The sequence below is a fragment of the Pleurodeles waltl genome, chromosome 12 (assembly GCF_031143425.1).
Source record: "Pleurodeles waltl isolate 20211129_DDA chromosome 12, aPleWal1.hap1.20221129, whole genome shotgun sequence".
In the NCBI taxonomy this organism is placed as follows: Eukaryota; Metazoa; Chordata; class Amphibia; order Caudata; family Salamandridae; genus Pleurodeles; species Pleurodeles waltl.
In genome coordinates this window covers 597,424,745-597,568,923 of record NC_090451.1, presented here as the reverse complement: position 1 = coordinate 597,568,923, position 144,179 = coordinate 597,424,745, and the positions used below count along the sequence as shown (strand labels likewise).

General features: G+C 44.3%; 1 protein-coding gene across 1 annotated transcript; it reads right to left on the bottom strand.

Annotated features, from left to right (window-relative positions):
- Positions 1-81,565: 81,565 nt before the first annotated feature.
- On the bottom strand, positions 81,566-115,964 carry MPZ (myelin protein zero). Its single transcript, XM_069217803.1, has 6 exons — positions 115,628-115,964; positions 103,593-103,759; positions 99,389-99,602; positions 97,867-98,002; positions 90,797-90,854; positions 81,566-88,134 (listed from the first exon to the last, which is right to left on the bottom strand). Exons 1-6 carry the CDS (start codon positions 115,692-115,694, stop codon positions 88,030-88,032), a joined length of 747 nt encoding a protein of 248 aa, XP_069073904.1. The 5' UTR covers positions 115,695-115,964; the 3' UTR covers positions 81,566-88,029.
- Between the last annotated feature and the right edge of the window lie 28,215 nt (positions 115,965-144,179).

Here is a 144,179-nt window from a genome sequence, read left to right as displayed (position 1 = left end):
CCCATTGCCGACATCATTGGCAATGAGCTCCCATCTGCAAGAAAAGAGCCAGGTAGGTTGGCCACCCAGGGTGCACTGAAAGCACAGGTTTCTAAGCATACTGTACTATAATGGGGAGTATTAAGGCCCAGGTGAAAAATAAGGGGGTAGGAGGTTTAGGTCATCCACTGTGGGAGGATTAGAGGGTCAGGAGGCACCCACTCTAAGTAGTAAGTACCCCAACACTGACTCTGGTGAGGCCATTTCTGACCAGTAGGTGCTGCCTGTAGTGTCTCAGAGACAGGGGACAGACCTGTGCCAGGCAGAACCCTACATGACACACGAAACTGTGTCACCCTTGAGACCTGGGTGGGTATGCCCAGGAAGTCCTAGACTGCTGGGCTCATGATCAGTGTCAGGGTACAGAACTTGAACTGTCACCCCTGAGATGGTGGAAGTAAGTATAGAAGAAAAGTGTCTGCACCCGAAGTTATAGCCACCCACCATGAGAAACCTAAGAGGCCAAAGGGACCTTAGGAGCAAGTGTTTTTATTTTGCCAGCCGTACGGCTGGAAGTAATGCCTACGCAAGCACCAGATGTGAGACTTCACCAGGCACTGGATGGCTGAGGCCTAGTACCAGTCACTGAGAGCAGTAAGTAGCCTTTATTGGTCGTTAGCCTTTTGGCCAGAGCTTGCCTTGAATTGGGGACAAAAGTCTGACCTGGGGCAAGATGAGTCGTATCACCTTATTGGTTATGGTGGTATTGTCCACCTATTGGGATGCATCTGTGAGAAAGCTAGGGTTAATAGCCTCGTAGGTGGTGTCTGCAGGGGAGGCGAAAGGTTTCCCTCAGACAATGTTAATGACGAGGACAGATGTTGACATAGGGGAACAGGTATGTTCAGAGGGGCTTAGAACAAACAAATGCCACTGCTGAAGCAGCAGACTGTCCACTTTCTTTCTCCTGAGCTGGAAAACTTACGAAGGGATTGATTAGTCTATCCTAGCCCTTGGCTGATGTTGGCCTGTGTAGCAACTATGCCTTTTCTACATATTCACGGCTGATTTTTCACATTTAGCTTGGCCCCATACTTTTGCTGGCTTTATAACTGGTTGCACTTTACCCCTGGTAACCAGTAGTGAAGTGCCTATGCTCCTACGTTTAACATTTCAAATGTGCTGGCTGTATCATATTGCTTTTTTTCTTTACTTTCAGCCTTGTTGCACAGCAGCTGCCTATCTGTGCAAAATGGCTGAAAGTAAAGAAAACAAAAGTGCTGTGAGGTGCTCAATGCTGGCCGAGTCATATTGTTTTTTTCCCTTTATTTCAGTCATGTTGCACTGCACTGCACTGCACTGCTATGCAACATGGCTGAAAGTAAAGAAAATGAAAGTGCTATAATGTGACCATTGCACCTTTTTTTCTGGCAGGAGGGGGCAGCTGCAAGCAATTACAAGAGTTGGGTGATGGGCAGGTAAGGAGGTGTCTGGGCTGCAGGTTACAGTTCAAGGTACAATGTGGCCTTTGGTGTCAGTGGAAGATAGCAAATCAAAAGCACAGAAAGCCAGCTATATATGCCAATGTATCCCTTCCCCAAGCTCACCAGTGCCAGCTTTCCTACATTCGTCAGAGTCCCACAAAGTTGCTCCTGAGAGTATGAGAAAAGTTCAGACCGCATGCACTTAACATGGCAGGGCAGGGACTGCATGATAAGTAGGTCAGATTTCCTAGTTATGGGTATCATCGACTGACATAGCACAGATGAGCCCCACATAAAGCTACAGGCTTGGATACTAGATATAGCCTGTGGCTCGAGTTCAAGGAGGGGCAGAGCCAAACAATGATGGGACACACAGTTACAGGGATTGAGGGAGAGGTATGAGAACAGGGAAATCAGCAGGGCGAGGGGGCATGCAGCGGCACTATGGAAGTTATGGGAGGGACAGCAGCAAGGAAAACAGAATGTGGGTTGGGTGCGAGAGGTAGAGACTGCCTGCAAAACGATGTACTCTTATGGAGTGCTACTAAAACAAGTAACTACAAGCATGCGGTCAACCACTGAATGTAATGGTAAGTAATTGGTGGCCCTAAGCCTTTTTAATTTTTTTTTATTTACAAGAGACGCACAAGTGCATGCGCTGTCTCAGGCAAGACATACAAATCTCCAACTAAGCCTCTAATCTAAGAGAGGGATAACGCCACACTATGAAAAAATAAAAATTCAAAACCTGTCTTCTTAAAAACTCAAAAGTTCATTTCTATTACTCCAGCAGGAAATTATTCAGTGCTGATCACCTTTATTTTCAGTTGATATCCATTCATAGCAGAAGTTTATAATCTCCCAGATCAGTGTCTTTTTCTTCTAGTTTAAGCTTTGCTAAATATGCTCATTCAGGAGCTGAATATTTCTTGTTTGGCACTCTTTCTCTTTTTTCTATAAGATGCTATTGTTTTAAACATGCAAACCAAGAGACATTGGACTCATAATTAGGAACTACTGTGAGCTATTCGTCATGTGCTGCAAGAGCACGATGCAGCTGGAGGTACTTAATGGCACTCTTACTCTTGTTGATTTTCTGACTTCAGTTTTTCCAGAATCTCTGCCATTCAGATCTGTCATGGATTCAGCTGAGTTTTTCCCCATTTGTTTTCTGACTGTCAACTCATTGAAACACTATGGAGGAATACAATGACCTTTCATAGCTCTCCCCATCAAGCCTTCGTGAGGAGCCAGCCTGTTGTCTTGTGGAGTATGCTTAGTATACTCAGCAGAACTAAGGGAAGGGCATTTGGCCATTTCAATGCTTTTGACGCACATACCGTACCCAACTTTGCTTTCAAGGTACTAGTGGCCCTCTCTACAATTCCTGATACTTTCAGATGAAATCCATAATGGAATTTCTGCTTCACATCCACTGCCATACATAAGACTGTCATGACCTGATTTTTTAAAATTAGCTCCTCTACCTTTCTCTAAAGAAGTTGACAAACCACATCTAGCCATCAACTCTGTTAATCAGAGCCTGGCTACAGTGTGTACAACACATCTTCTGATTGGATATGGTTCCATGTATCAACTAAACAAGCATACTAGTATGTACCATAGACCCTGGCACTGGGACATTTCAACACATTCTATTTATAATCTTATAAAAGGGCCTTCTAATTTGTGGCTTGTGGTCACGTTAGCTCCCCTGGTAACAGTTAGCTGCTGGCGTGTAACACTTCTTTGAAACAAATTATCTGCAATATTTCTGAAATGGAGATTGAACCAATACTTCTTAATTGACATTAACACCACATCCAACATGTGTAGGTCCATGTAAGTATCTTGCCATTGGCAACAACATCAGATGTGGCACAAATCTTTCACCGTCTCCCTTACATACAACTTCCTTAAATTTTGCCCATCCTGTTTTCTTCAATCTTTTCTTTTGATCCTTTGGCACTTCATTTTGTAGTCCCATAAGCTCATCAAGACTGAACTAACATTGATAAAAAAAACTACTTATGTTCTCCATTTCACATTCTGATTCTTTGTTTGCTTCTAAAGTACCAGACACAAGACATCAATATTTTGCAACTTCATCCACAAAATTATTACCCACTTAAACTATGTTGTCTCTATTCTTGTGTGAGGCATATTTAACAATAACAACCTTCTTTTGAATTGTAAGGCCTGCATTGAATCTAAAATTGTTGGTCCATTTGTAGTAGGGGTGCCAGCAGATTTTAGGAAATCTATTTGTAACATAAATTGGCCAAAATCATAGACCACTTCAAAACCGTTTTGGCTAACTGTATAGATTGTAACACTCAATCCACTGGCCATGGAGCATACTCGTGTAATTGTGTTCAATTCTGCAACGTCTGCTGAAGTTATATTACACATATATGATGCTTCCACAATATATACTAATGTGCAAACTGCATGTTACATGAAGGGCTGCATCCAGGTCTCTCAGACAGGAACCATCCTCAAATAAATTCCAATTAGCCAATTTGAATGGTACCTCTTACATATTTAGTCTTGGTTTGCTTCACAACTGTGTGACATCAATGTAATCATGGTCACTTTCATTAGTTTCATCACTAAGCTCCTTCTTTGGCAGAGGAAGAAATGTTGCAGAATCCAAGGTAATGCATTGTTTAATTGAAACGTTCTCTATTGCCAAAATGATTTGCCCATTCTTTCAATCAGTGGCTAGTTGCAAGATGCTGACTGTATGTACGAGTTAGCAATGTCTCAACTGAATGTTGAACCAACACAGTAAAGGGCTCATTTACAAGCCCCTTGTACCATCGTAGCATCATTTTTTTATGCTATGGTTGTGCATAACAGCCCCCCACCACACGCCATATTTACAAACTGGAGCAATAGTACCATTGCACCAATTTGTAAAGCTTTGCGCCATATTATACCTGCCACAGGTATAATGTATGCAAGAGAGGTGTTCCCCTGCTAGGAGGCACGCAGGAATGGCGCAGTGAAATCTACTAGATTTCACTGTATCATTCTAGCATTATTTTTTTAATGCCTACTCATGGGCAGGTGTTAAAGTGATGCTAGGCTGTTTTAAATTGGCCTCCCCGAGTTTTGATGCTAGTCCAGCAAGGCGCTACAACTGCATCAGAAATTCTGAAGCAGCTGTGCTAACGAGTGCCATTATTGTAAATACAGCACTACCATGGTGTTGTTAGGGGGGTGCAAGGCGACGCAAGCAAACTGGTGCATCATGATCGTGCACCAGTTTGTAGTAAATGAGGCCGTAAGTGTGTGACCTACACAATCTTCTCACTTTGAACAGTTGCCAAAGAAGTCTCAGTGATACTCTTCATGCATCCCAGGAGGGCAGCTTCCACTGAATCTAATGTAGCAGAAATAAGCAATGGGCCATTTCCTTCTTCCATGTTGCTGAATCAGAGTTGAAAATGTGCACCCTTTCTTTCATGACTACATAAATCACATTTTATTTGTAATTTGACATTCCTACATCAGGCGGGCAACCCAAACTGTGTTTGAGCTCCAGGAAAGTTTGCATGCATTCTTGTCGTAAGGCACTGGGTCCCCCACAGCACTGTGGGTCAGCCTCTGTAAAGGCTTTGCAATCAGGGAAAAGTTTGGAATCCACTGATGATACTAGCCAACCATCCATGAAAATATCCTCACTTCTCGCCATGTTGCTGGTGGGTTCATATTCCGGCTCCAGATAATTTATGACAATTTTCATCCAAATAGTTTGACAAAGCATTCTATAAACCCTTGTCAGATTCTATAACAAAAAAGAATTCTATTTTGGAATCTGAATGCAAAAGGTTACTGGCTATCCTCATGAAGAGGACTTGAGAAATATGCTTGACACAAGCCAATTATTGTTAAACAAAGAGCTTCTGCTTGAATCTGAAACAATGTTACTGTAGGATTTGGGACAACGTGATCACTACATAACTAATTTTTCAAAGGTCCTGCACTATCCTTGATATTCCACTGGGCCTCTTTATTCCCATAATGGGAGAGTTACTTGGGCTCCTTTGCACTTTTTGTAGAATATCCTACTCAATCATTTTATAAAAAACAGGTGAAATCCCCTCCGCTACTCCATGCATAAGCTTGTTTTTAGGACTACAGAAATACACTGCATTAAGTGATTGTTTCTGGATCTTTAATCAACCCAATTTCTTTTCCTGAAAAATCCCAAACTTCCTTATTAACAGTATATGTTAAATCTGGAGCTCCGTCTTCTACTGTGAGAACTGGAAACATTTTAATTCTGGCTTTTTGTGATTTTATTTTAAACTCAGAATCCTTATCTTTTATCTGAATACCAACACTATAACGTGCCCAGTAAATTGTGCAGCTGAGGCTACATAAGAGATCACGTCCCAATAAGTTAACTGGACCCGTCTCAATGATTATGAATTCATGATTATTTGTAATTGAACCAATTTTTAATGGAATGGAACAATTAATGAAAATGGCCCTCATTACGACCCTGGCGGTGAGTGATAAAGTGGAGGTAATACCGCCAACAGGCTGGCTGTAAGTACTGCCAAATTTTGACCATGGCGGTGAGAACTCCCATATACTAGTGGTAGTGGCCTGCTGGTGTGCTGTTGCCTCCCTCATGATGTTGGCCATGTCTGCCAGCACCCCTGCTATGGAGATCAGGGTGGTGTTAATGGCCTGCAAATCCTCCCTGATCCCCTGATACTGTCTCTCCTGCAGCCGCCTGTCCTCCTGCACATTGTCAAGGATCTGGCCCATCGTGTCCTGGGAATGTTGGTAGGCTCCCAGGATCTCAGAGAGTGCGTCCTGGAGAGTCGGTTCCCTAGTCCTGTCCTCCCCCTGGCGCACAGCAGGCCTCCCAGTGTCCCTGTTGGCCTGTGCCTCTGTCCCCTGAATGGTGTGCCCACTGCCACTGACCCCAGGTCCCTGATTGTCTTGGGGGCGAGGTGTGGCCTGGGGTCCCTGTACTGGGGACAGAGGTGTGGGTATGCTGGGTGGGTGCTGTGGTGTTGAATCCTGATGGGGGAGGCTCTGTGGTGGACTGTGAGTGGGCTTGGGTGACCGGCTGTCCAGTGGTCCCTGATGGGCCAGGTAGGTAATCCAGATCCACAAGCCCAGAGTTACTGTCATCACTGGGGGCTTCTTCTGTTGGGGGACTGGATAGTCGCGGCACCTCCTCTCCACTGACATTGGCTGGGGTACCTGTGGGAATGTAAGTGATGTATTATGCTTCATGTGTATGACAACTGTACATCTCTGTCTTCCCCTCTATCGTTGGTGTTGCCCTGCCACCTTTTGCTTGTGTATGGTGATTTATTGTGGGAATGTTAGTTTCCCTAGGCTGTGCATGCTTTAGTGATGGATGTCCATGCAGGGCTGGGAGGGGTGTCCATGCATTGGTATAGCATGCAGGGATTGGCATTGTGGTTAGTCATATGTGTAGATGCAGTGTGTGGGATGAAGTGGAGTGATGGGAGTGAGGATGAGGGTGTGAGATGGCATGCAGGTATGGGGGTGATAAGTAGTAACTATTGACTTACCAGTGTCCAGTCCTCCGGCTACTCCAGCGAGTCCCTCAGGATGCAGTATTGCCAGTACTTGCTCCTCCCATGCTGTGACCTGTGGGGAATGGGGTCCACCACCAGTCCTCTGTATGACGAGCTGGTGCCTTGCTGCAATGGAACGTACCTTCCCCGGTGGGTCGTACCAAATCTTCCTGATGTTGTCCCTTGTTCTTGGGTGCTGTCCCGCGACGTTGACCCTGTCAACGATTCTCTGCCATCTTCCTTGCAATGGATATCTGTTGTACCTGTGCTCCAAACAGCTGTGGCTATACCCTGACACTTTTCTCCACCATGACTCTTAACTCCTCAGTGAAAGAGGGGTGCCTTTGTGGTGTCATGGATGTTGTTTGGTGTGTGTTGGTGAGTGTGTGTTAAGTAATGTGGTGGGGTGTGTAATGTGGGGTGCGAGAAGGATGTATGGGTGTAAGTGGTGTGTGTCTAGTTGTCTAAGTGGTCTTGGTGTCAGTCTGGTGGCAATAATTTGTATTCATAAAGGGTTGTGGGTAATGTGGGTGTGTGTTTTATAGTGCTTTGGGTGTGTGGGTGTGGTGTGTGTATGGGTGTCAGGTGTGTGTTTTTAGTATTGGCCAATGTGGTGTTGTTTTGTATGTGGGTATCCATTCTGAGGGCGGCGGTATGTACCACCAATGGTTTACCGCCGTTGAATGTCTACTGTGGTGATTCGTGGGTTATAATGTGGTGGGCATTGTTTTGTTGGCGTAACGGTATGGGTTTTGGGACTGCCACTTTATCACTGACCTTTGGTTTGGCGGATTTGTGAACGCGGCTGTATTCTGTCGGATTGGTGTGTGTGTGTCATAATATGGTGAACGGATATTTGCCACCGCGGCGGTATGTTGGTGGCTGTCAGCGTGGGGGTAGGCGGCATTTACCGCCAGTGTCATAATGATGGCCAATGTATTAGTCTTCTGCAATGACTCTAACTTGGACTTTTTCCAGAGTAGGGTATTTTAGGGCCCCCACAGTTCTAACTGTGTAGTGTGCAACACTTGAGTTGATCAAAAATCATACTGAATGGCCATTCACTTCTCCCTCCACAAATGCACTCTTCAGGGCTACCTCTAGGACTGCACCAAGCATGCAGTCTTCTTTCCCTCTTAGACACCCTCACTGCGACTGTCTCTGTAGGGACTCCAAGTGCAATTACAAATTGTGGAAAACTGTCATTAATCACTGAGGGTTTTGCTGAAATCTTAAATGCAGTTGAAACCCAAGCATGATATTTGGCATAAAGTGCCCTGGATACTGCCTGTTCAGAACAGAGGCCAGTAAGGGGCATCTGGAATCAGACGTTGGTCTTCATTTGATGCATCTTTCAGTGTACTGGAAGGCAAAGGAGTTAGCAACAAATTCACTATTTTAGTTTGTGAAGCCAATTTGGCCACACAAAGAGGACCAGGAATCAATATTGAAGTTTAGTAGATTTATTACAAATTAGTAATCACTCCAGTATATGCGTATATCAAATCAAATTATAAAGGTACAGAATCAGATTCTGCAAACTGAAACGCCGAAATAGGTTCAATCTCAACAGCATAAGGCATACAGAAATTACAGTCACTGCAATACAGATACTAAAAGACAAGAATTAGCCTTCCATTAAAGGAATTTGGATTGCTCCAGCTCAGCATAAACAGAATTAAATACATATAGTTAGGTTCTAGGCTGGTAAGATAACATCTCAAGGGTTTCAGAGATAAAGCCAAGTAGGTATCAGCAGCGTAAAGATTCCAGTAGTAGTCTTCAGAAATACAGAAACCAGTGTTAGCATGAAACTATGCACTTCTCACTGCTAAGAGGTTTGTACCTCTCCAAGTCTAAAGGTATCTGCCGTAACTCCACCAAAATGAACACTAACTTAAGGTGGAATGTTCCAGGAGCATCGATATCTTCCAACAAGTCATCAGAAACCCAATTATTTATTTTTCTTACAGAGCGCTCTTGCAACATAGGACAAATCTCCCATCCCACGGGGTCCAACTATCAGGTTAACGTTGAGTCTCTTCACTTCTGATATGCAATGACTAGGAGGCTTCTTCTGCTCATTAAAACGTCCAGTCCATGCCAAAATTTCTCTTCTCATTCCGTTTTATCTTTAATATACAATACTCCTTCTTTAGCTAAGTAATAATAATGCACACCTGCAAATGGAAAAACATGCAGAGCACGGAAAAATACATTTCCTGTTAAAAAAAAAATGCCTACTCATGCTAACTTAGTAAATAATTGTCAATGTGCACTTTTAATACACAATCATATCTGCAAATATAATGTCAGAATAAAGTAAAAATGTGAATAAATGAATTCCTGATTTCCGATGCAATATGTAAATGTGAATGAGAACTACAATTTTCATGTTAATGCTAAATATTAGAGCTCTCACATAAGTATGTAAGCTCTATTTCCTGCAGTAAATGTACCTCTAATTGTACCTTGTAATGCTTAACTTTACATTGATAGTTTTAAGGCACACAGAATGTAAAATGTTGATTATATTTTTCATGTTACTTCTGCAATGTGTAGGGGTGCAGCCACAATTATGCTGCTCCACTGCATCATTCCATTTTTTGCTGTCTGATTCATATTTTGTTGTATTTGGAGAACGATTTGTGACACATTTTGAAATCTATTTGGGTTAAGGGCATGATTTAGAGTTTGGCAGATGGGTTTACTTGGTCACAAACATGACAGATATCCCGTCCACCGTATTACGATCCCATTATATCCTATGGAAATCGTAAAACCGGAGACGGCATATCCGTCATGTTTGTGACAGATTAACCCCTCCGCCAAATTCTAAATCAGGCCCCAAATCTAAAATCATGTTTCCAGTGGCAATTCTTTCCACAGATAAGGCAAGGGCCATTTCTCATCTGTGCATTAGTATTCACATTATTCATGTTAGTACTGCTATACTGCTAATAAATCATCTACCACCTTGCAAGAATTCCACACCATTGCCTTGTACATCAACATCTTAAGCACCAACATCAGCACCAAAGACGTGTCGGAAAATCACCTTGACCGCCTTTCTGAAAGAACATAATTTGAACCACCATCAATTTCTCCAATGTTGTGTTCTTTTTAGCATTGCGACAGTCACTAAAATACTTTGCATAGGCAAGGATTTTGTCTAACGATTTTGCTTGCCATCACAACACACTTTGCTAATCACACTAATCTCTAGATGCAATCCCAACGCAAATACAGAGACAAATACCAAAATAACCTCTCATGTGGGGTCTTCAACTCTACTATATTGACTGTAAATATGCATACATTTCTCATAATATGTATGTACTGACTCAGCTGGGTTTGTGTCACTGATGTTTTTTACCACTTAACTTTGTTTTCAAATCCTCAATAACAATTGGAGCAAGACGTTGTGGAGTGGCTTCCCTGTTTGGTGTGTCTTCTGGCCACTGTAAAGTGGTTTTACACCAATTTCGAGACACACAATTGAAATTAAGGCATTCAAATGAATCCAACTTTTCTTTCACAGTCACATTCCTTCCTAACTCTGTATACCATCTCTCAGGCACCTCTCTGAGCTTTGGAATATTCTTTGTAAATGTGTAACAAGGTACATGCACATATGCTGTTCTTAACACTTTTCACAATTGAAACTCTTCACATTCAGAATCACTCACAGTTACATATTTCTTTGTTCACAATTTTATGAATCTGATTCATTATTTCATTTTCAGTCAACGTGTCTTATATGACTCAAACATTCTCTTGTTTTAAATCCACTTTAAATTATTTAGCCAATTCCTAATCATGCACAATGAGCACGTCGTCCTACTTCTGCATCCAAAAATGGCACCTTGTTTTTATTATTGAAATTTTGTCATCTTAAGTTCACATTTCTGTCATTGCTTCCAAATCATGAAGCTGAACTAGATTATGTCCCGTGTCTCCTCTTGTTTGGGTGTCTTGCTCCTATCACTTTCAATTGCACCTGCACATGAGCCGCGCCACACAGACGTGGTCTCACTTCAGTCAACAATCTGTCCATAAGCTCATCCTCTCCTTCAGAATCACTTTAATTCTTTTCTGTCTCATTTTTGTCATATTTTGTTTTGAATTTGTTTGAATTGTAAGCACTATATTTCTAGCACTCCATGTCTACTTGCCTTCTTTTGTAAATGCAATCTCACATCCATCCAGCTTTATCAATTTTTCTTTTTAACATTTTCATAAGGCTTCCTCATTTGACATGTAGTGCCACTCATTCAAGGCTCTGAAATGCACAGTTCTTGGCTTCAGCTTCATCTCAGACTGACACACCTCAAATCCTCCATCTTTTTCACTTCAAATGTGCCATTCACAGAAAATTGCAACGTTTTATTTTCAGCAGTAGAAAGCCACAAGCACCTATGTAAACCATGGTCCAAAAGCATTTTGTGGGCAAGTGTACCAACTGGGCGCGGAGTCTCTCCTCCTCAGGTACGAATCACAGACTTATGTAAAAGTGCATCCAATTTAATCTCAACCTAGCTCACAATACGCATTATATTAACACAACCAGTCAAAATATGATTTCACAACAAGATCTTATATGCAATAAGTGATGTTAATAACTGCACCTGTGGGTTATCTTATTGCCCTCAGTCCTCAAGTAAAGGTAAATGATTTACTCAGGCTGTCTTTCTGTTGTTTGTATTTATTTAGTATCTTTTTGTCTCTCTATCGTCTCTTATCTCTTCTTCGGTCTTCCTGTCTTATGTTCTTTGTCTTCTTCTCATTTACAGGGACTTACGGTTTCTTGAGTCCCCCAGGTACTGGAGAGGTTGTTCCCTTGTTAGACAGTGGACAGCGGAGGAATTACAAAAGGCACGTGGTCAGGTAAGTGCTTAACTTATCGCGGAACATGCAGGAAATTGTGCTTGTGAGGGGGGGTGCCCCAGTAAAAGTCTATGCTCTTGTGGGGTGGCCAAACGGGTGGGGTGCCTCGGGTAGGGATCACCAATTCCCTTCTCACTAACACTCCATGCTCACCAGTTTTCTCAACCCTTTGACTGTTACTAAGTCCTTTCACCCCCACCCAGACCTCATGTTTCCATCGCCTCTAGTGGGGGGCCGGTTGTAGAAAAGACCATACCTTGTGAAGCCACGCCCATCCAGGGACGTGGCGTGCTCGGGTGGCCTTCTATTGCTGTCTGCCTTCTTCCTGGTATCTCTCCTCCTGATGTCTTGACGGCAAGTCGCCTTCAGTCTTCCAATTCTCCCTTCCTCAGACCTCGGTTCCTGCGTCTTGAGTCCTGGTGGCTGTCATCGCTGCACTCATCTCCGGCATTCTCCAGTCGACCTCCTCTGATCCCAAAATGCCGATTTCGACCTGTCGTGGGCCACCTATCAGGCCGTACTTGACAAGGAAGTCCTTCTGGCTCCGGGTGGTTGGGATTTCTGATGTTCCCCAGGGACACAGGACTTGGTCTTCAGGGGTAATGATAGCAGGGACCAGGACCCTGTAACAATAAAAAAAAAAAAAAAAAACTTTGTCTGCCTACCAGGATTCAAGGATCAAACTCACCACTAAAAGCGACTAGCACCAAAGTATTTACAATCACACCAAGATAGGTTCTTGACTAATAGTAACCTACCCCTAGTGTCACCATGTCTAACATTATGCACACAGTAATACACACCACTACCTGGATTAATTATCATACACAGCCAGAATTGTAACAATTTCATAGGACTTTAACCTATTAGGACTTTAACCTATAATCTGAAGTGACACCACATGCCTTTATTCAGTAGAGCACCTTATTATATTATCTCAAGATCCTAGATTTCTATAAATCTGTACCCTTATAAATAAATACAGATACCTTTGCACATAATAGAAATAGAAATCACAATATCATCTTCCTCAAAAACACAATTTAAACAGCATTAGAATTTGCGCAATACATTAAGCTGCGATGCAATTTTCGATAAATGTGCAAAATGAAACACAAAACACCATTGAGATAAAATGCTGAGCGGTGCGTGCAAAACATAGATTTCCCTCTAAATCACATGTCACAAATCATCACTGAAGGCCCTATTAATACTCACATAGTGCAACTCCCAACACTATCTAATTCACATTCCAACACCCTATTGGTGTTGTCAGCAGAATTCAAAATTATTTCAGGATTCCCTAAATTTTGACAGTTTTTGGGTCAAATCTTTCACTAATTATGTAAGGTTATTAATTATGCAAATGTATGCAAATATGCAAACGCATTCTTCAGCAAAATTCATGTATACTAGTGCCCAAACTTCTTCCCCAAAATGATGTCAAAGCATTAACAAAAAAAGTTAAAAGGGTTGATGCTCAGGATTACGGCCATGTGAGTCCCATAGGAAGGTGGACCTTGGACGTTAAAGAAAAATTTCACAGGACAAAATTCAAAGTCAAAAACATAAAGGTTTATTCAAATTTAAGAATCATTACAAAAAGCAAAAACAATTAGTCAAAATCAAGCCAGCATCAATAATCCACGTAACAATTGAGAGCGGTGATGACATAAAGTAAAAAAAAAATAGCAAGAGCCAAAATATAGTTCAGTAAAGGACTAGCATAAATCACCTCAGTTCAAGAGCTAAGAAAAGTCTAAGTGTAAATCTGCAAGAGGACTGACAAGAAGTCTGCCTCAGAGGAAACAGTCAAAAAGTCTAAGTATAAATCAAATAGACAGACTAGCATAGAGTCTGCACAGTTTGAAAAAAAAAAGAAAAGTCTTTAAGTATAACTCAAATAGGCAGACTAGTGTGGAGTCTACCTTTGAGAAAAAGGTCTGATACAGATCCCTAAAAGGGTATATTTTGTAGGTTTCAGACAGTGGAAAAACACTCACTTGATAAGGTGAGATTGAGCATCATAGTGCTATACTAACAAGGATACATGTCATAAATCAATCAACAGTTGGGAAATAGTTTTACATGATATAAGAAACTTTTAGAAAATACCTACATAATGAATAATAATTGAGCATTCTTTACACTACAAACAAGAGAAATTATATTGCACTATTGAATACTCTAAATAAAATAGCCTATTTATGCACTGAAAGAAGTGCAGTTGTGGCTTGGGCAGCAGGCCTTGAAATGTACTTGTGCAGCATATATCCTGTTCACAGCTTCCTTCTCAAGGAACACCATAATACATTTTATTTGCAACCTCAACACCACTATGAAAATGAACTCTGTTTTAGTTATTTTCTAAAATGGCAAAGAACACCAGCTGCAGTTGTGAATAATAAAGCTTATATGTAGAAAATAAAAGCAACATCTTGTCTTCAGCAGCTTTACCATCGATGACGGTCAAGCAAGCAGAGGCCCAATAATGTCAACTTAGGCATGTTATGCTAACGTTCATATACCTAAATAACCATTCTTTTCTCATTATTAAAAATGCTTCTACAGTAACAAAGATTCGCCAATAAAAATTTGGATATTATGCCAAAACTAGAAATCGTGTGGTCCAAATATTATGTCTCCTTCACTGCAAAGTTTGTTTCTTTTAAGCTTGTTTTTATTTGCATTTTCATATTGCTGGTAACTTTACTGCAAAGTTACGTTTTTCTGAAGCTTTCTGCCAGATCGATTTTACTCAAAATGCTTAATACATCCCTTAAAACCATACAATATTCCATCGGGCTTTTTCCATAACCAATATGTCATCTTAGAAATACTTACGCTGTGTAACCCCATTAAGGAGACTTAGGCGTAATACTTTACCCTGTAATCCTAGTGGGGCATCACAGTTTCACCCAGCTTATGAATCTGTAGTAATGGAAAAAAAAACAGCTAAATCAATAACATGAAACTGGCCAATTACATGGATTGGGGCTAAAATCGAGTCTTGTTTTTGGGAGGGTACCTTTGAATACTCTGTTAGGGTACGGAATAAGGATGAAGGGGTCTATAAGGGAATTTTTATTGATAAGGCTTTTATTGTCCCTTTCTGTTACTGTCTTTTCCACACAACACAAAAAAATAACTTGAAAGGAACAGTATAGTATTGTAATGCTTCCATGGCCCACTTAATACACAAACATTCCTTTTCAATTGTAGCATATCTTTGTTCCCTAGGTGAAAGCTTTCGGCTGATATGGGCTATCGGATGTAACGCCCCAAGACAATCAGGTTGCAGTAAAACAGCTCCCAATCCTATGTTAGAGGCATCCGTTTAAAGAAAAAAAGGTTTGAAAAAATCTGGACACCATAGGGTTACAAAGGATGTTTTTCAGTGTCTCAAAGTTTTCCTTTTGTAGGGGAGTTAATTATACGTTTTGAGTCGGACGTTTAGCCTGGAGGAGGTCCGTCAAAACGTCTGCTTTATCTGAAAAATGAGGAATTAACCTGCGGCAGTATCCCACCATACCTAAAAAGGAACATATTTGTTTCCTAGTTGTGGGATGTGGAATGTCATGAATCGCCTGAATTTTATTGATCTGAGGTTTGATGGTATTGTGTTCTATGCAATATCTTAAATACTGAATGGATACTCTGGCCAGGCGACATTTTTTTGGGATTGGCTGTTAAGTTGGCTTCTTTAAGTCTTAGGATAACTGATTCCAAATGGTCTAGATGACTCTCCCAAGCTGGCCTGAAAACCACAATGCTGCGTACCTGTTATGTTTACAGAGAATCTGGTCCATAAGTCTCTGAAAAGTGGCAGGTGCTCCGTGCAGGCCAAAAGGCATTACTTTAAACTGATAAAGTCCTGAATGAGTGGAAAAAGCGGTCTTACATCTGTCTGTAGGTGCTAATGGGATCTCTTTTGTTAAGTCTAGTGTGGTCAGATATCGAGCTGTCCCCAACTATTCTATCATTTCATCAACTCAGGGGATGGGGTAGGTATCAAAAGTCGATATTGAATTTAATTGGCGGAAGTCGATACAGAATCGAATAGAGTTATCTGGTTTCGGCACTAGTACAATCGGGGAACACCATGGACTGGAGGAGAGTTCTATTATATCACTCTCTAACATGGCTTTAATCTCGTCCTCTACCGCTTTTCTTCTAGTATCGGGAATTCGGTAGAGCCTGAGGCGTATGTTTTTACCCTTTTCCTATATATGTGGGGTTGAACCATGGAGGTTCGGCCCGGTTTTATTGAAAATACTTCTTGATACTTCTTTATTAGAGTGAGGGCTTGTTCTTTTTGTTTAGGGTTTAACCGTTCACTTATAGTTGGGAGGGCACTATCCCCCTCTGCCTCTGAGGGTGGAAATTGAATACTTAACCCTTGTGTAGGTGTGATCAACGCCACTTGTTCTGAAGGAGGGCCTACGGGTTCCTTCTTGATCCATTTCTTCAGTAAGTTAATATGATATATCTGTTCGCTTTTGTTGGTATGAGGTACTGCGACTTTATAAGTGACAGGAGAGATTTTTCCTATTACTTGATGGGCCCCTGCAATTTAGCTAACATCTTGTTTTTGGAGGAAGGTAGCAATATGAGGACCTACTTTCAATTCTCCGAGCTTACTCCCTCGATCATAATACTCTTTCTGTTTTTTTGGAGTATCTTCCATTCTCTTATGGACATCTATCCATAACAAATGTAATTTGTACTTTAGTTCCTTAGTGTATTCAAGCAACTCCCGGCCCTCATCCTCTTCCTCTTCCCATCTTTCTGCGGCCATGTCTAGCAACCTTCTGGGGTTTCTTCCAAATACCAGTTCAAAAGGGCTATGTCCAGTGGAAGATTGTACATGTGTTCCGATAGCGTGGAGTACAAGGGGTAATTTTCTAACCCAATCTCTACCATTATCAGAGATGGTTTTCCTCAGTAGGGATTTTATAGTACGGTTATATCTCTCTACGAGGCCGTCTGTTTGTGGATGATACACTGACGTTTTTATATGGGTAATACCTAACAAAGTACAGATTTGTTTCATCAACCGAGATACAAACGGGGTACCCAGATCAGTTAGTAATTCATTAGGGAACCCTCCCCAAGTAAAGAACTTGATCATAGCCTGAGCTACAGTTTCGGTGTTCATGTTTCTCAAGGGGATAGCTTTAGGGTAGCATGTAGCATAATCAATGAGAACTAAGGTATACTTGTAGCCTCGGCTTGAGGTAACAATTGGTCCTACTAGATCCATTCCTACTCGGGAAAAGGGGATATCAATAATGGGTAAGGGAATTAGATGAGCTTTGGTTGTTGAGAGGGGTTGAATAGCTGACGTATTTGACATGATGCATAAAACTTCCTGACATCAGAAAATATTCCTGGCCAATAGAATCTTTGGAGTAGGTATAACTCTGTCTTGCGGCCGTAATTTCGTCTTCCCACCTTATTATGAGGCAAGTGTAATACCTGGAGCTGGAATGCCTGGGGTACTAGTAACTGAGTCATTACTTTATCTGTGGTTTTTACGCTTCTATACAAAGACCCCTTTTTAGAATGAAGGTGATTCCTACCTTCTCTTGGGTCTCTTGAACCACCTGCTCCCACACGTTCTTAAGGGTGGGTCTTCCTTCTGATTCACTCGGAAACTCCCCATCGGAGAATCATCTGGGGATTCTGTGAAAGAGAAGGAACACATGTGAGATGGGTCTGTTTGGGTTTAGGACTTTTTGTTCTCTCTCCTCTCTCCCCCGCTCATTTTATTCCTTTCCTTGCCTCCCTGTATTGTTTCGTCATGAAAAGGAGCTTTTAAAACCCACTCCTGAGCCTTGTCTTCATAGATAGCTTTTTCCATTAAGGATTCAAATTCCGAATAGTCGGTACCCACAATAAGGTCTTCAATCAAACCGGGTATAGCCCCCATCAGCTGTTCACACTTATTCCTCCAGGAAAAATCTATGTGGGCCAGGGATAGACCTTAGTTTCCCCATGCACACAGGTTATGGCTGTCTTGTTTTCTTCATTCCACTGACATGGTTGTACTAGTTCTGCTCGAATTACTGATTGACGACACCCAGAGTCAATTAATACAGGGGTGGTGATACCATTTACTACCATTTCTATCACGTATCGGGTGTTCCCTTTTCCTGTACACAGGACTCTCCCTTTAGATATTCCTATCTCCATAGGTTCAGGATTGGGGACCCGCCGAGGACAATTTCTAGCTATGCTACTCCACTCAGCGCAGTGATAACATTGTAGTTATGACATCCCTTCCCTGCCTAATGGACGGGATGATTTGCGAGTATCTGGGCTGGCTCTTGGGATAGGTCTCTCATGATATCTATCTGGAGGGGTTATGGCCCGGTAACTTTTGGATGGGATGCTTTTGAAATCAATAGTACGGTGATAGGCGCTAGCGAGCTCAATAGCCTCCAGCACTTATACCTTCCTTCAATAAAGGGGCAATATACTGGCCCCGCCTTTCTTTGGGCCAGAAGGCAGACAGGGCCACTCTCTCATAATTAGTGAAAAAGGATTCCGGGTCCAGCCATATACGTTTGCAGCACTGAACTGGGCACATTAGGGTGTACCTTGGTTTCAGCATCGGTTTCTGTTAATTTCTGAATGGCTGTTTCGTGAATTGTGAGATTATGTGTGCTCAGTGAGGCTTGGGTTTTCAGGACTTCTTGTAACTGTTCTCTGTCTCTTTGAGCATTCCTGGTTTGCTCCTCAAAGATTAATTGTAAATGCCTTTGCCCTCTGCTAGCTGTCTAATCATCTCCTCCATTGCTATTTCTATCAGGTGATGTAGTGAAGACAAAAGGATGGGAGGTATTAGTATCCCACTTCTGACACCACAGTAAGGGTACGGAATAAGGATGAAGTGGTCTATATGGGAATTTCGAATGATATGGCCTTTATTATCCCTTTCTGTTACTGTCTTTTCCGAACAACACAAAAAAAATAACTTGAACATAAGAATTTGGCTTAGGAGCGTCTCTCTTAACACATCTTTTCTTTTCTATTTTCTAGCTGTGAAGACGGAGACCCTTTGAAACTGTTCTGGCTTGGTCCTGTCATCAGCCTTTCTCAGGATGTCCCTCAAACATAATAACACAAAAGGACAGTGTCAGGTTAATGATTCCTTTGGGGTATTATCGGGGTATTAGTCCAGGGTACCAGGGAAGTGTGGGAGATAAGTGAGGGTGGAACAATATTCTCTCAAGTGTACAAACTGTGCTTTTACACCCATACACTAGTGATAACTTGTTTTAGTTGCATGCAAGGGAGGTAAAGTCTCCCGTTCGTTACTGGGGTTTACTTACTGTCTCCCTCCCCGGTTCTGTTATATGCCTTTTTACTGTTGCCAGAACCTCCTTCCAAAAGGCCCGTACCTTGTGGCACCACGCTCCTCCTGGAGCGTGGCTGGGCTGCTTCGCAAAGGTCTTTTCCCTGGAGAGAAGCCAGGTTGCTCGTCTGCTCCTCCGGTAACTCCTCCCCATTCTCTTTGTGTCTCTGTGGGTCCTTGAGGGGCTTGTCGGGTCCCGCGTTGTCCTTCCCTCCAGGATATGCCTGTTTTCTTCCCGCGGTGGTTGGGCCCGTGCCGCGTCTCTCCTGATTCTCCTCTCTTCCGGTGAAGTCCGCGCTATAAGGTCGCGATCCTGGAAGTGCTTTGCATCCTGTGAGGTGATGTTTTCCTCTAAAGTGCCCCCAGGGCACTTTACGGGATTCTTTCGTTGGTGTCACGTCCGACGTGGGTGTCGGCCCGTGACATACTCCTGGGTAATTTTGTTGGTGGTTGTAAAAAGTAAAGTGTGCTTGTAAAATGTAAAGGACTGTTGAGCTCCCATTATTTTTAAAGATATGTAAAGAATGCTCAATGATTACATGAGAGTCAGTGGCCCCTGTTTCAAAAATTGTGCTCTATTGACAAAAACGGCTGGAATGGGTGAGACAGTTGAGAAGGGTATGAGAGTTATATCCATGGAAGAGGCTGGTGTCCACATGCTGGTGGAAAATATCCAGGATGCGCAGTTCCAAAATGTAAGATCCTGCTGATCCAATTTAAAAAATGAACTCCTGAGCATAAACAACCCAAGCAGTTCCCCATTTAAACACTATGCTCAATACTAATAGGAAACAAAAGCAAAAAGAACAAATGATGGACGGAATGCTGAACAAATCAAACATTTACCCTCATTCACAGATCTGGGTTTAATCCATTGTTTTTTTGCTTACCACACCACCGCAGTTTGGATCCAGCCACATGTAAATCAGTCTTGACCCTGCTCCCCATAGGAACAGTCCAGCCTGAACTTCCAGGCCAGGTCCTCCTTGGACCAGAAACAAGCATCTTGGGACCGGTTTCAGGGTATCCCCTCTCATCAGGCAGGCTAGCTTGAATCCAGTGGCACAGTGAACACGGAACCCGCTTCTGGGCATAGCCCTTCCTTTTAGGGAGACAAAAGCAAAGAGAACATATAATGAACTCTATAAGTGTATAAGCATGGTCAGTTAGGCTGTAGTTTTCTTACACTGAATGTTAGACATATCAGCCTTTCGGTGGTCTTCTTCCTCCAACGTTTCGCCTTCTCCACTTTTTCTGACTTTGCATTTGCTGGTATTAGGACATTTCATCAAAGCTAACCAGTGCTAAAGTGCTTGTGCTCTCTCTAATCATGGTAATATTGGCTTATCCCCAATTGGCATATGTAATTTACTTATAAGTCATTAGTACAGTGGCAATACCTGTGCATGGGGCCTGTAATATAAATGCTACTAGTGAGTCTGCAGCACCGATTGTGCCTCCCACTTAAGTAGCCCTTTTAAACATGGATCAGGTCTGCCATTGCAGCCTGTGTGTGCTGTGCAGTTTTAAACTGCCATTTTAACCTGGCAAAACAAAGCTTTTGCCAGGCCCAAAGCTTTCTTTTGTAATACATATAGGTAACCCCTAGGGAAGACCCTGGAGAGCAGGGTGCAATCCATTTAAAACGTAGGACATATACTTATAGGTTTTACATGTCCTGGTATTGAAAAACTCTTACTTTTTTTCACTACAGCCTAACTCTCCCAAAGGATAACATTGGAGTTTCCTTATTACATTTTATAATTGTAATTTCCAAATGGGAAGAGATAACCTGTTCATGTTTGCGGTCCCTGGAATCCTAATTTAAAATCCTAACTTATAGTTAAGTCGAATTTTAAATGACAGTTCTGAAAATGCCTCTTTTAGAAAGCCATTTGGTGCCTGCCTCTGGTTTCATGAATTGGTGTAGTTGGCAGCTGAGCTTTGTGTGTACCTACTAGACAGCCACACATAAAGGAGCGTAGGTGTGACTAGAAGGGCCAGCTCCAGGATGGGAGGGAAGAGCCGGGCCCAACCTCACTTACACCTAAGTAGCCTGTGTCCTGACACCACACAAAGGGCTGCATATTCCCTGCAGTTGGTCTGGAGCCAGGGCACGGCATCTAAGCACTTAAAAGGCATGCTTCTGGAAGTTTCTACTCACTTCAAAGGCACAACTGGGTATAAATACTGGACCTCAGACACAAACTCTTCACTACACTTCTGGATCTGTGGATACTCTGCCAGAAAGAAGGACTACCACTTTGAAGGATAGTACTCTGCTGGACTCCTGCTTTGCTGACCTGCTGCCTTCTTGCCTGGGTGAGAAGGACTGGACCTGCATTTCTTGAACCCAGAACCCATAATGACTTCAAGGGCTAGTTGGTTGGCCTCCTGATCTGAAGCTTCAGGGACATAACAGGTTTCCAACAACCATGCATCTGCACCTGGACTCTGCCACCTGTGAGTCTACTCTGCCAAGTGATGCCACTCTAGCCTTGGACCTTTGGAAGTGGGCTTAAGGTGCTTTACCAGCCTCTGTGGATCCAGTGGAACAGACACATCACCTCTGCTGTGCGGCGCAATCCTGAGCAGAATTTATGCATTTCCACTGCCATGTACATTGGACCCATCACATCGCGGCTGCCGCCCACACCGCTTTCAGAACTGCACCACTGCGATGCATGCTTGTCAGAGGCCCTTGCATCTCTCATCGACGGCAGCCTCAATTCCAGAGTCCAGGTTGCAGCCATGCAGCACTTTAGAACACATGCATCACCCCAACTTTGCACTGCATCCCCGATGCCGGACTTCACATTGTGAGCCTTGTCGATGGGATCCTTGAGGTTAATGTAACAGGATCTTGCACTGCAGCCTTGCTGCATTGTGGAACCGAAGCAACATTTTCAACACAGATCCATGCAACGTTACGCAAACCAGGATTTAAGATACTGTGTTTAGCAGGCCCCACTGGATTCTTGTAGCTGGACCGTGCTCTGTCACAGTCAGCCTGACTGTCCGGGTCCGGCACAGCGGGATATCCACAGTTCCTACATTAAGCCTTTGGAGCTATTTTCGCTACAAAACTTAAAAATTTATTATCTCCAGTTCTACTATTTTTGTCATTGTGTTCTTGTTTTATTTATCAAAAACAACTCTATTTTTCTAAATCTGTGTGGGCTCCTTTTATAGTGTGTTTCCACTGTGTTATTATTTTAAGTGTTGCACAACAACTTCAAACATTGCTTCTGAGTTAAGCCTGACTGCTTTGTGCCAAGCTACCAGGAGGTTGAGCACAGGTTAATTAGGGAATTGCTTGTGCCTTACCCTAACAAGTATTGTGGTTGCTGCTTGACATGGGCTCACATCCGAGTCAACTAATAACAGAATTTCTTACACTGCAGTGCTCTTGGATGCTCACCTGTATTTTACATGTGGTCATTCCAATGTATTGCAATTCATAAAGGCATTTGATCAGATAGATTAATCCTGTGAAGTCTCGTAAATGTTGAGGTGTCTGTAAACCCATAATCCCAAATCCCAAATTTGTGCTTACTTAGATAATCCGCAGGTGTTGCAATTCCCATATGGGTAGTCCCCTCTTAGCCGTTGTGTGGTGGTAACTATTTCTGGTGGTAGAATGACTGGGTGAGTATTAATTAGTCACAAAGGCTCTTGTTGCTCTTGAAGGTAAACTGTTTTTCTAAACAAATATCTGCAGAGAATGTGCCATTTTCTGTTGATAATATGTTTTGTTTTAGTCAACATATCATTATAGGTGGTCACACACCCCAGGCGCTCCATAGACTTGGGGTTCCGGTAACCCAGTAATGACTCTAGATCATGATTCTTTGCCCTGTTACGGTGCCAGATAGATGAACCTCTCAGGATAACCTCTTGATTATAGTTGTTCAGTCAGAATGTCTGCATGTTTAAAAAATGTGATCAGCTCTGTCTGCTTGGTAGGAATTGTCCTGTTGGAAGATTTTCTTTTAACACTCAAGGATGAAAGTTGTTGAAGTGTAAGAGGACATTCTTGTCTGTGAGTTTCTGCAATACTTCAGTCTTGAGAGTTCTGTTTTCTTCTGTATCCATAGGTCTAGCAATGCTAGATTGATCCTGTCAATTATGTGGGTGAATCTCAGGTGAGGATTACATGTATTAATCCATTCCGCAAAGTTCAAGGCCCTAAGCTTGATCCCTTCCCAAATGATGAGAATAGATGTACCGTTTCCATATAATGATGGAGAACTGGTTGGGGTTCGATTGTGGATCTATGTGTGCTCCTTTGAAATGGTGCATGTGTAGATCTGCCTTTGGACCAAAAGTACTTCCCTATCAAGTTCCCGTTGTTTGTAAACACAGTTGATATTTATATTGGAAAAAGGTCTCTGTTATTGCGAGTGTTGTGCATTCCATAATGGACTCAATCGGAGTGACGATGAAGGAGGAGATTCGCCCAACAGTAGGTGAACCAAACTAAGAGTTTCTCTCTGTGGTATACTTGTATAAAGCACCTGTACATCTAGTCCAATTAGAAGGTTCTTGGCTGGATCAAAAGTAAGATTTTTCAGAAGGTTCAGAACCACTTTGGTGTCTTGGAGATACAATTGGCATCCATTGTATGAATGGTCATAAGAAGCAGTCTACAAATTGGGTGAGTAACTTCAAGATGGATCCAATTCCCAAAACAATTGGTCTACCCAGTGATGGAATTCTCTGCTTGTGAATCTTAGGTAGTATATAAAAATAAGGGGTAGCAAGCTTCGAGTGGTTATAACATCTGATTCTATTTTGGAAATCCTCTTGGTTGCTAGTCCTTTGTCATTTATCTGCTTTAATTGACTGTTAAAATAGAGAGTGTGGTTCCAATGACTAGGTCGGTAATACTTTTGTCACAGTCTTTTTTTCATGATGAGAGTGGCTCCACCATTGTCGGCTGGCTTGATAATTGTTCCAGGGTCATTCTCCATGTCCTTCAAAATTTGCCAAACTTTATTAAGTGCTCCAAATTGCTCTGGTCTAAAGATCTTTGCTAGGTTTGAGCTGGCCTGGTCCCTTCAGTTCTGTGTCAGGACAATGAGGGATCCCTGTAGGCCTGTTGTTGACCTGAATGAAAGAGAGAGGACATTGCTATTGCATTTGGGGCCACGTTGGTACTGGTACGCAAACCTTGATGGGTACTAGTAAGGTGGATTACTCCACATCATGCATCTTGTTTGGTTGTCATTTTCTTTTTTTAATATACATTTATTTTGTTTTGGCAGCATAAATACAATTAATAAAGACATGAAAAATAACACACGGTTGTACATTGACACATTCAAGCAAAACAATTTTCCCTCAGCCAATGACAGCCTATTTGTTACCGCCCCCACCCCTCCCCACATCTCCAAAAATAGTATTTAATTCAGAGTGGGTAGCAGGCAATACATCGGAATCAGCATTAATAGGGGAAGCACAGGGATTTCCTCTATAGTCATTCTACTTTCTCCATAGTTTTGCAAATCTTTGGGGCTAGCCCTGCCTTCATACACCACCTTCTCAGTCAGCATGCACCAAACCATGTCCCATTTCCAGTCTCTCAATTGTGGTGCCAGTTTCCTCCTCCATAAACGCACAATATTTTGCTTGACTTTCATTAGTCCCAACGTCATAGTAGTCTGTTCCATTGGATTTAGATCTGTTCCATCCCAGACACTCAAGAGGCACCACTTTGCAGAGCCACCCATATTGCTCCCACAGATATTATTCATACAAGTAACCACTGACTCCCAATATTGCTGGAATCACAGGGAAGCTCCATGTGGTGTGAAAGAATGTACCTACTTGGCCGCACTATCATCAACACTGTGCCTTTGTCGCCCTGCCCGTTTTTGCCATGATAGTGCATGCATAATAGGATTTATGTAATATTTTTAGCTGCACTAGGCGGAACCTTGACCTTATGTTTGGTTGTCATTTTCGTTCCCACTACTCATGTCTGAGCTAGAATTTCATTCATATTGGCCATAGGGATGCGGGTTTCACCCCTTCTGTCCGATTGATCATGGTTCCACATGTTAGTGTTCATCTCTAATATAAAGATAGATATTTTCAGGAGCAAATCTACTCACATCCTTTTCAGTTTATTAATATTTCACCAGGTTATATGATAACAACCTTGACAGTATTTTCAGTAGTTCGTATTTTTAACAATAATATATCTGAGACACGAGTTGCAGTGTTAATTATGTGGACTAACACGTCTCTTGTGTAGCGCCAACAAATTAATGACCAGTCTTTTATGAATGTCTTATCTTCATTGAAAATCTGTGGTTCATTCGTAATTGTAAATCATTCGGGTGCCGCAGTGTTGTGTAGATACTGTGTCATAATCGTCCGTGTGGTCGATTCAGACTTGGCATCGTTATAAGTTGCTTAATTTTCCCAAATCATCAGGGGACTGAGTGGTCTGAGATATTTGTGTCTCTAGTGCGTTAAGGGTTGTAAAAATGTTTTGGATAGTAACATCACCGTAGGCTAATCCTGTAATCTCTGCCATTGTTGTTCGTGTAAAAGTACTAGTGTGAGTACAAGAGAACCCGTAAAATCAAAACAAAAAGGTAATTATGGGATGCTAGGATAGAGGCGATCTTGATGCATTGTTTCAAGGTGGTGGACACTAAGGGGCCTATTTACAAGCCCCTAGTGCCACCCTTGCAACATTTTTTCTTGATGCAGCGGTGGTGCTAAGTAGTCCCCTACAGTGTGCCACATTTACAAACTAGCGCCGTGGGACCATTGCGCAAGTTTGTAAAGCCTTGCGCCACATTATACCTGCACCAGGTATAATGTATGCAAGGTAGGCATTCCCCCTTTAAAAGCTACACAGAACTGGCGCAGTGAAATCTACAAGATTTCACTGTGCCGTTCTGCCTATTCACAGTGTCAATGTTTTAACACCTGTTTGGGCTTTTTAACATTGGACCCCCGCATTGCTGGAGTAGCAGCATTTTTTTGACCCTAGTCCAGCAATGCGTCCCTTTAGTGCCACAGATGTGCCAGAATTTCTGACGCACCTGTGAAAACATGCGCCATTGAGCTCTGTATTGTAAATACAGTGCATCCACGGCGACGTTTGGGGAGCGGAGGTCAGCACAAGAAATCTGACGCATCTGAGCCGATACCTCAGATTCTTGTAAATGAGGCCAAAAAAGTTTCTTTGCTGCCACTAAAATCTATAGAACCTTCCACTCTGTATACACTTTAGGTGATATAGGGGACACAGTAAACCAAAAGGGTACATCCATGGTTGGATTGGGACCAAATATAGGCCTGGGCAGCTCGAAAAGAGTGGCCCACATTTGAGGAGTGCAACCTTTTACAAAACTTTGCTTGGTTAGTATAAGGAGGCTAATTTTGGGGAAAATGTGTGGTACATTAAGCATTTTAAAGCTTGTAGGGGCTGTAGCGTGGTGAAGACTAGAAACACTGTAGCTGTGAAAGCTGCAAACGTAGCCCAGTCTCAAAGGTTGCAAGAATCCCGCTCCCAATCAACTAGGTTCCCAACCATGATTATAACATCAATCAGAAATCTAGTAAAAAGCCAGGGGGCAACAGGGATTAGGCCAGGATCCCTGTGAGAAGAACCTAGAATGCCGAAAGTGGAAAAAGCGGCTCTGAAATTCCTTCTCTTGATGATTCACTACAGAGGGATTTCATAGAACAAAAAACCTGTAATTTTCAGTGGCGCTCACCCTTGTTTCTGGCCCCTTTTTTATAATACCAGTAATTATTAAGGCCCTTCTCAAATGTTGACTGGTAATCATCCTGTTGTTAATAGCTGCCCAGACTGGGTTACAGTATTTTAAAGTACCAAATTGTAAAGCAATACCATGACAAAAGTTGAATAATTTGTATTTTCTTGCACCAAAATGTATTCAATCCCGTCGCATTATGTGGTCCTCCCATGCTGCTTAATTCCAGTGGCCCTGATTATATCTAATGAGCTGCAAGTAACAAAAGGACCTTGAATGAGTAACCCACTAACCTTTCTACATAAAATGCAAATCTGTAATCTGCAAGTCACGCGTGGTTTGCAGCAGGTACATAGACCCTCTCTGCTAACTTATGGGGAGTTAAAACTGACTAGACAAAACAGGGCTCTCTCCAGCATGTATATAAAAAAGTGGGCATGTGCTAGATAAATGACTTAATAAAATTTGGACCGGCCAGGTCCAGGTGAAAATGGCCACAATACCAGCGAAGACTTTCAGCCTTTGTGAACTCCCACACCCCTTTCCAATGTGACCTAACTGTGACGTCCTGCTTAGGAGGGGCCATGTGAAAAGTGAAGGACATTGCCTCACTTCTGGGCTGGGATGGCCCTGTGGGGGCTGAGGTGAGAACTGACAACTAGGTGAGAGTGGTCCAGCGGCCACAGTAGTAACACCCAGCCTCTTCACACTTCTCCCTCCCCCACTAACCATGGCCTCAGTGTGGCAGATGTGGGGTGAGAGTTGGGGAAGAACACAGTTTCTGGAGCCAGGTCCAGCCCCACAGGAGCCAAGGGAGCTTCCCAATGATGATGCAGCAAGCCCCCACATTGTTGCCCCCACCTCAAAACATAGCGCTATGTTTGTCTAGCATGTGTACTGGATCCAAAAGGCTCTGACCTGGGCACGAGAGAATGACCGGGACAGGGGAGTACTATGGGCGGGTAACAGAGGCCCAAAAAAAAGCAGCCCCCTGCTGGTACTTAGGCACAAGCCCATCGCCCTATGGCTGATTGCCCGCTTTACCAATCTGACCCTTTGCACACCACACAAAATATATACACATATAGCAAAGGTACTGCTGCCTTGCCTGACTGTAAATAGAAGTTGACTCTCCAGAAGGTTTGTACAAGCTGATTTTTATTTTCAATAGCTTACACAGTTACATTCATAATATAGGTCCTCATTATGACTTTGGCAGTCGTTTTACAAGACTGCCAAAGCTGCGGGTGCTGAAAGACTGCTGCACTATGACTGCCGTCAGATTTCCTCCCGCAATTGGGCAGAAATCCGACAGCAGTCGTACTGGCGGTCTGCGGGGAAGAGGTGGTTCCAATGCCGGCACCGCTACGCCAAAAGTACGATGCACACTGTATTACGACCTGTAATACAGCGTGGTGGTGTCCTGATGGTGGGGCAATGTCGGCAGTGGAAGTGCCCAGACCTGTCCCCTGCCAGACGACCTCCTCGACAGACAAGGTGAGTGATCGTCTGAGAGGGGAGGGAGTTGTGGGCGTGTGTGAGTGCGTCTGTGAGTGTTGTGATGCGGGGGAGGTGGGTGTGTGTATGTTGGTTTATGCGGATGGATGAGGTGGGTGCGTGTGTGTGGTGCGGAAGGGGGGAGTGAATGGGTCTATGCTGTGCGGAGGGGGACGTGGATGGATGCATGCGGGTGAGGGGGAGGAGGTGGGCATGAATGTGGATATGTGGTGGGAGGGAGGAGTGAATATGTCTATGCGGTAAGAAGGGGGAGGGGACATGAATGGATGCATGCGGGCAAGGGAGGAGGGGGACGTGAATGTGGGTATACGCTGGAGAGGGAGTGAATGCGTGTGTGTCAGCGGTGTTTGTGTATGCATGTCAGTGTCGCATTTGCGCGGGTGAGTGTGGGTGTGTTTGTTTCTATGTAGAAGTGTGTGAGTGCATGCGTGCAGGTATGTGGAAGTGTGTGCGAGTGTATTCTGGCAACAGGAATGCTTATTCCTGTCGCCAGGATGCAAGACCGCCAGCTTTTTCTGGCGGTGCGACCTCCAGGAAAATGCTGGGGATCTCCCGCATTGTAATACTGCTAGCGGTATTATGGTATCTGCCGTGCTGGAGGTGCTCACCTCCAGCCTGGTGGAGCACGGAAAATCGGTGGGGCGGGCGGAGTATTGGGAGTTTGGCTGAAGCCAAACTGCCGAACTCCTAATTTGGTGGTCTTCACCTACTCTTTTCAGACCGCCAGGGTCGTAATGAGGGCCATACCGACTTGGAGGTATTTAGGGTCTGATTTAGAGTGTTGTTTCTCACCAAAGGGGGATTTCCCGTTCAGAGCCCTTCTTTCCCTTTCACTGTGCTACATTTATGTGTTCTAACTCTGTCTTCCCTTTATGGTTTTCAATCTTGCTTCTATCTTGGAAAATGTTCTCTCCCTCTTTCGCTCTCTCTGGTTGATTTTTCCTTTACTTGTCAGGTGCCTTTTAGATCTTTCCTCTACTCAGGTGTAAGCCAATTGACTTAGGATGGGCTTATAGTCAGGACCTTATTGCTGGCATCGTTTTACTCAGAAGGAACTGATTTTCCTTCCAACAAAACAACCAAAATAATTTATGGCTAAGAAAGAATTCAATAACTAAAAAAATGTATTTCCAAGATAATTTTCTTCTTTAGTCAATTCATTCACAAGGGCTCTCCTTAACCTCAGATGTGACCCCTTCTTTAGTAGGAAAATCCTGTTTAGAAAATCCTCCCTAGTAAGTGTCCTTTACCTACTAGCAGCTGGCTTACCAGTAACCACCTTCTACCCTAGTGTAACAAACTGTGCGATGCTGGTCTAGTTACCGGGCATTTACTATGACACTGGAAGGGGTCTGCACCACACTCTGGCCAGGCATGGCCAGAGGCTATAAAATAAACAGGGCAAGACCCAATGTAGTCTTTGATCCCAACTATGGGCCAGATGTAGGAAATGATTTGCGAGTCGCAAACGGCAAAAAATGCCGTTTCCGAGTCGCAAATCTCGGTTTCCTATGCAGAAATGCATTTTGCGAGTCGGGACCGACTCGCAAAATGCATTTCCGAATCGCAAATAGGAAGGGGTGTTCCCTTCCTATTTGCGATTCGCAGTGGTATGCAATACCATTTGCGACCCTTTAAGGAAAACGTGCTACACTTAAAAAAAAAAACTGCTTTATTTATAAGCAGTCACGAACATGGAGGTCTGCTGACTACAGCAGGCCTCCATGTTTGCGAGTGCCCATAGTCGCTATGGAGCCGCAATTTGCGACCCACCTCATTAATATTAATGAGGTGGGTCTTTGCGACCCCATACCGACTCGCAGACGGTGTCTGAGACACCGTTCTGCATACCAATTTGCGAGTTGCAAATTGCGAGTCGGAAGGACTCGCAATTTGCAACTCACAAATTGGATTTTTGCTACATCTGGCCCTATATGAGCACGTGTGATCTCTGTCTCTGCAAGCGCGAGCGAGGCGCGCATTACAGGCACAGCACAAGTCATTACACCTTGTACCTTCGTAGGCACCTGGACAAGCCATGTTCCTCATGGAGCTTGGCCAGACCGAGAGCTGCTTCATTATGTTTTTCCACAGACAGTGCCTTCTTCTGTTTCTGTGCTGGTTCTGGTTTTCTCCCTGGGACTCTCTGAGGTGGCCTACGTTTCTTCTTGCAGCGACCCTTTCTGAGTCCTCCTTGTGCCTTCTCCTCTCTGCGTCAATTTCACTTCCTCCTCGTGACCAACTCTGCCCTTCTCCGTGGCTCTTCTGTTCTTTCCTCTCATCCTTCCTCTTTGTCCTCTCTCTCAGTTTCTCCCAGTAAAACTATTTGTCCCCTCTCTCTGTTTCCTTTCTACTTTCTGGTTCTTGTCCTTCTTCATTTCTGATGATCCTTTCTTTGTTTTCTTTTGATGGATCCACAGATGAAGTGGACCAGCAGGGGATTCCAGGTAAGTCTTCTGTGTCCTTCCCGGGGTCCCCATCGTGACAGGTACCCAATGGATAGACTTTAAAAAAAAAAAAATTCTTTATTGGAAGTTTTAAAACATAGTACGTTAACGTAGAATATATTACTTTAAGGTATAGAGTAAGGTATTTATATGGCCCACCATGTTTCATCAGAAACAGTACCCTGCGATGGGTAACCAACACATCTGTATTGTCGTGAGTTATGTCAATGTATATCCAGGAATTTGTTTTTCTTTTTTGCTGTCCCTCTACCAGTCATCAACCAGACAATTTAGAAGTTCCCCTGATTTTCTCATCCTGTTCCTGTTCTGCATTAATCTTCCTTTAAAGCATATTATGTTCCACCTGACTTTTTCCCCACAGCAATATGCCCCCCTGGAAATACATTTTCACACACTGAAATACTGCAGATACAGAGGTCAAACAGAAAGGCATCTTTCTGAGATTTCTCTATCTGGCAGCATAGTATAATCCTTGACAAATCCATAAATTTGATAATCCATTCTTGCTCACCTTCTGGCATAATAAAAGATGAAATCCTACCTGATGATATTCATTGGATAAATCTGAGGTGGTCATTATTCTGGCCTCCTCTATTGTGGCAAGCATCTCATTGATATTTGGCAATGGATGTCTATCAAAACTATAGCATTTATTTAAGACACTCAGATCTATACCTATTTTAACCTTGCCCTTAGATTTTCTCACAAAAACTACTGGGTTAAACCATTCTAATGACCGAATTGGTTAAATGATTACATTTCACAGAATTGGCTCAACTCTTGTTGGAAACCATCCCTCAAGGCCAATGGTAATTTTGTCACTTGGTGGACACATGGGGGCTCATTTACAAGCCCCTAGCGCCACCAGAGGGTCACTTTCAGTGATGCTCCGGTGGCACTGTGCCCTTTTCCACATTTACACTTTGCATGGCATAACACGCCTTGTAAATAGGGGCCCCGGCACAGTTTTCTGTGGCAGAGGGGCATGCAATGGGTGTTGCTGTGGGCGTTTCCACACAACACCCATTACTTTTGACACTGCCCCAGACTGAAGAGAAATTGTGAACCAGAGGCAGTGCCAAACAGGGGTGGCGTTAGAGTAGCACAACAAGGAGAAATACTTTTATTTTTCTCGTTTTTGCTTTTAATATTTGTGCTCCATTCTGCGGCACACATAGAAAGAGCAAAACGCCATTAATGATTGTTTATGTGCAGAAAGGGACACCTTCCTGCACATAAACAGTAATTCCCTGCAATGCAGGCACCCTTGAACTGTGTTGGTGCTAGGCAGCTAATTTTAGTGCCAGCGCTACTGAAAACACAGGGATGTGTGTACAGTTGTAAATACGGTGCATCACTGCTTTTTTTTAAATGTTGGAGCGCAGCACTGCCAAATTTAGCGCAGCTCCACGCTCCCACATTTCCTAGTAAATGAGGCGACCTGTGTAACAGCATCTCACCAAACAATTTGACGTGAAAAACTTTTTTAACATTTAAGTTCTTACTAACAGATAAAGAAATTCATTTTTCTACCATTCCAACTTCCCCCGATCTCTCTACCCTAATATGATCTGAGCCTAACATACACTTTACCATCAGCCTGAGGCTCTTTGAATGTTAAAAATGTTCAAAAGAACCTGTATTTTTGACTCCACATTAATCTTCAAAGCACGTATCAGCATCACACAATGTCACTTCACAAAACATCCTGAAGGTTTCTGGATTAGTTAACGTGTAAGGTGAGCATAATTTGGCCCAACTTCAACTTGAAATTCATAAATAAAATTTTTGAAACATGGAGTATGGCATGGCTCCAACACATTGTTTACCCAGTAACTATTAGCTTTAACTCAAACAAACCTGGGCTTCCCCATCGATAATATCACCAGCTTTAACCTTAAATACACTTTTCTCACTACCCAATTACCTTTATGTGCTCAAGAGAAAGGCCCTATTTTTTGTTATTCAAACATCTGACTATCAAAAATGGACACATACTATAAGTAGAGGTTTCAAACTGCCCCATTGATAATATGTCAATTTCTCTTTTATATGTAAAGCAGCTTACTTAATCTTGTGCTCATTCTGCATCCTTCAAAATTCAATTTATAAATGAAAAAACAACTGCAACGCCTATGCAGATATCTAATTACCCAGACAGCATTATCCTAGCATGGATTAGGAGATGCTCAAAGGGCACTCAAATGTGCCCCTATCGTCTGAAGAAATCAAAGTAAAATTCCCAATCTGTGGTAGAGCACCCGGCCTAGATGGGCTTGCTATTGAATTATATGAACATATTGATCTGCTAGATCCACACCGCGTCAGGGTGTATGACATATCAACCTACTCCCGACAGTGAGGGAAGCTGTGATCATTACATTACCAGAATAAGCACACCAGCAGAACACATTTTACCATACTGACCCTGTCTCCTTATTTAACAAAAATGCATTAGTCAAGAGTAGCTAATAGGTTGCTGCACCTTGTGCAATATATGGGCATGCCAGACCAGTTGGTCTTCTTCCCTGGCCAGTCGACTTTGTTCACAACCATTTTACACCAGATCGACACAATTTTACCAGTGGCCTCAATGCTAAAAAAACATTTTGTTCCCTGGAATTGCCTTTCATTCTAAAAGGACTGTGAAGGGGAGGGGTGGGCAATTTTTTCTTATACCTCATCAGCCCGCTATACTTTTCACCCACTGTCTGAGTGTCGTTTATTGGCCGTCTATCTGATGGCACCAAGAAAGGGTGCCCATTGCCCTACCTCCTAATCGATTTGGCAATGGAACCGTTGACCTGCATGGCACAAGAGCAGCTACCCCTGTAGGGATCTATACATTGGAAGCCAATCATTTAGCAGTTTACAGATGATATGTGCTGTGTATGCAAAATCCTGAAGGAAATGTTGACCCGTTCACCCGAAAAGTAATATGATTTGGAGGTTCCTTAGGGTTACAGTTAAACTGTGAAAGATCTGCTTCACATTAGTAGCTAAACAAATTGATTTTGTTCACCTGATAGTGGCTAATAGACTCGGTTAAATTATACATACTGTATGATTTTTAGCGTAATGATCCACGCGAATCATGGTATGCAATGGATAACTTGGTGCACAAGGACATATATAGCTCAATGCCTATCTTGATGATGGGGTGAAAAAAATGATGATATCACCTATGTTCCTTTACCTGTTTCTGAATATACCCATGAAACTGAATTTTTTTATGTCAAAACTAATATGGGATGAGCATCTGAAAGGGGTACACATTGGGGAACATGGCGGGCGGCAGGATCGCTGCACGCTGAACGTCCTACCTGAGCTCCCCGGTGGACATCTCCTTAAGCGGCGGCTAATTCTTTTTGTGTACCTTGTAGTAGGTACATGTGCTCTGGCGATTATTCTACGACGACGGACGGCCAGGGTGGGGCCACAGGCTAGGCGCACCCTGGAGCTCCGTAGGAGCCGTCGAGTAGTATCACGTGTTCCCCTCTGGGTGAACGCAGGTAGAGTCAGCACTAGTCAGGTTGCTGGACAGTTGTCGGTGTGGAACACCCCCTCCACCCCCCAGCTCCTTGAGACCCTTCTGGGTGAGTAGCGCGCTCAACAAATTTACTGATTGATGGATTGATTGACTGAACCCTGGACCCTGTGGAATCCGTGAAGACGACTGGAGGGAGAGGAAGGCTTTTCTCGAACACAAAGGTGGGGGGCAACTGCCGGATGGTAAGAGGTTCCATTCTGGTAAAAGGCAAGCAAGGGGGGCGTAAGAAGGAAGGTAAAACGACCAGCACAACAAAGTTAAGTTTATCTTTAGGCGGGGGAGGTGGTGAAGAGGAAGAGAAACTTAACGGTGGAAGTTTCTTTAGGGAGGAGGTCAGGAATAACTCTAAAAAAGTTAAAATAAAGCAGAAAATAAGCATTGGCAAAGCCAAAATTACTCCATCCATACAGGCTTATTTTAAGGCTCTACCACTAGTAGCCCCTACTCCCAGTACCAAGATGGAGGAGGAGCAAAGACAGGATCTTTCACCTTCGCAAGATGGGGAATTGGAGAGGGGGGGATTGCACCCCCATACTGGTGGAATCACTTCGGGATGGAGACCATTGCGATAGTCAGGGTAAGGTCAGGAAGAGTGTGTACGCTTTGGAGATGCTTAACTCCCCCGACCCTGTGGGACCCTCAGGGATTATGGAACCTTCCCCTCCTTTAGATAATCAAGAGCAGGTTATGTTACCAGAGTCTAGTAAATTGGAAAACATATTTTTGTCACTCACAGATAATATAAACAAGGGGTTTGCGGTCACAGAGGCGGTCAGAGAGGCAAATCAAGGTTGGCTTGTGAATCATTGGAAAAAAAATGATCTCCTGGCACTTAGGACTCAAGCCCTTGAGGGATCGGTTGAAGCCAATAAGGAGGAGTTGAGTAGGATCAAAGAGGAACATAAGTTACTAAAGGAAAGTGAGCGTAATTTACAAGAGAAATTAGAACATCTGGAAAATTCCTCAAGAAGGAATAATTTAAGACTCTTAAATGTGCCAGAAGGAGTGGAGGGAGACGATTTAAAAAAATATGTAGTCTCCCTTATCAAAAAGACAATGGTCTTGGAGGAAAGCGACACAGAGATTATGAAGAACATTCAGAGGATTCATAGAGATCCGTTCAGGAGAAATCCTAATAAGAAGAAGCCACTGAAGATCTTGGTTGATTTTCAAATGTATTCGTTGAAAGAGAAAATATTGGTGAAGGCGTTGGGTTTGGGATCCCTAAGACTTGAGGAGTTCTCATTTGAGATCAGGTCTGATCTTTCCAGTGTAACTTTAAATAGACAGTAGGATTTGGGAAAACGATTGGAAGAGTTTTTAAAGTGTAGGTGTGGTAGCCCAACTTACATTTCCAGCAACTCTTTGTGTGATGCACAATAATAGAATGCATAATATTAGAGATCCAGCCATAGCAAACGAAGTATTAGGAAGCATAAGAAAGGGAGACAGCGTAGAAAGGAATGCCAGGGATCTGTAGGGTGCTCTAAATGGGACCTATGGGTCTGTCAACAGGAGGGCGGTTCCCCTGGGGTGGGAGGGTAGGGTGTGAGGCACAGTGGGGATCAGTAAGGGAGATTAGGGGTGCACTGAGTGAGAAGTGGTTGGGCGGAAGGAAGAAAACATCCTCATACACCTCAGGCTACTCAGGCGTAACTGTATAGGACTATAGGGTGCCAGAGAGATGGGGAAAGATTAATTCAATTAATGTCTTGGAATGTCAATGGTTTAAGGGTTAAAGTCAGGGCTAGAAAATGTTTTCAGTTCCTTAGGGATTGTCCAGCGCATATAATAAATTTGCAAGAGACGCATTTAACTAAAGAGGAAACTCTAACTCTGTTTAAAGCTCAGAAATGGGTACGATGTTATATTTGTAAAGATCTTAATGTTAATACTGGGGGGGGTAACGATTCTAGTTAAGCAGCAGGTAAATGCTACACTGTTAGGGGTAACAGGGATAAACTAGGTAGATGGATTATAGTTGCTCTGCAGTTGGAAGGTAGCAAATTCACATTGGTAGGTTTTTATGGGCCGAACTGTGATGACATAGAACCTCTGCAAAGGTTTTTCTTTCCATCTCCTGGAATTTTCAGATCCTGTTATCATGGCTGGGGACTTCAGTGTGGTTCTAGTCAATAAATTAGAAAGGTCAGCAAAATGCAGGTTGGTGGGTATGCCAAAATCCCAACAATATCTTAAGTTAATGATAAAAGATTTTCCATTATGTGATATGTGGAGACAAAGAGTTGGTGAAGAGCAGGGATTTTCTTTTCATAATAGAAAGTATGGTCATGCGTCACAAATTGATTATTTTTTAGTAGATAAGTCAGTGTGCGGCTTGGTAAAATATATTACTTATTCACCTGCACATTTGTCTGATCATGCTGCAGTAATTTTAAGGATGAGTTGTCCCCAGGAGGTGGGTGAGAGAAGATGGACTTTAGAAAGGACTTTGTTACTGGAGGAGGAGTTTATAGGTTATTTTCGTAGGGATGCCGAGGAATTCTTTAGGATTGATCAGGGATCAGCTTCCAGAAGTGTAGTTTGGGGCACTTTTAAGGCAGTAACGAGGTTGAAGATTATATGCCTTGCTAGCTATAGAAGAAAGCAGTATAGGTAGGAATTGGAGGGTATAGAGAAGGAAATTGGTTATGTAACACTACAGTAAATTTGAGGAGGGAGGTGCGAGGAGCAGTTGAATAATAAGATAAGACAGTTGCGGTTTTACAAGTGAGGGTTCCAAAAAGATGGGAGGCAAATAAGCAGGCTCAATTTGAGTACGAAGAAAGTATGGAGAAATTACTAACTTGGAAAATTAAGAAAGATCAGTCACAGGGTAGTATATAGGAGCTAGTGGACAATTACTCAGGGGTTAATTTGACATCCCCCATGACATAAAAGAGGCCTTTCCAAAGTTTTTTGCATCGCTTTATATGGAGGAGGGGGGAGTGGAGGCTGAGGTAATTGGCGACTGGTTAGATATAGATACGCTGCCTCACCTTACACAGGATAAGCAGTCTTGATTGATTAGATCGATCACGGAGGAGGAAATAAGAGTAGTCCTTAAAAAGAGTAAGAGGGGGAAGGCGGCGGGACCTTATGGTATACCTGTTGAATTTTATAAGGTTTTGGATGGGTCTATAGTTCCTCCAATGCTCAATTGTTTTCAGAGATTTTTGAGGAAGGTTCTTTACCGCCCGTCTCTTGGCATGACGCATCTATCTCTCTCATTTTAAAACCAGGGAAATCCCCAGTAAGATGTGAATCCTATAGACCAATATCTTTCCTGAACAGTGATCATAAGCTCTATGCTAAGGTACTGGCAAATAGGTTGAGTTGGGTGATAAGTGAGTTGATTCATCCAGACCCGAAAGGTTTTATACAAAACTGGTACATGTATGAACAAACGTTTAATCCAATTGGTGCCATGGACTTAGCTACCACGTATCAAGAACCTTTAGCAGTTATAGCCCTCGATGCAATGAAAGCGTCTGATAGAGTCAATTGGAATTACCTAAATTTAGTTCTTGAACTGAATAATTTGTGTAGTAAGTTTTGTCGGGCAATTCAGGGTCCAGAGGCTAGGGTTCTGGTGAATGGAGGGCTTACTGACCCCTTTAAGATTACTAGGGGGACCAGACAGGGCTGTCCCCTGTCTCCTCTGTTATTCGATTTGTATATAGAGCCTTTTGCTAGAAGGATCAAGTAGGACCCTAGAATTTCTCCCTTTAGTAGTAAGGGGGGGTGAAGAAAGTGGCTTTATTTGCTGATGATCTTTTAGTTTACACCTCAAACTTAGCGGCTGTCTTACCTGGGTTACTGAACGTAGTAGAGGAATTTGGGAAGATCTCGGGTTATCATATCAATCCTGAAAAAAATGAGATAATGTTATGGAATCTGGAGGCTGATAATTGCCATACTACGAAATCTATGAGGTACATAGGGCTATTAATTGACCAGGAGCTGGAACGAATATCAGGTTAATATCAAGGCTGTGGCAACAGAGTGTAGTAAGTTAATGCTAGCATGGTTACACCTTACAATTATTGGAAGAGTAAATTTGGTTAAAATGATAATCTTACCTAAGTTGAATTTTCTTTATAACTCTATAACCCTACTAATGGATAAAAGACTTTTGATTATGCTTCAACAGAAGATAAATTATTTTTTTGGGATGCAAAAAGGCCACAGAATTGCATGGAAGAAATTGCGTAGAAGAAAAGAGAAAGGGGGCCTTACTCTTCCTGATATACAGTATTATGCGTGGGCATTTCTTAAGAACGTTAGAATGTTATTTTCTTCCCCTGATCGCTCGGCGGTGGAGGTATGCTTAATTGTATGGTAGCAACTGAAAAAGGTGCAGCAATATATTTTTTACATAAATTCGGAGATCCCAAATTTTTTAAGAAAGTGAGGTTGAAAATATTACAGGATGCAGACAAAGTTTGGTACAGGGTACGGCAAGTGGTAAAAATAGAGTATTACAGTTATTGTGCTCCGGTTTGGGATTCCACAGGAACCCCCGAGCTCTGCCTCTTAAGAGAGTGGGTATCAAATTCTTGGGGGATCTAGTTAGGGATGATTCTTTGTTATCCTGGGAAGAGCTAATGGAGAAGACAGGATGAAATCTCTCTAGGTTAAAGTACATTCAACTAAGAAATTGGACTCAGAAGGTTATAGTTAGGTTGGGGGATGCAAATCAGTTTGAAGACAATATAATTAAAAATCATGGGAGACTCATGAAGGTATTGAGTTGGTATTGGGGCTTGGTGGATGCGCTGGATGGTGATTTTAACTTGCCTGATTCCCTTTCGCAGGAAGTGATGCCCTTAGGTCAAGTACAAGTGTGGTGGAAAATATCAATGCGCACAGCTCACAAGGATGTCAAACCAGCATCATTAATGAGGAATCATCTTTTTACTTTGCATAGGGTTTTCTTAACCCCCTGTAAGCTTTCTAAGATGAGAGGGGGAGAACCAATTAATTGTGCAAAATGTGGTTTACCGAGAGCATCTGACATTCATATGTTTTTGGAATGTCCATTGGCATATAGTTTTTGGGTAAAAGTATGTAAAGTACTGTGAAGCAACATATCTCACCAAGTCTCCCCTTAGTAATCTTCAGTATACCGGAAGAAGGGGAAGTAAACAATAGAGTGAGGAAGATAGTATTATTTTACGCGATACTTCTGGCTAGGAGGGAAATCTGTCGGAAGTGGACATCTGTTTCTCCTCCTTCATACTTGGACTGGTTTGATGCACTTATTGGGATATCAAAGTTAGATGTTGCGGGGAGTAATCTAAATAAGGAAAAGAAGGTAGAAATATGGCCACGGTTATGGAACGGAGGGGCATAGGAGTGTAATACTTGATGGGGTTATATTATCCAGTCTTGTCCTATCATTAGAGGCCAGATCAATCTTTATCCTTGAATGAAACTCTTGCGTTGAGGTTAAGTGAGAGAGATCTGGGCTCTCTGGTGTCACCTATCTCCATATATGAGTGAGGTTTCTTTCCTCTTGGGTGATATGGAGTTGATTTAAGCCAGAGTGTATGAGGACAAAACAGAAAAAAAAAATGTGGGATGGAAAACAAAGAAGTATGTTGGAACATCTATGAAAGGCGGATGAAAGGGGAGTTCTGGCCATCCTGGGCCTGCATTCATATTAACTGTCTCAAGCAGTCAAGCAGCGTACACACAGCTGCCAGTCCGCGAAGACTTGTGGAACTGATTGAGAACCTATCTACTTAGCAGGGTCACATGAATTGCGTTGTTGACCTGGTGACATCAGCTAATTGAGGGAGGGGAGGGGTAAAGATGAAAGGGAGCAGAAATACATGTGATTTATGCATCTAGATAAGCTAAGTAAAGGTTGCTGTCTCTAAATATTGTGTAGACATCACCATGCTTCACTGTACTGTCAAACTAGGTGAGCCTAATTAAGATGTGGGCAAAAGGGACCTCTAATATGTAGAATGTTAAAATAGTAGTTGGAACGCCTTTGTATTAGATCATTGGTATGCCTATGAATCACTACATACTTTCTGACTTATTTGTTATTGAAGCAAGCTTTAAATAAAGAAAAACTACAGTTATAACTTATTTGCCTAGTGAAGCATCAATTACAATTTGTCGGGTCCAGCCTTCCTTTGCTAGTATTCTTTCATAGGAATCTGTTAGCTGAACCCAAAGAATCATTAAGATAGTTTGCTCATTATTAACTTCTCTCTAGGTTTGAATTATATACATCAATTGGTTTGCGTATGTATGTATGTACATTTGTTTTCGTATTGGTAAAGCGTGAACCTAGCTGGCTAGCAACAGAGCACTGTACACACGGAAGTCACTGAGGGATTACCTAGGGATGGTGGGGATAGAGGGAGGGGGAGAGCTAGTATAAATGATGAAAAGTCATCCTATCTGAGGTAGAATTCCTTGAAAAGATGAGTTTTCAGTTGCTTCCTGAACTGTAGGTGGGCTGATCCAGTTCTGATTTTAAAGCACTTGAGTCCCAGATGCTGGGGACCTAATTTGAGAAGGTTTGTTTTCTTTTTTTTTCTTCCTGCAATGTTTAGGGTCTGATTTAGAACTCGGCGGATGGGTTATTTCGTCACATCTATGACTGATATCCCGTCCGCCAAAATCTAAATCCCATTATGTCCTATGGAATTTAGATTTCGGCGGACAGGATATCCATCACCGTTGTGACGGAGTAATCTGTCCAGCAATATCTATATAAGGCCCTTAGTCTCTGATCTGGTGATGTTGGAGCTCCTCATGTGGTATTGACCTCTAGATATTGGTAGACTCTTAGCTAGATAAACAGGGGTTTTGGTATAGAGGGCCGTGTAAGTGATGCAGTTGATCTTGAAGATTATCCGACTTGCAGGGAAATCCAGTTTTGATCGTTAACCACAAGGGTCATGTGGTTGGATTTCATCAACCCCTTGATAAGCCATGCTGCTATGAGAAGGAGGCATGTCAGGTAAGCAAGGCTGGTCTCAGGGATATGGATGAGCAGGTTATTGTCTTTGTCCAAGTAGAAGAGGACTGGTGCTTGAACTAGTTTTCTGGAGACTTTCAGCAGGTAAGGTTTCACTCTTTTTAGGAGAGAGTTAACCAGGCTGTTGTTGTCCTGTCTTTTGAGTGAGAGTTTAAATCAAGGGTGAATTTGTGGAATTTGGATTATTATCAGTTGTGGGTTAAAACCCCTCACATTTAAGTTGGAGAGCAACAAATGAATCAGAGAATGTTTCGCATTGTTGTTGAACTGCAGGAATGTGATCTTCATGGGATTAAAATTAGGTATTTTGTTGACATCCACGTTTGGGTGCATTTGAGGTGGGCTTTGATTCTCTGTTTGTCACTGGATGAGAAGATTTAGAGACAAAGATGGGTGTTGTAAGCATACTGATGGATATTGATGTAGATGCCTGCAAGGTTGACTCTTAAGGTAAAAAGGCTGAAAATGATGGGTGACAGGATGGTGCCCTGGGAACTGCATAGGTAACCTGGATTTGGTAATTCCTATCTGAATTAGTTGCTGTGGGTTGGTGAGGTAGGGTATAAATCATTGTTGTAATGTGCAACTGAAACCCATGTGAGTATTCAGGGTGTGGATCAATGCTGGATGGTCTTTGATGTCAAATAATTGTGAGATGTTGAGCAGGACCAGGAGACAAGGGACTTTTTGTCATAGAGGATGTGGGTGTCATTGACTACATGGGGCATAGCTTTTTAATACTACAGTGTGGTCTGAACCCTGACTGATAGTCCTGAAGTAGTTTATTCTTGCTGATGTGTTCCTCAAGCTGCGTGGTGACTGCCTTCTCAATCTGTTTTCCAACAAATGTGAGGTGAGTTTTGGGATGCAGATTGCCCATGTTGGTTTGATGAAATGTAGGCTTTTTCAGCAGGTGGAGGATTTGTCCAGTCTTGAGGCTGTCCTGGAATGTGGGTTGCAAGGCACTGACAATGTGGAGAAAGGGCTTTCCCTTGAAGAGACATGATGAAGGATATGAAAACACATCATCTTTGTAGGAGGTGCCTTTCAAATATTTCAGTATAATGGAGTGGATAGTGAGGGAGATAGTGATGAAGAATGATCTGTTCGTAGTGAGATGACTGGGTATAGATGGTAGCATTGATGGCAGTGATGATTTGGTGATGTTAAATCTGATTGTGTTGCGTTTCTCTATGAAGAAGTAGTTGATAGCATTGCATCTATTGGCTGATGGTAGTATGACGGGTTCTGAGATGGGATTAGCACACTGATGGCTTCAAGGAGGGTTTTGCTTTTGTTTTTAGTAATTGGTTTATTTAGATGTGTGATAATTGAATGATGTTTGGTACAGAGTGCTTTCAGAAGGGAAAGGCCTTCTCGGCAATTTAATCTTCTCCATTTTTTTCTATATGATTAGTATTTCCTGGAGTTGTTCTAAATCGATGTCCTTGAAAGAGTGGAAGGTAATTTCTACTTTTTCTGCTGCTCTTCATGTGGGTGATTGGCATGTAGATGGGGTAGTGGATAGGTGGGAAAGATGATCAGTCCAGTCAAGGATTACTGTGGGCTGGCAGAGGATGTTGGATAATGCATCAAGAATGAGTAGAGTGTGTTACTTTTGAAGTGAATTGTGTTGGTTATGTGGTGTTCTATTGCTAGGGTGTTGAATAGAGAGTTGAGGACTTCCTTCATGGTTCTAGTGCTGAAGTCACTAGGCAGATTGAAGTCTCTAAGAAAGGTCAGCTGGGAGTGTTGGATAGAGGCAGTGATGATGAGGTCTGCCGTTTCTTCAATGAAGTCTTTCTAGGGTTCTGGGTGGTCTGTAGATTAGATGAAAGGACACTGGTTTGCAGGCTGAGAGGCGAAAGCAGTAGGAAAGGAACTCAAAAGACTCAGGTTTGACCATGTAGAGGATGGTCTTAACACATCAGACAAGGGGAAGGTATAGTTCACTCACAATTCGTACTCCCGCACTGTACTGCATTCACAAATGAATGCCCCTCTATATCAAATATTTAGATTACTACGCGTATTAAGAAAAAGCTTAAAATACTAATTTTCTCTTTTCTAGCACCCCTTTAGGTTGTGGTCAGGATGCTCTTCTTTCTTTCTGACTTTATGGCTGATAGCGCACAGACACCATAGGTATATGTGCACTATGTAAGTACATTTTCATTTAATTCATGTCACATCTCAGTGAAGAACATTTTCTGAGTGATCTGCTTCTAATATTGGGTTGTTCGTCTGGTGGTGGAGGGACGGACCTTTTACATTGTATGTTACTTATGAGCATATCTGAAGCCGCATGGGCAGGTGATTAAATAGATAAAATCTTCTAAATTACAATTGGTGTGGTGATTAATGAATGGCCTGAGCGGATTTAAGGCCTAGATCACTACAAGTGCCAAAAGAATAGTGACCTTTAATAGGTGGGAGGTTCCACAAAGTGAGATTATCAACATGCTTTGTGAGTCTTGTTCTAGTGTAAACCAGAAAATTGCGCCAACTGACACTCTTTATAAAAGAGAAGATGAGATGGGCTTTTGTAAATTCAAGGTACTGCAGCATAATATCCTGCAATGTTTAAATGGTCTTCTTGACTGTGTTCGAAATCACGCTGCTTGTTGTCACAGGTACACTTGTCTTCCTGAGTTTTCTAATGTGTTTCCAAAATTGATTCTCGATGATTGTTTCCAGCTCTCTTGGCTGCCCTGGTTTTTAATTTGTCTGACAATATATTGTCTTCATTGTCATAGCCAGTAATGGATGTATAGTTTCGGCGGAGACACAGGAACTAGTTGACAGGAAGTGAGCATGGATCGAAGCTATTGTTGTCTGGGAGATCAAAGCTGTTGAAATGCGGCAGACTATTGTCCGTTGGGGGTATATGATAAATTCTATCTTGTGGATGAATAACCAGGTTAAGAAAAGGTGGAGATTTGTCAAACATTGTGTGAGTAAATCTAAAAAAAACAGTTTTGAGTGTTAAGCCACTTTATAAAGTCCTCTGCTACAGCTGATTTCCCATGCTAATTTGATAAAACATCATCTTTATATCGACACCACAATCTGATGAGGTTGCTGTATGGGTTGTGATCTGAATGAATTCTGATTCCAACTTGTGAACCTACAGGCATACCAAGATCGGCACAAACGTGCTATGCATCAAAGTTCTAAAGCAAAGCATGCCTTGCTACCTACGGGACACCAAGCATTTGCTTAATTTTACGCCGAGCTTGACATTCTTGTATGAGTATGTAAGTATATTATTATAGATCAAAGTTGAAATGCAAAGTTCATTGTAAGGAAATTAAAACCCACTATAGAATAGAGAGTAGGTTTAACAAAACATATATGAAGAAAGAGAATAAAGTGGATGTGGGACAGTACAACCTTTTGCTGACATGGTTCTGTGTTTATAGTGTATGCTTTCACACAGTTGGGTGCATTGATTCGTAGATACTTTAATTAAAGATGGGTTTACAAGCGTGAGCTTATCAGGTGTGTTGGTTAATAACCTAAGAGCAGAACTGTCATTGTGAAAGCACTTGTAGCCCTGAAAGAAAAGGAAATGCTGTGTTTAACCTATTTCTTTGTTAAGAGGAATTTAATATCCTACAAATTAATGCAGCGCTAAGAGTTACCAGAAACATTTCACAGTTAGTCCTAAAATATGTGCTTTTTAAACCACTGGAGCCCATGGTTAGATCGCTGGAGCCCATGGTTAGTCAGCCTTCCTTTTCTATTTAGCTAGTTTTGGTTAGTCGACCTTCTTTACTTTTTAGTTAGTTTTGATTAGGCAGCCTTCTTATCTGTTTAGTCAGCTTAAGACAGGTAGCCTTCTTCCCTGCCCAGTTAGTTTTGGTTGTATTTTGTGCCCATTAAGTATTGTGCAGTATTTTGTGCCCTATCATTGTGGTCACCTCTGCTGTGCCGGTTTGCCTTTCCCGCCATTTCCTTGCCTCCTCCCGCCTTCCGCTTCCCACCACCTAGTGCCCTGCCCCCCCTCCCAGGACCTACTTAATGGAGGTTGCAGTGTGACCCCATTGAGGAGGTCTTGTGCCGGCTCCCCTGAACAGTCCAGCAGTTCTCTGCCTATGTGCCGCTGGGATCACTTGCTCTCATCCCCCCTGCATGCAGTGATCCTGTACTGTGTAGTTGTGCTTTGCTCAGCCTCTGCTCGTGTCAGAGCCCGTGGTTATTCAGCCCGCTCCTGCTTCCTGCTTCCCACCACCCAGCGCTCTGATTCCTTCCAAGACCTACTTAACGGAGGACACAGCACGGGCACACTGCCAGCACACCAAAGGTGCACCACAGGCAAACTCGTCTGTGCCTGTCCATGCCTGGACCGTGCCCAGGGCCAGGAACCATGGCCCTCCGACCACCCACCGATACTCCACCGCCCATCTCTGAGCCCTCAACCCCAGACGCCACTACAACAGTTGCTGCATCACTTCTCCCCGATCTAGGGAAGGACCCTATACCTGCCACTGCTGTCACTTCACATGCAATGCAGGACCCCCTTGTCCACATAGGAACCTTCGCCACACCCAGCCAGAAGACCATGAACACCCCAGAACTGCTCCAGTGCATTTTGCTCAACACCAGCTCCCTCTGCAAACATGCCACAGAAATCTGGGACACCATCGTCACGCTCACCCTGACATGATCTTCATCACCGAGACCTGGTTCAACTCCTCATCCACCACAATGCCTGACGGCTACAAGACGATACATCATGACCACAACAACAATAAACACGGATGGTGGGATCACCATTATCCACAAGGAAACTATTTGGTGCACAGCCACCGAAGACAACACCACACCAATCATGGAACACCTGAACTTCCTAACCTCCTAACCGATGCCTGGGTGACCATCAGAGGCCCAAGACAGCAACCTGCATTCTGAGATGCCATCTCTGAATTTATCACCCCACTAGTCATCGTCTCCAAGCATTACATCCTACTCGGCGACCTCAACTTCCCCCTCAATTATCTGAGTGACGTCAACTCAACCAATCTCCTGAAAAACATGAGCAACATCGCCCTCACCCAACTGGTCACAGACCAGACACACACAAAAAAGGATACACGCTTGACCCGATCTTCACATCCAGTGACAGAATCAAGTATAGCCATGTGTACAAACTCACCTGGATCGAACATGCCATCATCCATTTCACCATCATAGGTTCCCAGGGCACCACCACCAAGTCACCTTGCTCTTCTCACTGCAGCTGGAACAAAGTAATTGAGACCCAGTGAATGCAGGCCCTCAACACCATCCAGACCATCAACACATCAGACCTGGAGCAAGCCGTCCAGAACTTCTCTGACTGGATCACCAAATGCGCTGACTGAGCCCCCCCATGAAACCAGCCAAAACCTGCAGAGCCTCAAGACAAGCCAGCTGCTATGCACCAGAACTCAGAACCATCAAACACAACTGCAAACGGCTAGAGAAACAATGGTGCACCACTAAAGACCCCACCGACCAATCAGCCTTCAAGTCAGCCCTCAACAAATACAACCAACGCATCAAGGACACTAAAAGAGATGTCCTCACAGACTGCATCAAAACAAGTGCCAACCGCATGAAGGAACTCTCCAACTTAGGGAGTTTTCCTACCAATTAGCCACTGAGAACATAGTTTGCCCTTCCCAACAACTCTACAACACCCTGTCGGACTACTTCCACAGAAAGATAACCACCATCTACAACAACTTGACCCCCAACTCACTGACTTTGACATCAACAACCTCCTCCCAGCCATGTACACCACCCACACGATCACTACATGGAATCTGATCACCATGCAGACTTCTGCATTCCTCATCTACTCCAGAGCACCCACGAACCCCTACTGACAATATTTCTTCAAACTCAATAGCCAAGAAATCAGGGTGCAACTCACCAACACACTCAATGCCTCCATCACCACTGCTGCCTTCCCTGACAGATGGAAACATGCTGAGGTCAGACCTCTCCTGAAGAAACTCTCATCCGACCCCAGCGAACTCAAAAATTACCACCCATTCTTGCTGCTTCCGTACCTCACCAAAGTCTTTGAGAAGGTCATCAACCACCAGCTCACTAAACACCTAGAAAAACATTCCTGTTCCATGCCTCCCAAACTGGCTTCTGGGCCAACCACAGCACCAAGACCGCCTTGATCACCCCCAACCGATGACATCCGATTCCTCCTTGACCACAGTGAAAAGCAACCCTGAACCTTATCGACTTCTCAGCAGCATTCAACACCATATATCATCACACCCTTATCAACAGACTCAACCACATTGGCATCAAGGGGATTGACCTCAAATATATTGCAATCTTCTTCACAGAATGAACTCAGAGAATCCACCAGCCTCCTTTCAACTCAGATCCCAAGAGCATCACAAATTCAACATCATATCCTACTCAGATGGCACACAACTCATCTTCTCACTCACCGAAGACCCCTCCACCACCAGCGCAAACATCCGCAATGCCATGACCAGTGTCGCCGACTGCATGAGGACCAACTGCCTTAAGCTCAACACAGAGAAGAGGGAAGTTCTGATCTTCGGGAAGAACACCTCCCTGTGGGACAACAGCTGGTGGCCCTCTGAGCTTTGACCTACCTCTACACCAACAGACCACGCCCAAAACCTCAGCATCATCCTTGACAGTAAACTCACCATTAAGCACCAAATCAATGCAGTTGCCTCCTCCTACTTCCACACCTTCCGCCTGTATCAAAAAATCTTCAGATGGATCCCCATCAATACCAGAAAAGCTATCACCCAGGCATTCGTCATTACCGGGTTCGACTACGGAAACGCGCTCTACTCAGGTAACACTGCTCAGACTCCAGCACATACAGAACGAAGGAGCCAGATTCATTCTCAACCTGCCCAGATTTACCCAAATCTCCTCCCGCCTCAGGAATTTCCACTGGTTCCCCGTCCATAAGGGATACCATTTCAAGCTGCTGATACATGCCTACAGAGCTCTGCATGACCGGGGACCAGCATACATCACCCACCATGTGAACTTCCACCAACATGCCAGACACATGCGCTCCACCTATCTGGACCTCGCACACTCACCCCGCATTCTCCGCAGCTGCAGTGGAGGTCGCACCTTCTCTTACCTTACTGCCAAGGCCTGGAATAGCCGCCTCTCCACCTACAAACAACACCCTCCCTGGTGGATTTCAGAAGACGACTCAAAACCTGGCTATTTGACTGAGACCACCCAAACCTCAGCACCCAGATACCCTCAAGGGTGGGGTGCAGCATTTTATAAAAACTTGATTGATTGTTAGACCTGGCATCCTTGGTTTGGTCTCCCCTAACGTTTTGCCTCTGCTTCCCAGGTTGTTGACTGTGTGCTGGACTCTGTTTTTGCTGTTTTTGTTACTCTGGGCACTTTACCACTACTGACCAGTGCTAAAGTGCAAGTGCCCCCTCTGTGCAATTGTATGTGTAATTGGCTTTTCCATAATTGGCACATTTGATTTACTAGTAAGTCCTAGTATATTGCACTAGATGTGCATAGGGCCTGTAAACCGAATGCTACCAGTGGGCCTGCAGCACTGACTGTGCCACCCACATGAGTAGCCCTGTAAACATGGATAAGACCTGCCACTGCAGTGTCTGTGTGTGCAATTTTAAAAAGCTAATTCGACCTGGCAAGTGGACCCACTTGCCAGGCCCAAACTGTCCCTTTTTATACCTGTAAGGCACCCCTAAGTTAGGCCCTAGGTAGCTCCATGGGTAGGGTGCAGTGTATGGTAATGGTGGGACATGTACGGATATGTATTTTACATGTCTCAACAGTGAAATGCTGCCAAAATCGTTTTTCACTGTTGCAAGGCTTATCTCTCTCACAAGGGGGCTGCCTTTAAATATCTTTAAAGTGAAGTTTCCCTTTGAGAGCAGATTGAAATATGGATTTTGGGGTCTCTGAATTCACAATTTAAAAAAACATCTGTTAGTGTTGGTTGGTTTTTAGATTGTTAGTTTTAAAATGCCACTTTTCAGAAAGTAGGCATTTTCTTGCTTAAACCATTCTGTGACTCTGCCTTTTTGAGGATTCCCTGTCTGGGTCAGACTGACAGTTGGGCTGTTTGTGAATCTCCTGTAGACAGTGACACAAAGGGAGCTGGGGTGCAGCCTGCATATCCTGATGAGCCAAGTGGGCTGGAGTGGAGGGAGGAGTGGCCACTTACACCTGAATGGGCTGTGCCTGACCTTACACAATGCAGTCTCCAACACCCTGGTGTGTGTCTGGGGCCTGGCCTGGGCAAAGCAGGATCCTGTAAACAACAGAGGCTTTCTTTTGAAGTTTGCCTACTTCAAAGTAGTGGACCCAAAACCCCAGACTTTAGATTTCTTCAAGATCACTTCTGGATTCAAGAGGAACCTCTGCCAAGGAGAAGTGCTGAAGAGCTGAGGAGAAGTGCTGCCCCTGCCTGTCACTGTGCTTTGTGAGGCTATACTGCAGTTGCTGCTTCTGCCTGTGAAAGGTGACAAAGACTGGACTTTGTTGTACATTCCAAGGGCTTGGTTTGAGCTTGCCTCCTGTTTTGAAGTCTCAGGGCCACCAAAGACTTTGTCTGCCAGCACCTGGACTCTCTATTGGGACTCCTGCCCTGCCAAATGGTGCCCCATCCAAGCCCTGGGCCCTTGAATGGTGAAGTTGGCAGAACAAGGACGGAAATCTATGCACAGAACACCATGTAAGGAAATTTTCGATGCACCACCTGCAACGCGGCTGAAAAACGAGGTGCCATACCTGCATCGCGGTTGGGAAATCGACGCATTGCGGATGGAGAAACGACGCAACACCCAGTTGCGGCTGCTGATAACAACGCAAACCCCACGCAGCGCGGTTTTCTAACAACATGCGACCAGATTTCTCACGCATCGTTGCTGGGCGTCAAAGTCATCGTGAACATGCGCAGATCGGAGGTGCCCTGTCTGGCAATCGACGCATCGCTCTCTTGCGATGGAGAAACACAACCGGACTGGAGGAGAAAAAATGTATGGCCTCACTTGTGAGTAAGGAATCAACGCATCGCTGACTTTTCCAATGCACACTCACCCATGCAGCTTTATTTTTGACCCAAACCAGGTACTTTGGGTAAAATCATTGTTTCCATTGTTTTCTATAGAGTTAGACTCTTATTATTTAGAAAATTCATATCTTGACTTGTGTATATTGGATTTCTGTCGCTTTGGTCTTATTTGTTTTAGATAAATATTGTCTATTTTTCTAAACTAATGTGGTGTCCAGATTGTAGTGTTTTCACTGTATTACTGTGTGTGTTGGTACAAATACTTTACACATTGCTTCTGAGTTAAGCCTTTCTGCTTGTACCAAGGGGTTGAGTGGAGTTTCACAAGGGGTGTTTCTCCTTTGCCCTACCTAGAGTGTGGGTCCTTGCTTGGACAGGGGGTAACGTGACTGCCAACCAAAGACCCCATTTCTAACATTGATTGATTGGATTGATTGATTGATTGATTGATTGACTGGAAAGCATTCAATAAGAAGAGTAATCCAAAATAGTAAAGCCATGCCTAATTGGGGAAGCAAGATAGTAGCTGCTTGATTGACCAATGGGCTGCTCCCTCTTACCTCAGTGGGCTGACATAAACTGCTGGGTGCCTATGCTTGGTGTCTTTGTATAAGTGATGATTTTGTGGAATGACGTTGAGGAAGCCTGCAAAATCAACAGTCAAAGAACTGTGCGCCTTTGGCAGCTTCTCCTTTAAAGACTGCACTACATTGGGCTCTTCTTTGCAGTCCTTGGATGGCACTTAAAACACTCAAAGTTCCAAATAGCATTGAGGGGCAGGTAATCTGGTGTCTACAAGAGAGGGGTTCAGTGCTGGACCCTGTCATTGATAACAAATGCCGCAGGACACTGGCAGTGCTTCAGGCTTAATAATAGCTCATGCTCTGACAAGCACAAAGGTGTCAATTCTAGAGCACTTTGTGGGGCCCCAAGGGTTGAGCAAGGTAAGTATATCCAACAGACTAAATATCAGCAATGCAAGGGTTGAGAAGCGTGCTACAATAAGATTTTATGCTACTGTCTTAGATATTGTTACTCCAGCTCCCCTGTTGTCCACTCTAAAGGAAGGCTCCAAGCTTAGCAGTGATCCTGCATGGCCATGAGGCAAAAATCACAATATCCTTTTGATTAAACAGGAGTGGCAGGGGAATATTCTGGTCTGCACTACTGAAGGACAGGTAGGTGACACAGGTGAGGGCATTATGGTCCTTCCATCCACTGTGAAAGACATGGATAAGCCAAGACATACTATTACGTTTCCTGTCTTACCTCTAAATAATAAGGGGAAAGTCACTGTGCATGGTGGTCTCTGTGCTACAGGTAAAACTGGGGACCTGGTTCAGCTTGGGCAGATTGCAGTGCTCGAAGGATAATACAACTTACCCATGTGATTAGATTCTAGGCTGGCTTTAGTACAGAGATTTATGGAAGGGGCAAACATAAATACAAATACTGTCACTGTGAAGAAAGTCATTGAATCTACTGGAGTACGATATAAAAAGGGCCAGAAAAGGGGTCACGGACAAATAAAACCCTTTCTAAATATTTGTTCACTTTCTGATGTTTTATTAGTTATATGTGATGGTAATGAGGACTCTGACAAGAGGAATACAATGAAACCCAAGAATTACTATCATTTAGGATAATGGTAAGAAAGGGCAACAGACAGTACTAAAACAGTATTCAAGCATGGCTAGTATTCATGCGCTGGCCAAGGGTCTGAAATGGGGCTGCTCTATGACACAAGCCTCGATCAATGAAACCCCCTTGAATGTCTCTTCTTTTCCACAACGTACTGTTGAGAAGGGTGATGTGCCAACTTTGAAGCCAATTTATAAGGAGATCACTGCCCACCGAGAAGAGATAAGAAGAGACAAGAAGAGAAAATAGAGATGCTTGGGCTGTGACAAGGAAATTATCAAGAAAAATATCAAAAGTATGTTCAGATATTGCAGACAGAAATTCACAAGTAGAGGAGAAATCCACATCTCTTGAATCTGACTTTGTTGCTGTAAAGGAGCAAGCCATCAGCCATGATTCTCTACTCACAGATATCTAGTGGAAGCTGAAAGATTCTGGAGATCACCAACAGCATGACAATCTGGGAATGTTGGGCATTAAGGAAGTTACTGAAGGGAGTAATGCCAGGGGTTTCATTATGCAGCTAATTTCCAGAACTTGCACAGTGGAACTGGGAATGTGAGCTACAGATAGCTCACAGATTTCTGCTGATGCTGAGACAGACAGCCAAGGAACAACAGACTCTAGCCGAAGATTTATAGGAACCTGTGTGATCTAAGGAAATTACATGGTTTTGTATAGGAACAGCTGAACAGTCCAGATCCCAGCTTTCTAATTTACCTGTATCCTCACAAGAAGTTTCCCAGATTTATCCCCTGGCTTGCTATGTGGCATCAGATGTTAATACTTTAGTATTTGAATTCAATATTCAGCAATCATATGGGTCTAGACCTAAATTGACACTCAAGAGAGCCCTATTGTTGGATTTCAAATATATGAAACATATAAAAAACTAAATAATATAGAGAGAACATGCCGTGGACAGATGCTACTTGATCATGCTGAAAATGTATTTTATTTTGTAACACTGGGGTGAGCATCCTTTCATTACTTCCTTCATTTATTCCTCCTTAGGCGTGCACTTTGGTGTCTTTTCAGATAGCTTACTTTAAAGGTTGTTTTTCTTGTGCAGACTCAGTACGGTCCTGGTTGTTCTCAATTTATAAAATAGCTCTTAGTGATGGTCTTGCTTAAGGGGTATTTCACCCACCATCACATTGAACGATGAGGCTTCAAAACTGTGTTAACATTTCAGTGCCCTCCTCGATCCATAAAGCAGTTTAACTGTGAAAGATATGTGTAGATGATGACACTGTCTTCCAAGTTAGCACTTAAACTGAGCCTACCCAGCCTGTGGCTAGTAGCCTTGGCCCTTGATTTCGATGACCATGCTACAAGGCGTAATTCTTCTAGGCGTTCGTCATGTTTGATCACAGTGACTTGATTCACACCCTTCAAGCATTGTGTCATGCTAAGAGTTGATCCGGTAGTAGGGAAACAAGCTGCATCACACTTGGCCAAAGTTGATCTGGCTGCCAAAAAGAAAGACTGGATTTAAATGCAGAATGTAAAAACAAATAAGGATACATGCAACATAATATTGTAAACTGATGATGTTGTTGTTTAAACTTGAAGTTTAACTAGACTAGATGATGTCTTGCTGTCCATGTACCACAAACAGCATATTTGTACAACGCCTCAAGCCACTCTCTTTGGCAGTGGTGTTGCAAGAATGCAGGGGGGCCTAATGCAAGGAAGTAAAATGGGCTCACATATAACTGTGCTGGACAGTTTCAATAGCCATGTTTGTAGTCCAGAGGGCCCCTCAGAGGCCTGGCCACTGTGCCACTGCACCACTACACCAATTAAAGCTACACTCTGCCTTCTAGTGTATGTTATAAATATGTTATGTTAACTAATCCATGTCCTCTTGTTTGTCCTCATGTACGACATTTATGGTATAAATGCCTGTCTACACATGTACATAATTAAATAACCATGACAAATTAAAAAATACAAAGTGAGTGTAATCATAATTCAGAGTGAGTGGAAAACATGATGAGGGCTGGAACATTCACTTCTCTGGAAAGCAGATGGGTTTGAAGAGGGAGAACCTATGGTACTTTCTGGAAGATCAGGTGACCCAGATGTTTCAAAATCTTGTGTTTTTTAGTTATCTAAAAATATTGTTTTGTGAAATTATTTTCAATAATGATCACCATCTATGCAAAGTAGATGGTTTGTGTCAAGCCAGTCACCACAAGAGCAGATGTTTGTTCACTTTAAAGAACAGTTGCAGCGTCCGGAAAATGATGAGACATGATCTAATTTAAGTTGAAGGAGGCTTGTAGCCCTCACCAGCCCATATCTGCTGAAGGTGAAGAGACATCATCACTGTAGCATCAGTCCCTTTGGCTTGTCCAGCCCACCCTGCACTGATATACATGGGTGTTACCCTAGGATACCCTTCATCTGTGGGCTGAAATGTGATGGCCCGGCATGGCGTATCCTAGGAGTTAAATGTTGTGCGCGAAGTTGCGACAAGGGGTTCTTCCTGCACGTACAGAGTAAAGGGATAAACGGTGCTTCAAGCCAGCCCGAGGCTCTGTGGTTTTTTTTTGGGCTCCGTTCAGCAAACGCTGACAATTGGCAACGAAGGGAGTACCATAGCCCCGCTGCCTCACTTGCTCCTGGTCACCGCTCCCTCGCTCTCCGATGCCCCTCGTCGAGCGGCCGCTGCAGCGCTGTCTGGACTGTCGGCACTCACCTGTGCCTCGCACCTGGCCCCGCAGCTGCTCTCTCTCCTGCCTGCTTTCGGCAGACCGGCGCCCGTGGCCCCGCCCCTCTCTGCACCTGACCAGAAGCCTCGGAGCAGGCCGCATGCTTTAGTGGCTACTACAGGCCTGAAGCCCCACCTAGGATTTTCCAACAAGGTATTTTCCCCCGGCCTCTTCCACACCGGCTGCAGGCCATCAACAGACTCTACTCCACACGCTGCCCAGCCTGTAGACGTTGTCTGCCCCTATCCATTGTGTCTGCCAGCTGCCTGTGCCAGCCCCCCAGTATTACTCAAAGGGCCACAGAGGAGACTATTCTACAGGTACCTGCCCAGTTGGTCACAAGTGGCGAGGCATTTTCCTGCGTGCACTGGAACCACTCTCTCTCTGCCTTTTCCAAACTGTGGTGTCCTGCGCTGCTCCTCCCACGTCTGGGTGGCACACTCGGCACTGATACCATGGCAGGCATACCGGCCCTGGAACTATTCACTGTCACTGGCGCCCCTCCCACCCAAGCTGCAAGATGGAAGGCGTGGTTGAATCGCCTCGAAACCTACTTCAAGGCCCTTGAGGTAAGAGAAGAACGAAAGAGACCCCTCCTTCTTCATCTGGGCCGGCGGACATCCACAAGATTTCCAAGTCTGCACACGAGGCATAACCACACTCGTACACCACGCTCAAGTAGGCAATCATGGTGCACTTCAAGCCATACACCAACCTGGACTATGAATGTTCTTTGCTCCGGCAGGCGCGCCAAACTGCAGACGAATCGGTGGATGTGTTCTACGCGCACCTAAGAGAGTTGGCCAGCATGTGCACACTACCGGATGAGGAGGACGAGATAATAGCCCAATTTATCCAGGGTTGTTCATCGTCAAAACTGTGGGAGTGCATCCTACAAGAACCGAACATGCAGACGAGAGACATCCTCACCCTAGGCCGCTTGCAATAGTTATCCAAAACAAAGGCAGCACACATGCAACAGACGCCAGGCATCCAAGTGAAGACCGAACTTGTCAATGCAGTCACGGCAGACACTCCGAAAAGCAGGACAGACACTTCGAGAGGAAAACCCAGAGACAAGGTCTATAGATGGTGCGGAAACCCCCTGTCACATCCAGCAAGCTGCCCAGCCCGAGGTAAAACTTGCAGCGTGTGTTGCAAGCTCAACCACTTCGTGAAAGTCTGCCGCTCCACACCAAAGACACCCACTGCCAAAAAGACCGTCCGAGCGGTAACTGCCTCTCCCACCGCTGCATCCAACAGCGACATGGATGACGACCAACAGTTGGTCCATGTCATACACACTGTCGGCAACCAACGCTTACCCACATGCAAGTGGTGCTGCGCCACCAGTGCGTCTCGGCTCTAATTGACACCGGCTCGTCGATCAACCTCATGGCCGAAGATATATACCAAACACTCACAGACCCACCACCGCTAAGACCCACTTCGGCACAAGTTCATGCTTTTGGGAGCCAACGCCCGCTAGATATCAATGGTATGTTCACAACTGACGTTGCCCATGAAGACTCGGAGATCACCACCAAAATCTACATATCACGGGAAGGAACAGGGTTCCTGCTTGGATGCTGTGCCGCTCAAAGCCTCAACCTTGTACACTTTGCCTTCAGCATTCACACTAATGGTCTCTATAGCCTACTAAAAGACTTTAACCCCCCTATACAAGGGCATAGGATGCCTAAAGGGCCCACCTCTTAAACTCAACATAGATGAGTCGGTAGCCCCAGTTGCCCTTAGGCACAGGCGGGTAGCGTTCCATCTACGGCTCAAAGGTGAAAACAAATTCCTCGCACTGGAACAAGCCGGCATAATTGAAAAAGTGTCCGGGCCCACCCCGTGGTTGTCTTCCGTTGTTGTTGCGAAGAAACCCAAGCAACCAAACACAGTCAGGATCTTTGTGGACAAGCGCCTCCCCAATCAAGCCATCAGAAGAGAAAGGCATCTGACACTGACCATCGATTACATCATGGGGGAGCTTTCAGGGTCCAAGTGGTTGTCCAAAATGGACCTTCGGTCAGGATACCACCAGATTGCTCTGCATCCCACCTCATGACCGACTACCACCTTCTCTGCCCATACCGGCCTCTGGAGGTACACCCACCTCAATTTTGGCATCTCCAGCGCTGCCGCAGTGTTCCAGCACACGATCAAGGAGGTCCTAAGAGGACCCGCCGGAGTCCTCAACGTAAGCGATGACATCCTGGTCCATGCCCCCACTCTGGAGGACCACCTGGCGAGAGTCCGGGCAGTGTTTGTCAGACTGCAAGAGAGAGGCCTAACGCTCCACAAGGAAAAGTGTGAGTTTCTCACAAAAGACATACGTTTTTTTGGCTACCACTTCTCCGAACATGGCATCTGTCCGGACCCCTTTAAGGTCAAAGACATCCAGGAAGCACCAGCACCCACATCTGTCTCCAGAGTTCGAAGCTTTCTTGGGATGGTCACGTACTGTGGCCGGTTCATAAAGAATCTGTCAGACTTAACCGGTCCTCTGTGAGTGTTAACCCGAGCTGACCACCCATGGTTCTGGGGTGCCGAACAAGAGAAGGCTTTCGAGGACACGAAGAAAGCCTTATCTGCAGAAACCACCGTCGCCTTTTTTGACCCCAGGCGAGAATCACACCTGGTGGTAGATGCCAGCCCCACCAGACTAGGTGCTATCCTGGTGCAGAAATAGGACAGCGGGGACTGTGCACCCATTGCGTTCGCCAGTCCGACCCTCACCCCAACAGAGCAACCATACTCTCAGATAGAGCGGGAGGCCATCGCTATCCACTGGGGGTGTCGCCACTTCCACATCTCTCTCTAAGGCAAAGCCTTCACCGTAGTCACAGACCACAAGCCGCTACTACCACTTTTCAAAGGGTGCTCCTCGAAGCCTCCGCCACGAATTTGAAAAGTGGATAATTCAGCTGCAGGAATATGACTTCAGTATAGAGTATTGCCCAGGCACCCGTAACCCAGCTGACTTCCTGTCAACACCAGGACAGTGCGTGCTCTACGGGCATCTAGAATGCAAAAACCCAACATTCGCAAGATAAAGTAATTTATGCATTGTGATGATATGTTATTGTTTAAACTTTTGCATTGCAGAATTCCATCCAAAAGATTCATTTGTAAGGTGCTTATAAATACGGAACATTTACAATGTATTGCTGCAGACATTCAGAGTGTGTTAGGGTGTGGTCCCTTTCCAGGGCCTTCTGGAGACTTTCCCTGCAACATGCCTGGGCGTGGTTCTAGGCTGGGCCAAGACTCTATAAAAGAGAGTCAGCCCAACTTCCAGTGCTCACTATTCAGAGGTCCTGGTGCAGAGCAGCAGCTTCTTCCTGAGCTCCTGTCCCGGTGGCCTATTTGGATTTTCCAGTCTTCTGCACTCATCTCTCATTGGTGATCACTGTTTCCAGGCAGTAAGACGGTGTTTGGACATTTCCCAACACCGTAATTGAGAATCTTCATATTTTTTATTTTAATTCTTAAATGAATAACAGATTACTTGTGTGCTGCCATTTTTTGACATTTGTATGGTGGTTTGCAAATAGGGAGGACGCGCAATTTATTCCACAAAGATTTGACTTCGTTATTACATTATTGTTCATTGCGCGCTGATATTTCTTGACATTTACATGATGGTTTACGAGTTGGCAAGACGTGCAACTCGTTTCATGAACATTTAACTTTGTTGTTCATTGCGCGCTACCTTTTCTTGACATTTACATGGTGGCATTCGAATCGGCGAAATGCACGATTCACTTCTCGTGTGTAATTCATGCTGTTCATTGTGCGCTACCATTTTCTGGCATTTACATGGTGGCATTCGAATCGGCAATACCCGCGATTCTTTCCTTGAGTGTTTTTTCATGTTATTCATTGTGTGCTACCATTTCTTGGCTTTTGTATGGTGGCATTTGAATCGGCAAGACGCTCAATTCTTTCCTCGTGTATAAATAATGTAAGTTACTGTGCGCTACCATTCTAAGACATTTTCTTGGTAGCATTTCAAGTTGACACGTCGCGTGATTTATTCCATGAATCTGCATTGTGTGATTTCATGGTGCACAAACCTTTATGGTGTTTAATACTCATATAAAAATCTGCAATGTGCGCAATTTACTTCCCAATGTTTTTTTCTGAGATGAACACAACAATACCAGAGTTCTAGATGTAATGCTGTGTGTTCCTGATATGTATTCCTAAAAGGAGATTCATATGGTTGTTTAGAAATTGCTCAGAGTGTTTCCTGATTCTCATGCTAAAGAAAGTACTCGAATCTGAAAGTCCTATTTAACTTTTCCTGTTTCCTCGTCAGGTATTCGGTCATCTAAAGCCTAGTCAGTTTTAGGATTATTCTAAGGTTGTTCATGTTTTTTCGGAAAAGACGAAGCTTAGAGTTGTAGCATGGTACTGATTTCATGAGATGTAATTTTGATGTTGTGTTTTAACCTTTTGCTTCCTACAGGTCTCCTTCCCAGCTGTTCCCGTCCTAATCCCCTTTTCCCCACTTGGACTCTCTTAGACTCTGTGATAAATCTAATCAGAGTATTTGAGCTGTCTTGTGGTGGAAGTGTTGGGAACGTGCACGGACCCCGAGGATCTGGTGACTATGACAGAATAGTGAGCCCACAAATTATTATCCTCCTGGTTTGTGTATGTTCTCAGCATGGCCACATTGGACGAGCTAGTCAAGGCTATCACCCAGCTCCAGTCAGAAGTGGTATCATCAAAGGATTTGACAAATAGTCTAGCTGAGAGGGTGAGTCCGTTACAGAATAAGGTTGAGAAGAAAGAACAAAGTCCCACAGGTGTGTCTTGGCAAGGTACTTCTTCTCAGACTTCTGGAGGTAGTCCGACTAACATTTCCCTCAATATTCCTTCAGCCATTCCTTTAGCTCCCCCAGAACGCTTCTCAGGTGATCCCTTGAAAGCGCAATCTTTTCTGGTTCAAGTGGAACTTCACTTCACCTGCAGACCACATACTTTCCCCGATGCCCAGTCTAAAGTAGCTTTCTTGTTGTCATATCTGTCTGGAGATGCAGCTACCTGGGCTATTCCTCTTGTGCGTAAAAATAGTCCCCTGTTGTACAGCTGGAAAAATTTTGTTCGTGAATTTGAGAGAGTTTTCGATCGTAGAACTGTAACACAGTCAGCAGATCGTGAATTATTAGACTTACGCCAAGGGAATCAGGACTTAGTGTCATATTTAGCCAACTTTAATCGGCTGGTCGCTGAGACATCCTGGCCTGAAGAAAAACAAGCGGCCTTGTTTTACAGGGGACTCAAAGAGGAGCTAAAAGACATCTTAGCGCAAATCGACCCACAACCTGCAAACTGTCAAGATTTAATAAACCTTGTCTTGAGGCTTGATCATCGTTTAAATGAACGAAAAGGAACGCGTAAAAAGACTGAAAAACATTCTTGGCATGCTCATGATAACAAAGACTCAAGAACTCCGAGAGAAAGAACGCCGGAACCGATGGAAATTGAAACCATCAGGAGACCTTTGACCAAAGACGAAAAGGACCTACGCAGAAAAAATGGGCTATGTCTCTATTGTGGGCAGAAAGGTCATTTCGCCAAAGATTGTCCAATCAAAACAAAGAGCAAGCGAGGCCCAGTTCAGAAAGTTGCAACCAATGCATCAGTTGAGTTGGAAAATCTAAAGCACCCAAGTTGCAGAGAAGGGTTGCTCTTGGGTGTCACCGTGGATCCTTCACAATCCAAACATCTAAAATTGGGAATAAGAGTTCAGGTCAAGAAAAAGACCTATTTCAAGAAGGCTCTAGTCAACTCTAGGGCTACCGGAAACTTTGTTGACGCCCATTTGGTTCGTGCATGGGGGATCTCATGTATTGAAAAGAAGACTCCAGAAACCATCCAGGCAGTTGATGGAAAACTCTTGACTGGAGGTCCGATAACTCTTCAGACTGTCCCCTTGACAATAATTTGTGAAGGTAAAAATCAAAGAAAGAAACATAAAGAGGAACTCATCCTTGACGTGATCCATGCTCCCCAGTATGGGATCATCCTTGGCTTGCCATGGTTAACTCATCACAATCCAGAGATTAATTGGGCTGAACGAAAGATCATGTTCTCATCAGTGCTATGTAAAGAACATTGTCTCCAAAGGACTCAAAAATCGGAAGTTCGCCATTCTTACATAGCTACCACCGCAGAGAAAGAAGTTCAGTTGCCCAAACAGTATTTGTATTATGAAGATGTATTTGATGAGAAGGAAGCATAGAACTTACCTCCTCATAGATCTTATGACTGTCAAATTGATCTAGTCCCAGGGGAATACTTCCCAACTGTCGTGTGTATGCCCTTTCAGAACATGAAAATCAACATTTACGAAAATAACTGGATAAATTCTTAGAGAATGGTTTCATCCCCCCCTCTAAGTCTCCCACAGCTTCTCCTTTGTTTTTTGTTCCAAAAGCAAACGGAGAGCTTCGAACTTGTATCGACTATAGGGGCTTGAATAAAATCACCATCAAGAACAAATATCCTTTGCCTCTAATTCCGGTCTTACTGGAACAAGTAAAGAAAGCAAAAATCTACACGAAGCTTGATCTTCGAGGTGCTTACCATTTGGTCAGAATGAGAGAGGGTGACAAATGGAAAACGGCATTCAAAACAAGATATGGCCTTTTTGAATACACTGTCATGCCTTTTGGTCTGTGCAATGCTCCAGCAGCATTTCAATTTTTCTTAAATGACATTCTTAGAGAGTGCCTCGATATCTTTGCCATAGTTTACATTGATGACATTTTGATCTACTCAGACAATGAGAATGAACATGTTCAACATGTCAAGAAAATTTTGGCAGCCCTTCGTAAACACCATTTATATTGCAAGCTAACCAAGTGTGAGTTTCATGTTACCACAGTTGAGTTTTTAGGGGTTATCCTTACCCCTCAAGGTATGGTGATGGCAGAAAGGAAAGTAAAAGCCGTATCTGAATGGCCCATCCCAAAGACTGTTCGTGATGTACAATGTTTCCTGGGCTTTGCAAATTTTTACCGGAGGTTCATCAATCATTTCTCCCAGACAGTGGCTCCAATTACTAAGTTATTAAGAAAGAAAGAAAAATTTGTATGGTCCCCAGAAGCAGACCAAGCCTTTTCAACTTTGAAAGAAGCTTTCTCCACTGCCCCAGTCTTGACTCATCCAGATGCGGATCGACCTTTCATAGTGGAAGCTGATGCTTCAGATGTGGTGATAGGAGCAGTCTTGTCACAACGAAACAAAGACACTGGTCAGCTTCATCCTGTAGCTTACATGTCTCGGATGTTGAACGAAGCCGAACAGAACTATGTCATTGCTGAAAAAGAGCTTCTGGCGATTTGTGACGCCTTTGAAAGAATGGAGACATCATTTGTCGGGAGCTAAATATACTGTCACAGTATATACTGATCATCGCAATCTTCAATTCATGAGTTCTGCCAGACTTTTGACTCCTCAGCAATTACGCTGGATGCTGTTTTTTGCCGAGTTTGATTTTGTGGTAACCTTCCGGCCTTGTAAAGATAATCGCAAAGCTGATGCCTTGTCCCGCCAAGAGTCTACCACATTGCCTGCAGTTCAAACCTCCAGAGCTATCATTGCTCCTGACAAGGTCCTATGTATCATAAAAACAGAAGATTTCTTTGAAGGCATCCGCAATTCATTCACTGTTGAAAAATGGCAGGCGTGGGCCCAAGCAGATCAGAAAAGATCAATCAAGCAAGGATTACCCTTTTACGATGCTCGTTTGTTTGTGCCCTCTACTAAACTTCGCAAGATAGTGTTTCATTGGTTGCATGTTATACCTACAGCAGGTCACCCTAGTACTCCTAAAACTCTTGAATTAATCCAACGCTATTTTTGGTGGCCTACCTTAACAAAGGATGTTAATACAATGGTAAACAACTGCGAAGTCTGTGCTCGCACTAAAACAAGTCATTCAAAACCGAAAGGGTTGTTACACCCACTCCCAACCCCAAGTCGTCCGTGGGAACACATCTCTTTAGACTTTATTACAGGTCTGCCAGGGGTTCAACAGCATTCAGTAATTCTGGTGGTAGTAGATAGTCTCACGAAATATGGACATTTCATTGCCTGTAAGAAATTACCCACCTCTAGTGAACTGGCAACTATCTTACTGAATAGAGTGGTTCGTTATCATGGCCTGCCAAAAGTGATCCTCTCCGATCGGGGATCGCAATTTGCCTCCAACTTCTGGAAGACATGGTGTAAAACACTCCAAGTGACATCTACCCTATCTACTAGCCACCATCCTCAAACAGATGGTCAAACGGAGAGACTAAATCAGACTTTGAAGCAATACCTACGTGCTTACGCTGAAAAAGCACTTAATTCATGGACATCAATGCTCTGGTTAGCTGAGTTAGCCTACAACAACTCCTTCCACACTTCTACTGGCGTTACACCCTTCTTTGGTTTGTTTGGCTATCATCCTGACACCTTGCCCATCACAATTCCTCAAGAAAGCTCTCTCACTCCAGCTGTGTCAGAAATCATTTAACATTTGCATCAAACTCAGAAATCGATTCAACAACATTTAGAAAAAGCCAAACAAAAATACAAAAAGCATTATGACAAGAAACATTGTGAGGGACCGCAGTATCAACCTGGTGACAAAGTGTGGCTTTCCACAAAACATATAGACTTCAAGACGAAGCACATGTTCAACCCCAAATTTATAGGTCCTTACACTGTTCTTCAGCAAATCAATCCTGTGACCTATAAACTACAATTGCCAAAATCATTACGGATTCATCCAGTGTTCCATACTTCCCTCTTAAAAAAGGCAGTCCAAAAGGTCCGCCCTCATCCAGCTCCTGATCTAGTACAGGTGGAAGGAGAATATGAAGTCAAGAAAGTGTTGGACTCTAAACTGAGAGGGCGTAACCTATGGTACTTAATCTCATGGAAAGGTTATGGCCCTGAAAGTAATTAATGGGTTTCCGCATCTGATGTTCATGCTCCAGTACTTGTGAGACGTTTTCATCGTCTCAATCCAGATAAACCGGCCCTAGAGCGCGCCTGGGAGAGGGGAGTACTGTCAACACCAGGACAGTGCGTGCTCTACGGGCATCTAGAATGCAAAAACCCAACACTCGCAAGATAAAGTAATTTATGCATTGTGATGATATGTTATTGTTTAAACTTTTGCATTGCAGAATTCCATCCAAAAGATTCATTTTTAAGGTGCTTATAAATACTGAAAATGTAAATATATTGCTGCAGAAATTCAGAGTGTGTTAGGGTGTGGTCCCTTTCCAGGGCCTTCTGGAGACTTTCCCTGCAACATGCCTGTGCTTGGTTCTAGGCTGGGCCAAGACTCTATAAAAGAGAGTCAGCCCAACTTCCAGTGCTCACTATTCAGAGGTCCTGGTGCAGGGCAGCAGCTTCTTCTGAGCTCCTGTCCCGGCGGCCTATTTGGATTTTCCAGTCTTCTGCACTCATCTCTCATTGGTGATCACTGTTTCCAGGCGGTAAGACGGTGTTTGGACATTTCCCAACACCGTAATTGAGAATCTTCGTATTTTTTATTTTAATTCTTAAATGAATAACAGATTACTTGTGCGCTGCCATTGTTTGACATTTGTATGGTGGTTTGCAAATAGGGAGGACGCGCAATTTATTCCATAAAGATTTGAATTCGTTATTACATTATTGTTCATTGCGCGCTGATATTTCTTGACATTTACATGATGTTTTACGAGTTGGCAAGACATGCAACTCGTTTCATGAACATTTAACTTTGTTGTTCATTGCGCGCTACCTTTTCTTGACATTTACATGGTGGCATTCGAATCGGCGAAACGCGCGATTCACTTCTCGTGTGTAATTCATGCTGTTCATTGTGCGCTACCATTTTCTGGCATTTACATGGTGGCATTCGAATCGGCAACACGCGCGATTCTTTACTTGAGTGTTTTTTCATGTTATTCATTGTGCGCTACCATTTCTTGGCTTTTGTATGGTGGCATTTGAATCGGCAAGACGCGCAATTCTTTCCTCATGTATAAATAATGTAAGTTACTGTGCGCTACCATTCTAAGACATTTTCTTGGTAGCATTTCAAGTTGACACGTCGCGTGATTTATTCCTTGACTCTACGTTGTGTGATTTCATGGTGCACAAACCTTTATGGTGTTTAATACTCATATAAAAATCTGCAATGTGCGCAATTTACTTCCCAATGTTTTTTTCTGAGATGAACACAACAATACCAGAGTTCTAGATGTAATGCTGTGTGTTCCTGATATGTATTCCTAAAAGGAGATTCATATGGTTGTTTAGAAATTGCTCAGAGTGTTTCCTGATTCTCATGCTAAAGAAAGTACTCGAATCTGAAAGTCCTATTTAACTTTTCCTGTTTCCTCCTCAGGTATTCGGTCATCTAAAGCCTAGTCAGTTTTAGGATTATTCTAGGGTTGTTCATGTTTTTTCAGAAAAGACGAAGCTTAGAGTTGTAGCATGGTACTGATTTCATGAGATGTAATTTTGATGTTGTGTTTTAACCTTTTGCTTCCTACAGGTCTCCTTCCCAGCTGTTCCCGTCCTAATCCCCTTTTCCCCACTTGGACTCTCTTAGACTCTGTGATAAATCTAATCAGAGTATTGGAGCTGTCTTGTGGTGGAAGTGTTGGGAACGTGCACGGACCCCGAGGATCTGGTGACTCTGACACTTCCTATCCCAGCACGCTCGCCAGGCAACCCCACAGGAAGTAGAAGAAGCACTGGAAACCGAAGAGTACGTCCAGCTGGTAGTTGACTGCACCCGGTCGCTGCCCATACCTCTCACAGAAGTAATAGAAGCTACCAATCAGGATGGCTGCCTGCAAATAGCCATACAAGCAGCAAGATCAGGAGACTGGCACCCTTTGCAACACCCGGCGGACTTCCGCACTGCTGACGCCAGAGCCAAGCTCCAGGCACTCTTTAACGTCAGGCATTAACTGTCAGTGAGTGAGGAAGGGTGCCTATTACATGGATTCCGCCTCGTCCTGCCTACCTGCCTGACGGCCAGAGCCGTGCTCCTAGCGCATGGATCCCACCAAGGCATCGTCAAGTCAAAAAACAGGCTCAGATGCAAAGTCTGGTTCCCCGGCCTAGACCAACAAGCGGAGGAAGTAGTCAAGGGATGAGCAGTTTGCCAGGCCAGTGGGCCACCCGATCCCCCAGTGCCAGTCATCACTGAGGAAGGTCCTACTGCTCCGTGGGAAAGAGTCAGTGCTGACTTCGGGAGCCTACCGGACAGATCACACATAGTGGTGGTGGTGGATGATTTCTCTCACTACCCCGAGGTGGAAATCGTGCAGTCCACGTCAGCTGCTGCAGTCATCTCCAAGATGGAGAAACTGATGGCCACGCACGGCCTATTCGGCGAAGTCCACACTGACAACGGACCCCCCTTCAACAGCCGGGAGTAGGCCGAATTCCTGAGATCATGGAACACCAGACATCGCCGTACCACACCCCGGTGGCCACAAGCCAACGGAGAAGTGGAACGGTTTGTGAAAACCTTAACCAAGGTGATCCGGATTGCAGTGGCCGAGTCACAGAATGTTGAAGGCTTCATCTACACGTTCCTCTGAGAGTACCGGGTCACGCCACATGCCACCACTGGGGTTGCCCCAAGCCAACTCTGTTTTGGCCGGACTGTGACAGATGTCATACCGCACCACCCAGTGTGGACAACACAGCCAGAACCCCAGAACCACTCAGCCCAGCGGAGGTCCTGCACTAACGAATACGCCTCGCGGAGGCGACAAGCCCGCCCAGTATCAATCCAAGTGGGGGATGCCATCCTCGTCAGGGACGGCCACCCGGGGGGGGAAATTCTGGTTGCCATTCGAAGCTACCCCATGGGTGGTGACAGCAGTTAAAGGAACCATTGGTGACTGCAACAAAAGGATCAGAGACTGTGACCAAGAATGTGTCTCACTTCAAACGCTTTTCAACAGTAACCAGGTCAGAGTGGGACATTGAAGGCACTGATGCACCCGAAGAGCCCAATGATCCAGACACCACACAACCCCGCTCGACACTCCCGAGTCAGCAGGACGCCCAGCGGCAGCGACCACAGCAACTAATCTACATGGGGCACCATGCTCTCTGCAGCCGAGCTACCGAGCACTAGTGGAGAACTCCGACTGACAGCCGGGAGGCAGGGTGGTGGTCGATATCACCTGAGACAAAGCCCCAACCCTTCCAGACGCTACGCTGATTTCGTATCAGACTAATACCACAGTCCATATAACCAGGACCCGTGCGCAGAGGCGCAAGTGTCCCGGGCCATATGCCTATGGTTGTTTTCTTTACTAATCATGTTCTAGTTTTGTTGGCTCCCCTCCAGTTGGGAAGGAGTATAGCATCGGCCCCTTTGGCTGTGCCAGCCCACCCTGCACTGGTATACAGGGGTGTTACCCAAGGATACCCCTCATGCGTGGGCTGAAATGTGATAGCCTGGCATGACGTATCCTAGGAGTTAAATGTTGTGCGTGAAGGCGCGAAAAGAGGTTCTTCCTGCACGTAACGAGTAAAGGGATAAACAACGCTTCAAGCCAGCCCACGGCTCTGTGTTTTCTTTTGGGCTCCGTTCAGCAAATGCTGACAATCACCACTATTGTTTGCAGAAAACATTTTGGGATCACCAGAATTTTACAATGCAATGCATTAGGGAGAGCTGCTCTTTCTGCTGCATGTCAAGTGTTTAGCACAAAAAGGATCTCGATTCAGAAAGATTTTGCAGTAGAGTAGATATGACTTACTCTTGTAGTATAACTCTAGTTGGTGAAGCCCTTCTCAACACTCACAGTTACCCTTTCATATAGCCCGGTTACTGCTTAAAATCATCAGCAGCATCAGTGCTTTGACAAGTCACTCTACGCTAATTGTCAGAAAATATGGAGCCACCTTACCGGATTATGCAGTGCACAGTGTTGTAACTGGCTCAATTAGCATTTGTTTTCTATGAAGATAGTTTAGCTGTTTCACAATAAGTAAAAAAAAAAAATTGAGGTATCTTAGAGGTTCGAGTCTATATTTATTTGAAGTTGATATTATATAATAAAATTATACATGTGCCCATGTGTTCCTGCAAAATAGTCTAAAGGCATTTTGTACGGTGGAGCTGCTAGCGCAGGTGGTTTTAATACAAAATATTAATGAGTATTCATGTATTCTGAGTAATGGATTTGTGTAGAAAATGTAATAACATAGAAAAATAATGCCCAAATTGAAGATGTGATCACGATGAGTGGCCGCCAATGTTCATGAAGTATTTCTTGTTATTAATTTGCACTGTAACCTTAGCACTCTTTAAAGATTTGAAAAATGTCATCTTTTTGACCATTTTGTTATTCAATTCAAATACATACATTACAACGAGTATAGGCGAGGCTACATCACCAGACGGTACACCAGCTTACATTGTAATGGAAGAGAAGGGTGTTGCACCATGTCTTTGGCTAAAGCAATGGTACAAAGTGACGGAGAAAGATGGGAACTTAGCGTTTCCTACAAATGGAACACTCAATTTGAGGGTTTTAGAGCATTTAAGGATGGTGCTACATGAATTGAATCCCCTTCCGAGACCGGCACAGTTCGAGGCATTAGCGATTTGGGAGTTAGTCACCAAACAGCAACGGAAATTGGACAGGAGAGTTAGAAAGGCAGAAAAGACATTGACAAAGGCTAGGAGGGATAGTGCTCAGAGAGACTGGAGAATGGAGACTTTGCATGGAATTAAGCTGTTTCCAGCGATTACGCAGGCAATGAGAAAGAAGAAAGGGAAGCTACTAGAAAGATTAACAAAAGCCCGTCCAAAAATAGGGAGGCTAGAAAGTCTTCAACAGTGGAGGAAAAATCAGATGATGATGAATTCATTTTACAGTTATTGAGAAATTGTCCATCACCATATGCAGCACATGAGAGTGACCCGAGCACCAGTGCTGATCCTTCAGCTCCGACACAGGTTAATGGGAAAGTGAGTCCGGGGCAGGTTAATACTGGCCTGACACAGAGTCCGATGAGGGGTAGTCTTAATGCACCTACTACTCCAGTAGAACAAAATCAGGTGCAACCACCACAGGTTCGAGAATTTACCCTGATGCACCCATTATGGAAACGGCGACAAACTTAATGGTGCCTACGGAATAGGTTTACCCGAGACCGATGTTGGTTCAGACAGAACCAACTCTACTTTTACTGCCCCAAGTGCAGCCACAAGTCATGCCAAGATTCACTCCGGTAACAGGGACACAGTCAGATATGTCTTCAATGATGATTCAGAACATGAGAGTTACTCTCCCACAGAAATTAAGTACCAGACCAACCCCAGATGCTATATCTTTAACTATTACTGTTGGTCCAGTTGTACCCCTTTTTGTGCAGAAGAAACCTATTGTATGTGAACAAGTTATCATGACAAAGAATACAATGGGGGGGAGGACATAACGAAAATACTCGAGTAGTCTCTCCTGTGGGACAGACTTTTGACAGATCAAGATCACTGCTTGGCCATAGTCCATTTGTAGCACTTCCAGATACTAAAATTGTTGACACAGCAGACCCCAAATGCAGTTGCACAATAGGTGCCACCCGTACAGGCCAACAACATTTTGTTGCAAGGTTTGACTGCACAGCAGTTGACTGAATGGTTAGACAAGCTAACTACCATGCAGAATGCTCCTAAGGGAGAGGAGTATTTGAACTACGCTAGGCTAAGCATGGAAGTGGGTGAACTCATTGAGAGAACTTTGAATCTGAACAGGTTAGAATCCTACACAGAAGCAGAATTGAGATACCTATGCCCGAAGATCACAAGGGGAGTAATGTGCATCGGAAGCTAGCATACCTGGTAGAAATGTACTGCATAGAAATAGAGAAAACTAAGCATTTAAAGAGGAGTTACAGATTAGATTTTGAGACTAAAGATTTTGAACACATGTGATCTGCCGGAATGAAGGCACACCTTAGGGAATTACTTCAAAGTGCCCAGACCTCAGGAGAATTAGCAAGAGGGAAGGCAGATGTGTAAAGAAAAGAGCTAAGAGAAAAGGGGATTCTGTGGAGTTGACTACAAATGTGCAGCAAGACCAAGATCCAGTGAACATTTTTCCGATGAGAGAGATTCAAGGAGGGAATTTTGTTCATGTCCCTTGGAGCAGAAGTGACATTCTATCATTTAGAAATGATTATCTAAAGTTGAGAGACAACCAGTGGAATGGTACCAGCAGATAGACAGGTTTGTGAAAGTTACAAATTGCCTGTGGGAGGACTTGAACACATTATTAGAGATAGTGGTCCAATCTGATCTGTGGATAGAATGTAAAAGGAGTATAAATTGGCCAACAAGCGAACCAGAGAGAGAGAAAAATACAGGTGCACCATCTCCCGAGGTAATGAAGTGTTACTATAAGGTGATTGAATTTTTGAAAGCAAGAATTTCAGCCAAGAATATTGACTGGAAGAGAATTGACAGGACAACTCAGGAAGCAAAGGAGTCGATACATGCACATTATGAGAGGGTGTTACAGGCGTTCAAGTATTACAGTGGTACATAGACAATTGAGGCGAAGGACATGATTAATTTTGTGTTCAGATTCATGGAAGGACTGAGACCTGAAATTGACCAGATACTTAAGTGTCATTTGATCTGTTGGCAAGCAAAGCCGATTGATGAGGCGTTGCAGTATGCCAAGTACTGTAGTGATGAGACTGAGTTGAAACAAAGTAAGCTGAAAGAGAAGGCGATGGTGATGCAGATTAAAGCTGCTCAGACAGGCCTACAGGAACGTTTTTCACAACAGCTACTGCAGCAGCAGCAGCAGCAGGGAAACATAGTATTTCAGCCCCAGAGAGGTCGAGATTGAGGTCGCGGAGGTTATGTGAATCGCGGTCCAGATTTAGGTACTCTATTGGTTCAGAATGATGTGCAGGGAATGAAGAAGCTGTTGCCTTGTCACGTTTGCGGAACCAGGAGTGTCCAATGTTGGTGCAGGAAGGTGTTGTTCAGCAAAGTAATGACATAAATTCCTTCCAGAATATGAGAGGATTGAGGATGAGAGGTCCTAATCCAAAATTCCAAAATAATGTGAATCAAATGCAGAATTTTCAACCAATGCAGCAGGTGCAAATGCCAAATGACACAGTTGCAGCCAGTGCAGCAGCAGGTTCCCATGGTACCTAGACAGCAAATTCAAATACCTCAAGCCCCAATGGAACAGCAGCAAATGATGCTTTCTCAACAGGTCACAGGTCAGAGGCATAACCAAAGTAATAACACCGTGCACCAATTCCTGTTATACAGTGAGAATGGAATAAATGATGATTGGGTGAGCAAAAGTTCAGATGAGGAGCCATGTGTGCTTGCAACCTCCTTAGAAGTAGACCAAAGAGTGCCCTGTGTGAAGGAAAAAGTTATGGGTCATAGAGTTTCATTCTTGGTTGTTACGGGAGCTACAGGTTCTATAGTAAGATCAGTTGAGGTTCCAAACTTGCCCCTTTCAGGTAAAACTGTTCAGATTGTAGGAGTAGCAAATCAGTATTTTACTAACCAGATTACAGAACCAGTTCAGGTTAAAATTGGCAACTTTCAGGGATTGCACAAATTCGTAGTCTGTGATTCAAGTCCAGTATCCCTACTGGGAAGAGACTGGCGCTTCACAACACCGGACCCTCCTACCTCAACACCAGACTCAACTTCTACACCCCAACACGCCAACTCCGATCCGCCAACCTCGCCCTAGCCATCGTACCCCGAATCCAGCGCAAGACCTCCGGCGGCAGATCCTTCTCTTTCCTCGCCGCCAAAACCTGGAACTCTCTCCCCACTCCGCTACGCCAGACCCAGGACCTCCTCACATTCAGAAGGCTCCTCAAGACCTGGCTCTTCGACCGCTAAACAGCCTCTCCACCCCCCCCCCACCTCAGCGCCTCGAAACCCTAACGGGTACATAGCGCGCTTTATAAATACTATGATTGATTGATTGATTGATTGCTGAGTAAAACCAAATGCATGATTACTTGTTCAAAAGATGGAATTGAGATTCAGTTGAATAGTTATGATGAAGATAATCAGGCCCCAGAAACAGAACGTGAGACTACAAATGAGGAATGAATATCATCTGATTGAATTTTTACCAATGTTCACAGTAAAGGAGCTTCATCTTGATTTGCAGGGAACAGTTAAGGAGAAGGTGTGGGATCTGACAGGTAAAGAGATAGGTCTGATAAAGGGAGTTACATTGTGGTCAAATGCTGTCCTGTGGTGCCAAATCCAGCTGTAATAATGTTTCAGATTCCATGTGATGCAGAGTGGTTCACTGTCATTAATGTGTTGCAAGCCTTCTATTCTGTGCCTGTTCATGAGGACAGCCAATTTCTCTTTTGTTTCAGATTTTTGGACCGAGTTTGCTGTTGGTGCAGAATTCCTCATGGGTTTTCAGAGACACCTTCCATATTCAACCAGATATGAAAAATAATTTGGAGTCGCTGGAATTGCCTTTCCAATCGACCTTGGTACAGTATATTGATGACTTGCTGATTGCGTCCAAAACAAGGGACAAGTGCAAGTATGACACGATTGTCTTAATGAACCACTTGGGAAAAAATGGTCATAAAGTATCCCTGATTAAATTGCAATATTGTCAGAGAGAAGTGAAATACTTGGGCCACTAGATTGAGAAAGGATCAAGAAAGATATCTAGAGAAAGGGTTACAACCATATTGAAGATGAATCCCCAGACCACACAGAGAGATGTCAGGATGTTTCTAGGGATGGTGGGCTACTGCCACCAATGGATTCCCAATTTTTCAGTCATTTCAAGATCATTGAAGAAGCTGACTCTCCAAGAAGTCACTGATCCCATAGTGTTAGACCAGGCTGGAATGAAAGCATTCACTGAATTGAGAGAGAGTCTGTGAAAGGCTCCGGCTTTGGGTATGCCTGACTACACGAAACCTTTCACATTGTTTTTTCATGAGTGTGATGCATGTCCTTTGTCTGTCTTGACACAGGTCCATGGAGGTGTAAACCGCCCAGTAGCATATTTTTCAGCCACTTTGGACCCAGTTGCAGCAGCCTTACCAGGTTGTTTGCGCACAGTTGCAGCGGTTGGACAAAGCATTACACAGTGTGAGGGCATTGTGATGGGATATCATTTGATTATAATGGTCCCTCACTCTACTGAGATCCTACTTACAAAGACGAAAACCCAATATTTGACTGGTGCGAGATTGACCAGATATGAAACGAGTATTCTATGGTCACCAAATGTGTCATTGAAAAGATGTACAGTGCTGAACCCTGCAACCTTACTTCCTAATGAAAATGTTGAAATTGAGAAATTGGAAGACATTGAGCATGATTGTCTTGAAGTAACTGATTTGTGCACAAAACCGAGACCTGACATTAGAGATACACGATTGGAAGAGAATGATCAAATTATCTTTCTTGATGGTTCTTGTCTAAGAGACAATACAGCAACACTGAGAGCAGGATATTCCGTATGCACAATTACTGGTATTCTGGAAGCTTCTTGGCTTCAAGGAGTGTACTAGGCCCAAGTAGCAGAACTGGTAGCCCTTACTAGAGCGTGCCATGTTTCTACTCAGCTGAAAATTACTATCTATACGGATAGCCAGTATGGATTTGGAATAGTCCATTATTTTGGTCAGTTGAGGTCACAGAGAGGTTTCATGACCTCTTCTGGTTCGCCAGTGAGAAATGGTGAAAGGATTAAAAAACTGTTACATGCTATCCACATGCCTGAGAAGATTGCCGTGGTGAAATGCAGTGCACATCTGAAGTCACAAGACTTTGTATCATTGGGATATGGATATGCGGATCAAGTGGTAAGGTTTTGCGCATTGAACTGTTTATCGTTCAAAGATAAGTGGGAACTGTCACCTGAAGAAGATGAAACATGTCCAAGTTTTGCATTAAAAGTGATTGACACGTTGCAGGAATTGAAAATGTTGCTGAATAATGCTGACAGGGAGGGAAAAGGTAATGGAGTAAAATGAAATGTGTTCAACGACAAAATGAATTGTGGGTTTCAGAAGAGGGTCAATTGGTTTTGCCTAATAGTCTGTTGTCTCAAATGGCTAGGTATTATCATGGTCAAGCACATGTTGGAAGGGATGCCATGATTCGATTGTTCGAGCACTATTGGTTCAATCCAAGGTTTAGACAGGTTGCTGAAGCAGTTTGCCGTCGTTGTGTCATTTGCCAGCAAATTAATGCGGGGAAAGGGACAGTGGTTAATTTGAGCCCCATTGGAAGAGCAGGAGGTCCATTCAGAAGAATGCAGATGGATGTTATTGAAATGTCTGTGTGTGGAAGTTTGAGATATGTGTTGGTGATTGTTTGTATTTTTAGTCACTGGATTGATGCTTACCCCACACGGAGGAGTGACAGCCTCACAGTAGCAAAACTACTGCTTAGGGAACTGATACCACGTTTCGGGTTTCCGAGCTCTTTAGAATCAGGTAGGGGAAGTCACTTCAACAATGAAGTAAATTACTGTGTGCAGCATTGAGCATTGAGCAGAAGTTGCATTGTAGTTACCGTCCTGAAGCACCAGGACTAGTGGAACAGATGAATGGTACCTTGAAGTCAGGAGTTGCAAAGATGTGTGCGTCCACGAATTTGAAATGGCCAGACACATTGCCTTTAGTTTTGATGATAATGAGAAACACACCCGACAGGAAAAAAGGATTGTCGCCGCATGAGATCCTTATGGGCGAGCCATGAGGTTGCCAGCGGTGCCTGCAAATGCACTTGGCACATTACAGACGATATGTTGTTGGACTACTGCAAAGGACAGGCTGATGTGGTTCGCTCTTGTGAGAGATGAAGGAGAAGACCTCCAGGAGGGTGGCGGAGAGCCTGTCTCAATTGATGCAGCAGGACAGCCTAGACAGAGGAAGGCTTTCCTAGAAGCAGACGATCTTGAGAGAAAACAGAGCAATTGCAAGACCCCGGGGGGAAGGAGTTGAGGCGGATCAAAGTCACTGTGATCTGACTCCTCCTGAACCAGTTGCAGGCCCTCAAGATAAAACATCATAGGACAAGGAGAAGTTACAAGTTTGATTCTGAAAAGAACATTGACACTGCCTACCTCAACAAGCGTCTCATCTTCCACATCCCAACAAGCCAGCTCCGCTCCACCAACCTTGCTCTCGCAACCGTCCCCCGCATCCACCGGACCATAACCAGCGGCAGATCCTTCTCCCACCTTGCCGCCAAAACCTGGAACTCCCTCCCTGGCAACCTACCCCTGACCCAGGACCTCCCGACCTTCAGGAAGCACCTCAAGACCTGGCTCTTCGATCAGTAGCACCCCCCAGCGCCTTGAGACCCTTCCGTGTGAGTAGCGCACTTAATAAATTACTGATTGATTGATTGATTGACCAAAGGTCCACTGAAAGGAGACAAGTGGCCAGAGTCACAAGAAAAGAGAAAGGAAGTGGATGTTGGATTAGCAATTGAAGAAATAGTGGATACAATAGGGAGAGATGATCTGAGTGAAGGAGAATTGATTGGTGATCGAAAGTTGAAAAGAAACAGAATAGCAAGTTGAAGGTCCTGAATGGGCGTACGCAACTACAAGTGAATGGCAGCAAGAATCTTTGTCTTTTTGTTTTGATAGAGCCATTCCGGGTCAATATTTTGGCACTTGAAGGACTGATAAACTGAACTGTTGAAACAATTTGAGAAAATTTTTGAGAAAAGACTGTTGAAAGTAACAGGAAAAGGCTTTGATAACCTGATTTGACCTTTTTGAAACCTGATTTTGACAAGCTGCTGACTGATTTTGGTAGAAAGAAAGAATGAGTGCTGTAAATAACTGATGAAAAATTTTGTTTTTGATTTTTGCTGCAGTTTTCCTAAAATTTCTCTTCTGCTTTCTGATTCTTTGTAGATCATGAGTAACATTAGCCAGCAGGGTAGGAAGGGTAGGCGCTATAAATATATGAGTATTGGTTTGGCGATTGTATGTGGGATATTGTTTGTGGTATTGATTGTGGGTATGACTATTCTTGATAAGAGTAAAGCCGACCATACTTCTGCTTTCAAGACAACTACTGTATTAACCGCAATAGAGAAGTTTAGGGTAGATGAGAACTATCTGCATGAGGGAACTAATGCAAAAAGAGAACTTTCTTCTAATGTCTTCTATCGCTTGTTGAGTGAGTATGTTGAGACGATGGATGCGAAGAATTGTTAGATTCCTTCATCAGTTGAGGAAGGAGTTACTTACCATAGTCTGCCTCTAACATATGGAATAAGTTGTAGTTTGCTACTAACACGATTTTATAACCGGGAGTACATCCAGTATTTCTACTCCAATTATAACATGGTGTTTTCGTTTGTCCCTATAATTAGGTATTTGAGTAGGGTAGCTAACGATAATGACATAGTATTAGTTAGAGGTTTCTTTGAACCTACATTGACATTTAGCACAGCTTACGCTCACAGAAATAACCTGACATGCTTGCTTACACGTTTAGAGAAGAGCTTTTTAGATAACAAAGATGACAGGAGAAAGGCATTGAAAGAGAAGTTAGAAAAAGGCTTAGAGAAAAGGTCTTACAAGAATGATTATGCTAATAGTGCAATTAAAACACAAGGGAAATTAGCTCTAGATGTGCAACACGTAGGGAAACTTTGTATATATAGGCCTAAGTCACGTACTGATACTTTGTTTGTGGGAACGAGTGAATGTAGACATATGTTTTTGTTTCAGAGTAAATGAACATTTATGTTGAATGGACAGGACCAAGCTTTTCCTGGGATATATTACATCTGTGGCTTGAATGCTTATTACCGTTTTCCAAGGGGATAGTATGGGACATGCTATTTGGGAATAGTTTTCCCAAAGATTTTTCAAATGGATGACTTAAAGAAATTTCCGAAAGTGACTGACTTTACATCATACATTACATCATATGAGACAGAGGAGGGAGTCCCCTTCTAGTATAGTGGAAGATATATTTGGAACAATCATTCCTTCAGTGGGAGTTGTTCTGAATTCGATAAAGATTAGAAAGTTGTCTACTATTGTGGATAACATGCTGACAAATTTTTCAGGAGCCATACTCCTGATAGATACTGAATTAGCAAAAGAGCTATGACTCTTCAGAATTGCCTTGCTTTAGACATTCTTTTAGCAAAGGATGGTGGAGTTTGTAGGATGATTAATTCTAGGCATTGTTGTTCATTCATTCCTAATAATAGTAAAGAAATTAGAGGCTTACTTACTAATCTTACTAATGAAAGTGCTGATTTAAGGGAACTAAAAGGGCAAGGTGTGTGGGAGAAAGTTGGCATGGGTTTTGCTTCAGTGGGAAATTGGCTCAGCAACATTTGGAATGGGATTCTATTGAAATTAGGGGATATTAATTCTTATGGTTTGCCTACTTGGAGTATGGGAAATATGTAGATTGTGTAAAAGGATTGCACTGAAAAAGTCAAAAGATGATCAGAGGAGGGAAAAAAGAAAAGGGAAAAATTGTTTAGAGAAAATTCGAAAAGGGAACAAAAGTATGAAGGGATTGAAATGACAGAATTTTAGGTGATGCAAAATTTGTGAGTGATAGTTTAGTGTGATGACACATTTAGTCATCAGAGGAGGGATTGCTAGCATAGGTGGTTTTAATAAAAAATATTAATGAGTTTTCATGTATTCCGAGTAATGGATTTGTGTAGAAAATGTAACAACATAGAAAAATAATGCATGCATTGAAAATGTGATCATAATGAGTAGCTGCCAATTTTCATGAAGTATACTTATTAATGGCTTATTAATATGAAATGTTGAGCACATGTTTGATTAATGTGGTAATATGACATATTGAGGGTTACGCATTATGTATTAGCTTTATTAATTGTAGGCCTTAACTTAGTGGAGGTCTTGGACTAGTTGCACATCCTCATTTCAAGCTGTATTTCTAAACCGATTAATAAAATGGCTGTCTAGATGGACGATGGGGACATTACAGGAGGAGCCAATCAGCGACATGTGAACCGAGTACTAAGAGAATATATAGATTTGAAGTTTTAATTTTATTGGAGGAAGGGTGAACATTAGATCCCTTGACCAATAGGGATTTGGGGAGTAGTTTTAGGAAATTTAATTTAACAGGACTGCACTGAGAAGAAACCAGTATTGTGCATTTTGCCTTTTGCCACCATCATAATTTCTTGTGCGTCTTGACAAGAGACATGCTTAACTTTAATGCTTAAAGACTTTGCCTTTTCTGAACTTTGATGCTGAATCCTGATGCCTTGCTGACTGAACTGATGTCCTGATGACGAAGACTATCTCAGCTTGCCGATCCAATTGAGGAGAGGTATTCTTTTACCCATGTGTTGTGTTATGCCTATTTTCTTTCTAGGCACCAACCACACTGTTTTGATAAAGCCATAGTTAGATGTTTTTCTAAATTTGTGTTTACTAAATTGTTTTGCATGAAGCCCAACATGCTGATGCTAATCTGATGTTAGATAAGGATCCTCACTAATGAGAATTTGATATAGGGAATAACGTTTGATTAATTTGTTTCTGAATCTAAATGTATGTGATATCGTTTGCACAATTTTATGCTATTAATTTTCACTGTAACTTTAGAATGTGTAGTAATTCAAGTTTTGATTAGATTGTGTTTCTTTCGCAGATTTGGACAGCCAGTTCTGTTTCTGTATGTGTATCATTTGATTTTGAGATTACCTCATGTGACATTAGCATTGTTAATATAGGGAAATAAAAATTCTAACCTTTACTAAAGGTGTGGTTATTCATGACTGAAAGGTCATGGTGTGTGACAATTACTGGCTCCATTGATTACTAACGTTATTACACTTCATTGATTATTGGTGTTGATAATTAATTATTACTTATTGATCTGCCCGTACTGGATCTATGGTGGGAACCTTTTAATTGCGTGTCAAAAGGTTCATCAACCTATTTGCGTCCCCTTGTAAGTTTACTTATTAAGGTCAGACGCGTTAACAGTGCTCCTTCAGGAGCTTAGGTACAGCCCACACTGTGGTCTGTAACAAAAATGTGGGCAAATAGCGATAACATGGTTATCTAATACACAAACATCATATTATATTAAATCTTACAGTGCTGTTTGAGAAACTTCTATATAAAGCACTCAAGTGTGTATTAAGTTTCATATTATTAAAGTAATCTCTTATACACCATGGTAATAATCAATGTGTTCAAGCATAAAGCAGTTCATTGTAAATGCCTATTCAATTTTTCATTTAATTTCATGCATGTTTTGATTTGATTTGTGGCTCTGTATAAGAAAGATGACCCTGTCCAGTAAAAAAAAAAAATTGGTTTGGTCACCATTTGTGTTAAATAACTCCTTCTATAAATGAGTTAGGGTGTGACTTACACAACCAACACTCTGCCCTAATCAGCCTCCCAGATGAACAGAATGTAATCCATAGAAAGTGCATGATCTGCTTGCAGCATCAGAATGTGACAAGGTTGATCCAGAGCTTCCACTGATTATTTTTGCAGTACATGAAACACACGTAAGGTTATTGGAGACTGCCTGCAATAAGCCTACCCACTGGCAATAGCTTAGTGTAACAGTCCAACCCATTGTTCTTTTGCTCACCATGCCATCTAAGTTTGGACCCAGCCAGCTTCCCATGGGAGCAGTCCAGTCTGAACTGCCGAGCCAGGTCCTCCCTGAGCATAAGCAACCCAGGACTGGTTTCGCCCTAGGTAGGGGCTCATCAGCCGGGGACAGCTTGGTTCCATTGACCCAGTGAGAACGGGGTCCACGTCTGAGCATATCCATGCCTCTTATGGCTTTACCTAAAATACATCAACGGTGATGGAAGGCTGCTTACAATAAGCCTAGACAGTGGCAATAGCTCGGATAGCACTCCAACCCAATTGTTCTTTTGCTCACCATGCCACCTCAGTTTGGACCCAGCCAAATGCAGCTCATTCTTGACACTGCTCCTGAAGAGAACAGTCCAGACTGTACTTTTGTAGTGCTTCAGACTTATTCCTGAACTCTGGAACTAAGCTAGGAATTCTTCTGGCTTAATCATGGAATCTGGAGTGAGTCAAGAGGTCTACAATAGTAAATAACTGCAAAACCCTAGTGAATCGGATGCTTTGCTTTTCCTGGAGAACTACTATGAAGGTGCTCAGTGATATGGCAGGTGTAAATAATAGGGCATGCTAACCAAGGTCACAAGATTTGCAAAGAACGAGCTTGAGAGAGCCATATATGGATCCAGACAAAGGATTTGTTTTGTCCATAAACTGCTGATTAAACATTTTTAGTAACAGAAACCCAGCCTTACGAAGACTAGGGCTAATCTTGTGACTTCCAAGTGCCAAAACATCTTGTGATTTTAATGCACCAATTGCATAACTTTGCTGTAAAAACTAGAGGGCTAAATATACAAATATCTGGTTGCAGAATACTGGTGGCAAAATGCAATGGATATTTTTGCAACCCGTGAAGATTTTTAAGTACTGACATGCACAAATAGGTCGGTTCTTAAAAATCGGAATGGTAATAGGTTGGAATCCGACCTAGCTTATAAATATTAATGAGGTAGGTGGCAACTTGAAACTCACAACGATTGGACGATGATGGCCTTTTTGAGCTAGAGAGACCACCTTGTCTACGATCTCATTTCATTGTATCCTGTTTTCCATAAAGAAAAATAGGCTGTGTTTAAATAAAACGTTGATTTTTTAGTTTGTGTAAGAGTTTGTAGTGGTCCCGTGGACTTCTGCCTACTCCCAAGCAATCTTTTTTTTAAATTCCATTTTACGAATAGATTACCACCCCAACTTGGGGCTCTGTACCTTTCCAGTGGTTTACGGCCTCTTGTTTGGTCCAAAATCATTGATACATATGGAAAAGAATAGCTGTTTGGAAGAAACATCTAGAACATACCCTTTCCAAATAAAGATTCTGTATTCATTTCTAAGCCCAAAAGATAGAAACTCCTAAAACGGGTGTAGTACATTACTAAAAGCCATTTTTCGGTTACAGACTCTGAATCAATGTGTTTGCGACTGAAAAACTGCTTTGTATGTCTGCACTAGGATGTTGTTAATTAAGCTTTTTTGAGGCATCAGAGTTAATTTTGAAGGAGTGCTGATAGTGAAGGAGTAAAGCTAATGAAGCCGGGCATATACTACAAACTATAAATAAACTTCACTTGATCCCTCCCCGCTATTAATTTTTTTATCTGTACTGTTTGTCATTCTAATCACATTAGCCCTAGATCCCTTTTTAGACATGCTAAATTACCAAGAAGTTACCTTTACTATCTTATTCCCTACCTCTCTCTAACATTTCTACTCTCTAATGGTTACATAACTAGCCGTAAGTAGAATCAGCTCCATATAGTAGACCCCAGAGAGATAAATCAATCAAAGATTGTTAGAAGGGTGAGGCTTGAAGCAGTTCCAAATAATACTACAAAAACATTTCAGCTCTAGAAAAGGACAATAAAAAACATCAAAATATTCATCTCCTGAAATATACGTCTTTATTAAATATTATATTGTCAGTTTATGTTTTTAAAATCTACAAAACTCAGAAAAACAGACTTACATTGTAGTTTAGTGTTTAAGAGGCAGTTTATGAACAGGACCATCGTATGACTATTGCTTGGCTATGTATCAACACTACAGCAACTATGTACACATAGTAAACCTGATGTTTGAGACTGACATGTTCTTGGGTACATGGCTTTTGATGATTTATACAATCAACCACTGCTGATGAACTTTGAAGAGTATGACCATCACTGTTTCTCAGAGACTCCTATCGAGTGCATTCTGGTGCGTATTGCTCTGGGTATGTTTGTTCTCATTTCCACAGTCCAATTCTCCACCACTGTATTCTTGTGTGACGGAGCCCAATCGATGATATAGGCAAGGGAAGTACTGTAATAATTGGGTTATTTTTAGCAATGCTTTACCTATAAGCAAAAAATAGTATTCGTCTTACATGGCATGATAATGGATCGGGATGACATATCATGCATTTTTGTTAAATCCTATTGATTTCCTAGAGGTGTGATTAAAGATTCAGAATTATAACAAACTGTATAGGTGTTCAATAGAAGATATATGTTCCTTTAAAATTAGTTATCCTAAAATTGTGCACGCATACACATTTTCTTGAGGTACACATACAGATGGGATATGAGGGGATTGCACTATGAGTATGTCAAGTAAAAAGCAGGATAGTGAAGTACATACTCTGAAACCAAGAACAATAGACATAAGGATAGAAGAAAAATACTATAACTATGCTTCGAGATTGGTAGGCGATACCCTCAAAACAAAATAGCAAACATTGGATTACTACTCAAATGTACTTAAATGACCTGACCATTGTCTTATTGGATGTAATATTGTCTGGGCAGAGCGAGTGCTATTTTCTCTTGCAGTTAACAGTGTAAAAGCATGAGAAATAGCACCAGTAATGGTTTTATGCTAAAAAGAAGTTTTTGCAGCAGCGATTAGCAACAGCTGCCGATGACGCTTGTGGAGAGGTAAGGGAATAACTTGTAAATTTGAAAGTAAGGCTGACCACATATCCAAAGAATACCAGGTAGTTTGATAAAATGTTATTGGTAGATGACGTAGTTTGGAATTTCTCATTGGTTGAGAATTTAGCTTGATCATTTATCCTTGATCAAAACTGTAGTTTGTTGAGTTCTTACTAGGGATGTATACTTAGCATAAGGACTCGAGGACCTGTTATGGATGTGACAACAGTTTGTTGATGTCCTATTGGCCTTGAAAGTAGATTCAGGATCTTTTATTGAAAGTGAATATAGTTTGATGAACATTTATTGCTAATGAGAGTAGTTTACAGATCTATCATTGGTTGAACATGTAGTTTCATAAATTCTTATTGGTAGTGAATGTAGTTTGATAATCCCTAATTTCCAGTGAATGGAATTTTAAAACTAAATATTGCTAACAGATTCATTTTGAAAATCTTTTGTAAGTGTAGAGCACAGACAAGGGATCATGGTTGAAGATGTGATCTATCAAGGCCTGAATGGGCATATTAGTAAGTATGTAGTATGTTCCATTTATCTTACACTTTGTTATTATTAGTGGATTTGCTCACTGTCAAGCTTTCTGATGAAAAAACCAGGCCAACACATTCCAGAACGCACCACAGAAGAATAGCATCTAAAGGGTTGTCATTTACACGATTTTTTAAGCAACTTTATTTTAAGTACATGAAAAGAACAACATGAAGGAATACAGAATTCTGAGCTTTTTGGTCTTAACCGCACAACGTCATTGGTCCTCAGTCACACGGCCAAGGAGAAAAATAAACATAGGCCACCAAAGAAAACAAGACAAACAGGTTTTGAAGAAAATAATTCTTAGACACGTTTAATTAGACATCTAAGTTAAATCACTATGATTATACTTCTTAAACACATATGTACATTTAAAGGTTGGTATAAAAGGTGCAACTGAGCACTTGCCGAAACAATTAGTTTTTGGTCAGAGGTGGAAAGGTCTATAGTGAAATGAGGAGATTTTCCTGATGATCGGTGTTTCTGAAAGAGTTCCCTAGATACATGATTTTATTCGAACAGCCTTTCAGAGCACTGACCTGTCAAAAAACCCTGACTTCCCTGCTGACCAGTCCGTCTGTTAGGAGTATTTACATCTTTTCCAGGTTCTTAAGAATAACAAAGTAAATCTGTCCAGAGGAGGATATTTGACCTAATGGCATGTAGCTTCCCTTTTCTCACGGTGCAGAAAACATTATTACCACCTTCCCTCATCCAAGCATACCCCATAACTAGATACTTTGTCTAGATGTGTCAAAACTCCATGCTTCCCTTTCACCTTCATGCAGCCAGCTCAGAAAGATGCTGACTGGAAAACCTTTGATTTCCCATGCCCCTTTCTTATTTTAGAGATTCACGGGGCTCGACCTGACACTGTGATACTTGGGCCCATATTTATACTTTTTGACACTGAACTGCGCTAACGCAGTTCAGCGTCAAAAGGTTTACCACCGGCTAGCGCCATACCAAGATGCCGGCGGGGTGTCATATTTATGGTATAACGCTAGCCGGCGGTAAGGCCCGGCTAGGGTCATAGAAAAGGATGCTAGCCGGGTGGGGAAGGCATAGGGGGAACGGGGTTTAGCATCAGAGGATGATGCTAGTACGGCCAGAGGCACAAAAAATGCCTCATTTTCTGACATTAGAACCCCATGGACAAGACTCCTGTCTCAGTTAAGCCAGGAGACATGCCCCCCAGCCCAATGGGCAACTGTCCTATAACGCAAGCTAATTAATACAATCTAAGACTTGGCAAATTTTGAGGAAAAAGAGCAAGGAGTCGTTTTAAAACTAATATATTAACGTCACCACAAGAGGCAAATGACAGCCCAGTGCATTTTCTATTAAATACATTTCATGGACTTATTTCCACTCTGTATTCACCATGACCTTTTTTACTTTCTCTATTGAATTCTGTCAAACACATGTGATTGGATATAAATATGTGACAAGTGAATATGTGCAGAGCAGGACCTTCAGATAACATTTTGGGACAGAAATTCATAAACTCGCATGCCTAAAATGTTGTAAGTCATTCCACTTTTTAGGATGCCCACCTAAGTACTTCCACACCTAGGACTTGGGAGTAAAATTCTACAAACACAGAAAATTGAATCCAATTGTTAGATAACTGGATACCAGCTGAGTGAATGGGAATTGTAACATAGTCCATCTGACCAGAGGGAAAGAAGTGTGGAACCCCTGAAAACATCGAAGAGAAAAAATGAATTCGGCCAGATCCGAAAATTTCTGAGGCTAGCAAGCCAGAAGCAATATTAAATGAAAGTAATTCTTTAAAATTGCTGATTTTTTACTCATATTTTGAAAGGTTTGGATTTTTGTCTGGAAAATAAAGCATCCATAAAGGGCTTTACTGAAGCAATTTTGTATGCCTTGTTAGAGGAGTGGTTGTATCTTGCTATCTGGTACAATGTAAGTTATGATCAGTTTCATTAAAATACAAAACATACCAAAGGGAACATGCTGAGAATATACTTATTAAAACAACAAAAATAATTTTAGGAGGGTGTGCATGGCAGTTTGAATGTTTTCTATACATAAATGGCAACGTGGGTTCACAAAAACCACAAGACAGCTCGACGATGGCATTAAATCCAGGTTGTAAGTTACTAGCAGAGCTTCTCTGATGACAATATCACATGTGAAAGGGACAGGACAACCTTTTCCCGTTGTTGATATTCTCTTGCCAATGTATTCTGGTATGTGCAGTTATGGTGAGGCAAGCCAAATGTATCTTGACTGATTACAACTTGAAGAGAAAGAGACTCTCTAGAATTTAACCCGTTCAATAGTTCTTGTTATTGCATTTTTATAAACCAGAAGAGTTGTGATGGGTTCTGTGGACCTTTTCCTTCTGAAATGTCTCAATTTTTCAATTTCCTAATTTTGTGAGACATGAGAAAACACTACTTGCTAGCTGTTTGGTGGAGACGACACGAAGTGCTGTAAATTTGTCAAAAAGACTCAGAATCACTTTGGTCTGTTTGCGCATTTAATCTGAAAAGTATTTCTAACTGCAATGCTTGAATCTGTTTGGGACAGATGATTATTCATGTCAACCCTGATTGGAAAGGCAATATAGTCTTGCAGATGATGTTATGCAGAAAATCAAAGATGATGTTCTGAGGGTGAGTCCTCTTTTATAATGAACTTGACAATTTGCCAACTACATTACCCGAACATTACCAGATTAGCATTATCTTAAATCTGGTGTTTATGGAAAATATCTTCTCTTATCAACACCCAAACCTGCTAACTGCAAAACCAGAATGCATTGTAAGAGCAACGAGTTCTGCTGCCTGACCTGGAAGAATACCCACCTGGCTAAAATACACAAACAATGAAGGAGTATCTAGATACACAGTCACCATAATATTTGCTCATGTTGAATACTACATGTCCCTGCAGAGGAAGGTACACAAGGGAATATGTCTGTAGCCTCTTTGGCTCAATCTCTAGTTTGTGATAATGCGGTTGGGACAGGGCAGAATTCTAGACAGAGTCTAGGTTTAAAAGGGATATGTTTAGGCAGGTCTCTGTGTATACAAGTTATACTTTGCAAAAACAGTATGCTTAAGTATTTTCGGATGATCAGTTATAAAAAGCGATTCATTCTATTTCCTGTGTGAGGAAAAAAAACAAAGACATTTTAGAGGCTCCAAGAGATGTGCTAAGTAGCACATTTTTTTCTCTTCCTTTGTTGCTGAAGGTCTTCTTGAAAGTGTAATAAAGTAATGGGCATATCTACCTAAAATTGTGACTGAATCATGCATTGATAATCCTACTATTTAATTTGATCTCATGATGACATTTGACATGCATGTCTGCTTTTACCAACTAGGCACAGCCTCAATTACCCACATGAAAATGATATATATTGTGTGTTGCTTTAAACAGGCAATGATGTGATAGAAGTGCTTACTAGATTTGCTCCTAAACAATTCAGAGATTTTTTATGCAGCTAAGAGGTTTATGATGGCTCGCACGAAATGCTCTTTTTACTTAGAGATTTGTTATCCACCTCTGGCTTTAATGTTGCACCTGTTAGAGTTTCCATGGGCCTTGAATATTCTTTGATCACCTCAAAAACCACTACACATCTTAGATTGTTCATGTACCTTAAAGATGCGTAGCACACATATCGGTAGTGTCTCTAAAAGTTTGTCTACCTTGGAGATACACCATATATCCTAGAGAATTGTTGTGCATCCCAAATATTAAGGATCGGTACATATTAATGATTGGAGGCTCATATGAGTTTATCTCCGTTTTAGAGATTCATGGAGCACCCAGGAGAATCCCCTTAAATTTCAGAGGTTCATTGTTAATCTATGAGAATCCCCTTACATTTTTAGAAAAGTGTGCTGTCCCTCCAAGCACTAAGCATCAGAGTGTTTTGTGGTGCACCTCTGGAAAGCCCCCTGACTCTTATGGATTTACTGTGCTGTTTAGTGAACTGCTTAATGAACCACTTCTACCTTAGAAAATATATGCATGATGCAGTAAAGAAAGATGGGAGATTCACTGTGCATTTTAAAAAATAGTGAATAATGGTCAGAAAGAACTCTTGCATCTGAGACATTCATGGGTCATTGCATATTTGGGGTTCATAGTGCCTTTTGAAATGTCCCTGTACGTTGTCAGTAATCAAGGCGCATATCTGAGTGACAGTGCCCACCATAAAGGTTGATGATGTACCTTGAGTATTATCCATTTTAGAGGGCCAGGGAGCATCAGATACATCATGGAGGATTGCTGTGCATTATGAATGGTCAGTAGAACTTCCAAGATGCATTTCTGATAATACAATCGGCCCAAGAGGTTTGGACTTTCAGTGTCTTAGTGTCTTCACAGAAGTGCTAGAGTATTTTCAAATTCTTGCAGTACACCATGCCTAAATCAAGCTATGCTATTGAAGGTTAAAAACAAAATTACAGATAACAACACTTTTTGTGTTTCTTGGGATTTAGAAGATATTAATACTTATAAACAATCAGAACATCCAATCATCCTTTGAACACAATCAATATAGACATAGACCTTGGGGAAGAAACAGTATTCTCTATATTCAATGGTATTACTTGGAAACACAAGAGAGAAAAAGAACCCTTTGCCCCTCCACATCACTTTCCCAATTCCAGAATAAGTGTTTTTTATTAATTCATTTCATTTTTCTGAGTCAATTTGCATTAGATTCTTTAAGGCATTTTTGAGGCTGTTCTTGCTGGGAGATTTTACTGCAGTTCTGAGGGGCTCTTCTGTGGGACTCTGCCGTTTCAGTTCCATTTCAATGGTCATAACCACTTTGGAACTGCGTGGAGAATCCTCATCAGACCCCTTTGTACCTTCTCTGCTGGCTAACTGCTATTTCTTATCCCTTCTTGAGTCCCCGAGTCCTCCCTTGGCCTTTTTCTCACTGGCAGACTTTAGACTCTTGCTGTGGTCTAGCATGGCATACAAGAGGGGAGCCTGAAATGACAAAGAGTAATAACATATATAACATAAATATTTCAATTTATTTTTTTTAGATTATTTCGACTGCTTGTTTAAAAAATACAAATTTAAAGTACAGTTCACATAAAAGTATTTAAACATAGAAACATTAAAACATGAAAAACAATTATTGTATAAGCCTAAAAATATATACAGATTGCTAGCACATAACCAGCCAAGTCAAAACAAATAAAGATAACTTTCTCAAGCACTGTGGATAGACTGAGGAAGTGTGGAACACCAATTATATATTTTCGACATCCTATTCATGAATTTTACTACATGATCACAGAGAGATATTAACCAATCTAAAAGCAATAAATTGCACTGTTGTAGTCCCAGTATGAGAATAAAATATTCTATTAGACTGACACTGTTTTGAAGTCATTACAATTCAAATTAATCCTTTCAGGGATGACCTTGCCTGGCAGTTTGGACTGGACTGTTCTTAATGGATCATGATCAAGACTGATTGGCATATGCCTAGGCTGAATCTGAGGTGTCATGGTAGGTAAAACCACAATAGGTTGGAATGCTACCCTGAGTAATTGCCAGTGGTTAGACAAATCGGAAGCATTTCGACAATCACCCTAGTGACTTTGATGTACCACCCTAAGTGGCAAGGGTATGCCTAACAATGGGTGCCCTATTCACTTTGCCACTGAAGCCAAGCAAGATCCAACTGATGAGACCCAGTCAGAGCGAATGTGATCCAACAGGTTTGGGCTGGACTATTCCTATTGGAGCAGGGTCAAGACTGATTTGCATATAACTGGGTCTAAACTGAAGCAGCATGGTGGGCAAAAGACCGATTGGTGGAATGCTACCCTGAGTGATTGAATGGTGAGTAATCCTCCCATCTCCTTTTGTGTGCTTGTTATGAAAAAAATGCCTTAATAATAAAATATAAATATACCTCCTGCTGAAAGCTACACTAAATTTGCCTGATTTTAAACTACCGGTCAGGCTTGTTTTTTGCATGCACAATTTTCTACATATCTGGAGGAAATTGTGCGGTCTCAACAGAACACAAAGAGGAATGATGTATGATTGTATCAGCTAAAAAAAACAATATTGCAAGTTATTCATCCGTGTATAGAGAAAACATGGACTTCTGTGCAAAACATTCCGGTGGTAATATGGTTGTTTTTGCACTCTACTTTTCACCATGGTCTCGAATAAGACTGATAGCATTTGGCTTACAGCCTTGTGCCATCATTTGCCAAAACGAAGATTGGCTGAGGCAATTTTTCATGATGCCTCCTGCTTTTGTATAAATCCCGTATATATTGGTATGTTTGATTTAATATCTGCTAGAGATAATATTCATGTTCTATTCCAGCAACAATTCACATAATTCAGAACTTTTACTTACTCTTGATTTTCTTTGCACACAAGATATTTGGGAGATGAAACTCTAATGAACACACTGTGACCTAGTGTGCACATGACGGGTCACCATACTGCACGAGGTACAGTGTAAAAGAATTGTATGGATTTATAATTTTGTGCATTATTAACCATGAGCAAAATGAAATGGTACACTTGATTCCACATACACAGATGTCTTATTTTCGAATTTGTAATAAAACCCTTTAACTTTTAAGTGATCTAGCGCTCAGTTATTGATTGGGCCGACTCAATTTCCATTCAATCTAGATTTATTTAATGAACTGTTTTTTGCTTGATTTTGGTGTTCTGGGAGGTGCCTTAATGCAGCGACATAATGCCTCATGAGATTATGGATAACACCATCTCTGATCCATTAAATTGTGGGAAATGTGTTTGAAGTATGTTTTGGGATGTCTCAATTTTGGGATACCTATCCGCTCCCACAACCAAGTTGGGCCCTAGACCCTTACAACCTATGTCTTCTCAGAGCAGACTCTCATATATTTCCAGAGTTACTTCATAATTTTCCACACTCAGGCCCTCATTATGACTGCGGTGATCTTTTCCCAAGACTGACGCAGCAGTGGCTGCCGGAAGACCGCCAGTGCTGACGGTCTTCCGACCACCAGTGCTGGCGGTCTTCCGACCACCGTATTATGACTGCCACCAGATATCTGCACCGCAGGCGGTCTGATATCCAGCTGCTTTCACCACAGTGGTCTGCTGCTGACACCACCACACCAGAAAAAGACCGTCCACAGAATTACGACCAGTAATTCTGTGTTGCGGTCTTTTTCTGGTGTGGAGGTGCCAGTGGTGGGAGCGCCAGGTCCCGTACCCTCACGGAGGAGCGCCTCCTCAGACGAGGTAAGTGCTGTCCGCAAGGTGAGGGGAGTGGGGGTGCGTGAATGGATGTGTGTGAGTGTGTGTATGCGTCTCAAGAATGTGGAGGGGAGGGAGGGCGAGTGATTGTGTGTGCGTGCATGTCTGTGTTTAAATGTGGTGATGCATGTGTGTACACATGTGGTTGGGGTGGGGGTGTGTGCATGGGTGAATGTGCTCTACAATGTCTGAGCTATATCACTTCTAACATCTACCATTTAACACTTTTAATCACTTTTGAACTCTACCAGTCCTTGCCTTTGCAAATTCTACACTTCCTTTCTCCAAACATATCATCTCAAATTCTCAGTGATCAGCATCATTGCTTCTTATTATTATTTCATCTCAAATTTAATGTGCTTACCTGCCGGCTTCGCTTTGAGTCCTTGCCAGACTTATGAAGTTTCCCCCTTTCCAGTGCACTAATGGAAAAACAAAATGAAATTCACACATGAACACAAATAGTTCTCTAGATATTATGCCAAGTAAGTAAGGATACTTAAAGAGATCAGGAAAATGTATTGCTAAAATGGGACCCCGGGGGGGGGGAACTGCTGTTCGAAGAGACGTCTCTCCTGGTATTTTTGGGGAAGGTGGTACGGCCCAGGGCGACGTTGGGCTGGTTTCGGACTATATGGCTTGGCTTGGGGGTGGGTGTATATTAGGGAGACATTTTGGGTGCCGGCCACCATTTTGTCATTAGGTGACAGGGTGGCCAATTTGTAAGTGGGGAAAGTTTGTAGTTGGTACAGTTTGGGTGGTATTTGGTCGGCGTTTCATGTTTAAAAAAAACAAAAAAACAAAGAATTAATTAAATATATTAACATTAGATAGATTTAAATCGGTGTGCAGTTCTTACCTTGAAGAGCATTGGGTCGGGTGGTCAGGCCAGGTCTGTCGGACATGGCTGACGAACGTGTGCAGCGGGCGTTGGTTCCGCTGCAGGATGCCGGGCGCATGGACCTCGTAAATGCAGAGGCCCTGTCGGAGTTGCGCCCAGCCAGGAATGCGTCGCAAGGCGTCACGGCGGCAGTTTGGGCTTGATTTCCGCCATGAAGTGGGAGAAGCACGCAGGCCCAGGTAAGGTGTGAGGGGCGGGAGAAGGGGCATGCAGCCAGTAAGGGGGGGCAGATTGCTGGGTGAGCGCGCGGGGGCTCCCTGCAGCTCGAAGACATGGCGAGGAAGACTCGGCGTGTCGATTGCAAGGAGATGGAGGGCTTTGTGGTGTGCAGCACTTGGGCCGGAGACCCGAGCGCAGCCTGCACGTCTGTTCAAAAAGGGAGGGGCCGAGCAAGCCGGGTAAGCCCCGGGCCTGCCAGCTGGCAGAGTGAAGTGCGGCGTGGAAGGGGAGTGGGAAGGCGAGCTGTGTGAGACCCTCAAGGGGTGGGCTTCAAGGCCCAGGGAGGCCCACAGGACTGGGGGCGCCTCAGGAACGGTTGGGACAAAGTTGGTGGGGTCCAAGTGGGGAGCAGAGCAGGGAGGGACAGAGGGGTGGCTCTTGGGGGGGAAGGGGAGGCAAACTTGGTAGAGTATGGGGTGGGGGCAAGATCCCAATATCGAAGAAGTGGCCCACTATGTTGGTCTGGAGTGATAGCGAAAGTGACAGGGTGAGGAGGAGGGGGCTGATGGGAATGGGGATGAGAGGTGCACGCCGCCTATGCAGTTAAGAGTCCCAGAGCGCGTCTATGGTCACTGGAACGGGGTTTTTTGGGGAGGCAGCGCGCGGGGTGGGTGGTGATTTGTGGGGGGAGGGTCAGTCTCTGGGATCAGGGAGTCGTACAGTGGTGGCGGGAGCACGGGTACAGGAGGCGGCAGGGCAGAGCGGTGACGACCCAGGCGAGCATGGTGTGGCTCAGTGATCTGGATAAAAGAGAAGGCAGGGCCCCGGGTGGCCAGCTGGATGGCGTCATCAGAGGAAGGGATTCAGCTACCTAGGGCCAAGGACGCTCCCCGGGGATGGTGTGACGGTAGGGATGTGCACTCACCGACGTCGCTTTCTCCGGGGGGCAGCGTCCTGGCGTGTCAGGAGGATATAGAGGACTGAGGGCGGCCCCTGCAGCGAGGTCCAAAGATGGAGAGTTGAGTCAGTGGGTAGGCAAGGAGCCTGTGACTTGGGCACAAGAGGTGACAGGGGAGGTGGACGGGGAGAACATAGAGTTGGATTTTGGGGGAGGAGGGTGTTGAGGAGGGGAAAATCTCAGACGGGTTGGGGGAGGAGGAGCAGGATTGATGGGGGACCAGCAGTAGGGGGGGTATCGTTAACCCTGTTGGTCAGTCATTTCAGGAACCCTGGACGGTACCGGTGCGGTCAGAAGGAGTCCCGCAGGAGTGAGCCAAGCTGGTTAGGTGGAAGGCTCGTGCAGTGAGAGAGCACACATGGTTTTGGTGGCCATTGAGGCTAAGGATGGTGCGGTCCTAGAGGAGGCTCGGTTGGTCAAGGGTGTGTATGTAGCGGATGTGGGGGTGACGACGGCCGGTGGGGCCCCGGCTACAGAGCAGGGAACAAAACAGGGTGATGGGACCGCTAAGGTAGAGGACAAGACGGATCAGCAAGTCACAAAGGGCACAAAATTGGGGGCACATCTCATGCAGGCAACGAAGGACAAGATATGGAAGGGGAATATGTGGACATTTTTTGTTGCTAAACTGGGAAGTTAGGTCAAAGGAGGGCTCTAAAGAAAAAAAAATGAGCTTGCCAAGCGTCCGAAGGTGCCTGTCACCATTGCGAATTGGACGGCAGCCTTTTTGATTTTTGCTAGCGTTTATTGCGAACGCTTCCCTGACAGGTCAGTGGCACTTTTTAAATATATGATCATCCGCATAGCACAGATTAATTATGGTGGGTACACTTGATTGAAATATGATGAGGAGTTCAGGGCTAGAATGGCGGCTGAAAAGGAGGTTCAGTGGGGTGAGAGGCAGGGCAGGGAGGACAGAGACTTAGACAGGACCCTGCGGGAAAAAGCACGTACTCCGGTTAATGTTGACAGACTCACCTTCTGGTTGCAGGGTTATGACAGGAGACAGGACGCTGACATGTTGATACAAGGCTTTACCCAAGGTTTCAGACTGGGATATACTGGACCGCAAGAGCGTAGGTGAGCTGAGAACCTCAGATCAGTGAGAGGTAGGGAGGAGGTCGTGAGACAAAAGTTGGAAAAGGAGGTGGCGGAAGGTCACATGGCTGGCCCTTTGACAGCGTGGCCAATGCAGAATCTTACTGTGTCCCCGATTGGGGTTGTGCTCAAGAGAGAGGCTGGACAATACAGGTTGATTCAACATCTTTCCTGTCCGGAGGGATCCTCGGTTAATGATTTCATACCGTAGGAGCTGACAAAAGTGTCCTACGCGTCAGATGACGTGCCCATTGACATGTTGGAGGCCCTGGGTCCGCAGGCTTTGATGGCAAAGAAAGATATCAAGTACGCTTTTCGGGCTGCTGCCGTTTGACCCCCAAGATTTTGTTGTTGGGTATTCAGTTTCAGGGCCGTTGGTATGTGGATAAGGCGATGGGTTGCTCCATTTCTTGCTCCCTGTTTGAATGCTTTAGCACATGTCTGCAATAGATTTTCACCTCGGCCACGGGACACAGACATGTGCCGCATTACCTTGATGATTTTTTCTTTGCTGCCACAGCGGATTCTCCAAGGTGCGCAGAGGTTCTGCAGCAATTTCAGGACATTATGGGGACCTGGGTGTGCTCTTGGCCCTGAGAAGACAGTGGGGCCCTGTACGGCTTTATTGTTTTTGGGGATTGAGCTGGATACGGTGACTGGGATGACAAGACTACCGGACGATGAGAAGGTTGGGATGCTGCAGAACATTCAGGGCATGTTGCGGAAGAGCAAAGTAACAGTGAGTGAAATGCAGGTATTACTAGGACATCTTAACTTTGCTTGCAAGGTGATAAGAGCTGGGAGGACGTTTTGTAGGTGGCTGGGAATGGCCTTAGCGGGGCACTCCCTGCCTCACCATCATGTGCGACTCCAGGCAGATATGCGGGAAGACTTGCGCATGTGGTGCACATTCTTGGAGTCATTTAATCGCATACCGCTGCAGGCATGGCAGGATTGTGACTTGGGTGCGCAGATATTTTTAGACGCAGCAGGGGCATATGGATTTGGTATTTATTGGCAAGGCAGGTGGTGTGCAGAGGAATGGCCGGTGGAATGGAAGAATGGGGGGTGCAGCATAGCGTTTCTTGAGTTGTTTCCTTTGGTTGTGGCAGTCTGTTTGTGGGGACATCTGTTGCAGCACAAGCGGGTAGTGTTTCGGGTGGACAATTTGGAAGTAGTGCAGATGGTTAATAGGCAGTCGGCCAGGGAGGCACAAGTTTTGCAGCTGCTTAGGGTGTTTGTGCTGCAGTGCTTACAACAGGACATTTTGTTTAGTGTGCTGCACGTTCCAGGAGTAAACAATGGCATTGCGGATGATTTGTCCCGTTCACAGTGGGAGAGATTCCATGGGTTAGTCATGGGCGAGGACATGAGCAAGACGGAAATACCAGACACGCTGTGGAGCATAGGCACAAGAGGATGCTTCGATCAGTGATGAATTTGTTGGCCCCATCCACACAAAAGACTTATGCGAGTGCCTGGCAGGAGTTTTTGAGTTCTTTAGCATGTAGGCGGGGTCTTCATAGTGAGAGAGTGGAAGATGTGGTTCAGTTTATTATGGGATTGATAGACCGAGGGCAGTCCAGGGTAACCATAGCAGGTAAGCTGGTGCCACTGGGGTTTATGGGAAATCTTCTGTAGGGGTACCAGTCATAGGCTGGAGAGCTGGGTCAGTGGATTCTCGAAGGTTGGGCTAAGGACGGGGGCAAGAGAGAGAGGGCGAGACAGCCGTTGTCGTTGACCTTGATGAGGACATTTTGGGGGTCTTGGGGAACCTGTTTGTAGACGCGCAGGAAACAATGCTGTTTAGGACCCTTATGGCTTGGATGTTTTTTGGGGCTTTCCGGGTCTCTGAGTTGTTGGTTTCTGGACGAGCGGCCAGCCTTACATAGCAGGATGTCCATTTCGACGGGCACGGATTAACAATACAGCTGCGGAGTTCCAAAACTGATCAGTTGGGGAGAGGGGTTGATGTTGTCCTACGGTGGTATCCGGTGGATCCGATATGCCCCCAATCACTCGGGAGGCGGTGGCAGGCGCACAGCGGAGCTCGGGAGGGGCTGGTATTCCAACATGGTGATGGGTAGAGGGTTACATCATACCAGCTTTTAGCTGTCATGAGGAAGGGCAATTCGGAACTCACTCTTTCTGGATTGGCGTCACTACCGAGGCAGGACGGAGGGGATGGGGCAAGGAAGAATTAATGGGCTTGGGGATGTGGAAGTCGGACAGTTTTAGGAGGTACGTTAGACGGAGGGCAACAGGGGTTCGGAGTTTGGTCTAATGTTTTTGTTTTTTCCCCTGCAGGTGTGGTGCCTGGTCCAGACGTGTTCTTTTCTTTTTATCTGGGTTGTGGGACATTCTTTTGTGAAGTGGGCACAGCGCCAAGCTCGACGAACAGCTATTGGGGAAAACCTTGGGTTGGATCTGGCATGGTATCATGTGCTCTGGGAAGGTAAAGGGGGTATGAAATGGCAGGAGTTATTACTTTGTTTACAGAAATTGGCGGTGCAAAGCATTTGTCCGGATGTTTTGCTTTTGCATGTGGGAGAGAAGCACTTGGTGGCAAAAACGGGACTTGATCTCATGAAGGACATGAAGAGGGATCTGCAGGAGATTCTTTGCCAGTTGCGACGGTGCCACATAATTTTCACAGCTTTTGTTCCGCATCAGGTTTGGCGAGGGGCTAAAAAGCTGCGTGCCATTGAGCGAGTGAGGAGAAAAATTAATAAGGAGATGAAGGGGTTCTGCGCTGGGTGAGGTATTACTTACATGGAGCACAGGGACCTAAAGTTTGAGGACGTAGCATTCTTCAGGGGGGACGGGGTCATTTGTCTTTCATGGGGATGGAGCTGTATCTCCTACATGTGAAAAAGACACTGAGGGAGATGCTGCTGGAAGTTTGAAAGTAACCATGGAGGAGAAACACGTGCGACGAGGGGGAGAAGGGTGGCAGAAAAAGTCAGGGTAGCTGACTTTTCATGGTGGCAGAGAGAGTTTACATGACAACCGAAATACATACGGATAGCGAACCTGGCAGGACACTTTCAGATTTTAAGGGGGGGGGGGACAACAGCAGGACACGACGGACAGGAAGGAAGCTTGGCATTAGCAGTTATGATACTTTGCAAAGTCGATTGTCAGGTTGCAATAGGTAAGGAGGACAAACGGGTTTGACAGGGAAAACAGTATTAAAATCATGAATGGAGGAAGAGACAGCAGGGTAAGGTTAAAGGGAGAGGGAGGACAGGGTAGGGGAGGGGGAGAATTTTGGATAGGTGATTTAGATGTATAGAGAGGTTTTCGTTTTGTAAGGCGAAGGCCAAGGTTTTTGTTAATTGTAAGTGCACCTGTTTCCAATAAAGCGTCCTATTCCACACTACAAATGGTGTTGTGGCATTGTTCCCTCTTCCCCAAAGACACATTGTTTGTGGCAAGTGCATGCACATTGCACAGTATAAAAATGGGTACCACGCTGGAAAGCTTGTCAACTGAGTATATTTCCTGGGGCCATTGTCTGCTAATATCCACGTTACAGATATTCACTAATTGGCAACTGTACAACCATATCACATATTAGCACCTTCCCATATTTGGAGCTGGCTAGTCTAGAACATTGACATATTTAATCAACTATGAGAAATGTGTGGACTTTTTTTATCAAGTGATTCTCCTTTTTCAAAGCCTTTGATTTTCAAAACCACAGTCTTTGCTACCACAAAGTCCAAAGTCATAATGAGTCAAAGGCACATTAAGATTCACAAGTATCTTTGTGAGTCGTAATGTACTCTTGGCAAACAATTACAAATTGTATGGAAAAGGGGTATGACATAAGTGCCCCCCTTCCTAATGATTCCCAGTGGAATGTAGTAATGGTTTGCAATTGCAAATGCAAATGCAAACCAGGGATTGGATACTGACACTCAAACATGGGAAGTACCAATTGCATAGTGGAAACTGTCTGTGTTGTACAGTGTCCACATTCTGAATGTGCCCTCTGTGTACTGGGAAAGCATGTATGCTCGCCCTAGTGCATTCATATTATGTCATATTTCCGTTTCACTGAAAAAATGGCAATCTGTCATGTGGGTGTGATGATGGAGGTCTGCTATCCCTCAGTCTACAAACTTTAATTCCCAACATCTTCAGTAGGATTCACACAGAAATTTCTTTCATGTTTTTTTCCATCACTATTGTTAGGTTTGATCTTGGCAAGTCTTTCAACAGTCACATTTTTTACAAGGATTTTGTAATGATTTAAAAATACTCATAATAATCTGATTGCAGTTGTAATCACCGGATTTCTTGATATTCTTACCTCAGATCTCTTCTCAGTCTTGCTTGCCTCTGCAACCAGCAATACCTTATAAGGTATGCTATGACAACAATGATGATCACCACACCTAGCACTCCTCCAACGATAGCTCCAACAAGAACCCCAGCTCGCATGGGCACTAAGGAAAAATATGACCACAAGTACAAAAAAGAAGTAAGTCTGGTATGCAATGGCCATTCAGAACGATACTCCATTTTATCATGCCAATGATAGCATTGGAAGTCTGTGCTTGTGCAAAGAGTACGGTTTTAGGCTCAAAAGTAAGTAGGAAGTAAAATCTTGCTACCTAAATTATTGCTCAAATATTAGGCTTCATAAATGTCAATCCATGGAAGCAATTCATAGATATGTAGCGATCTCCACCACAGATAATCTGAAACCGTGTCTTGTATGGGTAACAAACCCTAATCATAGCTGCTGCTTAACCCTTTTTAGATTTTTTTATGATACATCTCAAGGTAGCTTTTCCTGTCTAAGGTGCATGGTCCCATGAGTTTCCACCCTGTCCGTGTGACCATACCATCAAAGAAGGCACTGGTCACTTTATTCTCTATTGCCCTCTGTTTATGGACCCCAGAAATTAATTTGTATTACCTGTGTAGAGGAAGGCCAAATTGAGAACATGCCCGGAGTGCTCAATGTATTTACAAAGTTTTGCGCATATCGAACTGTGCTTTGCTGTTTTCAACTTTATAAGGAAAACAATAGCTATCAGAAAGCGATATGAGATGGTCTCCTTGTAATAAAATGTAGGTGGGAATATGTTGTCATATGCTGATGGAAATTTATTGTCACATGTTGTTTAAATATTTAATGTTTTACTGTTTTACGGAAACGTAGGTTTTTTATACATGCTTGTTTTATTAGCTGGAAAAATGTATCTTTGGTTTTTAATTCCGTCCTCCATGGCCTATGGCTGAATAAGGAAAGTATAACTGGCTGGCTCAAAATAAGCAACACATATCCATAAAATATTCTGCATGCTTGGGAGAAAAAACATCTGCTGATGTTCCTTTTTTTAAAGTAGTTCCTATCCTCTCATTACCTCATTCCGAAGCTATTGGGGATGCTGAATCATAAATTAAATAAAAGCAGGTTCAATAATTCATAAAATCACAGATCATGGGTCTTTATGCACAAAGATACTTTAAATCTGCAACGATAACAAGACTGAGTTTGCAAATGCAAAATTCCAATTTGGTGCCTTGTGCATTGCACTTGCCACTGCAAACTGTAATTCACACACTGCTAATTTGCAAGTCGACCCCTTTCCACTCCCCTTGCTAATTGCTGGGTAATGCACAAACTCTTTTTGATTGCACTGGTGGTTGCGAAGCAAGAAAGTACTGAGATTACTGAATACTGAGAGGGGCAGTAACCACTTGTAAAGTGTAAGTTATCATCTTCTTAGAGAAGCCCTATAACACAATATATGCTCTCCCTAATGTCCCTCTTTCTTTCTTCGTGTTACTGTGATCCAATCGCCACTTTAACTTGCTCTTACCTTTCTGAAAGACTAAGAGATGAACAGAAGAGGTAGTCCCCACCACATCAGGCAGGTTCTTCACATCGCAGGTAAAGGTGCCATTGTCAGTATGAGCTAGGTTGCGGATCAGAATAGAGCCATCTTTCTTACGTGGGTTACCCACAAACTCCAAGCGATCCTTAAATGTTCCAACTTCATCAATGTATGACTTTCCTTTTGCATAGTGAGCAATCTGGAAGAAGAGTGGAGTACAAAGAGGAAATAAATAACAAATAAGGATTATGTGAAACTGTTACTGCTTTCTTTTCTCAATGGGTTTCAACAAACTAGTTTCCTCCTCTAGTTCTCTTTAATCTGGGGCTAAAAGCAGCCTGAAACAGCCTAACAAGAAGGATGATACAATCAAAAAAAATATATAAAAGGCCCTGTTCAAAAAAAGATTTTTTCTTGTAAACATACGTTTAAACCGTATTTATCTTTTGATGCCAGCCATGAATTTACAAAGAGATTCTGGAGTGGTTACAAGCTGTGGACTTCCACACGGTAGTAACTCCCACTCAGTGGGCGGGAAATGGGTGTTGCAAGGTGTGGACTGCCTTGAAAGTTTGAGAGCACCCAAAAACATGTACATTCGTGGGCATTGTCAAAGTGTTCTACAATCCCTTTCCATCCTACAAATGGTCAGAGATTTACCCCTTTCACACAGCCGTTTTAAGCCATTGAGCAAAGTGGGCTCTGGCCCAGGGACCCAGTCTTTCGGGGGGCCCTAACAGAGTAACAGAGCCATCTGTGTTCTGCAGAGAGTATAGCCCTGATTAACTTGAATAATTCTTAAGCAGATTGTTTTCAATACCGTTTTCCTTTCATTTATTTTTAATGTGGGTGATGTGTGAGACTCTACAGCAGACATTTTGCAGAGAAATGCTGTGTTTATGTTTCATGCAACATCTAAAAAAAATTCTTTTAGATCAAAACAAGACCTCATTTATGAGAAATGGGAGGGTGTCACAGAGAGTATTTGCAGTAATATTAGTGAGCGGCTGCTGTGTTACAATATTGAAAAACGTGTCACTATCCCTGAATATTAGATGTAAATACATTTAGAATCTGGACCACTGCGTCTGACCACCATCAGTGACCTGGCCAAAGAGGGCATGAAGGAGCTGAAATAGGATCAGCTGTTCCAGACGTGGGGCCCCAAATACGTCCCGAAGTTCTTAAGATGCCCCTGCACGTCCAGGGTGGAAAAGGGAACAGATCACCCCCAGATGTGCTGGGACCATAGAGGAAAGACTTTCTCAATGGGGGAAATGTACTCTGCATGGAGCAAGACAATGTGCATTTACATAGGAGGTTCCATAAATCTGTGTGGAGTTTTCTGCTATTTTTAGCTTTCTTTTTCTGAATAGACCCCTTTGCTATAATGCTCCTTGTGTGCTTTCTGTTTTATGGTCAATTCACATGAATGATTTAAAGTGAAAAAATAGCATGTTTGCAATGCTAGAAGGTCTCTAGCTGTCTCACCTTGCCCTGTGCAGTCAGCGGGGAGAGGGTGTGGGGCGAGTGGTTGATTTTAAACAAGGTTTGTGGAGCTAATGGAGCTTATAAGTACACCTGGGCAGTTAACTCATGACGGTATTAGTAATGGCCTATCCAGAGGAATCAAAGTGCAATGCCAAAAATGCATTCATGACGAAGAAGCACAGCATGCTGAAATTATCAGTGAGTTAATATGAGGTAATTTGAGCTATCTCAGGCTGCATTCATGTGACTTGGAGAGTTCGAAGGCTATGAAGAATCTTACCAAAATAAGTTTGTAAATGAAAGTGAGCTAATTAAAGAGGCCCACATAAAAAATATTATATCCCACCTGAAGCCATTATTAGAGCCCTGGCTTTTGACACATAAGCAGAGTGATTTAAGAAAATTACTGTTTGTGTTTTATATTTATTGTCAGGTCAGTGTCAAGGCTAATAACCAGGCTGTAGGTCTTTTGGTTGGATTATATTTGTTTAATATATTTGGGCTAAATAATTAACCTTTGTATTTATGGAATCTAAGGACGTTAATTAACATCCAAGATTCCATGTTGTGAGTTCATTGGAGTACATCGTAGAATTGCTTTGGTTTCCCAGTTACATACAGGTACATCTGTATAACATCAACCTGGGAGTTGCAATGTGGAATACAATAAAGTGATAGGTGGAATGTTTGAAGTAATCTCAGCCATTGCTAATTATGCAGGACCTATTCCACCACTATTTTTGTGCCAGGTATACCCCATCAGTCAGGAACCAGCCATACAGAAATGAGCCGTATTTTGTCTATGTTGGAATCAGTCCAGCACACCCTCCCATGCCATGGTCCTGTAAACTAGAATACAGACAACCCCAGGCAGCTTTTGTCCTATTTGTGCCTTATCAGTGGAGTGCAGGTCGGTTCCAGTGGCACAAGTGTGCACAGCAACCTCATTTGATCATATCCGTTGCCATTGTGGTGTCACATTGAGGAATAGAAAAGAGTGATGGGTAGAATGCTTGAATTAATCTCAGCCACTGGTAATCACTCAAGGCCACCATGACACCTCAGGGAAGATCATCATTGTTATCAACTAAATATATTGGCTTAAGACATTCAGCAGTAAGGCCTCAGCTCTGCAGCAGTCCGACTGCATGGAAATGAGAAGGGAGGTGTCATGGAGTGTTTTGAGTCATTAGATGGTCTTTTGACAATTACCTTAGATCAAGATTCTCCAATGATTCAATTGTGAGCTACTGGTAGCTCTCCTGCTACCTGGAAGACACTTTCCTGTGTGCAGGCCAGACTATTAAATTAAAAGCTTTTGCTTGGTTGAATTATTAAATGTATACCAAAATTGAAAAAAAGTGTATTTGCGAGAAACATGTGTGCATTTTCAAAACTCATATCTTGATGTTTGGTGAAAAATGGTTGAATTTAAAAAATATATTTAAAATAGATATTTGAGTGATAAATTATGTAGTGCTGGGGAGAATTATTACTAATATTATTATGCATTGCAGCTATGGTTGTTCTGTATTACTCATGTAGCGAGAGACATTGCACCTTGACAAAGCATTTTTTCACTGCTGCTGGCCAACATGCCTCATGCACTGAGGTGACCACTGCTGGTAAATTTGCTTTTGGCGGCCACTAATGTAATAATTTCTAATACAGTCACTATTACCCCACTAATAATATTAGTAGCACAAGAGGATTTTTATTAACATAATAGCTCTTATTATGTTATGTGTATTTGTTTAGCATGCTAATCACCTGTGAGGGTATCCAGGCACTTTGCAGGTAGGTAGCCAGCTGACGCCTGGTGAGGTTAATCGAACAGCCAAGTCTTCAGCTCCTTCGGGAACTCAAGAAGTGATGAGTAGGCTCTGATGGGGTCTTTTCATGCTTTGTGGGAGTGGTATTAGAAGGCGTGGCCTCTGGCTGTGGCTTTGCGGATGTGGGTATGCAGGCCAGTGGCAGTCCACCTGAGCCTGGGAGATCTGTAGAAGCGTATGCAGCTGCTAAGGTATGCAGGGCCGGTGTTTTGTAGTGCTTCGTATTTGTGTGCGAGGAGTCAGAATTGGGTGGGTTTGTGGATTAGGAGCCAACCTTTATTACAGAAAAGGTTGGAGACCCCTCTCTTAGATGTTGTGGAAAGATTGGCTTTGACTCTGGCTCTGTATGTTAGGAATCCTGTGATCCATTGTTTTATTTTTTTCTCAGGTGATAATGTTTGTTTCTCCTATAGCAGTGGTTCCCAACCTGTGGTCCGGGTACCCCTGGGGGTCCGCAAAGCCTTCTCAGGAAGTCTGTGACTGCTTAAAAAATAAAAAAATATTAACAGATTACATCGTCAGCTTTCAGTAATGACTCAGTGGGGGGTTCCCTGATTCCAATAATGATTCAGTGGGAGTTCCCGGGTTCCAGTAATGATAAAGTGGGGGTCCACAGAAGTCAAAAGGTTGGGAATAACTGTCCTATAGGATCTGAAACTATTCCTTCTGAGGAAAATGTGAATAAAGTAAGATTATGTGGAGTGGCCCAGGAGTTTGTTTGAAATTATCTGGATTATCAGCAGTGTTGTGGAGGTTCAATGACACTATTACAAGCATGGTGGTTCCATTATAGATTAATATTCACACAACTAAAATGCAGTAAAAGAAAACTCTGTGAGTAACAGAAGCCAGTGTGATTGCCTTACGGATTGACTGGACCTGCTGCCATCGGGCTTGAAGTGCCAGGTCACAGAGACGTCATCTGAAATCCACTCGCTTGACCAGAATGTGCAGGAGAGGGTGACCTTTGATCCCACAGTTCCATGGACTTCACGAGCAGTGTATACTTCAATTCCCAAGGTAGGAGATAGCACTGCAGAAGAAAAGCAAAACAAAGGATCCTTTCATCATTGTCGATCTTGTATCAGTCAATAGCATTCACCTCCCATAGAAAAGGCACTATCTCACTATAACAAGAGTGGGTTCACAATGCCATTTATTGTGGAATCTTAGATATCAATTATAGGACCATGGGTTCTGGCACACAGGAAATGATCATACACCAATGTTAGTTACAACTATCAGTTACCTTAGGAAGTTACAAAACATACCAGATAATGCATCCAAGAGAATGCTTGAGAGCTGGCAGTAAGCATTTTTCAGCATAAACGTGAGCTTACACAAAGATCCATCGGGGTGTGGACACAATCATAGTCTTCTCTGTGCAAGTGAGACCCACAGTAAGATGTCAGAAAGCGGAATTCATTCCTCTTGTGCACCACTGCGATTTCTGTAGCTAGAAACACTACTTCCGTTCTGTTTGCTTGATCGTTTCTCCTGAAACGATGCTCTTGTGTATGTACATCTTTCTGGTTACATGACTTGGCACGCTGCATGACCTCCTGGTGTCCAAATGTATCCCTTTCAACACCTGCATCATCCCTCATGTGCATACCTGCACGGGTCTCTTGACAGCGTTGTCTTCTGTACATTCATCCATTGCCTAGTTTTAGGTAACGTAATTTCCTCCTGTACATTACTGCATGGGAGTGGGTTAACATTACTATCTAATTTAGTTAATTACATCGAAAGCTGGTGAAATACGTTTAAACAGACTTCCGTTAATATCACTTCTTCCAGTGGAAACCCTAAATGTTTTCACTCCAGTAAAAGGATTAAATGTCAGCTTTTGGGTGAGAAAGGCAACATTTGGACATCAGATTCTCTAGTTTAGATCAAGGCACTTTTCTGGTTTCAACACGCCCCAGTATGTACTTTGCGGAGGCTTTGGAACACATCTCGCTCTTACTTGCATGCACTAGCTCATGCACAGATTTTTGGAGACATTACTGCCTTAATGTGGGCCTCGTCATGTTTTTGGTGACATACTAAATTCTCCTTCAGTTATCTCACCTTTGACTAATCCAAGACCCCTTCTGCTACTATGATTCCCCCTAACCCCTTTCCACTGACTCCTCCATCTCTCCTTTCCTCATCCCAAGCCACATCCTATTACTATAAAATCCCAATTAACACTTCTGGATTCTTCCCTTCTCTATCCCTCCATTACTCTAGTCAATTCATCTAACAAACTCACATATTCTCCACTCAAATTAAATCATACTAATACTGTACTTATATTTCCCTATACTAATCCAGCACTAATTTCTCTTGGGTTCCGGATTAGCGTGCTACTCGCCGAAAAGCACTTCGACTCCTCGTCAGGGGTAGTAAGTGCTATATAAATAGAATTACAATTACAATCATTGCCTCCTGTTTGCAAAACACGTTTCTGCTGGACATAATTTTCGCCTGTGTGCAAATGCACAGGTTTCTGGAGATATAAGTACCATCTAGGTACACAAGAACAGGTTTCTGCTTGACATCACAAATGTCTGTGTGCACATGCACATGCTTCTGTGAACATTATTTGCTTTTATATACCCCTGGGTATGTTTCGGGTGATTTGTGTTTTTCCTGTTTCTACCTATAAAGTTTCTGGAGACAAAAGTGCCTTCTAGGTATGCAAGGGCATGTTTCTGCTGACATCACTTCCGCCTCTCTGCACATTCACAGCCTTCTGGCAACATCCCTTGCCTCTATGCACACCTGAACCTATTTTTAGTGATGTAACATCGCCCTGTGTTCACCTGTACAGGTTTCAGGAGACATAAGGTATACAAGGATAGGATTCTGTCGTCCTAACTTCCATCTACCTATGCACTGACAGATTTCCTTTTGGATCGCTTTCTTTTGTATTCACATTGGCAGATTTCCAGAGACCACATCATTTGTGTATATATACCCTCAAGGATTTCTAGTGCAATTTAAAATTAATCTGACTCTTACTGTCATGTTGAATTATGACTTAAGAACCTTTGCAAGAAATGAGTTTGGTTATTTACACTCAAAAATGTATACATTGTTCTAACATGAAGAGCAACAGTAGCCTGTCTGTATAAGTCGTTGGTGAAGTCCTGAATGTCCTTTCCCCAGCTCCCACTACCACTGTCCCCGATCCATCTGTAGGAGGCTTGCATGAAATAATTTCAGCCAAGACTCCCTCATCAAGGAATCCACATGACTTGGACCTATTTCAAAATATTACTCGCCCAACGCGTTGTGAATAGCAACTTTGTGTCTTAGTCTAACAATGGCTCTGAAGTGGTTCTTTATTCTTCCCACTTGACCAAATTCCAAATGCCCAGTCGTTGTGTTCTTTAGATGTGTTATTTCAACTGTATTACTCACCCACAATCTGACATCTTTATCTTTTGATGGGCTGAAAATACCTCAAAGTATTAACCTGTCTGGAGCACAGGCAGACATTTTGTTTCAATTACCTTTCAATTGTAGAGCAATATTTACAATTACATTGATAGATAAATGGTAGTGCTGCCTCAGAATGCTGTTCTCATTATCAACCTATTATAACCAAATCACTGCTATCAGTGGCATAAAAAGTGAATTGGCTTGCCTTTATCAGGAAGCTTTTGACTCATTGTTTAGGACTAGCAAAGCAGGAACCTGAGCTCCAAGTTTGGAAATTAACACTGCGGATCACATTTAAGTAAAATCCGCAGGGTGAAATGGGTCATGTGCACTCACATTGTGCCCCCCAGGCACTGCGGTATAACAGTAAGGACCAAGGTGGCTTGTGCGGGCCCCTCTGTAATACAGACAACACGAGTACTAAATGTGCACCCATGAGATCCTGAGGTGGAAGGTCCTCATTTGCCCAAGGGTGTGGTCCCAGGCAAATGAGAGAATCTATGCCTAGGCCATATTACAGACATAGGCACAGAGGAAAAGAGACCTTCAGAAGTCACACTGACTGTGCAACACACAGAGATGACATACAGTCATCAACAAGGACGGTGGCAAATGTGGTACCAGGATCCCAACAGGTGTCTACCTTATGTAGGCATAGTCATTCACTGCACCCACCTGCAGGGGGATATCAGTCTCCCATTGAAATATAGTGAAAAACAATGAAAGGCATACCAGCAGCTTCAAACAGCCACCCCACCTTTCACGAATACACTATTCCCACTCTAGGCGTGTGCGCAGAGTCTAGGTCTTATGCAAGCCCACTGAGCCATCTCTGTGTTTTGTCCTTTTGAACAATCTTTGGTTAATCAGGTGGGCAGCTATGGACTGAAAGACAGTGCCAGGGCCGTGTTGAGGTGCCATTTTCTGCAGGTATACAGGGTCTTTGCTTTAGTAAGCCATATGGAGGGCTGGATGTGATCTAGTAAATGAAGGTTGAGGCACTTTCTGACTCCCTAGTCCAGGTTTTTGGAGTCTGGCAATGAATTTGCGACCAATTAGGAATTGCAGCCATCACAGGGGTAGTGGCCTGCTGTGGTCAGCAGACCACCATGTCTGTGAATGCTTTTTAATAAAGCCACCTTTTCTGTTTTTGAATTGCAATGTGTTTTTTTCTTAGAGGAAAATGGGATGCATTAAAAAAAAAAGAAAATTAAACTTTAAACTTTTATTTGTTACGAGCAGGCAGTGGTCTATGAGACCACTTCCTGCTCTTAACAAATGTTTAACCATTCACAAACGTAAAGGGGACCTTTAGGGACCCCTACCCATTTGTGAATGGTTACCACATTATTCAAAATGTATCTTACAGTGCTGTTTCCATTGCCACTAACGGGCAGCCTTTAAATGGGAAACACAAGATGGCGATAGTGTCGAACGCTGTCGGGGCCAGAATTCGTGCCAGGTTGTTTTGATGAGTTCAGTTCTACAGCGTTATGAAATAGAGACGCATCTCGGGTGTGTGATCCGTGGAGCATTGAACGAATAAAGATCAAGGCCCGTATTTATACTTTTTTTAGCGCCGCATTTTGACGCAAAACGGCGCAAACCTACAAAATACAATGGTATTTTGCAAGTTTGCGCCGTTTTTGCGTCCAAAAAACGACGCAAATGCGGCACAAAAAAAGTATAAATACGGGCCCAAATGACTAGGAGTTCCGTTTCAAATGGGTTATAACTGAAATCTGTTACACAATTTTTAAATGTCCCGGCCCCTACAAGAGAAGAAGATGCTGGTTAACAGATCCACGTAGTGCATTCTATCCTTTATAGCCCATTTGGGTTTTCATTCACAAACGCTCCGGTGAATCGAAGACTTGCAGTGGTAAGGAGCGGCTCACAACTTTTATATCATTATTCACTACTCATTTATCACTTTTAACCAGTGATTTACAGTTGCACCTTATTACGTTCTTGTTGATTTTATACACGTATGTGTAATACCGAGCTAATAGAAAGAGGGTAACGATCACTTAAAAGGGATTGATCCGTTCTATGCATTTACATACCTGATGTGAGACATGCAATAGACAGAATTCATTGATTTGTTCTAATGGTTTAATGGATTAATATTGTTATTTTGATGAATATGTGCGTTTGTACTACAAATATGATGGTCAGACCCTGTACGTCACACAATTTTGATTTAAGTAATTATGTTTTGTCTTAGAAACACTATCCCCTGATGAAGCCCGAAATGCATTAGAAAAGTTGAGATTTTTGTTTCGGTTATCATATTTTTTATGTGGCAACCAAATAATGACATTATGAAAATCAACTATTGAAATGAAAAAAACAATAATAAACAAGGAGCGATTGTTTAGTCTCCCTGAAAACCTTATGATGATGCACTGGAGATTTCCCCCTAACGAAGGCAAAAGCAGGTTGTTCGTTTTTTAAATAAAATTTTAACTCCGCATTCCAGTCCTCCGTTCTTACAGTCACTGCAGCAGCAGAAATCAGAACAAGCCACATCCAAATGAGTCTTTGCCCGACCCAAAGAGCCACATCAGTCTGGATTGCTAAACCCAATTCCCTCTGCAATCAAGGGAACACAAATCCACCCCGGTTTCAGCGTTGATGGGCATGTGCCTCATCAGTGAGGCTATAATGAATGTCAATAAAATGGAAGTATCATTTGATAGTCTGTAATATGAAGAAATTCAGTATTAGAACAGCAGTACAGGACTAAGGGCCTGATTCAGTTATGGTAGATGGCTTACTCCGTCACAACAGTGATGGATACCCCGTTCGCAGAAACCTAAGTACCATAAGGAATAATGGGATTTAGATTTCTGTTGACAGGATATCTGTCACTATTGTGATGGAATAACCCATCTGCCAAAATCGAAATCAGGCCCTAAATCTTTTCTTAATTGTTTGCAAGACCGCATGATTCTCTTAGCAAGATTCCAGGGTTTTGAAAGGCCCCAAGAGCCAGGTCACTTAGGGTCATCGTAATTTCAAATGAAATTAGATATTACTTGAACACAATAATATATATATTTACAAATAAGGAATTTCAGGGTGTTTCAACTACTAAATCTGTTTTACCAACAAGGCATGGAAGATAAAATGTTTTTTTGTTGAGAGTAAACTTTGGATGGTGTTTGTAGTTTGCAGACACAGAACAAGATACATCTCGAACCACCACAAGTTCTGAGGGTTAGCCAGAACTTGAAACCCCCCAAACTTCGATGATTTTGATTTTCATCCAATTTTGAGGAGTTAATCCAGATGCCATTTTTCGGGGTAAGAACCTAGATGCCTATAACACCTAATTAATTCTATTCAATGAAACAGAAAACAGAATAGTTATTTCTTTTGAAACATCCGAAGCACCTAAAAGCTTTAGTAACGTTAAACCTAAAAAGAGTTATTGCCACTTCTCTAAACTCATCTCAATTTTGGAATAATCTGCTGTTCAGTTATGTCCCAAATATATCAGATGCCAGATGGAAATGAACAATTCAACAGGCGCACCACTGGTTCAGGCATTAACAAATGTGTTGGTCCACACAGAAGGCGATTCCATTGGTTTCTAGTGTGGGTCTGAATAAAAGTGAACATTCTGTGCATGAGACACAAAAAGGTCCACAGATTATAACCCATTTCTCTAAGTAAACTCCTCATATCAGTAGTGTTCACTAGGCTGAGGAGAGATTGTTTATTTGATACTGTCTTCAAATAATGATTGGCCCCTCACATCCTATGATTTGTGAAAGAGTAATTAACAAAAACAAATATATGGATAACATCCTTTGCTTTTTGGCTCTGTTGAAACGTAAATCAATGTCCCTTTTAAGTTATGTTTTCATGTATTATTTGTTACAAGAATTTCATCTTGCAAGCGGCATAGTACATCTAAAGTAGAACTATTTTTCCCTTATAATTCACTTTCTGCAAGGGGAAAGTTATGTATGCAGATGAGAGAAAAGAAAGGGCAAAAGAGGGAAACATGTAAAAAATTTAGATAAAAAATCTCTAATGGACTAGTTATTAGAGGCTAATGGGCAAAGAGCCTAGCTTCTTTCCTAAACTGAGGATTTAATTAAGAGAACAGCTTCTGAAGAAGACAGACAATGGAAAGAATTACAGCCACCGTAAACTTACTTAAGAATATAAACCTGCAACTTTGTTTTGAGAAGTGCAAGGATGAATGGGCAGAATTAACTTGGAAGAATAAGGTTAGGACTCATTATAGAGAAACCCCCAGGTTTCTATATGTTAGTTTTTGAACTGATATATTATGTATCCGATATCTGTATAGAGTGAATCTTGCCAAATGCAGATGAGTGCTTTACAGGGTCAAAGACAAGAATACATGACGAAAAGGTAATTTTTTCTCCTGTTTCTTATTTGAGGTAATATATTTTGACCACCATTGAGATGGCCATAGTCTTTTCTCTAGGTTACCTTAGAAATTCTTGCATACATATTATTGTCATTTTTCTGTTGTATGCCACGAAGTTGTAGTTTTAATATCAGACAACAAAAATATCTTATCCATAATACTGACTATCAAAATATCATCAAGGTAGGTGTACACAGGGAAGAGTAGATTTAATGTTTTTGTTGCGCGCATCTTTTATGGTGCAAGAATATCACAACCAAATTATTAATCAACAGAAATATAGGGCCTGATTCTAACTTTGGAGGACGGTGTTAAACCGTCCCAAAAGTGGCGGATATACCACCTACCGTATTACGAGTTCCATAGGATATAATGGACTCGTAATACGGTAGGTGGTATATCCGCCACTTTTGGGACGGTTTAACACCGTCCTCCAAAGTTAGAATCAGGCCCATAGTGTCCTATATACTGTTTACAAAAATATCACCCCATTGGAGTTAATAATAGAAAATCTACACCCAATAGGACAATATTTTGGTAAACACTAGTTAGAGCACAGTATTTCAGTCATTAATTATTTTCAAACAAATAAACCCACATCTATTATTCTTGGCGATTTTTTGCTAGGTCGATATTAAAACCACAATTATATGGTATAACTCCGCATTCATTTTTTCAAGTTTCTCAACTGAAGACATGTATTATATATGTGCAGTTGGCTAGAACACAGCATATTATCTCTCTGTTATCATCTTCTAGGGAGACCTTCACATATGAAACAGTTAGCAAACACAAGGTTTCTATCCTGTGCTTTCACAAGGAGTTTGAACATCTTCTTCTGGACTGGAATTGCTTCTTAGTCATCAATTATATTTGAAAGGCGTCTTTGGAAAGTATTTATGAAATAACTAAAATCCTCTTTTAACTTTAAATGGGTATGTAGATGTCAATTGGCCTTATGTCGCTTGGGTGACTTTACTCAGACCAGGTTTATTAGCCAACAGCGATAACCGTGTTGGTAGTTGTAGGCCCGTGTTTATAATAAGAATGGTGATACAAAGTCCCAGCTGTTTAGTGCTGATACTTTATAAACCAAGAACGGTTGTAGATCACGCAAACGAAATTACATCATTTGACAAGTAGTATAAGAGATGCATGTAATTACATTACACATTGAGTTCACTTTGCAAATGAACTATTTAAAGTATAGTAAATTGGGGAGGAACACAAATATCTTAAATAAAATTTTAATAAATGCAGATATAATAGATCATTACAGCTAAGGGCAAGTTTGGAAAACAATCACAATTAAGTGAAAATACTAGTTGAAACTTGAACTACATTGAAATATCCCCTCTAACAATCATCCCCTAGCCAACTAGGTTCAGAGAGCGCTGTATTTACAGTGAGCACATTATATATGCTGTGGGCTATTTAAAAATGTTTACTATTCGCCTACCTACTGGTGCAAATTGTACTCTTTACCTAATAGACAGCTTAGAGACTTGTAGATAGGAGGGGAATGAGATTTGCATATATAAATATGATACACTCAATCAACCGCAGTTAGACATCCACTACTAACAATAGAGTGCAAAACTGGCAATGTGACCTATGACCCTACAAGTGTACCCATGCATCGTCATGTCACTACGGGGGCCGTGCTCTGTTCACCAGTTTTTATTTAATTGGTGCATTTCTGCACTTGTGCCTTCATTCTTATCGTTAAAGCCATCAGGATACGTATTTCTGTTGTTGATAAAATGAAAGGCCTGACTAGAGAATTCTACCTTAACTGTCAGATTAACCTTTGGTAACCTTTCACTAAGCTCAGGTACATGGTTACTACTCACATCTTGCATTCATTTCGTAGCTATGTAGCATTCATCACGCCACTTCCTCCTAACAGCATTCAGTTTGAAATATGACAATCGTCGTCTCCTTTCACCCGAAATTTCCTTTCAGATAGGTCAGTGCTGCTTTTCCATTATATTGCCATCTCCTTACATCCAACTGAGTGCTTTTGTGCTTGCTTGTGAAAACATTTGCTGAGATATGCCTACGTGCAATCCAACCTATTCCATGTAAAACCATTTTCTGAAGTAGCTGCAATAAATGCTTGACACTGTACACATACTGCCACACCACTGCACCCTACTCTGCATCACTCCACTTTACACCCCTCCATGCCACTGCGCTGTGGGACACTGCATTCTTCTCCACTCTATGCCACTGCACTCTATGCTACTTCACACTACGCGTCTCTACTCTAATCTGTACCACTCAACTCTATGCCAGTGCACTTTACCCCTGTATACACCACTGCGCTGCACCTCTGCACGCTATACCACTCTAGTCTAGGCAACACCAATCAAGTCTGCTCAACTCTACTCTATGCCACTCTGCAACACTGCACTGTATGCCACTACACTCTATGCTAATACACTCTATGCTAGTGCACTTTACTCTGTAACATTCAACTCTATGCCCCTGCACTTTACATCAATACACTGTACTTCACTCGAATCTACTCTTTGCTACGGCACTCTAAACCACTTTACTCTATGCTATTACACTCTATGCCACTCCACTCTACCCTGCACCTCTCCACTCTATGCCACTTCACTCTACTGTGAAACAATCTACTTTCGGCCACTGCACTCTGCGCCACTCCATTCTATGCCACTGCGCTCTACCCTACACCTCTCCACTATGCCACTGCACTCTAGTCTGAAACAATCTATTCTACACCACTGCACTCTACGTCACTCTCCCCTAATCCACTCTAAACCACTTCACTCTACTTCAATGCATTCTAAACGACTGCACTATATGCCTCTGAACTCTGACACTCTACTCTGCAGCACTACACTGGCCGCCACTATACTCTACACCGCTCTACTCTGGCCTACTGCATTCTGCACCAATACACTCCATTCCACTGCACTCTATACCACTCTACTCTGCATAACTTCACCCTACGTCACCGCACTTTACTCTGCTCTGTACCATGCTACACTACTCCACTCTGCACCACTCTAAGCCACTGCACTCTATGTCACTTGACTCTACTCTGCACTCTATACCACTTTACACTACTGCACTCTCTGCCACTCTATTGTATGCCACTCTACTCCACTGCACTCTATGCCACTCTACTCTGCCCCACGCCACTCACTGCCACTGCACTCTACGCCAATGCACTCTAAACAACTGCACTTTATGCCACTGCCCTTTACTCTGCACTACTGTACTCTATGCCACTGCTCTCTGTAACACTCTATGCCACTCCACACCACTGCACTGACACTCTACTCTGCAACATTGCACTCTCCGCCACTGTACACTGTACTACTGCATTCTACGCCACTGTACTGTATACCACTGCATTGTACAGCACTGTACTCTACTCTGCACTGCACCACTCTACACTACTCCACTCTGCACCACTGCACTCTATGCGAAGCGAGTCTCCTCTGCACTTTATGCCACTGCACCACTCTGCACTACTGAACTCTCTGCCACATTATTGTATGCCACTCTACTCTATACCACTCTTCTCTGCCCCATGCCACTCTATGACACTGCACTCTTCACCAATGCACTGTAAAATGTACTGTACACCACTGCTCTCTGTACCACTCTACACCACTGCACATACACTCTACTCTGCAACATTGCACTCTCCGCCACTGTACTCTACACTACTCTACTCTGTACTACTGCATTCTATGCCACTGCACTCTATGCCACTCTACTCTGCATCACTCCACTCTATGCCACTGCACTCTACAGCACTATACTCTACTCTACCCTGCACCACTCTACACTACTCCCCTCTGCACCACTCTATGCCATTGCCTTCTATGCCACGTGAGCATACTCTGCACTCAATGCCACTGCACCACTCTACACTACTACACTCTCTGCCACTCTATTGTATGCCACTCTACTCCACTGCTCATTATGCCACTCTACTCTGCCACTCCCTGCCACTGCACTACGCCAATGCACTCCAAACAACTGCACTGTACCCCACTGCACTCTACTCTGCACCACTGTGCTCTATGCACTGCTCCTATGCAACTCTACTCCATTCTACACCACTATGCCACTAACTTTTAGCCATGCTGAACAGCAGCCACTCTGGTGTATAACATGGCTAAAATACATTGGCTTTGCCAATGACTCTTGCGTAGAATAGACCTATTGGCTTTGCCAATGTTTGTTAGAACTATGAGGTACTGATGTCCTTGAAAGAAATGTGAATGTATAAGTCCATATTTTAAACATGCATTATACACATCAAAATATAGGCTGCTACAAAATGTGCAAATACATTTTGATTAAATAAAAAAAAGTCCTTCTAAAATACAGATTTGAATCATATACAGTTTATACCTAGTACTAACATGTTTTATAACAGTCCAATAAAACCACACATTCCACAGGTCACCTTGGCACACCCTTCCAGCACCTCTCTAAAAGAAAATGTCTCTGTCATCAGAAAGCTTCAAGTGATACCTTTGATTAAAGTCAGTGCAAGTTTTCAAGCCCCTTTGCATTTGCAGATTTACCAGTTGCACACATTTGCCATTTATTAGGGAAAGAGACACCCTGGCAAGAAGGCCTTTTCTTATCTGTCTGCCCCTCCCTCCCCCAGAGCACAGGAGACTCCCTGCCTTTCAATCCAGCAGAGTAAACTGATCTGTCCTAATTCCTTGTTGTCCTTTAGATGAGAGGCTAAAATTACGGACAGTGTTGTCCCTTAAGCCTTTCATCACGGAGGAGGGACGGCGGGACGAATTTACGGTCAGTCCGTGAAAATTACGAACGGGTGGTCACCCTACTCGTTCTCTTTATGTTCCTATCCCCCACATGTAGCGTTGGTGGGCATAACCTCCTTTACTGCAAGGAGAAAGGGGCATCAGAGTAAGTAGGGTGTGGTCCCTTTATTAGGACCACCTCGCGTCCTGCTCTCGCCACCAACCGTTAAAACGCCCCCACTGTCCAGCTACTGCTCATTCCTAAAAGACACTCCGAATAAGGTAGACTTACCTAATACCGACAAAAATATAGCGACGAGAAACACACTTTCTGTACCGAGGCTGTTCCTGGAAACCATGTCTGCTGCTGGGAAAAGCAAATCCCTGAATTAAGGAAGAAAGGGGTAAGGACGGGAGGAGGAAAGGATGGAACCCCAGACCCCCTCAGTGCAGGACTGAGGGTGTGCCCAGCCAGCACAAGGCTTAAAAGCGGGCAGTGCCAAAGGCATGCAGGGTCGAGGAAACCCAGAGCCAATCCGTGCCTGGCATTACACGGGTGGGAGCTCAGGCCTAAAAAAAAACTAGAGCTATTTAGAAAGAGGCATTCTGTTTTCTGGTCCAAAATGTGTGGTAGACATTTTGTGGTTACATATTTAGAGACACGGCGAGCTTTGTCTGCTCGGCATTCTCTACAGAGATGTGGGGGATGCCGCAGCCCCCGTTGGAATGCTGCTGACTACAGAAAAGTGGGTCCGAAGAAAGGAGAGCGAGAGAGAGACAGGAAAGAGAAAAGAGGGCTAAAGGAAAGAAAATAGGAATGAAGAGAACGAGTGGCAAGAAGAAGGGGTTCAGAAGGCCAGCAGAGGAAGGGAGAATTAAGTGAGAAACAATGTTTAAGAGAGATGGACACAGAGAAAGAGGCCACAGATAGGAGAGCAGGAAAATGAGATAGAGGAAAAGAGAGAGTTTAGATGTACAGCAGCTGAGGGATCCGATGGCAGGAGAAGTGACAGCAGAGCAGGAAAAGACAGAGGAGAAGGGACGTGAAGAAGGAAGGAACGAAATACGAGGGAAGGAGAGATGTTGACGAGAGGTGAATTAAGAAAAAAGGTGCCTGAATGTGAAAAAGAATAAGAACATTAAAAGAAGAACATGAAACAAGAAGAGATGGAAAATGGAAGGAGGGTAGGGTACTTGAGGAGAATGAGAAAAACACTAAAGGGATTAGAGAATGATGGCGCAGAGGAAAACAGGCAAGAAAAAATAATGTTGAGGTCAAAACGAAGAAACAGGAGCAGAAACACTGACAGAAAGTGAGAGAGAGGAGAGAGAACCAAATGGTCAAAGGAGTGAGTGTGAGCAATGCCACATTGCCACCTGGTAAAACTTTCAAATTGGTGGGCCTTAAATCCCTGAGAAAAATTGTGCGGAAAGAATGTAGGTTTTGCAAAGATCAACTAGCACCAGGGATAGGAAAACATTTGGACCGTAAGGTTTACAGGCAGTTCAAAGAATGTCCGCCCGCCCTACTATGGCTCTGTAAGCTGAAAAAAGCCCCTTTGCGCAGTTGACTCTCAAGGTAGCTAGAATGAGCAGTCACAGACTTCTCAGGGAGGTAGTGTGGAAGGGCAAGGACTCAACAGTCAAGCAAGATGCAGAATAACGCATTATTCATCCCAGTGATTATCTTTTATGTAAAAGAGAGTATGGTAATCTCACAGCAGGACTAAATGTTACACAATTAAAAAGAAATGTAATACAGGGTTATAATCTAAATTTCGTTTATCTGTGATGTCATTCACCCCCTCCTCCAGTAGCTCTCTCCAAGCTAGGGTGAGGACCCTATGTGTACAGTCCCCAACCCTCTGTGGCGTAGGCATCGATAAAGCACAGGTGAAGATAGTGTGAAATACCCTTCCTTATTCAAGTGTGCAATTCATTTCAATCTCCCTTTCCCCCGATAAAAGTCTCAAGTGTGTGCCTTTACTCAGCTGTGTGCACTAGTCTCTGGTATAAGGTGTAGCCTATGCCCCAGATTTACATACTGGTTAGCCATGCACCTGTACTAGTGTGGCTGTTGAGGTTCTGGCTCCCTTCCCTAGGGCAGCAACTCCTCTCTTGTAGAGTGCGCGGTGGCAGTGGCAGCTACCCCTCTGGACAGTATTCACCAGCTGAGACTGGTGAAGCAGATCTGGGAGGCAACCCTCATCTTCTGCAGTGCAATGAGGCTTTCTGGGCTGGTTGCAGACTTATGTATCAGATTCGGTGACTGCAGCCTCCAGGCCATGTCATCCGTGGTGGTGGTCCTGCAGCAGTTGTGCCTCTGGACTAATTAGTGTTTCCCGCTTCAGTGGTGAAGGAGCCTCTCTATCTCCAGAACTGCAGCAGCAACAGTTTTTGAAACCTCAACAGACTGACAGGCATGACGATGATCCCCCACCTTTATCTGTCATTGTGTGGCTCACCCAGGAACAATGTAGAGATAGTGGGTGGGATTCATTCAAGGCACAGGTGTCCCTGGTTTTGCTGTCTGGTATAGTCAGCTTTCTCTGGGTGCTCCACCTACTGGAAATATGCTGGGTTCTCCTTTTGGACAGTCCCTCCTGCAGGGCCAGGTACGCTCCTTCCTTCTTTCAGCATACATGTTTCTAGGCACCTTAGGCATACCCTCAGCACCTCCAGCAGAAAGTGTAGACATCAGGTGATGTCCCCTCACCTCTAAGAGGTTGGTTGTCAGACAGGCACCAGCCCTAGCTACACAGTAGCTCTCCGAGTACTCTGTGGAACACTCCCTTTCTTGGTCAAGAATAACTTGGGACTGGAACAAAGTTAGGTGGCTCGGATCATACTTTAATACACATTTTCCAGACAGGGGATGTGGCTCCACGATTTAAGGTGTCAGAAATGATTTGGGCCATTTATCTTTCAAATGTCATTTCCAAGCTGCTCTTTATACACAGTGTTTGTGCAAAGTAATGACTCCCACATCAGGTGGCAAATATGTGGGTTCCAAGCATGAGTGTTAAAAACATAGGCACAGTGTGAGATGCCTGCACCTGGCTGTCATCACCCTTATGGAAGTAGTATTCAGGGAGAGGCTAAAGGGCATGCTCTTCTTAGAAATTTCCTCATAATGAACTTCAAAACTAGTCCTACATTTGACTCCTGCCATCTACCAACTGACAGCGTTAAGGAAGGACTAATCAGCAGTATATTGCTAACAAGTCCCTCTTTGATTTTCTAAAAGTATCCCTGTCTCCAGTATCTCTCACTTCAACAATGTTCCACCTAGAGACAGGAATGCAGGGAATGCACTCCTACAGTCTCTGGAAGCTTTCCTCAGCCTCCACCTTGTGCCATGCTAAACCAGGAATGCCTGAAATAGATCCCACTGGCCCCGTTATTCATACTTGAACAACACATTGAGTCCTACTACCATACATATATCACACTTTCACTACAGATAAATCCACTTGACTTCCACACAGGGGCCCAGATTTATCAAGCTTTTATGTCACCCTGCACCACACAAGAGGGTGCAAAGGCAACACAAAACCTAAGTGAGATTTATCAAGCCACTCAAGTTCACATTGTGTTGCCCTGCAATGAGTTGATAAATCTAGAGTAACACAAGGCAGTGCACATCGCTGTCTTGTGTAGCTCTACGGTAGGGAGACATTCCATAGGTTGAGCATGCGTGTTCCCACCCATCCACACATGGATTTTGGTGCATTTCCAGATTTACCAAGTGAGATGTAATGAGGAATAAAATATCTTTATTTCTTCTAGTTTGCTCACTTTCTACGTGTACTGCATTCTGTAGCACACGTAGAAAGATGAAAATGCCTCTCAGGATTGTTTTTGTGTAGGAAGGCATCCCTTCCTGTACAAAAAGAATCTGGGTTCTCAGTTTCACATAAGAGTAGAACTTTATATGGGAGAAGTCTGTAGGCTTACCTCTTCCACACACAGTGTACAGGTCTGGTCACTCCATGGATTCACAAATCACAGTGTGCTACCATCGTGAGTTCTTAATCTGAACTAGTGGGGGCCACTGGCTTTTATTTTTGGGGACTGTCACTTCTTTTTCCCCATGGAATATCTAGGGCCTCATTTACGAAGCCTGTGGCTCATGGCGGTGCAGCAAGTGCCTGCTGGGCCGCCCTGCACCACTGGGAAAGTGCAGGAATGCACTGTAAGTACAAGATACGACTCATTTCTGTCCTCTACCCCTGCGTTGGCATACAAACTGCTGCGATCCGCCAACACAGGCACCCTCGCACCACGGTGCAAGGGTGCCTGCGTTGTGGGGATGATTGTTTTTGTGCTGAAAGGGAAACCTTCCTACATAAAAACAATCGCAAAAGGCGCTTTCCTATTTCAATGTGTGCTGAAGAATGCAGCACACATAGAAACAGGAAAAAGGGGAGAAATAAAGATATTTCTGCCCATTGTGTCACTCTTTCACCACCTCTGAGGTGGTGCAGGAATCTGACACGTTCCCAGACTTGTAAATCTGGGAATGCGTCAGATTCCTTCGTGTTCCATGGGTGTCACTTGGGAACACCCCAAAGCAACACCAATGGAACGCCCCTTTAACGCAGTGTTATGTGTGAAAGGGGGTCATATTTACAAGGCCATGAAAAGCCATGCAAGTTGGCTTTGGGTGACCTTGTAAATATTGGCTGGCACACAGCGCCACTGGAGCGTAAAAGAAAGATGGCGCTCCGCTGGTGCAGTTTACCACTAGTGCCTCGTAAATTAGGCCCTTAGTGAGAGCAAGAGAAAGAAAAATCTCACCAACTGGAAAGTTGGAGAATGAGAAAGACAGAACAACCATCACAAAGGGAGAAAGTAGGGACCTGGAAGAGTGAGATAAAGGGCCAAGGAGTGCCTGGTAGTGGATTAAAGCAGTACTTGTGGTGGTTTAAGACTACCGCCTTGGTATTCCGAGGGCTGATGTTTAATTGCACCAGCGATGGTCTTCTGAGCAGAGCTTTGGGTACCAGCACTCACTCTTTCACAAAATAAGCACTGACCACGTCCTCCTAATGTGATACACCCAGAGTGTGGACAGTAGTCTAATGCCCAGTACGAGGGCATGTTTTGTTGCTCCTTCGAGGTTGTGAGCAAGTTCTGGGCCTAGAATTACCAGGGACAGGCCTAGTCCTCAGCATGCACTCTAGGTTAGCGTGATATCAGGGACAAAATAAAATTCAGGTTATCAGTTTCATATGCAGTTGTGCAGGGGAAACACCAGTTTACTATGGTGGGGAAATTCCTTTCCCAGCACACTTAGGCCTATATTTATACCTTTCTAGAGCCGCATTTGCGACGGTTTTTGATGAAAAACTGCGCAAACTTACAAAATACAATATTATTTTGCAAGTTTGTGCCGTTTTTGCCTCAAAAAGCGACGCAAATGCGGTGCTAAAAAAGTATAAATATGGGCCTTATTTTCAAAATATATAAAACACATCTCTTCACTATTGTTTTTCACTTTCGTACAGTGTACATTGTCGTGCCTCCTAAAGTGACTGATGTGTGATTTAGTTGCTTGGCTTCTTGAACCTCGCACTTTAGGAGCTACAGTGGAGAAGGAGATGTCACTGTGCCTGATGGGATAGTAAGCTGAGTTATTTTTACGTTTTTATGGGTCTCTTCTGTCTGGTAGTTTGTACTTATAAATAATGCTTTAAAAAAATACTAGGGCAGGGCTGATGGGCGAAGGAAAGAAAGAAAGAAAGAAAGAAAGAAAGAAAGAAAGAAAGAAAGAAAGAAAGAAAGAAAGAATAAATGATTGAAAAGAGCAAATGAATGAAAGGTGCAAGGATGGATGGAATTGGAAAGGATAGCTAGATGAAAGGCAAAAGGGTGGCTTGACCGGAGACAAGATAGATTGATGCAGGAGTGAAAGGATGGATTGCCTGGTGACAGGATAGATTGAATGCTGGAGTAAAACATAGGTGTATGGATGGATGGACGCCTTATCTGATGACTGGAGGAAAGGTAAATGGACGATGGAACAGAGAGAAAGGACAAAAGGACAGATAATGGAAGGGTGGAAGGATGGAAATGTGTAAGGGTGTATGGATGAGTGAAAGGAGCGATGGAAGGATGGATGAAGGAATAGATGTGCGAATGGACTGGTGGGTGAAATTATTAGTGGATAAAATGGTGAAATAATGTTGGCATGAAATGAATGATGAGTGGAAGGGTGAAAAGCTACAATGATGGAAATGTGAAAATATGGATGGCTTTGTTTACAGATTTTGTTTTAATTTTATAAACTTTGTTCCAATAACAAAATCAAACAAATGAGCCCCCAACACAGACATGTTGGTAAATAAAGGAAAAGCACAGTAATCATACCATACAATGGAAACCGAGCCCGACTGTATGAATAAACGTCTCTTTTTCCTTCACTCTGGTATGATGTCTCAAGCCCCATAATTGAGGCTTTATCCCTGAATCCCGTTGTTCATCTGTAAGGGCACCTCGACCCCCTCTATCTCTGCGAGGATCCCCCTCCATATCTGTAAGTCCTACTCTGCATAGTCATCCCTCCTACACTGACGAAGCCTAATCTCTTCTGCTACCGCCCATTTCTGAACATCTTTAATACAGCCATTCTCCCCGGATCCCCTTGGGCTCATCTATGTGATGTTAACCCTCTGTTTTGCTAACAACAGGACCAATTGTACAAATTTCCATTTCATCTTCTTACTCTTTTGTTTCTTGACATCCCCCAATGGGCATGTGGTTGACTCCACATCCACCACTAGCCCTTTAATGCACTTCAATCCAGCAGCGGCTGCCACAAATCTCAATGGGAGGGGGTGAAGGGGAGGGGACAGAGACGGAGCGGGGAAAACAAAAAATAAAAAACTTAGCTTATTGCCATCGCCTGCCGCCTCACGCTCCTCTTCCCTCCATGTGGTGACACCAGCACAGGCTCCCCAGCAACACCGGTGCTGCATTCATGCCAAAACAGCATGAAAGCAGTGTCAGGATTGGTCTGAGTGGCAATCACTGAAACAGCTAGTGCAACTATTGTTTTATTTTTCATCTCCTGGCTCTTGGTCAGGGGGGGCAACGCTCCTTCGCCATAGCGAAGGAGCTGCCCCTGCTTCAATCTCTAAACCACTGTGCCCCAATAAGCATATACTGGAGGACAATACTAGACTAAGTGAAGGAATGTTGCTGGTCCCCACCTACATCGATGAGACCTATCTGTTTTGGTGGGGTCAATTCTATGAAGGAACAGTGGGGTAGTTTATGTGTGATGTATGTAGTTGAAGTATATCAGTTTAAACTGTGCATGCACGTACCCTGTTTGACGAGTGCGCAGGTGCTCTTCCAATGGTCGCCGTCGATTGGTGTAGCTAATTCTTCCTCCCAGGCTGCCTTAGCCCTAAACGTAGTCCTAGGCTTATCTGCAAACCTGGCTCTACATAAATGACAGACTAAGGCCCTGCTTACAACCCTGGCGGTCAGTGTTAAAGCGTCGGTAATACCGCCAACAGGCCGGAGGTAAAACAAATGGGATCACTACCACGGCGGAAACCACCAACACAGACAGCCACTTTAACACTCCGACCGCCACAGCGGAAGCAACAAACACCGCCACGGTCACCGCCAACAGACAGGCAGAAGACAATGTACCGCCCACGTTATTACAAGGCACCAATCCGCCAGCTTTTCCGGGGCGGTACCAACGACATCAAAAGCACAGCGGGAACAGTCTTTGGAAGGGAAACCACTCACCTTTCGATACTCAATGAAGAACCAGGACGCTATGGAGCCCGAACTACAGGTCCTGCCGATGCTGGTGTATCTGCTAATACTCCAGGAACATCAAAGAAGGCGGCGGCGATGACCACGGTGAGTACTGCACCTAGCACACAGGGGAGGGAGGGAGGAAAAAGAGAGTGACACACACACGCAACACGCAACACGCAACACGCAACACCCCCACCCCCACCCTCACCCACAACACCATACACACAAACACATGCAGCAACATTACATTTACACCCCGTAACCCCCTGGAAGAACGCAAGGACAAAAGGAATTGAGTTAAATCAGTGATATTTAGAAAATGCAGATAAAGTTAACAATTGTAAACAACAGTATATACATATATTTACAATATGTACAGAGGGCTGTACACTGTCCTTTGCAAATGTCCGTGGACCAGTGGGCCCAAAAAACAGGACCAAAGCCCACACTTGACTCCTGCCTCAAAAAGGAGAGAAAACTGCAGGGGCATCAGGCTGAAAACATACAGGCACCTAAGAGGGGAGGGAGGGGGGCACCTCAGCCGGAAGATGGTACTACGCCACTGCTCCTCGAGGGGACAACATGCCCACTGCTTGGTCCTGGGGAGTGCAAGGCCACAGTCTCTCAAGTGGGTGGTTTAGCCACTGCTTGGTCCTGGGGAGTGCAAGGCCCCAGTCTCTCAAGTGGGTGGTTTACCCACTGCTTGGTCCTGGGGAGTGCAAGGCCACAGTCTCTCAAGTGGGTGACATGTTCCACTGGTTCTGGAGGGGGCTTTGTGCCCAGCGTGCTTCATCCTGCCAAGGTAAGTGCTAGTGGATGCATAACTCCACTGGTTCTGGAGGGGGCTTTGTGCCCAGTGTGCTTCATCCTGCCAAGGAAAGTGATAGTGAATGCATATCTCCACTGGTTCTGGAGGGGGCTTTGTGCCCAGTGTGCTTCATCCTGCCAAAGAAAGTGATAGTAGATGTATATCTCCACTGGTTCTGGAGGGGGCCTTGTGCCTGGTGATGCTGCACCTGGGGTGCGGCAGTTCCCATTCTCTCACCTGGGTGTCTGAGCCATGAGATGTGCAGGGAACAGGAAGCATGATACTCCATGGAGGCAGAGCCACACTCCATCCTGGGCGACTTAGGCTGCAAACTGACGGTAGTGCCGGTGCTGCTGGTGGTGCTTCAAGTGATGGGTGGAGGGTCCAGGCCGCCTCCTGCATCCCCGGACGCCTGCCCACTGGGGATGCTGCTGATGACAGATGTAATGGCACTGGCTGGGCATGTGGCGGTGCAGATGGCGGCGCAGGTGGCGGTGCTTGCAACGGTGTCTGCGGCGGAGATGCTGCAGGTGCAGGCAGTGGTGCAGGTGATGGTAGTAGTGGAGGGAGACACCAGGCCATCTCCTACAGCCTTGGACGGCTGCCCACTGGGGATGATGCTGCTGACTGTTGTTGTGGCAGCGGCGGTGTAGATGGCGGAGCAGGGGGGCAGTGCAGGTGGCGGGGCAGATGGCGGTGAAGGTGGCAGTGTCTGCGGTGGGGCCTTCTGCGGTACAGGTTGCCGGCCTGTCAGTACTTACGGTGGTCACCAGTCCCTCACCTGGAGTGTCCTAGGCCTGAAGTGTCTTGCCCTGGGTTTTCTTGCCCTTCCCCACCTTGCCAGACGCTGCTGGGACCTTGCCACTGGCATATGGAGTTTTGGAGGAGGCCTTGCTGGTTGGGTACTGCTTTTTGCCCGTGCTGCTTGCTGGCACCCTTTTTACCTTGGCAGGTGGCGGAATGTGTTGGTCCTTTGCAGGGGCCGCTGGCACACTGGCAGCCCTGATGGGTGCCCTCTTTGATCCCCTGGGACTTGCAGGTACCACTGCAGACGCCAACTTGGTGGCTGAGGTGCTGGCCTGGGATCTTGACAGGGGTGTGGGAGGGGTAGGGAAGAGGTCAAAGTTAGCAAGGTAAAGTTTTTCAGACGCACTGGGACAGAAAGATGGAGAGGATTTGGGAGTGGAGGAAGTGGGAGTGGTTGTAGGAGGTGTCTTTCTGCTGAGTTTGGGTGAAGGTGCATGGGTTGGATGCTGTTGTGAGGTGGATGGCTGTTGGGTGGGTGGGTGCTTGCGTTTGTGTACTTTGGGAGGAGAGGTCACAGATACACTGGGAGAGGACACAGGGGACGTGTGCATGGTTGTGGGGGTGGTGACTGCTTGTGAGGGGTGTGTAGTGATGGACGTGCTACTGAGGATGTAGTGCATGCAGGTGTGAGTGGAGACGAGACTGGCAGGGGGGTGGACTAAGAGGAGGAGGGGGACACGTGGAGGCAGTGGATGTTGCTGTGTCTTCATGGGCATGGTGCTTGTGTGAGTGCCGGTGAGATGAGGTGTGGTGCTTATGTTTGCCTGAGCCATGTTTGTGTGTTGATTTGGGTGAATGCTGGTCTGAAGGTGTGCTTGGGATAGGCTGGGGTTGAGGGGATTGGGACTGGGTAGAGGAAGTTGGAGGGGGGGAGGCTAGACACAGGGACAATGGCTGCCATCAGTGTTGAGGCCAGAGCCTAAAATGCTCTCTGTTGGGCTGCCACGCCAGAGTGAATGCCCTCCAGGTATGCATTTGTTTGTTGCAAATGCCTCTCAACACCATGGATGGCATTCAGAATGGTTGACTGCCCAACAGAGAGGGATCTCAGGAGGTCAATAGCCCCCTCAGTGAGGGCAGCAGGGATGACTGGGGCAGGGCCTGAGGTGCCTGGGGCGAAGGAGATGCCCATCCTCCTGGGTGAGCGGGCACGCGAAACACGCTGAGGGGCTGCTGGGAGGGCGGTGCTGGTAGGGGGGTGGCAGCTGTACCTGTTGTTGGGGTGGGCACGGAGGTGTCCACCACCGCCAGGAAGCTTCCATCAGATGAGGAGTCGCTCTCACTGGTCTCCCTCCTGTCCCTGTCGTAGTGCTCCCCTCGCCCTCCATCCCACTGGTGCCTTCACCCTCAGTGGATTCGCCCTCATGGGCCATGTGGGATACAGCCCCCTCCGTCGCCGGTGGCTCTGCTCCTCTGCCAGATGATGCTAATGCACACAAGGACAGGGTGACAAAACAAAAAGGGAGAGAGAGACAGAGGATACACTTGGTCAATGCCAGCAACACCACTACCGTTGGCGTACACAACACACAGGGAGCAGCCCTATGCACTAGTCCATGCCCAACCAGTCACCAAGGTAGTCACAAGCCCATGGGGTACAATGGCTAATGCCAGCATCTGCACACATGACACCCACAGGACCCTGCCCAGTAGTAGTTACCCACTTGTACCATTGGGGTAGGAGTGCTTAAGAGCCTGCACACAAGGGACCTACCCTGCCATGATCGCCCTGGCCTAGGGGCACCCACCGCCCCCATCTCCCACCCTGCTGGCTCCTAAAGCGCGCAAAGTCAGCTTTCTGAATATGTATTCACCCCCTTGTGGCTGCTGTGATGCCCTCAAGTGCCCATCCAACTCCGGATAGGCCACCGCCAGGATGCGGAACATCAGGGAGGTCATGGTGTGCGACGGGCACCCCTTCCACGTTTGGAGGTCAGCCCCAGCTGGGCGTCCGCCGTTTTCTTCGTCCAGCAGCACAGGTCCTCCCATCTCTTGCAGCAGAGGGGGCTCTGCCTGTGATAGACCCCCAGGGTCCGCAACTCCTTGGTGATGGCACGCCAAATACCCTTTTTCTGGTGGGTGCTGATCTAAAGGGAAAAGACAGCAGGAAAATGTAATTACCTACCCGTCCGGACCGTCATACTCATTGCCCACCAGTTCCCACCCATGCCCTGATGCACATACACTGACGCAGCATGCAGCACTCAGGCCGGGACGCCTTAGCACCCCCAACATGTGGCTTACATCCACACCACTCCAAACAGGCATTGCCCACACATCATGCTCACAGTGTACTCACCGGTTTGTCTGGAGGACCGTAGAGTAACGTGTACTGGGGGAGGACCCCATCCACCAGTTTCTCCAACTCCTCCGCAGTGAAGGCAGGGGCCCTTTCCCCAGACACTCTAGCCATTGTCACTTCCAGACTCATATCACAGCAGCACTTGCAGTGTAGGTCCTCTCCTGTTGATGGTCAGGTAGCAAGTGAGTGAATAGCTAGAAAATGGTGGTGACGTCCGCGGCGGTGCGTACCGTTACCGCCGGCGTACATCGTCATTGGCTCCTGGGACCCATAGGGCCAATGATAACCAATGCGGAGTTGCGCTGCAGTCATCGACCACCTACCGTGACACAGCACAATGCTAGCGCAGTTACCTCATTTCCTCTTGTCCCTCCTCACAGGTCAGGCAGCCGCCATCTCAGGGGGGCACATGGCATGGCACCTAGCTGTGTCACAGCACATATTGGCACATCTACTAACTCTCAAATTTACACACTGCTTCTGTGACATTAATTCAAAAACAGTTGTGCCACCTATGTGGAAAATGACCTTCTGCTCACCGATCTCCTCCATAGGCTACAACAGCTGAGGCAGATGATGAGATGGCAGCATCCTCCGGTGTACAGACCCCTAGTGGACCTGTCGACAATGGAGGACAGACACATTATCATCACATGCAGACTTGTTCGTGCCACAATCCAAGAACTGTGTGCACAGTTGGAGCCAGACCTGATGTCAGCTATCCGTCAGACCACAAGAATACCCCCTCTAGTGCAGTTTCTGTCTGTGCTCCATTTTCTGGCAGGTGGTTCCTTTCAAACTACAGTGGCCATGGCATCAGGGATGTCTCAGCCACTGTTCTCCAACGTGTTGACCAGAGTTTTGTCTGCCCTGCTGAAGCACATGCACAGCTACATTGTTTTCCCCCAGGTGGATGATTTGGCCACAGTGAAAGCTGACTTCTATGCCCTGGGACATATCCCCAACATCATTGGTGCCATTGATGGTACACATGTGGCATTTGTCTCCCCCGCAGAAATGAACAGGTCTACAGGAATAGAAAAAGCTATCACTCGAAGAATGTGCAAATGGTGTGTTTGGCGGACCAGTATATCTCCCATGTGAATGCCAAATATCCTGGCTCAGTGAATGACGCATATATCTTGAGGAATAGCAGTATCCCTTATGTGATGGGTCAACTCCAGAGGCACCGGGTGTGGCTAATAGCTATAAGTTGGGGTCTGAGTATGGGGTTGTCCCTAAGGGGTAGTGTATGTCTAACAGTGGTCCCTCGATATTTGCAGGTGACTCTGGTTACCCCAACCCCTTATCGCTACTGACCCCAGTGAGGAATCCCAGGACAAGGGCAGAGGAACGTTACAATGAGGCACATGGGTGTACGACGAGGATAATTGAGGGAACCTTCGGCCTCCTGAAGGCCAGATTCTGGTGCCTCCATCTGACTGGTTGATCCCTGTACTACTCACCCAAGAAGGTGTGTCAGATCAAAGTGGCATGCTGTATGTCACACAACCTAGCCTTGAGACGCCAGGTGCCTTTTCTGCAGGAGGACGAGCCTGGATATGGTCTTGTGGCAGAGGTGGAGCCCGTGGACAGTGAGGAAGAGGAAGCAGATGAAGAAGATCTGGACAATAGAACAAACATTATATAGCAGTACTTCCAGTGACACACAGGTAAGAGACTGTAACTCAAATTTACATTACAGTAAACTTTTGGACATTGTACATGGCAGCCTCTAACCCTCTGTCTATGGACACTGACTGTTCCCTTTGGATTCTCTATTTTCAGATCTGTGTACCCCATTCTGGCTACTGCTATATGTACTGCTGCCCACCAAATGTCATCCTGTGGTATATTTCACTGAACATAGACGTTGCAATGCAATGATAATGTTGTAATAATACATCTTTCTAATCATTACACTGACTCCAGTATGGTTTCTGTTTCAAGAGTGTTTATTTTCTGTGCAAATTAGTATGGGGGTAAGTGCAAGGGGCTGGGGTGATGGTGGAGGAAAGTCCAGGGTAGAGTCCAGTCTATTGGTATCACAGGTGCATTGTCCAATTGGGCATTGGAAGGGGAGCAATGGCAGTTCAAGGTGGACAGGGTGACATAGTGGGACAGAAGGGTGACAATCAGGAGAGTCTTATTTCCTGGCAGGGGTCTTGGCAATGTTCTCTGTCTTCTGCCTGGATCGCAGGGACCATTTGCGGGGTGGTTCTTCTTCTGCAGGGGGTGGAGTGTTGGTGGCCTGATGGTCCTGTGGTGGTGCCTCCTGTCCACTAGCGCCGGCAGAGGTGGAAGGCTGTTCCTCAGTTTGGCTAGTGTCAGGGGTCCTTTGTTGTGCCACTGCCTCCCTCATGGTCTTGCCCATGTCAGCCAGCACCTCTGCAATGGTGACCAGGATGGTGTATATTTTAGTTAGGTCCTCCCTGATCCCCAGGTACTGTCCCTCATGCAGCCGCGGGGTCTCCTGTAACTTGGCCAGTACCTGGCCCGTGGTCTCCTGGGAATGGTGGTATGCTCCCATGATGTTTGAGAGTGCCTTGTGGAGGGTCAGTTCCCTGGGCCTGTCCTCCCCCTGTCGCACAGCAGTCCTCCCAGCTTCCCTGTTGTCCTGTGTCTCTGTCCCCTGAACTGTGTGCCCACTGCCACTGACCCCAGGTCCCTGATCATCCTGTGTTTGTGGGGTTGCCTGGGTCCCTGTAGTGATGGACATACTGCTGATTTACATGCCCTGGGAACAGAGGTATAGGCCCGCTGGGTGGGTGCTGTGGTGGTGTTTCCTGAAGGGGGAGGCTCTGTGGTAGTGTGGGAGTGTAGCAGGGTAACCGACTGTCCAGAGGTCCCTGATGGGCCATGTTGGTCATCCACATCCAGTCGTACAGAACTGCTGTCATCACTGTGGGCCTCTTCTGGTGGGGGCTGGATGTAGCTGGCAACTGCTCTCTGGTGACGTTGGTTAGGGGTCCTGTTGGGATGCAAATGAATTGTTAATGTATCTGTGTGTGCCATCTTGTGCAATGGGTGTGTTTCCCTGTATGATTGTGCCTTCCCTGTAGGCTTGACCTTGTATGAGTGGTGATTTTGTGGGCTGGGTGAGTTTCTCTATTGGGCATGCTGGGGTGATGGGTGTCCATGCAGGTCGGTGATGGGGGTCCATGCATTGTTGTTGCATGCAGGGCTTGGTATTGGGATGGATGGGTTGTGAGAGTGGGATATATGTGAGTTGGTGGAGTGATGGGAGTGAAGGAAAGGGTGGGGGTATGTGATGGCATGCAGGTAGGGTGGGGGATATAATAGTAAAGATTTGACTTACCAGAGCCCACGCCTCCTGCTACTCCTGCGAGGCCCTCAGGATGCATTATTGCCAAGACTTACTCCTCCCATGGAATGAAATATTCTATATGGAAAGTATAATTGTTTCAATTGCTGCACTATTTTTCTATTTCTACATTCTATTCTTAAAAATGTTTTAAACCCACGGGCATATCATTCTTGGATAGTTCCTATGGATATGCTGCTGCGTTCTGTGATGTGGACGGCCTCTAGCCCCTATGAATTAACACTGATAATTTAAAAGTAGCATATTTTGACCTTTGCTAGTTTTAATGGTGCTGCAATATGTGGTAATTGCCCAAGGGGTGACTGAGAAGGGAGAAAATATGGAAAGAAACGAGTGAACTCTTGATCTTCACTGAGAATGCTTAACACACACTGAGGTATGTATGCCATCTAAGACTTTACACCTAGTGTGCCCTCCTCACCCCTAGCTGCCCGGGGCACCGCTTTTAGTCCTGAACCTCTCACCCATAAGCCACTATTTTCTGGTCAATGAATTTAATTAGTACAATGGAAGCAAAACAAGACCAGAACACTCAGAATTCAATAGAATGTTAGGTGAAAGTTCCACAATGGAAACAGCTTCCGCAAAGACCTGAAAGGATACGGCCAACCTAATTCTAACTCTTAAAGTCAATAAGGTCTCAACTCTTTCATGTAATTGTAGAAGGAAAAGCCTTTTTATGTTATTCAAGTAAAAAATGCCATAGCTGAGTTAACAAAATTAATGTACAGCCTTTGTTCGAGAAAGCTGAACTTATGTCCGACTGCTTAATTAAACAAAATGCACTCTACCAGAGAAAGGAGAACACCCTGTTATAACAGGTGACAATCAATTCATCTACAAAGTAATATTATGTTTTGGGGCTGAAAGAAGACTAGGTAGGTTCTGTCAGGGAGACCAGATCCTCAGGGCCTGCGCACGTTCTCAACATGTCCACCACTAGAAAGCTCCAAAGCTCCGATAGAATTATCACAGAGCCTGAGAGAGTCCAAGTGGGGGAAAAGGGGATTAGGTAGGGAACAGCTGGGAAGGAGACCTGTAGGAAGCAAAAGGTGAAACAACACAATATCAAGATATAATCACATTGATGTTCATAAAAACTCTCTGTTGAATCTAGGGTCCAATGATACTCGGAACATGAAATAACACTCCGTTGAATCTAGGGTTCAATGATACTCGGAACATGAAATAACACTCTGTTGAATCTAGAGTTCAATGATACTCGGAACATGAAATAACACTCTGTTGAATCTAGGGTTCAGTGATACTCGGAACATGAAATAACACTCTGTACTGAAGAAACATGAATGGCCTAGAATTAGACTCCAACTAGGCCTTAAAACATCCAGGTACCTGGATAAATCAAGAATGGGTTAATACAATGTTTCATCTGAGCTTTTCATGAAATATCACATGCTGTCAGAAATACAAGAACCTTCTAGAATAATGTTTCAGAACAAACATTGCATTTTTACATGAGGACAAAAGGTTATCTGAAACATTCCCTGGAAAACAATAAGAATTGTACTAGGGACTTAGGTGGTCATTACAACCCTGGCGGACGGTGTTAAAGCGGCGGTAAGACCGCCAACAGGCCGGCGGTAAAAAATTAGCAATTACGAACGTGGCGGAAACCGCCAACAAAGACAGCCACTTTAACACTCCGACCGCCACAGCGGTACAAACAAACAGCACGGTGGTCACCGCCAACAGACAGGCGGGAGACAATGTACCGCCCACACTATTACAACCCACCAATCCGCGGATAAAAACACGGCGGAAACAGGAATTCCGAAGGGAAAACGCTCATCTCTACACACCCCACGAGGAATGAGGACACCATGGACTCGGAACTCCAAATTCTACCTGCGATAGTCGTCCTGCTCCTCTACCAGGAGCACGAACGCCGGCGGCGAAGACCACGGTGAGTACTGCACCTTCGACACAGGGGTGGGGGAAGGGAAAAAACGGGGACACACCCCAGCAACACCCCCACCCTCACCCACTACAACACACACACTAATGCATATTAATACATCACAGTTACAGCCCCCCGGAAGAATGCAAAGACAATAGAAAATTAGTGTAACCATTGTAATATATTAAAATCAAGTAGGCAAAAGTATATATATACACCATTTACAAAATATATACTAAGCATAGTAGTCCAGGTAGTGCTCCAATTAAGTCAGTGGAACATTGGGCCCACACGGTATGGGCGAGGCCCACACAAGATCCCCGACCATGACGGAGAGAACACTGCAGGGGCATCTGAGAGCAACTAAACAGGCACTTCAGGGGGAGGCAAAGGGGGGGCACCTCAGCCGGTTGAGTGCACGACGCCAAATCCACGAGGGGGCCACATGCCCACTGTTCAATCCTGGGGAGTGCAAAGCCACAGTCTCTACAGTGGGTGGGTTGCCCACTGTTCCCTCCTGGGGAGTGCAAAGCCACAGTCTCTCAAGTGGATAACAGTCTCCACTGGTTCTGGAGGGGGCATGGTGCCCAGAGTGCTCTGTTCAGCGGTGCATGAGACGGCGGTGCCCTGTTCAGTGGTGCTTGAGATGGCGGTGCCCTGTTCAGTGTTGCTTGAGGCGGCGGTGCCCTGTTCAGCGGTGCTTGAGACAGCGGTCTCCATTGCAGGGACTCAGCTGCTGGCGGACCTTCATGGCCCAGCAGGGCTTGTGCTGGCAGTCCTTCATGGCCCAGCAGGGCTTTTGCTGGCAGTCCTTCATGGCCCAGCTGGGCTTGTGCTGGCGGTCCTTCATGGCCCAGCGGGGCTTGTGCTGGCGGTCCTTCATGGCCCAGCTGGGCTTTTGCTGGCGGTCCTTCATGGCCCAGCGGGGCTTTTGCTGGCGGTCCTTCATGGCCCAGCTGGGCTTGTGCTGGCGGTGGCCTCCTGGGCAGCTGGGCTCGTGCTGGCCTCCTGGGCAGCTGGGCTTGTGCTGGTGGTGGCCTCCTGGGCAGCTGGGCTTGTGCTGGTGGTGACCTCCTGGGCAGCTGGGCTGGTTCTGGTGGTGGCCTCCTGGGCAGCTGGGCTTGTGCTGGCGGTGGCCTCCTGGGCTGCTGGGCTTGTGCTGGCGGTGGCCTCCTGGGCAGCTGGGCGGGTGCTGGTGGTGGCCTCCTGGGCAGCTGGGCTTGTGCTGGCGGTGGCCTCCTGGGCAGCGGGGATGATGGTGGTCTTCTCCGCCGTGCTGCTCTTCCCAGACTTGCCAGGTTTCTTGTGGCCCTTCCCCACCTTGGAAGGTCTCACAGCTGACTCCACTTTCCCACCGGGACCCCTGGGAGCGGCTTTGGTGGCTGGAGTCTTCCCCCTCTCCTGCTGGGCACTGGCCAACTTCTGATTCTTCACAGGTGGGGGACTGTCCGTGCTGTGGCTCCGTGCCACACTGGCTGCCCTGGTGGCTGGTGCACTCCAGATTCTGGTGACTACAGGCACCACTGGTCCCGGAGATGTTGTGGCTGAGGTGCTAGTTCGGGACCTATGAGATGGACGGGGTGGGGGAGGTGTGGGAAAGAGGTCAAGGTTGGACAGGAAAAGTTTTTTTGACACACTGGGACGGGTAGCTGGAGGGGGTTTAGGAGTGGAGGAAGAGGTTGTGGTTGTAGGAGGTGTTTGTTTGCTGACTTTGGGTGAAGGTGCATGCGCTGGAGGCTGTCGTGAGGTGGATGGCTTTTGGGTGGGTGTGTGCCTGCATTTGTGTATCTTCGGAGGGGACGTCACAGACACACTGGGAGAGGACACAGGGGACGTGTGAATGGTAGTGTGGGTGGTGACTGCACGTGAGCGGGGTGTGGTGGTGGGTGTGCTGGAGAGGGACGTAGTGGCTGTAGAGGTAGTGCATGCAGGTGTGAGTGTAGACGAGACAGGGAGGGAGGAGGGAGACGAGGAGAAGGGGGACACAGTGGAGGCAGTGGATGTTGGTGTGTCTGCATGTGTGTGATGCTTGCGTGAGTGCCTGTGGGATGTGTGGTGCTTATGTTTGCCTGAGCTTCCCTTGTGTGTTGACCTGTGTGCATGCTGGTCTGTAGGTGTGCTTGGGATAGGCTGAGGTACAAGGGATTGGGTCCGGGTGGAGGAAGTTGGAGGGGGGAGGCTAGACACAGGGACAATGGCTGCCATCAGTGCTGAGGCCAGAGTCTGAAAAGCTTGCTGAAGGGCCACCTGACCAGAATGAATGCCCTCCAGGAATGCATTGGTTTGTTGCAACTGCCTTTCTACACCCTGGATGGCATTCAAAATGGTAGACTGCCCAACACTGAGGGACCTGAGGAGGTCAATGGCCTCCTCACTGATGGCAGCAGGGGTGACTGGGGCAGGGCCTGAGGTGCCTGGGGCGAAGGTGATGCCCACCCTCCCGGGTGAGCGGGCACAGGGCGAAGGCTGAGGGGCTGCTGGGAGGTCGGTGCTGGAAGAGGGGGTTGCGGCTGTACCTGTAGATAGGGGCGGCACAGATGTTGCCGCCACCACAAGGGAGCTCCCATCAGAGGATGAGTCCGTGTCACTGGTCTCAGCTCCTGTCCCCGCCGTGGAGCTCCCCTCGCCCTCCGTCCCACTGGTGAAGTCCGATTCCGTAGTGTGGCCCTACATGGCCATGTGGGATGCAGCCCTCTGGTGCTCCGGTGCCACTGCTCCTCCGCCTGATAATGCTAATGCACACAAGAACAGAGAGACCACAAAAAGGGGGACGACGACAGAAGAAAGACATATTGAGTGCATGCATTACCGCTACCGTTGGCAGACACGACAGACACAGAAGCCCCATGCACTACGCCGTGCTCTTGGGCTCCACTGTTCAATTCCTGGGAAATGGCCTACAAGGCTATGGACGACATCTGCACACATAGATGACACAGGGGCATGACTAGGTGTAGATGTCACTCTACAGAGGTGGGGTGGGGTGCCACATGGCCTGCCTTACAGAGGGAACTTGCCTACGGAACTCGCCCTGGCCTAGGGAAACCCACAGCCCACCTCCCCCACCCAGAATCCTCTACTGCACGCAAAGTCAGCAGAATGCGAGTGTACTCACCCCCTTATGGCTGCTCTGATGCCCTCAAGCGCCCATCCAACTCCGGGTACGCCACCGCCAGGATCCTGAACATCAGGGGGGTCATGGTGCGACGGGCACCCCTCCCACGTTGGGAGGCCATCCCCAGCTGAGCCTCCGCCATCTTCTTGCTCCAGCGGCGAATGTCCTCCCATCTTTTCCGGCAGTGGGTGCTCCGTCTGTGGTAGACCCCCAGGGTCCGGACATCCTTGGCGATGGCACGCCAAATATGTTTTTTCAGTTGGGCGCTGACCTACATGATTTGTACAGGGGGAAGAGAAAGTTATTACCAACTGCACTGTCAAAGTGATTGGCCCCCATCCCTACCCTTGCCATGTGGCACATGCACTCACCGTTGTTTCATACACGCTGCACTCGCCCCCCTTCCTTCTTACATCCACCCCTCTCCACACAGGCATAGCCCATACATCATGCTCCCAGTGTACTCACCTGTTTGTCTGGAGGACCGTAGAGTAGCACGTACTGGGGGAGGACCCCGTTCACGAGTTTCTCCAACTCCTCCGATGTGAAGGCAGGGGCCCTTTTCCCAGACACTCGAGCCATTGTCTCTTCCAGACCGAGGTCACAGCAGCACTTGCAGTGTAGGTCCTCTCCTGTCGAAGATTAGGTATTGAGTGATTGAACTGATAGAAAATGGTGGTCACGTCCGCGGCGGTGCGTACCGCCAGTGCAGTTACCTCACATCCCATTGTCCCACTTTAGAGGTCAGGCAGCCGCCATTTCAGGGGCCCACATGTCTTCATTTTCAACTGCATCATACATACCTAGGCCTAGACTCAACACACATACAGGCCACTTTTGGAGCATGAATGGTGTTCTGTGTAAGCTGTGGGTACGTACCTCTGAGTTGTTTGACTCTGTGCTCGCTGTTGTCCTTCATAGGCACCGTCCGCTGGGACATGTGAGGAGATGGCGGCATCCTCCGGTGTACCGACCGTTGGTGGACCTGTCGACAATGGAGGAAAGACATGTGATAATCACATACATGCTTGACCGTGCCACAATCCAGGAACTGTGTACCCAGTTGGAGCCAGACCTGATGTCAGCTATCCGCCATCCCACAGGAATCCCCCCTCAAGTGCAGGTGCTGTCAGTGCTCCATTTCCTTGCAAGTGGGTCATTCCAAACAACAGTGGCCATAGCATCAGGGATGTCCCAGCCTATGTTTTCCAACGTGTTGTCCAGAGTGTTGTCTGCCCTGCTGAAACACATGCAGAGCTACATCGTTTTCCCTCAGGTGGAGGATTTGCCTACAGTGAAAGGTGATTTCTATGCCCTGTGACATATCTCCAACATCATAGGTGCCATTGATAGGACCCATGTGGCTTTGGTACCCGCCCCCCACAGGAGTGAACAGGTGTACAGAAACCGGAAGAGTTATCATTCGATGAATGTTCAGATGGCATGTTTGGCAGACCAGTACATCTCCATGTGAATGCCATGTTCCCTGGCTCAGTGCATGATGCTTACATCCTGCGGAATAGCAGCATCCCTTATGTGGTGGGTCAACTCCAGAGGCACTGTGTGTGGCTATTAGGTGAGAACCTGGAAGCTAGTCAGTGGGAATGGTTGTCTGGGGATATCCCTCCAGGTTAGTGTGTGTCTAACAGTTGTCCCTCGCCATTTGCAGGTGACTCTGGTTACCCCAACCTGTCATGGCTACTGACCCCAGTGAGGAATCCCAGAACAAGGGCAGAGGAACGCTACAATGAGGCCCATGGGCGAACTAGGAGGGTGATCGAGCGGACCTTCGGCCTCCTGAAGGCCAGGTTCAGGTGCCTCCATATGACAGGTGGATCCCTATTCTACTCACCAAAGAAGGTGTACCAGATCATCGTGGCCTGCTGTATGCTTCACAACTTGGCTTTACGACAACAGGTGCCCTTTCTGCAGGAGGATGGTCCAGATGGCGGTATTGTTGCAGCTGCGGAGCCTGTGGACAGTGATGAGGAAGAAGACATGCAGAACAGGGACTCAGTGATCCAGCAATATTTCCAGTGAGACACAGGTAAGAATACAAACCTGCCTACTACATGTACTTAAACACTACTACCTCTCTACTGTCTGTCGTTTTCACCCAGTGTGTGGTCACTGAGTTGTCACTTTCCCTTACGATTTCACGGATGTGGGTCCCACTGTGTGACATCTGCTTTGATTCCTCATAGACTAGAGCTGTGTGACATAGGTATGTTGCCATTACCAATGAAAAAGCTTTTTGCCACAGTTATTGCTAATACAGTATTCCAAAATCACCGACAGACTCCAGATTCTTTTGTGCTTTGAGGGTGTTTATTAAGTGCTCAATATTGGAGGGGGTTGAGAAATGGTGAGGGGTGATGGCAGAGGAATGTCCATGGCAGAGTCCAGTCTATTAGTCTCACAGGTGCATTGCCCAAATCTGCATAGGAAGTGGAGCTCGGGCAGTTTGAGGATGGACAGGGTGACAAAGTGGGACTGTAGGATGACTATCAGGGTGGTCTCATTTCTTGGCGGGGGTCTTGGCATCGTTCTCTGTCTTTGTCCTGGATCTCAGGGACCGTTTGCGAGGTGGTTCTCCATCTGCAGGGGGTGGGGTGCTGGTGTGGTGGTCCTGTGGCGGTGCCTCCTGTCCACTAGCGCCGGCGGAGGTGGTGGGCAGTTCATTGTCCAGGCTGGTGTCAGGGGCCCCTTGTAGTGCCACAGTGTCCCTCCTGATGTTGTGTACTTCCTTCAGCACCCCTACGATGGTGCCCAGGGTGGAATTGATGGTTCTGAGTTCCTCCCTGAAGCCCATATACCGTTCCTCCTGCAGGCGCTGGGTCTTCTGAAACTTGGCCAGTACCATTGCCATCGTCTCTTGGGAGTGGTGGTAGGCTCCCATGATGGAGGAGAGGGTCTCGTGGAGAGTGGGTTTCCTTGGCCTGTCCACCCCCTGTCGCACAGCAGCCCTCCCAGTTCCCCTGTGTGCCTGGGCCTCCGTCCCCTGGATCGTGTGCCCACTACCACTGCCCCCAGGTCCCTGTTAGTGTTGGGGTGGTGGGTTAGCCTGGGTTCCCTGTAGTGGTGGACACACTGCTGATTGACGTGTCCTGGGGACGGAGGTATGGGCCCGCTGGGTGGGTGCTGTGCTGGTGTTTCCAGAGGGGGGAAGCTCTGTAGTGGCCTGTGACTGGGTGTGGGGAACCGACTGTCCCGAGGTCCCAATGGGCCGGGCTGGTCATCTAGGTCCAGTTGGACAGAGGTGCTGTCATCACTGTGGGCCTCTTCTGTTGGTGGTGTGGACATGTGTGGACCCTCCTGTCCGGTGACGTTGGGTAGGGGTCCTGCAGGGGTATAAAAGCATGATTATTGCATCTGTGTGTGACAAGGTGTGCAATGGGTGGGTGACTGCACTGCAGTGCTAGCATTCCTGTGTGGGACCTTGTGTGATGATGGTTTAGGGGGGTGTATGGGTATGTGCAGTGGGCATTCTTTGGTGATGGGTGTCCATGCTTTGGTGTTGCATGCAGAGCTTGGTGCTGGGATGGGTGGTTTGTGAGAGTGGGACATTTGTGTGGAGTAGGAGTGATGGGGGTGAGTGTGAGGGTGGGGGTATGTGCTGGCATGCAGGTAGGGTGGGGGATGTAATAGTAAAGCTTTGACTTACCAGAGTCCATTCCTCCACCTACTCCTGCGAGGCCCTCAGGATGCAGAATCGCCAAGACCTGCTCCTCCCATGTTGTTAGTTGTGGGGGAGGAGGTGGGGGTTCGCCACCAGTCCTCTGAACCGCCAGATGGTGTCTGGAGACCACAGAACGCACCTTCCCCGTAGGTCGTTCCACCTCTTCCTGATGTCCTTGGGTGTTGTCCCACTGCATTGACCCTGTCCACTATTCTTCGCCATAGCTCCATCTTCCTTGCAATGGAGGTGTGCTGCACCTGTGCTCCTAATAGCTGTGCCTCTACCCGGATGATTTCCTCCACCATGACCCTGAGCTCCTCCTCCGAGAACCTGGGGTGTCTTTGTCGTGCCATGGGGTGGTGTAGGTAATGTGTGGGGTGGTGTGTGGGGGGATAATTGTGCTGATATGTAGTGGGGTGTTGTGTGAGGTGCGTGGAAGTTATGTGGGTGATGGTGTTGTGTGCCTGTGGAAGCTAGTGTTGTTGATGGTGGTGTCTCTCTCTGGCTTTCGTTTGTGATTTGTGGTCGTAAGGGTTTGTGGGTGATGTGGGAGTGCGTTTTATATTGTATTGAGTGTGTGGGAGTGATGTGTGTATGTGTATCAGGTGTGTGTATTTCGAATTGTCCAATGTGTCTGTGTTTTGGAGATGTGTGTGTATTTTGAGCGCAGCGGTGTGTACCGCCAATGGAATACCGCGGTTGAAAGACTGCCGCGTGGATTCGTGGGTCGTGATAGTGTGGGCGTATTTCTGTTGCCATGACGGTGGAGGTTTTGTTATCGCCAGTTTATCACTGACCTTTGGTGTGGCAGACTTGTGTGGGTGTCTGAATTTTGGCGGATTCCAAACTGTGAGTCATAATAGCTGTGGCGGAATTCCGTGGCCGTGGCAGTGTGGTGGCGGTCTTCTGCACGGCAGTAAGCGGCTTTTACCGCCAATGTCATAATGAGGGCCTTAATGTGCACAAAGAATGTCACATTTTGGATTAAACATCTTCCCAGGAAATCCAAAAGCTCGGGATAAATGTGTGCACCTCAACAAACACAACTCACCAAAGTTTTAATTGCCATGAAATGAATGTGCACACTGTTGCAGATCTAAACGTCAAGTTTTACATGCTGGAAATGAATCGCGCACACTGCCGATTCGAACAAGATTATGCAAATGCCATGAAATGATTGCGCACACTACCGATTCGAACAAGAATATGCAAATGCCATGAAATGATCCCACAAGCTGTTGCTGATCTGAACATCAAGTTTTAGATTGCGGGAAATGAATTGCGCACACTGCCGATTCGAACAAGACTATGCAAATGCCATGAAATGATTGCGCAAGCTGTTGCCGATCTGAATGCCAAGGTTTACATGAGAGCAATGAATCGCGCACTCTGAAAGTTTCCCCAGTAGGCCCAAATCTCAAGAGTCTTTGAGAACGGGGTCGGGGGCCCAGCCCGACCTCCGCCTTACCACCCTGCTCAAGGAGCTCCAATATACTGGAACATCAAAGTAGGCCTCCGGAACAGGAGCTCAGGAAGTTGCTGCTGCTCTGCACTGGGACCTCTGAATAGTAAGCACGTGGAGCTGGGCTGGCTCCCTTATATAGAGTCTGGCCCAGCCCACAAACCACACCCAGTCATGCTATAGGGAAAGCTTCTAGAAGGTCCTAGAAAGGGACCACACCCTGACACACTCTGTAAGCCTGCAGCAATACCTTGCAAATGAACATAATTTGCAAACATTATTAATAGTGTTTTCAAGGTAAACCTCTGCAATGCAAAAGGTTAACAAACTGCATATAAACACAATGCATGAATTATGTTTTTGCATAAAGACTGGGTTTTTGCATTTTAGTCGCCCGTAGAGCGTGCACTGTCCTGATGTTGACAGGTTCTGGTGTTTGGCGGGCTGTGGGACTCCAGATGAGAAGAGAATTATGTAACCACCACAATTACAATAATCTTTGTGATGTAGAATATGCCATTATGTTGTGATAAAGTGAGCTGAGCATTGATTTGCGAAGGTGATGATGATATACAGATCTGCTGCAGTGTGTCGACAAGTTCCACAACAGAGATTGTTCACAGTCTAAACTTGTACCTTAGCTTCATGCAATCCTAGATGTTAGAAATGGGGTCTCTTGTTGGCAGTTAGTTTACATCCTACCCAAGTAGGGACCCTCACTCTAGTCAGGGTAAGGGAGTCATACTCCTAAGATAACCCCTATTAGAACACTGGTAGTGCACCACAACTAACAATATTTAAACATCCAGTTCTTTAGTGTAATGCTAATCAAATCTTCGCTTTATTCTTTTTTCTTTTTAGAAGCACACATATTCATAGCAGCAACAGCCAACGCGTTTTGTCCGTAACAAAGGACTTCTTCAGGGCTGAAATGTAACAAATATGACTCACATTCAGTGACCACATAAACATATAAATCAACAAACATAATTTAATAAAAAGAACACAACAAAATAATAAATACATACAATATGCATATTATAAAAGCCAAAAAACCTTTTCCTAAAAGTTTTTAGGCTTTACTCAATACCCTGTAGCAAAAAGAAAAGAACCTGACAAGGGAATACTTCAACTTATAAACACAAAAAATATATATACAAAAACAGACAAATAATATGCACAATATCCTATAATACATGCATACAAAAAGAAACAAGTGAACCACTACAAAAGATAATACATACATGAACAATTATACATATATGAACAAAAAAGAACTTATATATATATATATATATATATATATATATATATATATATATAAAAACCCACTCTGCTACCCAAAGCCTATACAAAAACACCCACCAATATCTATAATGATCACAAATGATTGCTGAAATGCACAACCTTACATATACCAAAGCCTATACACAAATACCAGATCATAATTGATTGCTTAAATACACATCCTTACACATACCTAATCATTCAGCTTCAATTCGATTCGCCATATCATTTTCCATATAGTATTTGATGCATCCTAATAAATTCCTGATATAAGAAAAAACACCACATCACTTTTTCAAAATAAAGTTCTTACTCCCAATTGTCAACCATTGTCAGCTATATTTATGAATCAAATAATCCACCTTTGTTGATAAAAAGAGAGATAAGTTATCATTAATTAATTCATTAAGTAATACCCACTGTCTATTACGGCAAGGAGGCTCTGCAATTCAGTTCCCTACATTCATAGTCCAATACAATCGCCAGCATTGTTCCTGACTTGAAATACATCAACTGTTAATTGTACTCATGAGGAACAATTTTTACTCAGTTATAACAGTTGTGTATTGATATACAACGCAAAAAAAATTTGAACGGAATGCTCATAAGATAGATCATATATACATCTAGCAATGTCTCTAAAACCAACCAAAAAAATAATTATCTCGTGGCAAGTTTAGAAATATTTTGTGATTCTCACCAGAACTATTTGATCAGCAACTAAATCCACACCTTTCCATAGTCACATACTGACATAAACCATTGGCATTTTCCGTACTTAATTTAATAATTTAAAGCCCTAAACGAGGTTCAGAATAAATATAATATACCATTTCGTAAAAGAGCCTTTTTTAATATGAAATTGACAACACCTTCTCACATTCCATGAAACGGGAGAGTAACGGTCCTTCAATATTGGTGTGTGAAACATGTAACAAACCATGTTGTACAGAGTACCTGGCTTTTAATTACCCACCTCTCCACTATCCACAATTCCTCATCGTGGATATCAAAACAATCCACCCAAAGCAAGCGGTCACGTGCAGGGAGAAATGCTGTTCCCCTGATTTCACCATAATCATGGCAGCCATCTTGAGGCAAGTCATTTATCACAAATATCCTTCATCCTTCAATTCAATTCAATAAAGAACACAAAGTTTTTCTAAAAATAGTGCCTCTCCACTTCACACAATTCCTCATCGTCGATGACAAACCAGTTCACACGAAACAAGCGGTCACATGTAAGGAAAAACGCCATTCCGCAAATGTTATCATAATCATGGCAGCCATCTTGAAGCAAATCACTTATCACAAATTTCATTCAATTCAATTAAGAACACAAAGCTTTTCTAAAAATTACGGTACATTGATTCATATCGAAAAGTACCAGTTCTTAACTGTTCATTCACGGAATAATTGACAAACAAGATTATTCAAGACATGCAATTTATAAACGCCCACATTTCCGCTTCCTGTAATTCCTCATCCTGGATTAATCACATAAAGAAAAAGAAGCACCAATCCCCAAACTCCCTCGTAACCATAGCTGCCATCTTTAAACCAATCTACTCATTTGACCCTTATCTAAATTAACCAGGGTGATGCCAAGGAACCATGGTCACATTAAAATATTCCAACACAAAACTGAAAAGCTTAATCATGTGTGCCAAAGCATACTATTCCCATTATTCAAATAGTAAAAGCCATCTTTAAATAGATCCCTTTGTTTGTTCCTAAATGAAATAGATCAGTCAAATTGACAAGCCTCAGTCATTGCCCATAAGTGTCTACTCCATTGACTAACTTGAGTATATCCAGCTCAGTTGTTTAGTACCTTCATTATATCTATTATACAATCCAATCTTTATATTTGTTAATCACTTTATCAAAAATAGCAACACACAATATACTCACATACCAATTGATAACACTAAGTTGAACAGTGTAAAGCCAAGTCCTTGTACAAAAATGTTATATGGATTTATAAAAAATAATGAAACTCGTCATCCGTATTGTGGCCCATTTCTACAAAACGTAGATGACAAATCCATGCAGCCTCTTTACGGCGTAAGGTTGATTCTCTACTCCCTCCCCTCTGATCAGGCGGTACATAGTCAACCGCGTGAAACCAAATAGGACCATCACCAGAGTGATATTCCATCATATGAAGTGTTAAGGAGTATTTGGTACCCTTATTCTTTATAGCATGAACATGCTCCTGTATCTGGGATTTTAAAGATCTTATTGTACTTCCAACGTAGATTTTGTTACATGTATAGCCTAAGATATACACAACGTATTTTGTCTTGCAATTTATGAAATATCTAATTTCGTATCT

What these genes read in the sequence shown, in the direction of transcription:
- MPZ (XM_069217803.1), bottom strand. Translation starts at nt 115,694, where the DNA reads ATGGTTTCCAGGAACAGCCTCGGTACAGAAAGTGTGTTTCTCGTCGCT. An exon ending in GCAGCAGGTCCAGTCAATCC is followed by an intron (nt 99,603 to 103,592) that starts GTAAGGCAATCA and finishes CTCTTCTTCCAG; the next exon opens with ATTGCTCACTATGCAAAAGG. An exon ending in ACTCAAAGCGAAGCCGGCAG is followed by an intron (nt 88,135 to 90,796) that starts GTAAGCACATTA and finishes TTGTCATTTCAG; the next exon opens with GCTCCCCTCTTGTATGCCAT.